Raw genomic sequence first — 144179 nt, 5'->3', positions numbered from 1 at the left:
TGTACTGTTTCTGCATACCGCAGCACGCGACAAGGGCTTGCAGACGATAAATGTAACCGTTTCAGAGAGAAAAGCGACCAATGTGACGATCTGGCGTTATGTCGATTCGTTAGTAAATGACGGAAACGGGAGATTTTCTTAGGTTTTTACTACATATTAACACTTTACAATACTTCTCGTGTTACCTGGCTGCCAGTCCTCGGTTCATGCAAAATCTTAAGGTCCTCGGTCTGGTCCAAGGCACCAAACCGCCCAATAATTCATTAATCGATAACTAAAACTTGAAATGTAGCTCTTCTTACTGGCCGATTGCATCAACGTAGATTCTTATTCTGTGTTCTAGTGTGCTGCTTGTACTGTGTCAGCATACCGCATCACGCGACAAGGGCTTGCAGACGATAAATGTAACCGTTTCAGAGAGAAAAGCGACCACTGTGACGATCTGGCGTTATGTCGATTCGATAGTAAATGACGGAAACGGGAGATTTTCTTAGGTTTTTACTACTTATTAACACTTTACACAATTTCTCGTGTTACCTGGCTGCCAGTCCTCGGTTCATGCAAAATCTTAAGGTCCTCGGTCTGGTCCAAGGCACCAAACCGCCCAATAATTCATTAATCGATAACTAAAACTTGAAATGTAGCTCTTCTTACTGGCCGATTGCATCAACGTAGATTCTTATTCTGTGTTCTAGTGTGCTGCTTGTACTGTGTCTGCATACCGCATCACGCGACAAGGGCTTGCAGACGATAAATGTAACCGTTTCAGAGAGAAAAGCGACCACTGTGACGATCTGGCGTTATGTCGATTCGATAGTTAATGACTGAAACGGGAGATTTTCTTAGGTTTTTACTACATATTAACACTTTACAATAGTTCTCGTGTTACCTGGCTGCCAGTCCTCGGTTCATGCAAAATCTTAAGGTCCTCGGTCTGGTCCAAGGCACCAAACCGCCCAATAATTCATTAATCGATAACTAAAACTTGAAATGTAGCTCTTCTTACTGGCCGATTGCATCAACGTAGATTCTTATTCTGTGTTCTAGTGTGCTGCTTGTACTGTGTCTGCATACCGCATCACGCGACAAGGGCTTGCAGACGATAAATGTAACCGTTTCAGAGAGAAAAGCGACCAATGTGACGATCTGGCGTTATGTCGATTCGATAGTAAATGACGGAAACGGGAGATTTTCTTAGGTTTTTACTACATATTAACACTTTACACAATTTCTCGTGTTACCTTGCTGCCAGTCCTCGGTTCATGCAAAATCTTAAGGTCCTCGGTCTGGTCCAAGGCACCAAACCGCCCAATAATTCATTAATCGATAACTAAAACTTGAAATGTAGCTCTTCTTACTGGGCGATTGCATAAACTTAGATGCTTCTTCAGTGTTCTACTATGCCGCTTGTAGTGACTCTACATACCGCATCACGCGACAAGGGCTTGCAGACGATAAATGTAACCGTTTCAGAGAGAAAAGCGACCACTGTGACGATCTGGCGTTATGTCGATTCGATAGTAAATGACGGAAACGGGAGATTTTCTTAGGTTTTCACTACATATTAACACTTTACACAATCTCTCGTGTTACCTGAATGCCAGTCCTCGGTTCATGCAAAATCTTAAGGTCCTCGGTCTGGTCCAAGGCACCAAACCGCCCAATAATTCATTAATCGATAACTAAAACTTGAAATGTAGCTCTTCTTACTGGGCGATTGCATAAACTTAGATGCTTCTTCAGTGATCTACTATGCCGCTTGTAGTGACTCTGCATACCGCATCACGCGACAAGGGCTTGCAGACGATAAATGTAACCGTTTCAGAGAGAAAAGCGACCACTGTGACGATCTGGCGTTATGTCGATTCGATAGTAAATGACGGAAACGGGAGATTTTCTTAGGTTTTTACTACATATTAACACTTTACACAATTTCTCGTGTTACCTGGCTGCCAGTCCTCGGTTCATGCAAAATCTTAAGGTCCTCGGTCTGGTCCAAGGCACCAAACCGCCCAATAATTCATTAATCGATAACTAAAACTTGAAATGTAGCTCTTCTTACTGGGCGATTGCATAAACTTAGATGCTTCTTCAGTGTTCTACTATGCCGCTTGTAGTGACTCTGCATACCGCATCACGCGACAAGGGCTTGCAGACGATAAATGTCACCGTTTCAGAGAGAAAAGCGACCACAGTGACGATCTGGCGTTATGTCGATTCGATAGTAAATGACGCAAACGGGAGATTTTCTTAGGTTTTTACTACATATTAACACTTTACACAATTTCTCGTGTTACCTGGCTGCCAGTCCTCGGTTCATGCAAAATCTTAAGGTCCTCGGTCTGGTCCAAGGCACCAAACCGCCCAATAATTCATTAATCGATAACTAAAACTTGAAATGTAGCTCTTCTTACTGGGCGATTGCATAAACTTAGATGCTTCTTCAGTGTTCTACTATGCCGCTTGTAGTGACTCTGCATACCGCATCACGCGACAAGTGCTTGCAGACGATAAATGTAACCCTTTCAGAGAGAAAAGCGGCCACTGTGACGATCTGGCGTTATGTCGATTCGATAGTAAATGACGGAAACGGGAGATTTTCTTAGGTTTTTACTACATATTAACACTTTACACAATTTCTTGTGTTACCTGGCTGCCAGTCCTCGGTTCATGCAAAATCTTAAGGTCCTCGGTCTGGTCCAAGGCACCAAACCGCCCAATAATTCATTAATCGATAACTAAAACTTGAAATGTAGCTCTTCTTACTGGGCGATTGCATAAACTTAGATGCTTCTTCAGTGTTCTACTATGCCGCTTGTAGTGACTCTGCATACCGCATCACGCGACAAGGGCTTGCAGAAGATAAATGTAACCGTTTCAGAGGGAAAAGCGACCACTGTGACGATCTGGCGTTATGTCGATTCGATAGTAAATGACGGAAACGGGATATTTTCTTAGGTTTTTACTACATATTAACACTTTACACAATTTCTCGTGTTACCTGGCTGCCAGTCCTCGGTTCATGCAAAATCTTCAGGTCCTCGGTCTGGTCCAAGGCACCAAACCGTCCAATAATTCATTAATCGATAACTAAAACTTGAAATGTAGCTCTTCTTACTGGCCGATTGCATCAACGTAGATTATTATTCTGTGTTGTAGTGTGCTGCTTGTACTGTGTCTGCATACCGCATCACGCGACAAGGGCTTGCAGACTATAAATGTAACCGTTTCAGAGAGAAAAGCGACCAATGTGACGATCTGGCGTTATGTCGATTCGATAGTAAATGACGGAAACGGGAGATTTTCTTAGGTTTTTACTACATATTAACACTTTACACAATTTCTCGTGTTACCTGGCTGCCAGTCCTCGGTTCATGCAAAATCTTAAGGTCCTCGGTCTGGTCCAAGGCACCAAACCGCCCAATAATTCATTAATCGATAACTAAAACTTGAAATGTAGCTCTTCTTACTGGCCGATTGCATCAACGTAGATTCTTATTCTGTGTTCTAGTGTGCTGCTTGTACTGTGTCTGCATACCGCATCGCGCGACAAGGGCTTGCAGACGATAAATGTAACCGTTTCAGAGAGAAAAACGACCACTGTGACGATCTGGCGTTATGTCGTTTCGATAGTAAATGACGGAAACGGGAGATTTTCTTAGGTTTTTACTACATATTAACACTTTACACAATTTCTCGTGTTACCTGGCTGCCAGTCCTCGGTTCATGCAAAATCTTAAGGTCCTCGGTCTGGTCCAAGGCACCAAACCGCCCAATAATTCATTAATCGATAACTAAAACTTGAAATGTAGCTCTTCTTACTGGCCGATTGCATCAACGTAGATTCTTATTCTGTGTTCTAGTGTGCTGCTTGTACTGTGTGTGCATACCGCATCACGCGACAAGGGCTTGCAGACGATAAATGTAACCGTTTCAGAGAGAAAAGCGACCACTGTGACGATCTGGCGTTATGTCGATTCGATAGTAAATGACGGAAACGGGAGATTTTCTTAGGTTTTTACTACATATTAACACTACACAATTTCTCGTGTTACCTGGATGCCAGTCCTCGGTTCATGCAAAATCTTAAGGTCCTCGGTCTGGTCCAAGGCACCAAACCGCACAATAATTCATTAATCGATTACTAAAACTTGAAAAGCAGCTCTTCTTACTGGCCGATTGCATCAACGTAGATTCTTATTCTGTGTTCTAGTGTGCTGCTTGTACTGTGTCTGCATACCGCATCACGCGACAAGGGCTTGCAGACGATAAATGTAACCGTTTCAGAGAGAAAAGCGACCAATGTGACGATCTGGCGTTATGTCGATTCGATAGTAAATGACGGAAACGGGAGATTTTCTTAGGTTTTTACTACATTTTAACACTTTACACAATTTCTCGTGTTACCTGGCTGCCAGTCCTCGGTTCATGCAAAATCTTAAGGTCCTCGGTCTGGTCCAAGGCACCAAACCGCCCAATAATTCATTAATCGATAACTAAAACTTGAAATGTGGCTCTTCTTACTGGCCGATTGCATCAACGTAGATTCTTATTCTGTGTTCTAGTGTGCTGCTTGTACTGTGTCTGCATACCGCATCACGCGACGAGGGCTTGCAGACGATAAATGTAACCGTTTCAGAGAGAAAAGCGACCACTGTGACGATCTGGCGTTATGTCGATTCGATAGTTAATGACTGAAACGGGAGATTTTCTTAGGTTTTTACTACATATTAACACTTTACAATAGTTCTCGTGTTACCTGGCTGCCAGTCCTCGGTTCATGCAAAATCTTAAGGTCCTCGGTCTGGTCCAAGGCACCAAACCGCCCAATAATTCATTAATCGATAACTAAAACTTGAAATGTAGCTCTTCTTACTGGCCGATTGCATCAACGTAGATTCTTATTCTGTGTTCTAGTGTGCTGCTTGTACTGTGTCTGCATACCGCATCACGCGACAAGGGCTTGCAGACGATAAATGTAACCGTTTCAGAGAGAAAAGCGACCACTGTGACGATCTGGCGTTATGTCGATTCGATAGTAAATGACGGAAACGGGAGATTTTCTTAGGTTTTTACTACATATTAACACTTTACACAATTTCTCGTGTTACCTGGCTGCCAGTCCTCGGTTCATGCAAAATCTTAAGGTCCTCGGTCTGGTCCAAGGCACCAAACCGCCCAATAATTCATTAATCGATAACTAAAACTTGAAATGTAGCACTTCTTACTGGCCGATTGCATCAACGTAGATTCTTATTCTGTATTCTAGTGTGCTGCTTGTACTGTGTCTGCATACTGCATCACGCGACAAGGGCTTGCAGACGATAAATGTAACCGTTTCAGAGAGAAAAGCGTCCAATGTGACGATCAGGCGTTATGTCGATTCGATAGTAAATGACGGAAACGGGAGATTTTCTTAGGTTTTTACTACATATTAACACTTTCCACATTTTCTCGTGTTACTTGGCTGCCAGTCCTCGGTTCATGCAAAATCTTAAGGCCCTCGGTCATGTCAAAGGCATTAAACCGGCCAATAATTCATTTTCGATAACTAAAATTTGAAGTGTAGCTCTTCTTTTTGGCCGATTGCATCAACGTAGATTCTTATTCTGTGTTCTAGTGTGCTGCTTGTACTGTTTCTGCATACCGCAGCACGCGACAAGGGCTTGCAGACGATAAATGTAACCGTTTCAGAGAGAAAAGCGACCAATGTGACGATCTGGCGTTATGTCGATTCGTTAGTAAATGACGGAAACGGGAGATTTTCTTAGGTTTTTACTACATATTAACACTTTACAATACTTCTCGTGTTACCTGGCTGCCAGTCCTCGGTTCATGCAAAATCTTAAGGTCCTCGGTCTGGTCCAAGGCACCAAACCGCCCAATAATTCATTAATCGATAACTAAAACTTGAAATGTAGCTCTTCTTACTGGCCGATTGCATCAACGTAGATTCTTATTCTGTGTTCTAGTGTGCTGCTTGTACTGTGTCAGCATACCGCATCACGCGACAAGGGCTTGCAGACGATAAATGTAACCGTTTCAGAGAGAAAAGCGACCACTGTGACGATCTGGCGTTATGTCGATTCGATAGTAAATGACGGAAACGGGAGATTTTCTTAGGTTTTTACTACTTATTAACACTTTACACAATTTCTCGTGTTACCTGGCTGCCAGTCCTCGGTTCATGCAAAATCTTAAGGTCCTCGGTCTGGTCCAAGGCACCAAACCGCCCAATAATTCATTAATCGATAACTAAAACTTGAAATGTAGCTCTTCTTACTGGCCGATTGCATCAACGTAGATTCTTATTCTGTGTTCTAGTGTGCTGCTTGTACTGTGTCTGCATACCGCATCACGCGACAAGGGCTTGCAGACGATAAATGTAACCGTTTCAGAGAGAAAAGCGACCACTGTGACGATCTGGCGTTATGTCGATTCGATAGTTAATGACTGAAACGGGAGATTTTCTTAGGTTTTTACTACATATTAACACTTTACAATAGTTCTCGTGTTACCTGGCTGCCAGTCCTCGGTTCATGCAAAATCTTAAGGTCCTCGGTCTGGTCCAAGGCACCAAACCGCCCAATAATTCATTAATCGATAACTAAAACTTGAAATGTAGCTCTTCTTACTGGCCGATTGCATCAACGTAGATTCTTATTCTGTGTTCTAGTGTGCTGCTTGTACTGTGTCTGCATACCGCATCACGAGACAAGGGCTTGCAGACGATAAATGTAACCGTTTCAGAGAGAAAAGCGACCAATGTGACGATCTGGCGTTATGTCGATTCGATAGTAAATGACGGAAACGGGAGATTTTCTTAGGTTTTTACTACATATTAACACTTTACACAATTTCTCGTGTTACCTTGCTGCCAGTCCTCGGTTCATGCAAAATCTTAAGGTCCTCGGTCTGGTCCAAGGCACCAAACCGCCCAATAATTCATTAATCGATAACTAAAACTTGAAATGTAGCTCTTCTTACTGGGCGATTGCATAAACTTAGATGCTTCTTCAGTGTTCTACTATGCCGCTTGTAGTGACTCTACATACCGCATCACGCGACAAGGGCTTGCAGACGATAAATGTAACCGTTTCAGAGAGAAAAGCGACCACTGTGACGATCTGGCGTTATGTCGATTCCATAGTAAATGACGGAAACGGGAGATTTTCTTAGGTTTTCACTACATATTAACACTTTACACAATCTCTCGTGTTACCTGAATGCCAGTCCTCGGTTCATGCAAAATCTTAAGGTCCTCGGTCTGGTCCAAGGCACCAAACCGCCCAATAATTCATTAATCGATAACTAAAACTTGAAATGTAGCTCTTCTTACTGGGCGATTGCATAAACTTAGATGCTTCTTCAGTGATCTACTATGCCGCTTGTAGTGACTCTGCATACCGCATCACGCGACAAGGGCTTGCAGACGATAAATGTAACCGTTTCAGAGAGAAAAGCGACCACTGTGACGATCTGGCGTTATGTCGATTCGATAGTAAATGACGGAAACGGGAGATTTTCTTAGGTTTTCACTACATATTAACACTTTACACAATCTCTCGTGTTACCTGAATGCCAGTCCTCGGTTCATGCAAAATCTTAAGGTCCTCGGTCTGGTCCAAGGCACCAAACCGCCCAATAATTCATTAATCGATAACAAAAACTTGAAATGTAGCTCTTCTTACTGGCCGATTGCATCAACGTAGATTCTTATTCTGTGTTCTAGTGTGCTGCGTGTACTGTGTCTGCATACCGCATCACGCGACAAGGGCTTGCAGACGATAAATGTAACCGTTTTAGAGAGAAAAGCGACCAATATGACGATCTGGCGTTATGTCGATTCGATAGTAAATGACGGAAACGGGAGATTTTCTTAGGTTTTTACTACATATTAACACTTTACACAATTTCTCGTGTTACCTGGCTGCCAGTCCTCGGTTCATGCAAAATCTTAAGGTCCTCGGTCTGGTCCAAGGCACCAAACCGCCCAATAATTCATTAATCGATAACTAAAACTTGAAATGTAGCTCTCCTTACTGGGTGATTGCATAAACTCAGATGCTTCTTCAGTGTTCTACTATGCCGCTTGTAGTGACTCTGCATACCGCATCACGCGACAAGGGCTTGCAGACGATAAATGTAACCGTTTCAGAGGGAAAAGCGACCACTGTGACGATCTGGCGTTATGTCGATTCGATAGTAAATGACGGAAACGGGAGATTTTCTTAGGTTTTTACTACATATTAACACTTTACACAATTTCTCGTGTTACCTGGCTGCCAGTCCTCGGTTCATGCAAAATCTTCAGGTCCTCGGTCTGGTCCAAGGCACCAAACCGTCCAATAATTCATTAATCGATAACTAAAACTTGAAATGTAGCTCTTCTTACTGGCCGATTGCATCAACGTAGATTCTTATTCTGTGTTGTAGTGTGCTGCTTGTACTGTGTCTGCATACCGCATCACGCGACAAGGGCTTGCAGACTATAAATGTAACCGTTTCAGAGAGAAAAGCGACCAATGTGACGATCTGGCGTTATGTCGATTCGATAGTAAATGACGGAAACGGGAGATTTTCTTAGGTTTTTACTACATATTAACACTTTACACAATTTCTCGTGTTACCTGGCTGCCAGTCCTCGGTTCATGCAAAATCTTAAGGTCCTCGGTCTGGTCCAAGGCACCAAACCGCCCAATAATTCATTAATCGATAACTAAAACTTGAAATGTAGCTCTTCTTACTGGCCGATTGCATCAACGTAGATTCTTATTCTGTGTTCTAGTGTGCTGCTTGTACTGTGTCTGCATACCGCATCGCGCGACAAGGGCTTGCAGACGATAAATGTAACCGTTTCAGAGAGAAAAACGACCACTGTGACGATCTGGCGTTATGTCGTTTCGATAGTAAATGACGGAAACGGGAGATTTTCTTAGGTTTTTACTACATATTAACACTTTACACAATTTCTCGTGTTACCTGGCTGCCAGTCCTCGGTGCATGCAAAATCTTAAGGTCCTCGGTCTGGTCCAAGGCACCAAACCGCCCAATAATTCATTAATCGATAACTAAAACTTGAAATGTAGCTCTTCTTACTGGCCGATTGCATCAACGTAGATTCTTATTCTGTGTTCTAGTGTGCTGCTTGTACTGTGTCTGCATACCGCATCACGCGACAAGGGCTTGCAGACGATAAATGTAACCGTTTCAGAGAGAAAAGCGACCACTGTGACGATCTGGCGTTATGTCGATTCGATAGTAAATGACGGAAACGGGAGATTTTCTTAGGTTTTTACTACATATTAACACTACACAATTTCTCGTGTTACCTGGATGCCAGTCCTCGGTTCATGCAAAATCTTAAGGTCCTCGGTCTGGTCCAAGGCACCAAACCGCCCAATAATTCATTAATCGATTACTAAAACTTGAAATGCAGCTCTTCTTACTGGCCGATTGCATCAACGTAGATTCTTATTCTGTGTTCTAGTGTGCTGCTTGTACTGTGTCTGCATACCGCATCACGCGACAAGGGCTTGCAGACGATAAATGTAACCGTTTCAGAGAGAAAAGCGACCAATGTGACGATCTGGCGTTATGTCGATTCGATAGTAAATGACGGAAACGGGAGATTTTCTTAGGTTTTTACTACATTTTAACACTTTACACAATTTCTCGTGTTACCTGGCTGCCAGTCCTCGGTTCATGCAAAATCTTAAGGTCCTCGGTCTGGTCCAAGGCACCAAACCGCCCAATAATTCATTAATCGATAACTAAAACTTGAAATGTAGCTCTTCTTACTGGCCGATTGCATCAACGTAGATTCTTATTCTGTGTTCTAGTGTGCTGCTTGTACTGTGTCTGCATACCGCATCACGCGACAAGGGCTTGCAGACGATAGATGTAACCGTTTCAGAGAGAAAAGCGACCACTGTGACGATCTGGCGTTATGTCGATTCGATAGTTAATGACTGAAACGGGAGATTTTCTTAGGTTTTTACTACATATTAACACTTTACAATAGTTCTCGTGTTACCTGGCTGCCAGTCCTCGGTTCATGCAAAATCTTAAGGTCCTCGGTCTGGTCCAAGGCACCAAACCGCCCAATAATTCATTAATCGATAACTAAAACTTGAAATGTAGCTCTTCTTACTGGCCGATTGCATCAACGTAGATTCTTATTCTGTGTTCTAGTGTGCTGCTTGTACTGTGTCTGCATACCGCATCACGCGACAAGGGCTTGCAGACGATAAATGTAACCGTTTCAGAGAGAAAAGCGACCAATGTGACGATCTGGCGTTATGTCGATTCGATAGTAAATGACGGAAACGGGAGATTTTCTTAGGTTTTTACTACATATTAACACTTTACACAATTTCTCGTGTTACCTTGCTGCCAGTCCTCGGTTCATGCAAAATCTTAAGGTCCTCGGTCTGGTCCAAGGCACCAAACCGCCCAATAATTCATTAATCGATAACTAAAACTTGAAATGTAGCTCTTCTTACTGGGCGATTGCATAAACTTAGATGCTTCTTCAGTGTTCTACTATGCCGCTTGTAGTGACTCTACATACCGCATCACGCGACAAGGGCTTGCAGACGATAAATGTAACCGTTTCAGAGAGAAAAGCGACCACTGTGACGATCTGGCGTTATGTCGATTCGATAGTAAATGACGGAAACGGGAGATTTTCTTAGGTTTTTACTACATATTAACACTTTACACAATTTCTCGTGTTACCTGGCTGCCAGTCCTCGGTTCATGCAAAATCTTAAGGTCCTCGGTCTGGTCCAAGGCACCAAACCGCCCAATAATTCATTAATCGATAACTAAAACTTGAAATGTAGCACTTCTTACTGGCCGATTGCATCAACGTAGATTCTTATTCTGTATTCTAGTGTGCAGCTTGTACTGTGTCTGCATACCGCATCACGCGACAAGGGCTTGCAGACGATAAATGTAACCGTTTCAGAGAGAAAAGCGTCCAATGTGACGATCAGGCGTTATGTCGATTCGATAGTAAATGACGGAAACGGGAGATTTTCTTAGGTTTTTACTACATATTAACACTTTCCACATTTTCTCGTGTTACTTGGCTGCCAGTCCTCGGTTCATGCAAAATCTTAAGGCCCTCGGTCATGTCAAAGGCATTAAACCGGCCAATAATTCATTTTCGATAACTAAAATTTGAAGTGTAGCTCTTCTTTTTGGCCGATTGCATCAACGTAGATTCTTATTCTGTGTTCTAGTGTGCTGCTTGTACTGTTTCTGCATACCGCAGCACGCGACAAGGGCTTGCAGACGATAAATGTAACCGTTTCAGAGAGAAAAGCGACCAATGTGACGATCTGGCGTTATGTCGATTCGATAGTAAATGACGGAAACGGGAGATTTTCTTAGGTTTTTACTACATATTAACACTTTACAATAGTTCTCGTGTTACCTGGCTGCCAGTCCTCGGTTCATGCAAAATCTTAAGGTCCTCGGTCTGGTCCAAGGCACCAAACCGCCCAATAATTCATTAATCGATAACTAAAACTTGAAATGTAGCTCTTCTTACTGGCCGATTGCATCAACGTAGATTCTTATTCTGTGTTCTAGTGTGCTGCTTGTACTGTGTCAGCATACCGCATCACGCGACAAGGGCTTGCAGACGATAAATGTAACCGTTTCAGAGAGAAAAGCGACCACTGTGACGATCTGGCGTTATGTCGATTCGATAGTAAATGACGGAAACGGGAGATTTTCTTAGGTTTTTACTACATATTAACACTTTACACAATTTCTCGTGTTACCTGGCTGCCAGTCCTCGGTTCATGCAAAATCTTCAGGTCCTCGGTCTGGTCCAAGGCACCAAACCGCCCAATAATTCATTAATCGATAACTAAAACTTGAAATGTAGCTCTTCTTACTGGCCGATTGCATCAACGTAGATTCTTATTCTGTGTTGTAGTGTGCTGCTTGTACTGTGTCTGCATACCGCATCACGCGACAAGGGCTTGCAGACGATAAATGTAACCGTTTCAGAGAGAAAAGCGACCACTGTGACGATCTGGCGTTATGTCGATTCGATAGTAAATGACGGAAACGGGAGATTTTCTTAGGTTTTTTTCTACATATTAACACTTTACACAATTTCTCGTGTTACCTGGCTGCCAGTCCTCGGTTCATGCAAAATCTTAAGGTCCTCGGTCTGGTCCAAGGCACCAAACCGCCCAATAATTCATTAATCGATAACTAAAACTTGAAATGTAGCTCTACTTACTGGCCGATTGCACCAACGTAGATTTTTATTCTGTGTTCTAGTGTGCTGCTTGTACTGTGTCTGCATACCGCATCACGCGACAAGGGCTTGCAGACGATAAATGTAACCGTTTCAGAGAGAAAAGCGACCACTGTGACGATCTGGCGTTATGTCGATTCGATAGTAAATGACGGAAACGGGAGATTTTCTTAGGTTTTTACTACATATTAACACTTTACACAATTTCTCGTGTTACCTGGCTGCCAGTCCTCGGTTCATGCAAAATCTTAAGGTCCTCGGTCTGGTCCAAGGCACCAAACCGCTTAATAATTCATTAATCGATAAGTAAAACTTGAAATGTAGCTCTTCTTACTGGGCGATTGCATAAACGTAGATTCTTATTCTGTGTTCTAGTGTGCTGCTTGTACTGTGTCTGCATACCGCATCACGCGACAAGGGCTTGCAGACGATAAATGTAACCGTTTCAGAGAGAAAAGCGACCACTGTGACGATCTGGCGTTATGTCGATTCGATAGTAAATGACGGAAACGGGAGATTTTCTTAGGTTTTAGCTACATATTAACACTTTACACAATTTCTCGTGTTACCTGGCTGCCAGTCCTCGGTTCATGCAAAATCTTAAGGTCCTTGGTCTGGTCCAAGGCACCAAACCGCCCAATAATTCATTAATCGATAACTAAAACTTGAAATGTAGCTCTCCTTACTGGGCGATTGCATAAACTTAGATGCTTCTTCAGTGTTCTACTATGCCGCTTGTAGTGACTCTGCATACCGCATCACGCGACAAGGGCTTGCAGACGATAAATGTAACCGTTTCAGAGAGAAAAGCGACCACTGTGACGATCTGGCGTTATGTCGATTCGATAGTAAATGACGGAAACGGGAGATTTTCTTAGGTTTTCACTACATATTAACACTTTACACAATCTCTCGTGTTACCTGAATGCCAGTCCTCGGTTCATGCAAAATCTTAAGGTCCTCGGTCTGGTCCAAGGCACCAAACCGCCCAATAATTCATTAATCGATAACTAAAACTTGAAATGTAGCTCTTCTTACTGGGCGATTGCATAAACTTAGATGCTTCTTCAGTGATCTACTATGCCGCTTGTAGTGACTCTGCATACCGCATCACGCGACAAGGGCTTGCAGACGATAAATGTAACAGTTTCAGAGAGAAAAGCGACCACTGTGACGATCTGGCGTTATGTCGATTCGATAGTAAATGACGGAAACGGGAGATTTTCTTAGGTTTTCACTACATATTAACACTTTACACAATCTCTCGTGTTACCTGAATGCCAGTCCTCGGTTCATGCAAAATCTTAAGGTCCTCGGTCTGGTCCAAGGCACCAAACCGCCCAATAATTCATTAATCGATAACAAAAACTTGAAATGTAGCTCTTCTTACTGGCCGATTGCATCAACGTAGATTCTTATTCTGTGTTCTAGTGTGCTGCGTGTACTGTGTCTGCATACCGCATCACGCGACAAGGGCTTGCAGACGATAAATGTAACCGTTTTAGAGAGAAAAGCGACCAATATGACGATCTGGCGTTATGTCGATTCGATAGTAAATGACGGAAACGGGAGATTTTCTTAGGTTTTTACTACATATTAACACTTTACACAATTTCTCGTGTTACCTGGCTGCCAGTCCTCGGTTCATGCAAAATCTTAAGGTCCTCGGTCTGGTCCAAGGCACCAAACCGCCCAATAATTCATTAATCGATAACTAAAACTTGAAATGTAGCTCTTCTTACTGGGCGATTGCATAAACTTAGATGCTTCTTCAGTGTTCTACTATGCCGCTTGTAGTGACTCTGCATACCGCATCACGCGACAAGGGCTTGCAGACGATAAATGTAACAGTGTCAGAGAGAAAAGCGACCACTGTGACGATCTGGCGTTATGTCGATTCGATAGTAAATGACGGAAACGGGAGATTTTCTTGGGTTTTTACTACATATTAACACTTTACACAATTTCTCGTGTTACCTGGCTGCCAGTCCTCGGTTCATGCAAAATCTTAAGGTCCTCGGTCTGGTCCAAGGCACCAAACCGCCCAATAATTCATTAATCGATAACTAAAACTTGAAATGTAGCTCTTCTTACTGGCCGATTGCATCAACGTGGATTCTTATTCTGTGTTCTAGTGTGCTGCTTGTACTGTGTCTGCATACCGCATCACGCGACAAGGGCTTGCAGACGATAAATGTAACCGTTTCAGAGAGAAAAGCGACCAATGTGACGATCTGGCGTTATGTCGATTCGATAGTAAATGACGGAAACGGGAGATTTTCTTAGGTTTTTACTACATATTAACACTTTACACAATTTCTCGTGTTACCTGGCTGCCAGTCCTCGGTTCATGCAAAATCTTAAGGTCCTCGGTCTGGTCCAAGGCACCAAACCGCCCAATAATTCATTAATCGATAACTAAAACTTGAAATGTAGCTCTTCTTACTGGCCGATTGCATCAACGTAGATTCTTATTCTGTGTTCTAGTGTGCTGCTTGTACTGTGTCTGCATACCGCATCACGCGACAAGGGCTTGCAGACGATAAATGTAACCGTTTCAGAGAGAAAAGCGACCAATTTGACGATCTGGCGTTATGTCGATTCGATAGTAAATGACGGAAACGGGAGATTTTCTTAGGTTTTTACTACATATTAACACTTTACACAATTTCTCGTGTTACCTGGCAGCCAGTCCTCGGTTCATGCAAAATCTTAAGGGCCTCGGTCAAGGTCCAAGGCACCAAACCGCCCAATAATTCATTAATCGATAACTAAAACTTGAAATGTAGATCTCCTTACTGGGCGATTGCATAAACTTAGATGCTTCTTCAGTGTTCTACTATGCCGCTTGTAGTGACTCTGCATACCGCATCACGCGACAAGGGCTTGCAGACGATAAATGTAACCGTTTCAGAGAGAAAAGCGACCACTGTGACGATCTGGCGTTATCTCGATTCGATAGTAAATGACGGAAACGGGAGATTTACTTAGATTTTTACTACATATTAACACTTTACACAATTTCTCGTGTTACCTGGCTGCCAGTCCTCGGTTCATGCAAAATCTTAAGGTCCTCGGTCTGGTCCAAGGCACCATACCGCCCAATAATTCATTAATCGATAACTAAAACTTGAAATGTAGCTCTTCTTACTGGCCGATTGCATCAACGTAGATTCTTATTCTGTGTTCTAGTGTGCTGCGTGTACTGTGTCTGCATACCGCATCACGCGACAAGGGCTTGCAGACGATAAATGTAACCGTTTTAGAGAGAAAAGCGACCAATATGACGATTTGGCGTTATGTCGATTCGATAGTAAATGACGGAAACGGGAGATTTTCTTAGGTTTTTACTACATATTAACACTTTACACAATTTCTCGTGTTACCTGGCTGCCAGTCCTTGGTTCATGCAAAATCTTAAGGTCCTCGGTCTGGTCCAAGGCACCAAACCGCCCAATAATTCATTAATCGATAACTAAAACTTGAAATGTAGCTCTTCTTACTGGGCGATTGCATAAACTTAGATGCTTCTTCAGTGTTCTACTATGCCGCTTGTAGTGACTCTGCATACCGCATCACTCGACAAGTGCTTGCAGACGATAAATGTAACCGTTTCAGAGAGAAAAGCGACCACTGTGACGATCTGGCGTTATGTCGATTCGATAGTAAACGACGGAAACGGGAGATTTTCTTAGGTTTTTACTACATATTAACACTTTACACAATTTCTCGTGTTACCTGGCTGCCAGTCCTCGGTTCATGCAAAATCTTAAGGTCCTCGGTCTGGTCCAAGGCACCAAACCGCCCAATAATTCATTAATCGATAACTAAAACTTGAAATGTAGCTCTTCTTACTGGGCGATTGCATAAACTTAGATGCTTCTTAAGTGTTCTACTATGCCGCTTGTAGTGACTCTGCATACCGCATCACGCGACAAGGGCTTGCAGACGATAAATGTAACCGTTTCAGAGAGAAAAGCGACCACTGTGACGATCTGGCGTTATGTCGATTCGATAGTAAATGACGGAAACGGGAGATTTTCTTAGGTTTTTACTACATATTAACACTTTACACAATTTCTCGTGTTACCTGGCTGCCAGTCCTCGGTTCATGCAAAATCTTAAGGTCCTCGGTCTGGTCCAAGGCACCAAACCGCCCAATAATTCATTAATCGATAACTAAAACTTGAAATGTAGCTCTTCTTACTGGCCGATTGCATCAACGTAGATTCTTATTCTGTGTTCTAGTGTGCTGCTTGTACTGTGTCTGCATACCGCAACACGCGACAAGGGCTTGCAGAAGATAAATGTAACCGTTTCAGAGAGAAAAGCGACCACTGTGACGATCTGGCGTTATGTCGATTCGATAGTAAACGACGGAAACGGGAGATTTTCTTGGGTTTTTACTACATATTAACACTTTACACAATTTCTCGTGTTACCTGGCTGCCAGTCCTCGGTTCATGCAAAATCTTAAGGTCCTCGGTCTGGTCCAAGGCACCAAACCGCCCAATAATTCATTAATCGATAACTAAAACTTGAAATGTAGCTCTTCTTACTGGCCGATTGCATCAACGTAGATTCTTATTCTGTGTTCTAGTGTGCTGCTTGTACTGTGTCTGCATACCGCATCACGCGACAAGGGCTTGCAGACGATAAATGTAACCGTTTCAGAGAGAAAAGGGACCAATGTGACGATCTGGCGTTATGTCGATTCGATAGTAAATGACGGAAACGGGAGATTTTCTTAGGTTTTTACTACATATTAACACTTTACACAATTTCTCGTGTTACCTGGCTGCCAGTCCTCGGTTCATGCAAAATCTTAAGGTCCTCGGTCTGGTCCAAGGCACCAAACCGCCCAATAATTCATTAATCGATAACTAAAACTTGAAATGTAGCTCTTCTTACTGGGCGATTGCATAAACTTAGATGCTTCTTCAGTGTTCTACTATGCCGCTTGTAGTGACTCTGCATACCGCATCACGCGACAAGGGCTTGCAGACGATAAATGTAACCGTTTCAGAGAGAAAAGCGACCAATGTGACGATCTGGCGTTATGTCGATTCGATAGTAAATGACGGAAACGGGAGATTTTCTTATGTATTTACTACATATTAACACTTTACACAATTTCTCGTGTTACCTGGCTGCCAGTCCTCGGTTCATGCAAAAGCTTAAGGTCCTCGGTCAAGGTCCAAGGCACCAAACCGCCCAATAATTCATTAATCGATAACTAATACTTGAAATGTAGCTCATCTTACTGGGCGATTGCATAAACTTAGATGCTTCTTCAGTGTTCTACTATGCCGCTTGTAGTGACTCTGCATACCGCATCACGCGACAAGGGCTTGCAGACGATAAATGTAACCGTTTCAGAGAGAAAAGCGACCAATGTGACGATCTGGCGTTATGTCGATTCGATAGTAAATGACGGAAACGGGAGATTTTCTTATGTATTTACTACATATTAACACTTTACACAATTTCTCGTGTTACCTGGCTGCCAGTCCTCGGTTCATGCAAAATCTTAAGGTCCTCGGTCTGGTCCAAGGCACCAAACCGCCCAATAATTCATTAATCGATATCTAAAACTTGAAATGTATCTCTTCTTACTGGCCGATTGCATCAACGTAGATTCTTATTCTGTGTTCTAGTGTGCTGCTTGTACTGTGTCTGCATACCGCATCACGCGACAAGGGCTTGCAGACGATAAATGTAACCGTTTCAGAGAGAAAAGGGACCAATGTGACGATCTGGCGTTATGTCGATTCGATAGTAAATGACGGAAACGGGAGATTTTCTTAGGTTTTTACTACATATTAACACTTTACACAATTTCTCGTGTTACCTGGCTGCCAGTCCTCGGTTCATGCAAATTCTTAAGGTCCTCGGTCTGGTCCAAGGCACCAAACCGCCCAATAATTCATTAATCGATAACTAAAACTTGAAATGTAGCTCTTCTTACTGGCCGATTGCATCAACGTAGATTCTTATTCTGTGTTCTAGTGTGCTGCGTGTACTGTGTCTGCATACCGCATCACGCGACAAGGGCTTGCAGACGATAAATGTAACCGTTTCAGAGAGAAAAGCGACCACTGTGACGATCTGGCGTTATGTCGATTCGATAGTAAATGACGGAAACGGGAGATTTTCTTGGGTTTTTACTACATGTTAACACTTTACACAATTTCTCGTGTTACCTGGCTGCCAGTCCTCGGTTCATGCAAAATCTTAAGGTCCTCGGTCTGGTCCAAGGCACCAAACCGCCCAATAATTCATTAATCGATAACTAAAACTTGAAATGTAGCTCTTCTTACTGGCCGATTGCATCAACGTAGATTCTTATTCTGTGTTCTAGTGTGCTGCTTGTACTGTGTCTGCATACCGCATCACGCGACAAGGGCTTGCAGACGATAAATGTAACCGTTTCAGAGAGAAAAGCGACCAATGTGACGATCTGGCGTTATGTCGATTCGATAGTAAATGACGGAAACGGGAGATTTTCTTAGGTTTTTACTACATATTAACACTTTACACAATTTCTCGTGTTACCTGGCTGCCAGTCCTCGGTTCATGCAAACTCTTAAGGTCCTCGGTCTGGTCCAAGGCACCAAACCGCCCAATAATTCATTAATCGATAACTAAAACTTGAAATGTAGCTCTTCTTACTGGCCGATTGCATCAACGTAGATTCTTATTCTGTGTTCTAGTGTGCTGCTTGTACTGTGTCTGCATACCGCATCACGCGACAAGGGCTTGCAGACGATAAATGTAACCGTTTCAGAGAGAAAAGCGACCAATTTGACGATCTGGCGTTATGTCGATTCGATAGTAAATGACGGAAACGGGAGATTTTCTTAGGTTTTTACTACATATTAACACTTTACACAATTTCTTGTGTTACCTGGCTGCCAGTCCTCGGTTCATGCAAAATCTTAAGGTCCTCGGTCTGGTCCAAGGCACCAAACCGCCCAATAATTCATTAATCGATTACTAAAACTTGAAATGTAGCTCTTCTTAAAGGCCGATTGCATCAACGTAGATTCTTATTCTGTGTTCTAGTGTGCAGCGTGTACTGTGTCTGCATACCGCATCACGCGACAAGGGCTTGCAGACGATAAATGTAACCGTTTTAGAGAAAAAAGCGACCAATATGACGATCTGGCGTTATGTCGATTCGATAGTAAATGACGGAAACGGGAGATTTTCTTAGGTTTTTGCTACATATTAACACTTTACACAATTTCTCGTGTTACCTGGCTGCCAGTCCTTGGTTCATGCAAAATCTTAAGGTCCTCGGTCTGGTCCAAGGCACCAAACCGCCCAATAATTCATTAATCGATAACTAAAACTTGAAATGTAGCTCTTCTTACTGGGCGATTGCATAAACTTAGATGCTTCTTCAGTGTTCTACTATGCCGCTTGTAGTGACTCTGCATACCGCATCACGCGACAAGGGCTTGCAGACGATAAATGTAACCGTTTCAGAGAGAAAAGCGACCACTGTGACGATCTGGCGTTATGTCGATTCGATAGTAAATGACGGAAACGGGAGATTTTCTTAGGTTTTTACTACATATTAACACTTTACACAATTTCTCGTGTTACCTGGCTGCCAGTCCTCGGTTCATGCAAAATCTTAAGGTCCTCGGTCTGGTCCAAGGCACCAAACCGCCCAATAATTCATTAATCGATAACTAAAACTTGAAATGTAGCTCTTCTTACTGGGCGATTGCATAAACTTAGATGCTTCTTAAGTGTTCTACTATGCCGCTTGTAGTGACTCTGCATACCGCATCACGCGACAAGGGCTTGCAGACGATAAATGTAACCGTTTCAGAGAGAAAAGCGACCACTGTGACGATCTGGCGTTATGTCAATTCGATAGTAAATGACGGAAACGGGAGATTTTCTTAGGTTTTTACTACATATTAACACTTTACACAATTTCTCGTGTTACCTGGCTGCCAGTCCTCGGTTCATGCAAAATCTTAAGGTCCTCGGTCTGGTCCAAGGCACCAAACCGCCCAATAATTCATTAATCGATAACTAAAACTTGAAATGTAGCTCTTCTTACTGGGCGATTGCATAAACTTAGATGCTTCTTCAGTGTTCTACTATGCCGCTTGTAGTGACTCTGCATACCGCATCACGCGACAAGGGCTTGCAGACGATAAATGTAACCGTTTCAGAGAGAAAAGCGACCACTGTGACGTTCTGGCGTTATGTCGAATCGATAGTAAATGACGGAAACGGGAGATTTTCTTAGGTTTTTACTACATATTAACACTTTACACAATTTCTCGTGTTACCTGGCTGCCAGTCCTCGGTTCATGCAAAATCTTAAGGTCCTCGGTCTGGTCCAAGGCACCAAACCGCCCAATAATTCATTAATCGATAACTAAAACTTGAAATGTAGCACTTCTTACTGGCCGATTGCATCAACGTAGATTCTTATTCTGTGTTCTAGTGTGCTGCTTGTACTGTGTCTGCATACCGCATCACGCGACAAGGGCTTGCAGACGATAAATGTAACCGTTTCAGAGAGAAAAGCGACCAATGTGACGATCTGGCGTTATGTCGATTCGATAGTAAATGACGGAAACGGGAGATTTTCTTAGGTTTTTACTACATATTAACACTTTACACAATTTCTCGTGTTACCTGGCTGCCAGTCCTCGGTTCATGCAAAATCTTAAGGTCCTCGGTCTGGTCCAAGGCACCAAACCGCCCAATAATTCATTAATCGATAACTAAAACTTGAAATGTAGCTCTTCTTACTGGGCGATTGCATAAACTTAGATGCTTCTTCAGTGTTCTACTATGCCGCTTGTAGTGACTCTGCATACCGCATCACACGACAAGGGCTTGCAGACGATAAATGTAACCGTTTCAGAGAGAAAAGCGTCCACTGTGACGATCTGGCGTTATGTCGATTCGATAGTAAATGACGGAAACGGGAGATTTTCTTAGGTTTTTACTACATATTAACACTTTACACTATTTCTCGTGTTACCTGGCTGCCAGTCCTCGGTTCATGCAAAATCTTAAGGTCCTCGGTCTGGTCCAAGGCACCAATCCGCCCAATAATTCATTAATCGATAACTAAAACTTGAAATGTAGCACTTCTTACTGGCCGATTGCATCAACGTAGATTCTTATTCTGTGTTCTAGTGTGCTGCTTGTACTGTGTCTGCATACCGCATCACGCGACAAGGGCTTGCAGACGATAAATGTAACCGTTTCAGAGAGAAAAGCGACCAATGTGACGATCTGGCGTTATGTCGATTCGATAGTAAATGACGGAAACGGGAGATTTTCTTAGGTTTTTACTACATATTAACACTTTACACAATTTCTCGTGTTACCTGGCTGCCAGTCCTCGGTTCATGCAAAATCTTAAGGTCCTCGGTCTGGTCCAAGGCACCAAACCGCCCAATAATTCATTAATCGATAACTAAAACTTGAAATGTAGCTCTTCTTACTGGCCGATTGCATCAACGTAGATTCTTATTCTGTGTTCTAGTGTGCAGCTTGTACTGTGTCTGCATACCGCATCACGCGACAAGGGCTTGCAGACGATAAATGTAACCGTTTGAGAGAGAAAAGCGACCAATGTGACGATCTGGCGTTATGTCGATTCGATAGTAAATGACGGAAACGGGAGATTTTCTTAGGTATTTACTACATATTAACACTTTACACAATTTCTCGTGTTACCTGGCTGCCAGTCCTCGGTTCATGTAAAAGCTTAAGGTCCTCGGTCACGGTCCAAGGTACCAAACCGCCGAATAATTCATTAATCGATAACTAACACTTGAAATGTAGCTCTTCTTACTGGGCGATTGCATAAACTTAGATGCTTCTTCAGTGTTCTACTATGCCGCTTGTAGTGACTCTGCATACCGCATCACGCGACAAGGGCTTGCAGACGATAAATGTAACCGTTTCAGAGAGAAAAGCGACCACTGTGACGATCTGGCGTTATGTCGATTCGATAGTAAATGACGGAAACGGGAGATTTTCTTGGGTTTTTACTACATATTAACACTTTACACAATTTCTCGTGTTACCTGGCTGCCAGTCCTCGGTTCATGCAAAATCTTAAGGTCCTCGTCTGGTCCAAGGCACCAAACCGCCCAATAATTCATTAATCGATAACTAAAACTGGAAATGTAGCTGTTCTTACTGGCCGATTGCATCAACGTAGATTCTTATTCTGTGTTCTAGTGTGCTGCTTGTACTGTGTCTGCATACCGCATCACGCGACAAGGGCTTGCAGACGATAAATGTAACCGTTTCAGAGAGAAAAGCGACCACTGTGACGATCTGGCGTTATGTCGATTCGATAGTAAACGACAGAAACGGGAGATTTTCTTGGGTTTTTACTACATATTAACACTTTACACAATTTCTCGTGTTACCTGGCTGCCAGTCCTCGGTTCATGCAAAATCTTAAGGTCCTCGGTCTGGTCCAAGGCACCAAACCGCCCAATAATTCATTAATCGATAACTAAAACTTGAAATGTAGCTCTTCTTACTGGCCGATTGCATAAACTTAGATGCTTCTTCAGTGTTCTACTATGCCGCTTGTAGTGACTCTGCATACCGCATCACGCGACAAGGGCTTGCAGACGATAAATGTAACCCTTACAGAGAGAAAAGCGACCACTGTGACGATCTGGCGTTATGTCGATTCGATAGTAAATGACGGAAACGGGAGATTTTCTTAGGTTTTTACTACATATTAACACTTTACACAATTTCTCGTGTTACCTGGCTGCCAGTCCTCGGTTCATGCAAAATCTCAAGGTCCTCGGTCTGGTCCAAGGCACCAAACCGCCCAATAATTCATTAATCGATAACTAAAACTTGAAATGTAGCTCTTCTTACTGGGCGATTGCATAAACTTAGATGCTTCTTCAGTGTTCTACTATGCCGCTTGTAGTGACTCTGCATACCGCATCACGCGACAAGGGCTTGCAGACGATAAATGTGACCGTTTCAGAGAGAAAAGCGACCACTGTGACGATCTGGCGTTATGTCGATTCGATAGTAAATGACGGAAACGGGAGATTTTCTTAGGTTTTTACTACTTATTAACACTTTACACAATTTCTCGTGTTACCTGGCTGCCAGTCCTCGGTTCATGCAAAATCTTAAGGTCCTCGGTTTGGTCCAAGGCACCAAACCGCCCAATAATTCATTAATCGATAACTAAAACTTGAAATGTAGCTCTTCTTACTGGCCGATTGCATCAATGTAGATTCTTATTCTGTGTTCTAGTGTGCTGCTTGTACTGTGTCTGCATACCGCATCACGCGACAAGGGCTTGCAGACGATAAATGTAACCGTTTCAGAGAGAAAAGCGACCAATGTGACGATTTGGCGTTATGTCGATTCGATAGTAAATGACGGAAACGGGAGATTCTCTTAGGTTTTTACTACATATTAACACTTCAGACAATTTCTCGTGTTACCCGGCTGCCAGTCCTCGGTTCATGCAAAATCTTAAGGTCCTCGGTCTGGTCCAAGGCACCAAACCGCCCAATAATTCATTAATCGATAACTAAAACTTGAAATGTAGCTCTTCTTACTGGGCGATTGCATAAACTTAGATGCTTCTTCAGTGTTCTACTATGCCGCTTGTAGTGACTCTGCATACCGCATCACGCGACAAGGGCTTGCAGACGATAAATGTAACCGTTTCAGAGAGAAAAGGGACCAATGTGACGATCTGCCGTTATGTCGATTCGATAGTAAATGACGGAAACGGGAGATTTTCTTAGGTTTTTACTACATATTAACACTTTACACAATTTCTCGTGTTACCTGGCTGCCAGTCCTCGGTTCATGCAAAATCTTAAGGTCCTCGGTCTGGTCCAAGGCACCAAACCGCCCAATAATTCATTAATCGATAACTAAAACTTGAAATGTAGCTCTTCTTACTGGGCGATTGCATAAACTTAGATGCTTCTTCAGTGTTCTACTATGCCGCTTGTAGTGACTCTGCATACCGCATCACGCGACAAGGGCTTGCAGACGATAAATGTAACCGTTTCAGAGAGAAAAGCGACCAATGTGACGATCTGGCGTTATGTCGATTCGATAGTAAATGACGGAAACGGGAGATTTTCTTATGTATTTACTACATATTAACACTTTACACAATTTCTCGTGTTACCTGGCTGCCAGTCCTCGGTTCATGCAAATGCTTAAGGTCCTCGGTCAAGGTCCAAGGCACCAAACCGCCCAATAATTCATTAATCGATAACTAAAACTTGAAATGTAGCTCATCTTACTGGGCGATTGCATAAACTTAGATGCTTCTTCAGTGTTCTACTATGCCGCTTGTAGTGACTCTGCATACCGCATCACGCGACAAGGGCTTGCAGACGATAAATGTAACCGTTTCAGAGAGAAAAGCGACCACTGTGACGATCTGGCGTTATGTCGATTCGATAGTAAATGACGGAAACGGGAGATTTTCTTGGGTTTTTACTACATATTAACACTTTACACAATTTCTCGTGTTACCTGGCTGCCAGTCCTCGGTTCATGCAAAATCTTAAGGTCCTCGGTCTGGTCCAAGGCACCAAACCGCCCAATAATTCATTAATCGATAACTAAAACTTGAAATGTAGCTCTTCTTACTGGCCGATTGCATCAACGTAGATTCTTATTCTGTGTTCTAGTGTGCTGCTCGTACTGTGTCTGCATACCGCATCACGCGACAAGGGCTTGCAGACGATAAATGTAACCGTTTCAGAGAGAAAAGCGACCACTGTGACGATCTGGCGTTATGTCGATTCGATAGAAAATGACGGAAACGGGAGATTTTCTTAGGTTTTTACTACATATTAACACTTTACACAATTTCTCGTGTTACCTGGCTGCCAGTCCTCGGTTCTCGCAAAATCTTAAGGTCCTCGGTCTGGTCCAAGGCACCAAACCGCCCAATAATTCATTAATCGATAACTAAAACTTGAAATGTAGCTCTTCTTACTGGGCGATTGCATAAACTTAGATGCTTCTTCAGTGTTCTACTATGCCGCTTGTAGTGACTCTGCATACCGCATCACGCGACAAGGGCTTGCAGACGATAAATGTAACCGTTTCAGAGAGAAAAGCGACCACTGTGACGATCTGGCGTTATGTCGATTCGATAGTAAATGACGGAAACGGGAGATTTTCTTAGGTTTTTACTACATATTAACACTTTACACAATTTCTTGTGTTACCTGGCTGCCAGTCCTCGGTTCATGCAAAATCTTAAGGTCCTCGGTCTGGTCCAAGGCACCAAACCGCCCAATAATTCAATTTTCGATTACTAAAATTTGAAGTGTAGTTCTTCTTTTTGGCAGCTTGCATCAACGTAGATTCTTATTCTGTGTTCTAGTGTGCTGCTTGTACTGTGTCTGCATACCGCAGCACGCGACAAGGGCTTGCAGACGATAAATGTAACCGTTTCAGAGAGAAAAGCGACCAATGTGACGACCTGGCGTTATGTCGATCCGATAGTAAATGACGGAAACGGGAGATTTTCTTAGGTTTTTACTACATATTAACACTTTACACAATTTCTCGTGTTACCTGGCTGCCAGTCCTCGGTTCATGCAAAATCTTAAGGTCCTCGGTCTGGTCCAAGGCACCAAACCGCCCAATAATTCATTAATCGATAACTAAAACTTGAAATGTAGCACTTCTTACTGGCCGATTGCATCAACGTAGATTCTTATTCTGTGTTCTAGTGTGCTGCTTGTACTGTGTCTGCATACCGCATCACGCGACGAGGGCTTGCAGACGATAAATGTAACCGTTTCAGAGAGAAAAGCGACCAATGTGACGATCTGGCGTTATGTCGATTCGATAGTAAATGACGGAAACGGGAGATTTTCTTAGGTTTTTACTACATATTAACACTTTACACAATTTCTCGTGTTACCTGGCTGCCAGTCCTCGGTTCATGCAAAATCTTAAGGTCCTCGGTCTGGTCCAAGGCACCAAACCGCCCAATAATTCATTAATCGATAACTAAAACTTGAAATGTAGCTCTTCTTACTGGGCGATTGCATAAACTTTGATGGTTCTTCAGTGTTCTACTATGCCGCTTGTAGTGACTCTGCATACCGCATCACGCGACAAGGGCTTGCAGACGATAAATGTAACCGTTTCAGAGAGAAAAGCGACCAATGTGACGATCTGGCGTTATGTCGATTCGATAGTAAATGACGGAAACGGGAGATTTTCTTAGGTTTTTACAACATATTAACACTTTACACAATTTCTCGTGTTACCTGGCTGCCAGTCCTCGGTTCATGCAAAATCTTAAGGTCCTCGGTCTGGTCCAAGGCACCAAACCGCCCAATAATTCATTAATCGATAACTAAAACTTGAAATGTAGCTCTTCTTACTGGCCGATTGCATCAACGTAGATTCTTATTCTGTGTTCTAGTGTGCTGCTCGTACTGTGTCTGCATACCGCATCACGCGACAAGGGCTTGCAGACGATAAATGTAACCGTTTCAGAGAGAAAAGCGACCACTGTGACGATCTGGCGTTATGTCGATTCGATAGAAAATGACGGAAACGGGAGATTTTCTTAGGTTTTTACTACATATTAACACTTTACACAATTTCTCGTGTTACCTGGCTGCCAGTCCTCGGTTCATGTAAAAGCTTAAGGTCCTCGGTCACGGTCCAAGATACCAAACCGCCCAATAATTCATTAATCGATAACTAAAACTTGAAATGTAGCTCTTCTTACTGGGCGATTGCATAAACTTAGATGCTTCTTCAGTGTTCTACTATGCCGCTTGTAGTGACTCTGCATACCGCATCACGCGACAAGGGCTTGCAGACGATAAATGTAACCGTTTCAGAGAGAAAAGCGACCACTGTGACGATCTGGCGTTATGTCGATTCGATAGTAAATGACGGAAACGGGAGATTTTCTTGGGTTTTTACTACATATTAACACATTACACAATTTCTCGTGTTACCTGGCTGCCTGTCCTCGGTTCATGCAAAATCTTAAGGTCCTCGGTCTGGTCCAAGGCACCAAACCGCCCAATAATTCATTAATCGATAACTAAAACTTGAAATGTAGCTCTTCTTACTGGGCGATTGCATAAACTTAGATGCTTCTTCAGTGTTCTACTATGCCGCTTGTAGTGACTCTGCATACCGCATCACGCGACAAGGGCTTGCAGACGATAAATGTAACCGTTTAAGAGAGAAAAGCGACCACTGTGACGATCTGGCGTTATGTCGATTCGATAGTAAATGACGGAAACGGGAGATTTTCTTAGGTTTTTACTACATATTAACACTTTACACAATTTCTCGTGTTACCTGGCTGCCAGTCCTCGGTTCATGCAAAATCTTAAGGTCCTCGGTCTGGTCCAAGGCACCAAACCGCCCAATAATTCATTAATCGATAACTAAAACTTGAAATGTAGCTCTTCTTACTGGCCGATTGCATCAACGTAGATTCTTATTCTGTGTTCTAGTGTGCTGCTTGTACTGTGTCTGCATACCGCATCACGCGACAAGGGCTTGCAGACGATAAATGTAACCGTTTCAGAGAGAAAAGCGACCAATGTGACGATCTGGCGTTATGTCGATTCGATAGTAAATGGCGGAAACAGGAGATTTTCTTAGGTTTTTACTACATATTAACACTTTACACAATTTCTCGTGTTACCTGGATGCCAGTCCTCGGTTCATGCAAAATCTTAAGGTCCTCGGTCTGGTCCAAGGCACCAAACCGCCCAATAATTCATTAATCGATAACTAAAACTTGAAATGTAGCTCTTCTTACTGGGCGATTGCATAAACTTAGATGCTTCTTCAGTGTTCTACTATGCCGCTTGTAGTGACTCTGCATACCGCATCACGCGACAAGGGCTTGCAGACGATAAATGTAACCGTTTGAGAGAGAAAAGCGACCAATGTGACGATCTGGCGTTATGTCGATTCGATAGTAAATGACGGAAACGGGAGATTTTCTTATGTATTTACTACATATTGACACTTTACACAATTTCTCGTCTTACCTGGCTGCCAGTCCTCGGTTCATGCAAAAGCTTAAGGTCCTCGGTCAAGGTCCAAGGCACCAAACCGCCCAATAATTCATTAATCGATAACTAAAACTTGAAATGTAGCTCTTCTTACTGGGCGATTGCATAAACTTAGATGCTTCTTCAGTGTTCTACTATGCCGCTTGTAGTGACTCTGCATACCGCATCACGCGACAAGGTCTTGCAGACGATAAATGTAACCGTTTCAGAGAGAAAAGCGACCACTGTGACGATCTGGCGTTATGTCGATTCGATAGTAAATGACGGAAACGGGAGATTTTCTTGGGTTTTTACTACATATTAACACTTTACACAATTTCTCGTGTTACCTGGCTGCCAGTCCTCGGTTCATGCAAAATCTTAAGGTCCTCGGTCTGGTCCAAGGCACCAAACCGCCCAATAATTCATTAATCGATAACTAAAACTTGAAATGTAGCTCTTCTTACTGGCCGATTGCATCAACGTAGATTCTTATTCTGTGTTCTAGTGTGCTGCTTGTACTGTGTCTGCATACCGCATCACGCGACAAGGGCTTGCAGACGATAAATGTAACCGTTTCAGAGAGAAAAGCGACCACTGTGACGATCTGGCGTTATGTCGATTCGATAGTAAACGACGGAAACGGGAGATTTTCTTGGGTTTTTACTACATATTAACACTTTACACAATTTCTCGTGTTACCTGGCTGCCAGTCCTCGATTCATGCAAAATCTTAAGGTCCTCGGTCTGGTCCAAGGCACCAAACCGCCCAATAATTCATTAATCGATAACTAAAACTTGAAATGTAGCTCTTCTTACTGGGCGATTGCATAAACTTAGATGCTTCTTCAGTGTTCTACTATGCCGCTTGTAGTGACTCTGCATACCGCATCACGCGACAAGAGCTTGCAGACGATAAATGTAACCGTTTCAGAGAGAAAAGCGACCACTGTGACGATCTGGCGTTATGTCGATTCGATAGTAAATGACGGAAACGGGAGATTTTCTTAGGTTTTCACTACATATTAACTCTTTACACAATCTCTCGTGTTACCTGAATGCCAGTCCTCGGTCCATGCAAAATCTTAAGGTCCTCGGTCTGGTCCAAGGCACCAAACCGCCCAATAATTCATTAATCGATAACTAAAACTTGAAATGTAGCTCTTCTTACTGGGCGATTGCATAAACTTAGATGCTTCTTCAGTGTTCTACTATGCCGCTTGTAGTGACTCTGCATACCGCATCACGCGACAAGGTCTTGCAGACGATAAATGTAACCGTTTCAGAGAGAAAAACGACCACTGTGACGATCTGGCGTTATGTCGATTCGATAGTAAATGACGGAAACGGGAGATTTTCTTGGGTTTTTACTACATATTAACACTTTACACAATTTCTCGTGTTACCTGGCTGCCAGTCCTCGGTTCATGCAAAATCTTAAGGTCCTCGGTCTGGTCCAAGGCACCAAACCGCCCAATAATTCATTAATCGATAACTAAAACTTGAAATGTAGCTCTTCTTACTGGCCGATTGCATCAACGTAGATTCTTATTCTGTGTTCTAGTGTGCTGCTTGTACTGTGTCTGCATACCGCATCACGCGACAAGGGCTTGCAGACGATAAATGTAACCGTTTCAGAGAGAAAAGCGACCACTGTGACGATCTGGCGTTATGTCGATTCGATAGTAAACGACGGAAACGGGAGATTTTCTTGGGTTTTTACTACATATTAACACTTTACACAATTTCTCGTGTTACCTGGCTGCCAGTCCTCGATTCATGCAAAATCTTAAGGTCCTCGGTCTGGTCCAAGGCACCAAACCGCCCAATAATTCATTAATCGATAACTAAAACTTGAAATGTAGCTCTTCTTACTGGCCGATTGCATCAACGTAGATTCTTATTCTGTGTTCTAGTGTGCTGCTTGTACTGTGTCTGCATACCGCATCACGCGACAAGGGCTTGCAGACGATAAATGTAACCGTTTCAGAGAGAAAAGCGACCAATGTGACGATCTGGCGTTATGTCGATTCGATAGTAAATGACGGAAACGGGAGATTTTCTTAGGTATTTACTACATATTAACACTTTACACAATTTCTCGTGTTACCTGGCTGCCAGTCCTCGGTACATGTAAAAGCTTAAGGTCCTCGGTCAAGGTCCAAGGTACCAAACCGCCCAATAATTCATTAATCGATAACTAAAACTTGAAATGTAGCTCTTCTTACTGGGCGATTGCATAAACTTAGATGCTTCTTCAGTGTTCTACTATGCCGCTTGTAGTGACTCTGCATACCGCATCACGCGACAACGGCTTGCAGACGATAAATGTAACCGTTTCAGAGAGAAAACCGACCAATGTGACGATCTGGCGTTATGTCGATTCGATAGTAAATGGCGGAAACGGGAGATTTTCTTATGTATTTACTACATATTGACACTTTACACAATTTCTCGTCTTACCTGGCTGCCAGTCCTCGGTTCATGCAAAAGCTTAAGGTCCTCGGTCAAGGTCCAAGGCACCAAACCGCCCAATAATTCATTAATCGATAACTAAAACTTGAAATGTAGCTCTTCTTACTGGGCGATTGCATAAACTTAGATGCTTCTTCAGTGTTCTACTATGCCGCTTGTAGTGACTCTGCATACCGCATCACGCGACAAGGTCTTGCAGACGATAAATGTAACCGTTTCAGAGAGAAAAGCGACCACTGTGACGATCTGGCGTTATGTCGATTCGATAGTAAATGACGGAAACGGGAGATTTTCTTGGGTTTTTACTACATATTAACACTTTACACAATTTCTCGTGTTACCTGGCTGCCAGTCCTCGGTTCATGCAAAATCTTAAGGTCCTCGGTCTGGTCCAAGGCACCAAACCGCCCAATAATTCATTAATCGATAACTAAAACTTGAAATGTAGCTCTTCTTACTGGCCGATTGCATCAACGTAGATTCTTATTCTGTGTTCTAGTGTGCTGCTTGTACTGTGTCTGCATACCGCATCACGCGACAAGGGCTTGCAGACGATAAATGTAACCGTTTCAGAGAGAAAAGCGACCACTGTGACGATCTGGCGTTATGTCGATTCGATAGTAAACGACGGAAACGGGAGATTTTCTTGGGTTTTTAACACATATTAACACTTTACACAATTTCTCGTGTTACCTGGCTGCCAGTCCTCGATTCATGCAAAATCTTAAGGTCCTCGGTCTGGTCCAAGGCACCAAACCGCCCAATAATTCATTAATCGATAACTAAAACTTGAAATGTAGCTCTTCTTACTGGGCGATTGCATAAACTTAGATGCTTCTTCAGTGTTCTACTATGCCGCTTGTAGTGACTCTGCATACCGCATCACGCGACAAGGGCTTGCAGACGCTAAAATTAACCGTTTCAGAGAGAAAAGCGACCACTGTGACGATCTGGCGTTATGTCGATTCGATAGTAAATGACGGAAACGGGAGATTTTCTTAGGTTTTTACTACATATTAACACTTTACACAATTTCTCGTGTTACCTGGCTGCCAGTCCACGGTTCATGCAAAATCTTAAGGTCCTCGGTCTGGTCCAAGGCACCAAGCCGCCCAATAATTCATTAATCGATAACTAAAACTTGAAATGTAGCACTTCTTACTGGCCGATTGCATCAACGTAGATTCTTATTCTGTGTTCTAGTGTGCTGCTTGTACTGTGTCTGCATACCGCATCACGCGACAAGGGCTTGCAGACGATAAATGTAATCGTTTCAGAGAGAAAAGCGACCAATGTGACGATCTGGCGTTATGTCGATTCGATAGTAAATGACGGAAACGGGAGATTTTCTTAGGTTTTTACAACATATTAACACTTTACACAATTTCTCGTGTTACCTGGCTGCCAGTCCTCGGTTCATGCAAAATCTTAAGGTCCTCGGTCTGGTCCAAGGCACCAAACCGCCCAATAATTCATTAATCGATAACTAAAACTTGAAATGTAGCTCCTCTTACTGGCCGATTGCATCAACGTAGATTCTTATTCTGTGTTCTAGTGTGCTGCTTGTACTGTGTCTGCATACCGCATCACGCGACAAGGGCTTGCAGACGATAAATGTAACCGTTTCAGAGAGAAAAGCGACCAATGTGACGATCTGGCGTTATGTCGATTCGATAGTAAATGACGGAAACGGGAGATTTTCTTAGGTTTTTACTACATATTAACACTTTACACAATTTCTCGTGTTACCTGGCTGCCAGTCCTCGGTTCATGTAAAAGCTTAAGGTCCTCGGTCAAGGTCCAAGGTACCAAACCGCCCAATAATTCATTAATCGATAACTAAAACTTGAAATGTAGCTCTTCTTACTGGGCGATTGCATAAACTTAGATGCTTCTTCAGTGTTCTACTATGCCGCTTGTAGTGACTCTGCATACCGCATCACGCGACTAGGGCTTGCAGACGATAAATGTAACCGTTTCAGAGAGAAAAGCGACCACTGTGACGATCTGGCGTTATGTCGATTCGATAGTAAATGACGGAAACGGGAGATTTTCTTGGGTTTTTACTACATATTATCACTTTACACAATTTCTCGTGTTACCTGGCTGCCAGTCCTCGGTTCATGCAAAATCTTAAGGTCCTCGGTCTGGTCCAAGGCACCAAACCGCCCAATAATTCATTAATCGATAACTAAAACTTGAAATGTAGCTCTTCTTACTGGGCGATTGCATAAACTTAGATGCTTCTTCAGTGTTCTACTATGCCGCTTGTAGTGACTCTGCATACCGCATCACGCGACAAGGGCTTGCAGACGATAAATGTAACCGTTTCAGAGAGAAAAGCGACCACTGTGACGATCTGGCGTTATGTCGATTCGATAGTAAATGACGGAAACGGGAGATTTTCTTAGGTTTTTACTACATATTAACACTTTACACAATTTCTCGTGTTACCTGGCTGCCAGTCCTCGGTTCATGCAAAATCTTAAGGTCCTCGGTCTGGTCCAAGGCACCAAACCGCCCAATAATTCATTAATCGATAACTAAAACTTGAAATGTAGCTCTTCTTACTGGCCGATTGCATCAACGTAGATTCTTATTCTGTGTTCTAGTGTGCTGCTTGTACTGTGTCTGCATACCGCATCACGCGACAAGGGCTTGCAGACGATAAATGTAACCGTTTCAGAGAGAAAAGCGACCAATGTGACGATCTGGCGTTATGTCGATTCCATAGTAAATGGCGGAAACGGGAGATTTTCTTAGGTTTTTACTACATATTAACACTTTACACAATTTCTCGTGTTACCTGGCTGCCAGTCCTCGGTTCATGCAAAAAAATTAAGGTCCTCGGTCTGGTCCAAGGCACCAAACCGCCCAATAATTCATTAATCGATAACTAAAACTTGAAATGTAGCTCTTCTTACTGGGCGATTGCATAAACTTAGATGCTTCTTCAGTGTTCTACTATGCCGCTTGTAGTGACTCTGCATACCGCATCACGCGACAAGGGCTTGCAGACGATAAATGTAACCGTTTGAGAGAGAAAAGCGACCAATGTGACGATCTGGCGTTATGTCGATTCGATAGTAAATGACGGAAACGGGAGATTTTCTTATGTATTTACTACATATTGACACTTTACACAATTTCTCGTCTTACCTGGCTGCCAGTCCTCGGTTCATGCAAAAGCTTAAGGTCCTCGGTCAAGGTCCAAGGCACCAAACCGCCCAATAATTCATTAATCGATAACTAAAACTTGAAATGTAGCTCTTCTTACTGGGCGATTGCATAAACTTAGATGCTTCTTCAGTGTTCTACTATGCCGCTTGTAGTGACTCTGCATACCGCATCACGCGACAAGGTCTTGCAGACGATAAATGTAACCGTTTCAGAGAGAAAAGCGACCACTGTGACGATCTGGCGTTATGTCGATTCGATAGTAAATGACGGAAACGGGAGATTTTCTTGGGTTTTTACTACATATTAACACTTTACACAATTTCTCGTGTTACCTGGCTGCCAGTCCTCGGTTCATGCAAAATCTTAAGGTCCTCGGTCTGGTCCAAGGCACCAAACCGCCCAATAATTCATTAATCGATAACTAAAACTTGAAATGTAGCTCTTCTTACTGGCCGATTGCATCAACGTAGATTCTTATTTTGTGTTCTAGTGTGCTGCTTGTACTGTGTCTGCATACCGCATCACGCGACAAGGGCTTGCAGACGATAAATGTAACCGTTTCAGAGAGAAAAGCGACCACTGTGACGATCTGGCGTTATGTCGATTCGATAGTAAACGACGGAAACGGGAGATTTTCTTGGGTTTTTACTACATATTAACACTTTACACAATTTCTCGTGTTACCTGGCTGCCAGTCCTCGGTTGATGCAAAATCTTAAGGTCCTCGGTCTGGTCCAAGGCACCAAACCGCCCAATAATTCATTAATCGATAACTAAAACTTGAAATGTAGCTCTTCTTACTGGGCGATTGCATAAACTTAGATGCTTCTTCAGTGTTCTACTATGCCGCTTGTAGTGACTCTGCATACCGCATCACGCGACAAGAGCTTGCAGACGATAAATGTAACCGTTTCAGAGAGAAAAGCGACCACTGTGACGATCTGGCGTTATGTCGATTCGATAGTAAATGACGGAAACGGGAGATTTTCTTAGGTTTTCACTACATATTAACACTTTACACAATCTCTCGTGTTACCTGAATGCCAGTCCTCGGTTTATGCAAAATCTTAAGGTCCTCGGTCTGGTCCAAGGCACCAAACCGCCCAATAATTCATTAATCGATAACTAAAACTTGAAATGTAGCTCTTCTTACTGGGCGATTGCATAAACTTAGATGCTTCTTCAGTGATCTACTATGCCGCTTGTAGTGACTCTGCATACCGCATCACGCGACAAGGGCTAGCGGACGATAAATGTAATCGTTTCAGAGAGAAAAGCGACCAATGTGACGATCTGGCGTTATGTCGATTCGATAGTAAATGACGGAAACGGGAGATTTTCTTAGGTTTTTACAACATATTAACACTTTACACAATTTCTCGTGTTACCTGGCTGCCAGTCCTCGGTTCATGCAAAATCTTAAGGTCCTCAGTCTGGTCCAAGGCACCAAACCGCCCAATAATTCATTAATCGATAACTAAAACTTGAAATGTAGCTCCTCTTACTGGCCGATTGCATCAACGTAGATTCTTATTCTGTGTTCTAGTGTGCTGCTTGTACTGTGTCTGCATACCGCATCACGCGACAAGGGCTTGCAGACGATAAATGTAACCGTTTCAGAGAGAAAAGCGACCAATGTGACGATCTGGCGTTATGTCGATTCGATAGTAAATGACGGAAACGGGAGATTTTCTTAGGTTTTTACTACATATTAACACTTTACACAATTTCTTGTGTTACCTGGCTGCCAGTCCTCGGTTGATGCAAAATCTTAAGATCCTCGGTCTGGTCCAAGGCACCAAACCGCCCAATAATTCATTAATCGATAACTAAAACTTGAAATGTAGCTCTTCTTACTGGCCGATTGCATCAACGTAGATTCTTATTCTGTGTTCTAGTGTGCTGCTTGTACTGTGTCTCTATACCGCATCACGCGACAAGGGCTTGCAGACGATAAATGTAACCGTTTCAGAGAGAAAAGCGACCAATGTGACGATCTGGCGTTATGTCGATTCGATAGTAAATGACGGAAACGGGAGATTTTCTTAGGTATTTACTACATATTAACACTTTACACAATTTCTCGTGTTACCTGGCTGCCAGTCCTCGGTTCATGTAAAAGCTTAAGGTCCTCGGTCAAAGTCCAAGGTACCAAACCGCCCAATAATTCATTAATCGATAACTAAAACTTGAAATGTAGCTCTTCTTACTGGGCGATTGCATAAACTTAGATGCTTCTTCAGTGTTCTACTATGCCGCTTGTAGTGACTCTGCATACCGCATCACGCGACAAGGGCTTGCAGACGATAAATGTAACCGTTTCAGAGAGAAAAGCGACCAATGTGACGATATGGCGTTATGTCGATTCGATAGTAAATTGGCGGAAACGGGAGATTTTCTTATGTATTTACTACATATTGACACTTTACACAATTTCTCGTCTTACCTGGCTGCCAGTCCTCGGTTCATGCAAAAGCTTAAGGTCCTCGGTCAAGGTCCAAGGCACCAAACCGCCCAATAATTCATTAATCGATAACTAAAACTTGAAATGTAGCTCTTCTTACTGGGCGATTGCATTAACTTAGATGCTTCTTCAGTGTTCTACTATGCCGCTTGTAGTGACTCTGCATACCGCATCACGCGACAAGGTCTTGCAGACGATAAATGTAACCGTTTCAGAGAGAAAAGCGACCACTGTGACGATCTGGCGTTATGTCGATTCGATAGTAAATGACGGAAACGGGAGATTTTCTTGGGTTTTTACTACATATTAACACTTTACACAATTTCTCGTGTTACCTGGCTGCCAGTCCTCGGTTCATGCAAAATCTTAAGGTCCTCGGTCTGGTCCAAGGCACCAAACCGTCCAATAATTCATTAATCGATAACTAAAACTTGAAATGTAGCTCTTCTTACTGGCCGATTGCATCAACGTAGATTCTTATTCTGTGTTCTAGTGTGCTGCTAGTACTGTGTCTGCATACCGCATCACGCGACAAGGGCTTGCAGACGATAAATGTAACCGTTTCAGAGAGAAAAGCGACCACTGTGACGATCTGGCGTTATGTCGATTCGATAGTAAACGACGGAAACGGGAGATTTTCTTGGGTTTTTACTACATATTAACACTTTACACAATTTCTCGTGTTACCTGGCTGCCAGTCCTCGATTCATGCAAAATCTTAAGGACCTCGGTCTGGTCCAAGGCACCAAACCGCCCAATAATTCATTAATCGATAACTAAAACTTGAAATGTAGCTCTTCTTACTGGGCGATTGCATAAACTTAGATGCTTCTTCAGTGTTCTACTATGCCGCTTGTAGTGACTCTGCATACCGCATCACGCGACAAGGGCTTGCAGACGCTAAAATTAACCGTTTCAGAGAGAAAAGCGACCACTGTGACGATCTGGCGTTATGTCGATTCGATAGTAAATGACGGAAACGGGAGATTTTCTTAGGTTTTTACTACATATTAACACTTTACACAATTTCTCGTGTTACCTGGCTGCCAGTCCTCGGTTCATGCAAAATCTTAATGTCCTCGGTCTGGTCCAAGGCACCAAACCGCCCAATAATTCATTAATCGATAACTAAAACTTGAAATGTAGCACTTCTTACTGGCCGATTGCATCAACGTAGATTCTTATTCTGTGTTCTAGTGTGCTGCTTGTACTGTGTCTGCATACCGCATCACGCGACAAGGGCTTGCAGACGATAAATGTAATCGTTTCAGAGAGAAAAGCGACCAATGTGACGATCTGGCGTTATGTCGATTCGATAGTAAATGACGGAAACGGGAGATTTTCTTAGGTTTTTACAACATATTAACACTTTACACAATTTCTCGTGTTACCTGGCTGCCAGTCCTCGGTTCATGCAAAATCTTAAGGTCCTCGGTCTGGTCCAAGGCACCAAACCGCCCAATAATTCATTAATCGATAACTAAAACTTGAAATGTAGCTCCTCTTACTGGCCGATTGCATCAACGTAGATTCTTATTCTGTGTTCTAGAGTGCTGCTTGTACTGTGTCTGCATACCGCATCACGCGACAAGGGCTTGCAGACGATAAATGTAACCGTTTCAGAGAGAAAAGCGACCAATGTGACGATCTGGCGTTATGTCGATTCGATAGTAAATGACGGAAACGGGAGATTTTCTTAGGTTTTTACTACATATTAACACTTTACACAATTTCTTGTGTTACCTGGCTGCCAGTCCTCGGTTCATGCAAAATCTTAAGGTCCTCGGTCTGGTCCAAGGCACCAATCCGCCCAATAATTCATTAATCGATAACTAAAACTTGAAATGTAGCTCTTCTTACTGGGCGATTGCATAAACTTAGATGCTTCTTCAGTGTTCTACTATGCCGCTTGTAGTGACTCTGCATACCGCATCACGCGACAAGGGCTTGCAGACGATAAATGTAACCGTTTCAGAGAGAAAAGCGACCAATGTGACGATCTGGCGTTATGTCGATTCGATAGTAAATGACGGAAACGGGAGATTTTCTTAGGTATTTACTACATATTAACACTTTACACAATTTCTCGTGTTACCTGGCTGCCAGTCCTCGGTTCATGTAAAAGCTTAAGGTCCTCGGTCAAGGTCCAAGGTACCAAACCGCCCAATAATTCATTAATCGATAACTAAAACTTGAAATGTAGCTCTTCTTACTGGGCGATTGCATAAACTTAGATGCTTCTTCAGTGTTCTACTATGCCGCTTGTAGTGACTCTGCATACCGCATCACGCGACAAGGGCTTGCAGACGATAAATGTAACCGTTTCAGAGAGAAAAGCGACCACTGTGACGATCTGGCGTTATGTCGATTCGATAGTAAATGACGGAAACGGGAGATTTTCTTGGGTTTTTACTACATATTAACACATTACACAATTTCTTGTGTTACCTGGCTGCCTGTCCTCGGTTCATGCAAAATCTTAAGGTCCTCGGTCTGGTCCAAGGCACCAAACCGCCCAATAATTCATTAATCGATAACTAAAACTTGAAATGTAGCTCTTCTTACTGGCCGATTGCATCAACGTAGATTCTTATTCTGTGTTCTAGTGTGCTGCTTGTACTGTGTCTGCATACCGCATCACGCGACAAGGGCTTGCAGACGATAAATGTAACCGTTTCAGAGAGAAAAGCGACCACTGTGACGATCTGGCGTTATGTCGATTCGATAGTAAACGACGGAAACGGGAGATTTTCTTGGGTTTTTACTACATATTATCACTTTACACAATTTCTCGTGTTACCTGGCTGCCAGTCCTCGGTTCATGCAAAATCTTAAGGTCCTCGGTCTGGTCCAAGGCACCAAACCGCCCAATAATTCATTAATCGATAACTAAAACTTGAAATGTAGCTCTTCTTACTGGGCGATTGCATAAACTTAGATGCTTCTTCAGTGTTCTACTATGCCGCTTGTAGTGACTCTGCATACCGCATCACGCGACAAGGGCTTGCAGACGCTAAAATTAACCGTTTCAGAGAGAAAAGCGACCACTGTGACGATCTGGCGTTATGTCGATTCGATAGTAAATGACGGAAACGGGAGATTTTCTTAGGTTTTTACTACATATTAACACTTTACACAATTTCTCGTGTTACCTGGCTGCCAGTCCTCGGTTCATGCAAAATCTTAAGGTCCTCGGTCTGGTCCAAGGCACCAAACCGCCCAATAATTCATTAATCGATAACTAAAACTTGAAATGTAGCACTTCTTACTGGCCGATTGCATCAACGTAGATTCTTATTCTGTGTTCTAGTGTGCTGCTTGTACTGTGTCTGCATACCGCATCACGCGACAAGGGCTTGCAGACGATAAATGTAATCGTTTCAGAGAGAAAAGCGACCAATGTGACGATCTGGCGTTATGTCGATTCGATAGTAAATGACGGAAACGGGAGATTTTCTTAGGTTTTTACAACATATTAACACTTTACACAATTTCTCGTGTTACCTGGCTGCCAGTCCTCGGTTCATGCAAAATCTTAAGGTCCTCGGTCTGGTCCAAGGCACCAAACCGCCCAATAATTCATTAATCGATAACTAAAACTTGAAATGTAGCTCCTCTTACTGGCCGATTGCATCAACGTAGATTCTTATTCTGTGTTCTAGAGTGCTGCTTGTACTGTGTCTGCATACCGCATCACGCGACAAGGGCTTGCAGACGATAAATGTAACCGTTTCAGAGAGAAAAGCGACCAATGTGACGATCTGGCGTTATGTCGATTCGATAGTAAATGACGGAAACGGGAGATTTTCTTAGGTTTTTACTACATATTAACACTTTACACAATTTCTTGTGTTACCTGGCTGCCAGTCCTCGGTTCATGCAAAATCTTAAGGTCCTCGGTCTGGTCCAAGGCACCAATCCGCCCAATAATTCATTAATCGATAACTAAAACTTGAAATGTAGCTCTTCTTACTGGGCGATTGCATAAACTTAGATGCTTCTTCAGTGTTCTACTATGCCGCTTGTAGTGACTCTGCATACCGCATCACGCGACAAGGGCTTGCAGACGATAAATGTAACCGTTTCAGAGAGAAAAGCGACCAATGTGACGATCTGGCGTTATGTCGATTCGATAGTAAATGACGGAAACGGGAGATTTTCTTAGGTATTTACTACATATTAACACTTTACACAATTTCTCGTGTTACCTGGCTGCCAGTCCTCGGTTCATGTAAAAGCTTAAGGTCCTCGGTCAAGGTCCAAGGTACCAAACCGCCCAATAATTCATTAATCGATAACTAAAACTTGAAATGTAGCTCTTCTTACTGGGCGATTGCATAAACTTAGATGCTTCTTCAGTGTTCTACTATGCCGCTTGTAGTGACTCTGCATACCGCATCACGCGACAAGGGCTTGCAGACGATAAATGTAACCGTTTCAGAGAGAAAAGCGACCACTGTGACGATCTGGCGTTATGTCGATTCGATAGTAAATGACGGAAACGGGAGATTTTCTTGGGTTTTTACTACATATTAACACATTACACAATTTCTTGTGTTACCTGGCTGCCTGTCCTCGGTTCATGCAAAATCTTAAGGTCCTCGGTCTGGTCCAAGGCACCAAACCGCCCAATAATTCATTAATCGATAACTAAAACTTGAAATGTAGCTCTTCTTACTGGCCGATTGCATCAACGTAGATTCTTATTCTGTGTTCTAGTGTGCTGCTTGTACTGTGTCTGCATACCGCATCACGCGACAAGGGCTTGCAGACGATAAATGTAACCGTTTCAGAGAGAAAAGCGACCACTGTGACGATCTGGCGTTATGTCGATTCGATAGTAAACGACGGAAACGGGAGATTTTCTTGGGTTTTTACTACATATTATCACTTTACACAATTTCTCGTGTTACCTGGCTGCCAGTCCTCGGTTCATGCAAAATCTTAAGGTCCTCGGTCTGGTCCAAGGCACCAAACCGCCCAATAATTCATTAATCGATAACTAAAACTTGAAATGTAGCTCTTCTTACTGGGCGATTGCATAAACTTAGATGCTTCTTCAGTGTTCTACTATGCCGCTTGTAGTGACTCTGCATACCGCATGACGCGACAAGGGCTTGCAGACGATAAATGTAACCGTTTCAGAGAGAAAAGCGACCACTGTGACGATCTGGCGTTGTGTCGATTCGATAGTAAATGACGGAAACGGGAGATTTTCTTAGGTTTTTACTACATATTAACACTTTACACAATTTCTCGTGTTACCTGGCTGCCAGTCCTCGGTTCATGCAAAATCCTAAGGTCCTCGGTCTGGTCCAAGGCAACAAACCGCCCAATAATTCATTAATCGATAACTAAAACTTGAAATGTAGCTCTTCTTACTGGCCGATTGCATCAACGTAGATTCTTATTCTGTGTTCTAGTGTGCTGCTTGTACTGTGTCTGCATACCGCATCACACGACAAGGGCTTGCAGACGATAAATGTAACCGTTTCAGAGAGAAAAGCGACCAATGTGACGATCTGGCGTTATGTCGATTCGATAGTAAATGACGGAAACGGGAGATTTTCTTATGTATTTACTACATATTGACACTTTACACAATTTCTCGTCTTACCTGGCTGCCAGTCCTCGGTTCATGCAAAAGCTTAAGGTCCTCGGTCAAGGTCCAAGGCACCAAACCGCCCAATAATTCATTAATCGATAACTAAAACTTGAAATGTAGCTCTTCTTACTGGGCGATTGCATAAACTTAGATGCTTCTTCAGTGTTCTACTATGCCGCTTGTAGTGACTCCGCATACCGCATCACGCGACAAGGTCTTGCAGACGATAAATGTAACCGTTTCAGAGAGAAAAGCGACCACTGTGACGATCTGGCGTTATGTCGATTCGATAGTAAATGACGGAAACGGGAGATTTTCTTGGGTTTTTACTACATATTAACACTTTACACAATTTCTCGTGTTACCTGGCTGCCAGTCCTCGGTTCATGCAAAATCTTAAGGTCCTCGGTCTGGTCCAAGGCACCAAACCGCCCAATAATTCATTAATCGATAACTAAAACTTGAAATGTAGCTCTTCTTACTGGCCGATTGCATCAACGTAGATTCTTATTCTGTGTTCTAGTGTGCTGCTTGTACTGTGTCTGCATACCGCATCACGCGACAAGGGCTTGCAGACGATAAATGTAACCGTTTCAGAGAGAAAAGCGACCATTTTGACTATATGGATTTATGTCGATTCGATAGTAAATAACGGAAACAGGAGATTATCTTATATTTTTACTACATATTAACACTTTCCACATCTTCTCGTGTTACGTGGCTGCGAGTCCTCGGTCCATGCTAAATCTTAAGGTCGTCGGTCATGTCAAAGGCATTAAACCGGCCAATAATTCAATTTTCGATTACTAAAATTTGAAGTGTAGTTCTTCTTTTTGGCAGATTGCATCAACGTAGATTCTTATTCTGTGTTCTAGTGTGCTGCTTGTACTGTGTCTGCAACCCCAGGACGCGACAAGGGCTTGCAGACGATAAATGTAACCGTTTCAGAGAGAAAAGCGACCAATGTGACGACCTGGCGTTATGTCGATTCGATAGTAAATGACGGAAACGGGAGATTTTCTTAGGTTTTTACTACATATTAACACTTTACACAATTTCTCGTGTTACCTGGCTGCCAGTCCTCGGTTCATGCAAAATCTTAAGGTCCTCGGTCTGGTCCAAGGCACCAAACCGCCCAATAATTCATTAATCGATAACTAAAACTTGAAATGTAGCTCTTCTTACTGGCCGATTGCATCAACGTAGATTCTTATTCTGTGTTCTAGTGTGCTGCTTGTACTGTGTCTGCATACCGCATCACGCGACAAGGGCTTGCAGACGATAAATGTAACCGTTTCAGAGAGAAAAGCGACCATTTTGACTATATGGAGTTATGTCGATTCGATAGTAAATAACGGAAACAGGAGATTATCTTATATTTTTACTACATATTAACACTTTCCACATTTTCTCGTGTTACGTGGCTGCCAGTCCTCGGTTAATGCAAAATCTTAAGGTCCTCGGTCATGTCAAAGGCATTAAACCGGCCAATAATTCAATTTTCGATTACTAAAATTTGAAGTGTAGTTCTTCCTTTTGGCAGATTGCATCAACGTAGATTCTTATTCTGTGTTCTAGTGTGCTGCTTGTACTGTGTCTGCATACCGCAGCACGCGACAAGGGCTTGCAGACGATAAATGTAACCGTTTCAGAGAGAAAAGCGACCAATGTGACGATTCTTTCGTTATGTCGATTCAATAGTAAATGACGGAAACGGGAGATTTTCTTAGGTTTTTACTACATATTAACACTTTACACAATTTCTCGTGTTACCTGCCTGCCAGTCCTCGGTTCATGCAAAATCTTAAGGTCCTCGGTCTGGTCCAAGGCACCAAACCGCCCAATAATTCATTAATCGATAACTAAAACTTGAAATGTAGCTCTTCTTACTGGGCGATTGCATCAACGTAGATTCTTATTCTGTGTTCTAGTGTGCTGCTTGTACTGTGTCTGCATACCGCATCACGCGACAAGGGCTTGCAGACGATAAATGTAACCGTTTCAGAGAGAAAAGCGACCACTGTGACGATCTGGCGTTATGTCGATTCGATAGTAAATGACGGAAACGGGAGATTTTCTTAGGTTTTTACTACATATTAACACTTTACACAATTTCTCGTGTTACCTGGCTGCCAGTCCTCGGTTCATGCAAAATCTTAAGGTCCTCGGTCTGGTCCAAGGCACCAAACCGCCCAATAATTCATTAATCGATAACTAAAATTTGAAATGTAGCTCTTCTTACTGGCCGATTGCATCAACGTAGATTCTTATTCTGTGTTCTAGTGTGCTGCTTGTACTGTGTCTGCATACCGCATCACGCGACAAGGGCTTGCAGACGATAAATGTAACCGTTTCAAAGAGAAAAGCGACCAATGTGACGATCTGGCGTTATGTCGATTCGATAGTAAATGACGGAAACGGGAGATTTTCTTAGGTTTTTACTACATATTAACGCTTTACACAATTTCTCGTCTTACCTGGCTGCCAGTCCTCGGTTCATGCCAAATCTTAAGGTCCTCGGTCTGGTCCAAGGCACCAAACCGCCCAATAATTCATTAATCGATAACTAAAACTTGAAATGTAGCTCTTCTTACTGGGCGATTGCATAAACTTAGATGCTTCTTCAGTGTTCTACTATGCCGCTTGTAGTGACTCTGCATACCGCATCACGCGACAAGGGCTTGCAGACGATAAATGTAACCGTTTCAGAGAGAAAAGCGACCACTGTGACGATCTGGCGTTATGTCGAGTCGATTGTAAATGACGGAAACGGGAGATTTTCTTAGGTTTTTACTACATATTAACACTTTACACAATTTCTCGTGTTACCTGGCTGCCAGTCCTCGGTTCATGCAAAATCTTAAGGTCCTCGGTCTGGTCCAAGGCACCAAACCGCCCAATAATTCATTAATCGATAACTAAAACTTGAAATGTAGCTCTTCTTACTGGCCGATTGCATCAACGTAGATTCTTATTCTGTGTTCTAGTGTGCTGCTTGTACTGTGTCTGCATACAGCATCACGCGACAAGGGCTTGCAGACGATAAATGTAACCGTTTCAGAGAGAAAAGCAACCAATGTGACGATCTGGCGTTATGTCGATTCGATAGTAAATGGCGGAAACGGGAGATTTTCTTAGGTTTTTACTACATATTAACACTACACAATTTCTCGTGTTACCTGGCTGCCAGTCCTCGGTTCATGCAAAATCTTAAGGTCCTCGGTCTGGTCCAAGGCACCAAACCGCCCAATAATTCATTAATCGATAACTAAAACTTGAAATGTAGCTCTTCTTACTGGGCGATTGCATAAACTTAGATCCTTCTTCAGTGTTCTACTATGCCGCTTGTAGTGACTCTGCATACCGCATCACGCGACATGGGCTTGCAGACGATAAATGTAACCGTTTCAGAGAGAAAAGCGACCAATGTGACGATCTGGCGTTATGTCGATTCGATAGTAAATGACGGAAACGGGAAATTTTCTTATGTATTTACTACATATTGACACTTTACACAATTTCTCGTCTTACCTGGCTGCCAGTCCTCGGTTCATGCAAAAGCTTAAGGTCCTCGGTCAAGGTCCAAGGCACCAAACCGCCCAATAATTCATTAATCGGTAACTAAAACTTGAAATGTAGCTCTTCTTACTGGGCGATTGCATAAACTTAGATGCTTCTTCAGTGTTCTACTATGCCGCTTGTAGTGACTCTGCATACCGCATCACGCGACAAGGGCTTGCAGACGATAAATGTAACCGTTTCAGAGAGAAAAGCGACCACTGTGACGATCTGGCGTTATGTCGATTCGATAGTAAATGACGGAAACGGGAGATTTTCTTGGGTTTTTACTACATATTGACACTTTACACAATTTCTCGTGTTACCTGGCTGCCAGTCCTCGGTTCATGCAAAATCTTAAGGTCCTCGGTCTGATCCAAGGCACCAAACCGCCCAATAATTCATTAATCGATAACTAAAACTTGAAATGTAGCTCTTCTTACTGGCCGATTGCATCAACGTAGATTCTTATTCTGTGTTCTAGTGTGCTGCTTGTACTGTGTCTGCATACCGCATCACGCGACAAGGGCTTGCAGACGATAAATGTAACCGTTTCAGAGAGAAAAGCGACCACTGTGACGATCTGGCGTTATGTCGATTCGATAGTAAACGAAGGAAACGGGAGATTTTCTTGGGTTTTTACTACATATTAACACTTTACACAATTTCTCGTGTTACCTGGCTGCCAGTCCTCGGTTCATGCAAAATCTTAAGGTCCTCGGTCTGGTCCAAGGCACCAAACCGCCCAATAATTCATTAATCGATAACTAAAACTTGAAATGTAGCTCTTCTTACTGGCCGATTGCATCAACGTAGATTCTTATTCTGTGTTCTAGTGTGCTGCTTGTACTGTGTCTGCATACCGCATCACGCGACATGGGCTTGCAGACGATAAATGTAACCGTTTCAGAGAGAAAAGCGACCATTTTGACTATATGGAGTTATGTCGATTCGATAGTAAATAACGGAAACAGGAGATTATCTTATATTTTTACTACATATTAACACTTTCCACATTTTCTCGTGTTACGTGGCTGCCAGTCCTCGGTTCATGCAAAATCTTAAGGTCCTCGGTCTGGTCCAAGGCACCAAACCGCCCAATAATTCATTAATCGATAACTAAAACTTGAAATGTAGCTCTTCTTACTGGCCGATTGCATCAACGTAGATTCTTATTCTGTGTTCTAGTGTGCTGCTTGTACTGTGTCTGCATACCGCAGCACGCGACAAGGGCTTGCAGACGATAAATGTAACCGTTTCAGAGAGAAAAGCGACCACTGTGACGATCTGGCGTTATGTCGATTCGATAGTAAATGACGGAAACGGGAGATTTTCTTAGGTTTTTACTACATATTAACACTTTACACAATTTCTCGTGTTACCTGGCTGCCAGTCCTCGGTTCATGCAAAATCTTAAGGTCCTCGGTCTGGTCCAAGGCACCAAACCGCCCAATAATTCATTAATCGATAACTAAAACTTGAAATGTAGCTCTTCTTACTGGCCGATTGCATAAACTTAGATGCTTCTTCAGTGTTCTACTATGCCGCTCGTAGTGACTCTGCATACCGCATCACGCGACAAGGGCTTGCTGACGATAAATGTAACCGTTTCAGAGAGAAAAGCGACCACTGTGACGATCTGGCGTTATGTCGATTCGATAGTAAATGACGGAAACGGGAGATCTTCTTATGTTTTTACTACATATTAACACTTTACACAATTTCTCGTGTTACCTGGCTGCCAGTCCTCGGTTCATGCAAAATCTTAAGGTCCTCGCTCTGGTCCAAGGCACCAAACCGCCCAATAATTCATTATTCGATAACTAAAACTTGAAATGTAGCTCTTCTTACTGGGCGATTGCATAAACTTAGATGCTTCTTCAGTGTTCTACTATGCCGCTTGTAGTGACTCTGCATACCGCATCACGCGACAAGGGCTTGCAGACGATAAATGTAACCGTTTCAGAGAGAAAAGCGACCACTGTGACGATCTGGCGTTATGTCGATTCGATAGTAAATGATGGAAACGGGAGATTTTCTTAGGTTTTTACTACATATTAACAATTTTCACAATTTCTCGTGTTACCTGGCTGCCAGTCCTCGGATCATGCAAAATCTTAAGGTCCTCGGTCTGGTCCAAGGCACCAGACCGCCCAATAATTCATTAATCGATAACTGAAACTCGAACTGCAGCTCTTCTTACTGGGCGATTGCATAAACTTAGATGCTTCTTCAGTGTTCTACTATGCCGCTTGTTATGACTCTGCATACCGCATCACGCGACAAGGGCTTGCAGACGATAAATGTAACCGTTTCAGAGAGAAAAGCGACCACTGTGACGATCTGGCGTTATGTCGATTCGATAGTAAATGACGGAAACGGGAGATTTTCTTAGGTTTTTACTACATATTAACACTTTACACAATTTCTCGTGTTACCTGCCTGCCAGTCCTCGGTTCATGCAAAATCTTAAGGTCCTCGGTCTGGTCCAAGGCACCAAACCGCCCAATAATTTATTAATCGATAACTAAAACTTGAAATGTAGCTCTTCTTACTGGCCGATTGCATCAACGTAGATTCTTATTCTGTGTTATAGTGTGCTGCTTGTACTGTGTCTGCATACCGCATCACGCGACAAGGGCTTGCAGACGATAAATGTAACCGTTTCAGAGAGAAAAGCGACCACTGTGACGATCTGGCGTTATGTCGATTCTATAGTAAATGACGGAAACGGGAGATTTTCTTAGGTTTTTACTACATATTAACACTTTACACAATTTCTCGTGTTACCTGGCTGCCAGTCCTCGGTTCATGCAAAATCTTAAGGTCCTCGGTCTGGTCCAAGGCACCAAACCGCCCAATAATTCATTAATCGATAACTAAAACTTGAAATGTAGCTCTTCTTACTGGCCGATTGCATCAACGTAGATTCTTATTCTGTGTTCTAGTGTGCTGCTTGTACTGTGTCTGCATACCGCATCACGCGACATGGGCTTGCAGACGATAAATGTAACCGTTTCAGAGAGAAAAGCGACCATTTTGACTATATGGAGTTATGTCGATTCGATAGTAAATAACGGAAACAGGAGATTATCTTATATTTTTACTACATATTAACACTTTCCACATTTTCTCGTGTTACGTGGCTGCCAGTCCTCGGTTCATGCAAAATCTTAAGGTCCTCGGTCTGGTCCAAGGCACCAAACCGCCCAATAATTCATTAATCGATAACTAAAACTTGAAATGTAGCTCTTCTTACTGGCCGATTGCATCAACGTAGATTCTTATTCTGTGTTCTAGTGTGCTGCTTGTACTGTGTCTGCATACCGCAGCACGTGACAAGGGCTTGCAGACGATAAATGTAACCGTTTCAGAGAGAAAAGCGACCAATGTGACGATCTGGCGTTATGTCGATTCAATAGTAAATGACGGAAACGGGAGATTTTCTTAGGTTTTTACTACATATTAACACTTTACACAATTTCTCGTGTTACCTGGCTGCCAGTCCTCGGTTCATGCAAAATCTTAAGGTCCTCGGTCTGGTCCAAGGAACCAAACCGCCCAATAATTCATTAATCGATAACTAAAACTTGAAATGTAGCTCTTCTTACTGGGCGATTGCATCAACGTAGATTCTTATTCTGTGTTCTAGTGTGCTGCTTGTACTGTGTCTGCATACCGCATCACGCGACAAGGGCTTGCAGACGATAAATGTAACCGTTTCAGAGAGAAAAGCACCCACTGTGACGATCTGGGGTTATGTCGATTCTATAGTAAATGACGGAAACGGGAGATTTTCTTAGGTTTTTACTACATATTAACACTTTACACAATTTCTCGTGTTACCTGGCTGCCAGTCCTCGGTTCATGCAAAATCTTATGGTCCTCGGTCTGGTCCAAGGCACCAAACCGCCCAATAATTCATTAATCGATAACTAAAACTTGAACTGCAGCTCTTCTTACTGGGCGATTGCATAAACTTAGATGCTTCTTCAGTGTTCTACTATGCCGCTTGTAGTGACTCTGCATACCGCATCACGCGACAAGGGCTTGCAGACGATAAATGTAACCGTTTCAGAGAGAAAAGCGACCACTGTGACGATCTGGCGTTATGTCGATTCGATAGTAAATGACGGAAACGGGAGATTTTCTTAGGTTTTTACTACATATTAACACTTTACACAATTTCTCGTGTTACCTGGCTGCCAGTCCTCGTTTCATGCAAAATCTTAAGGTCCTCGGTCTGATCCAAGGCACCAAACCGCCCAATAATTCATTAATCGATAACTAAAACTTGAAATGTGGCTCTTCTTACTGGCCGATTGCATAAACTTAGATGCTTCTTCAGTGTTCTACTATGCCGCTCGTAGTGACTCTGCATACCGCATCACGCGACAAGGGCTTGCTGACGATAAATGTAACCGTTTCAGAGAGAAAAGCGACCACTGTGACGATCTGGCGTTATGTCGATTCGATAGTAAATGACGGAAACGGGAGATCTTCTTAGGTTTTTACTACATATTAACACTTTACACAATTTCTCGTGTTACCTGGCTGCCAGTCCTCGGTTCATGCAAAATCTTAAGGTCCTCGGTCTGGTCCAAGGCACCAAACCGCCCAATAATTCATTAATCGATAACTAAAACTTGAAATGTAGCTCTTCTTACTGGGCGATTGCATAAACTTAGATGCTTCTTCAGTGTTCTACTATGCCGCTTGTAGTGACTCTGCATACCGCATCACGCGACAAGGGCTTGCAGACGATAAATGTAACCGTTTCAGAGAGAAAAGCGACCACTGTGACGATCTGGCGTTAGGTCGATTCGATAGTAAATGACGGAAACGGGAGATTTTCTTAGGTTTTTACTACATATTAACACTTTACACAATTTCTCGTGTTACCTGGCTGCCAGTCCTCGGATCATGCAAAATCTTAAGGTCCTCGGTCTGGTCCAAGGCACCAAACCGCCCAATAATTCATTAATCGATAACTAAAACTTGAAATGTAGCTCTTCTTACTGGGCGATTGCATAAACTTAGATTCTTCTTCAGTGTTCTACTATGCCGCTTGTAGTGACTCTGCATACCGCATCACGCGACAAGGGCTTGCAGACGATAAATGTAACCGTTTCAGAGAGAAAAGCGACCACTGTGACGATCTGGCGTTATGTCGATTCGATAGTAAATGACGGAAACGGGAGATTTTCTTAGGTTTTTACTACATATTAACACTTTACACAATTTCTCGTGTTACCTGGCTGCCAGTCCTCGGATCATTCAAAATCTTAAGGTCCTCGGTCTGGTCCAAGGCACCAGACCGCCCAATAATTCATTAATCGATAACTGAAACTTGAACTGCAGCTCTTCTTACTGGGCGATTGCATAAACTTAGATGCTTCTTCAGTGTTCTACTATGCCGCTTGTAGTGACTCTGCATACCGCATCACGCGACAAGGGCTTGCAGACGATAAATGTAACCGTTTCAGAGAGAAAAGCGACCACTGTGACGATCTGGCGTTATGTCGATTCGATAGTAAATGACGGAAACGGGAGATTTTCTTAGGTTTTTACTACATATTAACTCTTTACACAATTTCTCGTGTTACCTGGCTGCCAGTCCTCGGTTCATGCAAAATCTTAAGGTCCTCGGTCTGGTCCAAGGCACCAAACCGCCCAATAATTCATTAATCGATAACTAAAACTTGAAATGTAGCTCTTCTTACTGGCCGATTGCATCAACGTAGATTCTTATTCTGTGTTCTAGTGTGCTGCTTGTACTGTGTCTGCATACCGCATCACGCGACAAGGGCTTGCAGACGATAAATGTAACCGTTTCAGAGAGAAAAGCGACCACTGTGACGATCTGGCGTTATGTCGAGTCGATTGTAAATGACGGAAACGGGAGATTTTCTTAGGTTTTTACTACATATTAACACTTTACACAATTTCTCGTGTTACCTGGCTGCCAGTCCTCGGTTCATGCAAAATCTTAAGGTCCTCGGTCTGGTCCAAGGCACCAAACCGCCCAATAATTCATTAATCGATAACTAAAACTTGAAATGTAGCTCTTCTTACTGGGCGATTGCATAAACTTAGATGCTTCTTCAGTGTTCTACTATGCCGCTCGTAGTGACTCTGCATACCGCATCACGCGACAAGGGCTTGCTGACGATAAATGTAACCGTTTCAGAGAGAAAAGCGACCACTGTGACGATCTGGCGTTATGTCGATTCGATAGTAAATGACGGAAACGGGAGATCTTCTTAGGTTTTTACCACATATTAACACTTTACACAATTTCTCGTGTTACCTGGCTGCCAGTCCTCGGTTCATGCAAAATCTTAAGGTCCTCGGTCTGGTCCAAGGCACCAAACCGCCCAATAATTCATTAATCGATAACTAAAACTTGAAATGTAGCTCTTCTTACTGGGCGATTGCATAAACTTAGATGCTTCTTCAGTGTTCTACTATGCCGCTTGTAGTGACTCTGCATACCGCATCACGCGACAAGGGCTTGCAGACGATAAATGTAACCGTTTCAGAGAGAAAAGCGACCACTGTGACGATCTGGCGTTATGTCGATTCGATAGTAAATGATGGAAACGGGAGATTTTCTTAGGTTTTTACTACATATTAACACTTTACACAATTTCTCGTGTTACCTGGCTGCCAGTCCTCGGATCATGCAAAATCTTAAGGTCCTCGGTCTGGTCCAAGGCACCAGACCGCCCAATAATTCATTAATCGATAACTGAAACTTGAACTGCAGCTCTTCTTACTGGGCGATTGCATAAACTTAGATGCTTCTTCAGTGTTCTACTATGCCGCTTGTAGTGACTCTGCATACCGCATCACGCGACAAGGGCTTGCAGACGATAAATGTAACCGTTTCAGAGAGAAAAGCGACCACTGTGACGATCTGGCGTTATGTCGATTCGATAGTAAATGACGGAAACGGGAGATTTTCTTAGGTTTTTACTACATATTAACTCTTGACACAATTTCTCGTGTTACCTGGCTGCCAGTCCTCGGTTCATGCAAAATCTTAAGTTCCTCGGTCTGGTCCAAGGCACCAAACCGCCCAATAATTCATTAATCGATAACTAAAACTTGAAATGTAGCTCTTCTTACTGGCCGATTGCATCAACGTAGATTCTTATTCTGTGTTCTAGTGTGCTGCTTGTACTGTGTCTGCATTCCGCATCACGCGACAAGGGCTTGCAGACGATAAATGTAACCGTTTCAGAGAGAAAAGCGACCACTGTGACGATCTGGCGTTATGTCGATTCGATAGTAAATGACGGAAACGGGAGATTTTCTTAGGTTTTTACTACATATTAACACTTTACACAATTTCTCGTGTTACCTGGCTGCCAGTCCTCGGTTCATGCAAAATGTTAAGGTCCTCGGTCTGGTCCAAGGCACCAAACCGCCCAATAATTCATTAATCGATAACTAAAACTTGAAATGTAGCTCTTCTTACTGGGCGATTGCATAAACTTAGATGCTTCTTCAGTGTTCTACTATGCCGCTTGTAGTGACTCTGCATACCGCATCACGCGACAAGGGCTTGCAGACGATAAATGTAACCGTTTCAGAGAGAAAAGCGACCACTGTGACGATCTGGCGTTATGTCGATTCGATAGTAAATGACGGAAACGGGAGATTTTCTTAGGTTTTTACTACATATTAACACTTTACACAATTTCTCGTGTTACCTGGCTGCCAGTCCTCGGATCATGCAAGATCTTAAGGTCCTCGGTCTGGTCCAAGGCACCAGACCGCCCAATAATTCATTAATCGATAACTGAAACTTGAACTGCAGCTCTTCTTACTGGGCGTTTGCATAAACTTAGATGCTTCTTCAGTGTTCTACTATGCCGCTTGTAGTGACTCTGCATACCGCATCACGCGACAAGGGCTTGCAGACGATAAATGTAACCGTTTCAGAGAGAAAAGCGACCACTGTGACGATCTGGCGTTATGTCGATTCGATAGTAAATGACGGAAACGGGAGATTTTCTTAGGTTTTTACTACATATTAACACTTTACACAATTTCTCGTGTTACCTGGCTGCCAGTCCTCGGTTCATGCAAAATCTTAAGGTCCTCGGTCTGGTCCAAGGCACCAAACCGCCCAATAATTCATTAATCGATAACTAAAACTTGAAATGTAGCTCTTCTTACTGGGCGATTGCATAAACTTAGATGCTTCTTCAGTGTTCTACTATGCCGCTTGTAGTGACTCTGCATACCGCATCACGCGACAAGGGCTTGCAGACGATAAATGTAACCGTTTCAGAGAGAAAAGCGAACACTGTGACGATCTGGCGTTATGTCGATTCGATAGTAAATGACGGAAACGGGAGATTTTCTTAGGTTTTTACTACATATTAACACTTTACACAATTTCTCGTGTTACCTGGCTGCCAGTCCTCGGATCATGCAAAATCTTAAGGTCCTCGGTCTGGTCCAAGGCACCAGACCGCCCAATAATTCATTAATCGATAACTGAAACTTGAACTGCAGCTCTTCTTACTGGGCGATTGCATAAACTTAGATGCTTCTTCAGTGTTCTACTATGCCGCTTGTAGTGACTCTGCATACCGCATCACGCGACAAGGGCTTGCAGACGATAAATGTAACCGTTTCAGAGAGAAAAGCGACCACTGTGACGATCTGGCGTTATGTCGATTCGATAGTAAATGACGGAAACGGGAGATCTTATTAGGTTTTTACTACATATTAACACTTTACACAATTTCTCGTGTTACCTGGCTGCCAGTCCTCGGTTCATGCAAAATCTTAAGGTCCTCGGTCTGGTCCAAGGCACCAAACCGCCCAATAATTCATTAATCGATAACTAAAACTTGAAATGTAGCTCTCCTTACTGGCCGATTGCATCAACGTAGATTCTTATTCTGTGTTCTAGTGTGCTGCTTGTACTGTGTCTGCATACCGCATCACGCGACAAGGGCTTGCAGACGATAAATGTAACCGTTTCAGAGAGAAAAGCGACCACTGTGACGATCTGGCGTTATGTCGATTCGATAGTAAATGACGGAAACGGGAGATTTTCTTAGGTTTTTACTACATATTAACACTTTACACAATTTCTCGTGTTACCTGGCTGCCAGTCCTCGGTTCATGCAAAATCTTAAGGTCCTCGGTCTGGTCCAAGGCACCAAACCGCCCAATAATTCATTAATCGATAACTAAAACTTGAAATGTAGCTCTTCTTACTGGGCGATTGCATAAACTTAGATGCTTCTTCAGTGTTCTACTATGCCGCTTGTAGTGACTCTGCATACCGCATCACGCGACAAGGGCTTGCAGACGATAAATGTAACCGTTTCAGAGACAAAAGCGACCACTGTGACGATCTGGCGTTATGTCGATTCGATAGTAAATGACGGAAACGGGAAATTTTCTTAGGTTTTTACTACATATTAACACTTTACACAATTTCTCGTGTTACCTGGCTGCCAGTCCTCGGATCATGCAAGATCTTAAGGTCCTCGGTCTGGTCCAAGGCACCAGACCGCCCAATAATTCATTAATCGATAACTGAAACTTGAACTGCAGCTCTTCTTACTGGGCGATTGCATAAACTTAGATGCTTCTTCAGTGTTCTACTATGCCGCTTGTAGTGACTCTGCATACCGCATCACGCGACAAGGGCTTGCAGACGATAAATGTAACCGTTTCAGAGAGAAAAGCGACCACTGTGACGATCTGGCGTTATGTCGATTCGATAGTAAATGACGGAAACGGTAGATTTTCTTAGGTTTTTACTACATATTAACTCTTTACACAATTTCTCGTGTTACCTGGCTGCCAGTCCTCGGTTCATGCAAAATCTTAAGGTCCTCGGTCTGGTCCAAGGCACCAAACCGCCCAATAATTCATTAATCGATAACTAAAACTTGAAATGTAGCTCTTCTTACTGGCCGATTGCATCAACGTAGATTCTTATTCTGTGTTCTAGTGTGCTGCTTGTACTGTGTCTGCATACCGCATCACGCGACAAGGGCTTGCAGACGATAAATGTAACCGTTTCAGAGAGAAAAGCGACCAATGTGACGATCTGGCGTTATGTCGATTCGATAGTAAATGACGGAAACGGTAGATTTTCTTAGGTTTTTACTACATATTAACACTTTACACAATTTCTCGTGTTACCTGGCTGCCAGTCCTCGGTTCATGCAAAATCTTAAGGTCCTCGGTCTGGTCCAAGGCACCAAACCGCCCAATAATTCATTAATCGATAACTAAAACTTGAAATGTAGCTCTTCTTACTGGCCGATTGCATAAACTTAGATGCTTCTTCATTGTTCTACTATGCCGCTCGTAGTGACTCTGCATACCGCATCACGCGACAAGGGCTTGCTGACGATAAATGTAACCGTTTCAGAGAGAAAAGCGACCACTGTGACGATCTGGCGTTATGTCGATTCGATAGTAAATGACGGAAACGGGAGATCTTCTTAGGTTTTTACCACATATTAACACTTTACACAATTTCTCGTGTTACCTGGCTGCCAGTCCTCGGTTCATGCAAAATCTTAAGGTCCTCGGTCTGGTCCAAGGCACCAAACCGCCCAATAATTCATTAATCGATAACAAAAACTTGAAATGTAGCTCTTCTTACTGGGCGATTGCATAAACTTAGATGCTTCTTCAGTGTTCTACTATGCCGCTTGTAGTGACTCTGCATACCGCATCACGCGACAAGGGCTTGCAGACGATAAATGTAACCGTTTCAGAGAGAAAAGCGACCACTGTGACGATCTGGCGTTATGTCGATTCGATAGTAAATGATGGAAACGGGAGATTTTCTTAGGTTTTTACTACATATTAACACTTTACACATTTTCTCGTGTTACCTGGCTGCCAGTCCTCGGATCATGCAAAATCTTAAGGTCCTCGGTCTGGTCCAAGGCACCAGACCGCCCAATAATTCATTAATCGATAACTGAAACTTGAACTGCAGCTCTTCTTACTGGGCGATTGCATAAACTTAGATGCTTCTTCAGTGTTCTACTATGCCGCTTGTAGTGACTCTGCATACCGCATCACGCGACAAGGGCTTGCAGACGATAAATGTAACCGTTTCAGAGAGAAAAGCGACCACTGTGACGATCTGGCGTTATGTCGATTCGATAGTAAATGACGGAAACGGGAGATTTTCTTAGGTTTTTACTACATATTAACTCTTTACACAATTTCTCGTGTTACCTGGCTGCCAGTCCTCGGTTCATGCAAAATCTTAAGGTCCTCGGTCTGGTCCAAGGCACCAAACCGCCCAATAATTCATTAATCGATAACTAAAACTTGAAATGTAGCTCTTCTTACTGGCCGATTGCATCAACGTAGATTCTTATTCTGTGTTCTAGTGTGCTGCTTGTACTGTGTCTGCATACCGCATCACGCGACAAGGGCTTGCAGACGATAAATGTAACCGTTTCAGAGAGAAAAGCGACCACTGTGACGATCTGGCGTTATGTCGATTCGATAGTAAATGACGGAAACGGGAGATTTTCTTAGGTTTTTACTACATATTAACACTTTACACAATTTCTCGTGTTACCTGGCTGCCAGTCCTCGGTTCATGCAAAATCTTAAGGTCCTCGGTCTGGTCCAAGGCACCAAACCGCCCAATAATTCATTAATCGATAACTAAAACTTGAAATGTAGCTCTTCTTACTGGGCGATTGCATAAACTTAGATGCTTCTTCAGTGTTCTACTATGCCGCTCGTAGTGACTCTGCATACCGCATCACGCGACAAGGGCTTGCTGACGATAAATGTAACCGTTTCAGAGAGAAAAGCGACCACTGTGACGATCTGGCGTTATGTCGATTCGATAGTAAATGACGGAAACGGGAGATCTTCTTAGGTTTTTAACACATATTAACACTTTACACAATTTCTCGTGTTACCTGGCTGCCAGTCCTCGGTTCATGCAAAATCTTAAGGTCCTCGGTCTGGTCCAAGGCACTAAACCGCCCAATAATTCATTATTCGATAACTAAAACTTGAAATGTAGCTCTTCTTACTGGGCGATTGCATAAACTTAGATGCTTCTTCAGTGTTCTACTATGCCGCTTGTAGTGACTCTGCATACCGCATCACGCGACAAGGGCTTGCAGACGATAAATGTAACCGTTTCAGAGAGAAAAGCGACCACTGTGACGATCTGGCGTTATGTCGATTCGATAGTAAATGATGGAAACGGGAGATTTTCTTAGGTTTTTACTACATATTAACACTTTACACAATTTCTCGTGTTACCTGGCTGCCAGTCCTCGGATCATGCAAAATCTTAAGGTCCTCGGTCTGGTCCAAGGCACCAGACCGCCCAATAATTCATTAATCGATAACTGAAACTTGAACTGCAGCTCTTCTTACTGGGCGATTGCATAAACTTAGATGCTTCTTCAGTGTTCTACTATGCCGCTTGTAGTGACTCCGCATACCGCATCACGCGACAAGGGCTTGCAGACGATAAATGTAACCGTTTCAGAGAGAAAAGCGACCACTGTGACGATCTGGCGTTATGTCGATTCGATAGTAAATGACGGAAACGGGAGATTTTCTTAGGTTTTTACTACATATTAACACTTTACACAATTTCTCGTGTTACCTGGCTGCCAGTCCTCGGTTCATGCAAAATCTTAAGGTCCTCGGTCTGGTCCAAGGCACCAAACCGCCCAATAATTCATTAATCGATAACTAAAACTTGAAATGTAGCTCTTCTTACTGGGCGATTGCATAAACTTAGATGCTTCTTCAGTGTTCTACTATGCCGCTCGTAGTGACTCTGCATACCGCATCACGGGACAAGGGCTTGCTGACGATAAATGTAACCGTTTCAGAGAGAAAAGCGACCACTGTGACGATCTGGCGTTATGTCGATTCGATAGTAAATGACGGAAACGGGAGATCTTCTTAGGTTTTTACCACATATTAACACTTTACACAATTTCTCGTGTTACCTGGCTGCCAGTCCTCGGTTCATGCAAAATCTTAAGGTCCTCGGTCTGGTCCAAGGCACCAAACCGCCCAATAATTCATTAATCGATAACTAAAACTTGAAATGTAGCTCTTCTAAATGGACGATTGCATAAACTTAGATGCTTCTTCAGTGTTCTACTATGCCGCTTGTAGTGACTCTGCATACCGCATCACGTGACAAGGGCTTGCTGACGATAAATGTAACCGTTTCAGAGAGAAAAGCGACCACTGTGACGATCTGGCGTTATGTCGATTCGATAGTAAATGATGGAAACGGGAGATTTTCTTAGGTTTTTACTACATATTAACACTTTACACAATTTCTCGTGTTACCTGGCTGCCAGTCCTCGGATCATTCAAAATCTTAAGGTCCTCGGTCTGGTCCAAGGCACCAGACCGCCCAATAATTCATTAATCGATAACTGAAACTTGAACTGCAGCTCTTCTTACTGGGCGATTGCATAAACTTAGATGCTTCTTCAGTGTTCTACTATGCCGCTTGTAGTGACTCCGCATACCGCATCACGCGACAAGGGTTTGCAGACGATAAATGTAACCGTTTCAGAGAGAAAAGCGACCACTGTGACGATCTGGCGTTATGTCGATTCGATAGTAAATGACGGAAACGGGAGATTTTCTTAGGTTTTTACAACATATTAACACTTTACACAATTTCTCGTGTTACCTGGCTGCCAGTCCTCGGTTCATGCAAAATCTTAAGGTCCTCGGTCTGGTCCAAGGCACCAAAACGCCCAATAATTCATTAATCGATAACTAAAACTTGAAATGTAGCTCTTCTTACTGGCCGATTGCATCAACGTAGATTCTTATTCTGTGTTCTAGTGTGCTGCTTGTACTGTGTCTGCATACCGCATCACGCGACAAGGGCTTGCAGACGATAAATGTAACCGTTTCAGAGAGAAAAGCGACCACTGTGACGATCTGGCGTTATGTCGATTCGGTAGTAAATGACGGAAACGGGAGATTTTCTTAGGTTTTTACTACATATTAACACTTTACACAATTTCTCGTGTTACCTGGCTGCCAGTCCTCGGATCATGCAAAATCTTAAGGTCCTCGGTCTGGTCCAAGGCACCAGACTGCCCAATAATTCATTAATCGATAACTGAAACTTGAACTGTAGCTCTTCTTACTGGGCGATTGCATAAACTTAGATGCTTCTTCAGTGTTCTACTATGCCGCTTGTAGTGACTCTGCATACCGCATCACGCGACAAGGGCTTGCAGACGATAAATGTAACCGTTTCAGAGAGAAAAGCGACCACTGTGACGATCTGGCGTTATGTCGATTCGATAGTAAATGACGGAAACGGGAGATCTTCTTAGGTTTTTACTACATATTAACACTTTACACAATTTCTCGTGTTACCTGGCTGCCAGTCCTCGGTTCATGCAAAATCTTAAGGTCCTCGGTCTGGTACAAGGCACCAAACCGCCCAATAATTCATTAATCGATAACTAAAACTTGAAATGTAGCTCTCCTTACTGGCCGATTGCATCAACGTAGATTCTTATTCTGTGTTCTAGTGTGCTGCTTGTACTGTGTCTGCATACCGCATCACGCGACAAGGGCTTGCAGACGATAAATGTAACCGTTTCAGAGAGAAAAGCGACCACTGTGACGATCTGGCGTTATGTCGATTCGATAGTAAATGACGGAAACGGGAGATTTTCTTAGGTTTTTACTACATATTAACACTTTACACAATTTCTCGTGTTACCTGGCTGCCAGTCCTCGGTTCATGCAAAATCTTAAGGTCCACGGTCTGGTCCGAGGCACCAAACCGCCCAATAATTCATTAATCGATAACTAAAACTTGAAATGTAGCTCTTCTTACTGGGCGATTGCATAAACTTAGATGCTTCTTCAGTGTTCTACTATGCCGCTTGTAGTGACTCTGCATACCGCATCACGCGACAAGGGCTTGCAGACGATAAATGTAACCGTTTCAGAGAGAAAAGCGACCACTGTGACGATCTGGCGTTATGTCGATTCGATAGTAAATGACGGAAACGGGAAATTTTCTTAGGTTTTTACTACATATTAACACTTTACACAATTTCTCGTGTTACCTGGCTGCCAGTCCTCGGATCATGCAAGATCTTAAGGTCCTCGGTCTGGTCCAAGGCACCAGACCGCCCAATAATTCATTAATCGATAACTGAAACTTGAACTGCAGCTCTTCTTACTGGGCGATTGCATAAACTTAGATGCTTCTTCAGTGTTCTACTATGCCGCTTGTAGTGACTCTGCATACCGCATCACGCGACAAGGGCTTGCAGACGATAAATGTAACCGTTTCAGAGAGAAAAGCGACCACTGTGACGATCTGGCGTTATGTCGATTCGATAGTAAATGACGGAAACGGGAGATTTTCTTAGGTTTTTACTACATATTAACTCTTTACACAATTTCTCGTGTTACCTGGCTTCCAGTCCTCGGTTCATGCAAAATCTTAAGGTCCTCGGTCTGGTCCAAGGCACCAAACCGCCCAATAATTCATTAATCGATAACTAAAACTTGAAATGTAGCTCTTCTTACTGGCCGATTGCATCAACGTAGATTCTTATTCTGTGTTCTAGTGTGCTGCTTGTACTGTGTCTGCATACCGCATCACGCGACAAGGGCTTGCAGACGATAAATGTAACCGTTTCAGAGAGAAAAGCGACCACTGTGACGATCTGGCGTTATGTCGATTCGATAGTAAATGACGGAAACGGGAGATTTTCTTAGGTTTTTACTACATATTAACACTTTACACAATTTCTCGTGTTACCTGGCTGCCAGTCCTCGGTTCATGCAAAATCTTAAGGTCCTCGGTCTGGTCCAAGGCACCAAACCGCCCAATAATTCATTAATCGATAACTAAAACTTGAAATGTAGCTCTTCTTACTGGTCGATTGCATAAACTTAGATGCTTCTTCAGTGTTCTACTATGCCGCTCGTAGTGACTCTGCATACCGCATCACGCGACAAGGGCTTGCTGACGATAAATGTAACCGTTTCAGAGAGAAAAGCGACCACTGTGACGATCTGGCGTTATGTCGATTCGATAGTAAATTACGGAAACGGGAGATCTTCTTAGGTTTTTACCACATATTAACACTTTACACAATTTCTCGTGTTACCTGGCTGCCAGTCCTCGGTTCATGCAAAATCTTAAGGTCCTCGGTCTGGTCCAAGGCACCAAACCGCCCAATAATTCATTAATCGATAACAAAAACTTGGAATGTAGCTCTTCTTACTGGGCGATTGCATAAACTTAGATGCTTCTTCAGTGTTCTACTATGCCGCTTGTAGTGACTCTGCATACCATATCACGCGAAAAGGGCTTGCAGACGATAAATGTAACCGTTTCAGAGAGAAAAGCGACCACTGTGACGATCTGGCGTTATGTCGATTCGATAGTAAATGATGGAAACGGGAGATTTTCTTAGGTTTTTACTACATATTAACACTTTACACAATTTCTCGTGTTACCTGGCTGCCAGTCCTCGGATCATGCAAAATCTTAAGGTCCTCGGTCTGGTCCAAGGCACCAGACCGCCCAATAATTCATTAATCGATAACTGAAACTTGAACTGCAGCTCTTCTTACTGGGCGATTGCATAAACTTAGATGCTTCTTCAGTGTTCTACTATGCCGCTTGTAGTGACTCTGCATACCGCATCACGCGACAAGGGCTTGCAGACGATAAATGTAACCGTTTCAGAGAGAAAAGCGACCACTGTGACGATCTGGCGTTATGTCGATTCGATAGTAAATGACGGAAACGGGAGATTTTCTTAGGTTTTTACTACATATTAACTCTTTACACAATTTCTCGTGTTACCTGGCTGCCAGTCCTCGGTTCATGCAAAATCTTAAGGTCCTCGGTCTGGTCCAAGGCACCAAACCGCCCAATAATTCATTAATCGATAACTAAAACTTGAAATGTAGCTCTTCTTACTGGCCGATTGCATCAACGTAGATTCTTATTCTGTGTCCTAGTGTGCTGCTTGTACTGTGTCTGCATACCGCATCACGCGACAAGGGCTTGCAGACGATAAATGTAACCGTTTCAGAGAGAAAAGCGACCACTGTGACGATCTGGCGTTATGTCGATTCGATAGTAAATGACGGAAACGGGAGATTTTCTTAGGTTTTTACTACATATTAACACTTTACACAATTTCTCGTGTTACCTGGCTGCCAGTCCTCGGTTCATGCAAAATCTTAAGGTCCTCGGTCTGGTCCAAGGCACCAAACCGCCCAATAATTCATTAATCGAACACTAAAACTTGAAATGTAGCTCTTCTTACTGGGCGATTGCATAAACTTAGATGCTTCTTCAGTGTTCTACTATGCCGCTCGTAGTGACTCTGCATACCGCATCACGCGACAAGGGCTTGCTGACGATAAATGTAACCGTTTCAGAGAGAAAAGCGACCACTGTGACGATCTGGCGTTATGTCGATTCGATAGTAAATGACGGAAACGGGAGATCTTCTTAGGTTTTTAACACATATTAACACTTTACACAATTTCTCGTGTTACCTGGCTGCCAGTCCTCGGTTCATGCAGAATCTTAAGGTCCTCGGTCTGGTCCAAGGCACCAAACCGCCCAATAATTCATTAATCGATAACTAAAACTTGAAATGTAGCTCTTCTTACTGGGCGATTGCATAAACTTAGATGCTTCTTCAGTGTTCTACTATGCCGCTTGTAGTGACTCTGCATACCGCATCACGCGACAAGGGCTTGCAGACGATAAATGTAACCGTTTCAGAGAGAAAAGCGACCACTGTGACGATCTGGCGTTATGTCGATTCGATAGTAAATGATGGAAACGGGAGATTTTCTTAGGTTTTTACTACATATTAACACTTTACACAATTTCTCGTGTTACCTGGCTGCCAGTCCTCGGATCATGCAAAATCTTAAGGTCCTCGGTCTGGTCCAAGGCACCAGACCACCCAATAACTCATTAATCGATAACTGAAACTTGAACTGCAGCTCTTCTTACTGGGCGATTGCATAAACTTAGATGCTTCTTCAGTGTTCTACTATGCCGCTTGTAGTGACTCCGCATACCGCATCACGCGACAAGGGCTTGCAGACGATAAATGTAACCGTTTCAGAGAGAAAAGCGACCACTGTGACGATCTGGCGTTATGTCGATTCGATAGTAAATGACGGAAACGGGAGATTTTCTTAGGTTTTTACTACATATTAACACTTTACACAATTTCTCGTGTTACCTGGCTGCCAGTCCTCGGTTCATGCAAAATCTTAAGGTCCTCGGTCTGGTCCAAGGCACCAAACCGCCCAATAATTCATTAATCGATAACTAAAACTTGAAATGTAGCTCTTCTTACTGGGCGATTGCATAAACTTAGATGCTTCTTCAGTGTTCTACTATGCCGCTCGTAGTGACTCTGCATACCGCATCACGGGGCAAAGGCTTGCTGACGATAAATGTAACCGTTTCAGAGAGAAAAGCGACCACTGTGACGATCTGGCGTTATGTCGATTCGATAGTAAATGACGGAAACGGGAGATCTTCTTAGGTTTTTACCACATATTAACACTTTACACAATTTCTCGTGTTACCTGGCTGCCAGTCCTCGGTTCATGCAAAATCTTAAGGTCCTCGGTCTGGTCCAAGGCACCAAACCGCCCAATAATTCATTAATCGATAACTAAAACTTGAAATGTAGCTCTTCTAAATGGACGATTGCATAAACTTAGATGCTTCTTCAGTGTTCTACTATGCCGCTTGTAGTGACTCTGCATACCGCATCACGTGACAAGGGCTTGCTGACGATAAATGTAACCGTTTCAGAGAGAAAAGCGACCACTGTGACGATCTGGCGTTATGTCGATTCGATAGTAAATGATGGAAACGGGAGATTTTCTTAGGTTTTTACTACATATTAACACTTTACACAATTTCTCGTGTTACCTGGCTGCCAGTCCTCGGATCATTCAAAATCTTAAGGTCCTCGGTCTGGTCCAAGGCACCAGACCGCCCAATAATTCATTAATCGATAACTGAAACTTGAACTGCAGCTCTTCTTACTGGGCGATTGCATAAACTTAGATGCTTCTTCAGTGTTCTACTATGCCGCTTGTAGTGACTCCGCATACCGCATCACGCGACAAGGGTTTGCAGACGATAAATGTAACCGTTTCAGAGAGAAAAGCGACCACTGTGACGATCTGGCGTTATGTCGATTCGATAGTAAATGACGGAAACGGGAGATTTTCTTAGGTTTTTACAACATATTAACACTTTACACAATTTCTCGTGTTACCTGGCTGCCAGTCCTCGGTTCATGCAAAATCTTAAGGTCCTCTGTCTGGTCCAAGGCACCAAAACGCCCAATAATTCATTAATCGATAACTAAAACTTGAAATGTAGCTCTTCTTACTGGCCGATTGCATCAACGTAGATTCTTATTCTGTGTTCTAGTGTGCTGCTTGTACTGTGTCTGCATACCGCATTACGCGACAAGGGCTTGCAGACGATAAATGTAACCGTTTCAGAGAGAAAAGCGACCACTGTGACGATCTGGCGTTATGTCGATTCGATAGTAAATGACGGAAACGGGAGATTTTCTTAGGTTTTTACTACATATTAACACTTTACACAATTTCTCGTGTTACCTGGCTGCCAGTCCTCGGTTCATGCAAAATCTTAAGGTCCTCGGTCTGGTCCAAGGCACCAAACCGCCCAATAATTCATTAATCGATAACTAAAACTCGAAATGTAGCTCTTCTTACTGGCCGATTGCATAAACTTAAATGCTTCTTCAGTGTTCTACTATGCCGCTCGTAGTGACTCTGCATACCGCATCACGCGACAAGGGCTTGCTGACGATAAATGTAACCGTTTCAGAGAGAAAAGCGACCACTGTGACGATCTGGCGTTATGTCGATTCGATAGTAAATGACGGAAACGGGAGATCTTCTTAGGTTTTTACTACATATTAACACTTTACACAATTTCTCGTGTTACCTGGCTGCCAGTCCTCGGTTCATGCAAAATCTTAAGGTCCTCGGTCTGGTCCAAGGCACCAAACCGCCCAATAATTCATTAATCGATAACTAAAACTTGAAATGTAGCTCTTCTTACTGGGCGATTGCATAAACTTAGATGCTTCTTCAGTGTTCTACTATGCCGCTTGTAGTGACTCTGCATACCGCATCACGCGACAAGGGCTTGCAGACGATAAATGTAACCGTTTCAGATAGAAAAGCGACCACTGTGACGATCTGGCGTTATGTCGATTCGATAGTAAATGACGGAAACGGGAGATTTTCTTAGGTTTTTACTACATATTAACACTTTACACAATTTCTCGTGTTACCTGGCTGCCAGTCCTCGGTTCATGCAAAATCTTGAGGTCCTCGGTCTGGTCCAAGGCACCAAACCGCCCAATAATTCATTAATCGATAACTAAAACTTGAAATGTAGCTCTTCTTACTGGGCGATTGCATAAACTTAGATGCTTCTTCAGTGTTCTACTATGCCGCTTGTAGTGACTCTGCATACCGCATCACGCGACAAGGGCTTGCAGACGATAAATGTAACCGTTTCAGAGAGAAAAGCGACCACTGTGACGATCTAACGTTATGTCGATTCGATAGTAAATGACGGAAACGGGAGATTTTCTTAGGTTTTTACTACATATTAACACTTTACACAATTTCTCGTGTTACCTGGCTGCCAGTCCACGGTTCATGCAAAATCTTAAGGTCCTCGGTCTGGTCCAAGGCACCAAACCGCGCAATAATTCATTAATCGATAACTAAAACTTGAAATGTAGCTCTTCTTACTGGGCGATTGCATAAACTTAGATGCTTCTTCAGTGTTCTACTATGCCACTTGTAGTGACTATGCATACCGCATCACGCGACAAGGGCTTGCAGACGATAAATGTAACCGTTTCAGAGAGAAAAGCGACCAAAGTGACGATCTGGCGTTATGTCGATTCGATAGTATATGACGGAAACGGGAGATTTTCTTAGGTTTTTACTACATATTAACACTTTACACAATTTCTCGTGTTACCTGGCTGCCAGACCTCGGATCATGCAAAATCTTAAGGTCCTCGGTCTGGTCCAAGGCACCAGACCGCCCAATAATTCATTAATCGATAACTGAAACTTGAACTGCAGCTCTTCTTACTGGGCGATTGCATAAACTTAGATGCTTCTTCAGTGTTCTACTATGCCGCTTGTAGTGACTCTGCATACCGCATCACGCGACAAGGGCTTGCAGACGATAAATGTAACCGTTTCAGAGAGAAAAGCGACCACTGTGACGATCTGGCGTTATGTCGATTCGATAGTAAATGACGGAAACGGGAGATTTTCTTAGGTTTTTACTACATATTAACACTTTACACAATTTCTCGTGTTACCTGGCTGCCAGTCCTCGGTTCATGCAAAATCTTAAGGTTCTCGGTCTGGTCCAAGGCACCAAACCGCCCAATAATTCATTAATCGATAACTAAAACTTGAAATGTAGCTCTTCTTACTGGCCGATTGCATCAACGTAGATTCTTATTCTGTGTTCTAGTGTGCTGCTTGTACTGTGTCTGCATACCGCATCACGCGACAAGGGCTTGCAGACGATAAATGTAACCGTTTCAGAGAGAAAAGCGACCACTGTGACGATCTGGCGTTATGTCGATTCGATAGTAAATGACGGAAACGGGAGATTTTCTTAGGTTTTTACTACATATTAACACTTTACACAATTTCTCGTGTTACCTGGCTGCCAGTCCTCGGTTCATGCAAAATCTTAAGGTCCTCGGTCTGGTCCAAGGCACCAAACCGCCCAATAATTCATTAATCGATAACTAAAACTTGAAATGTAGCTCTTCTTACTGGGCGATTGCATAAACTTAGATGCTTCTTCAGTGTTCTACTATGCCGCTCGTAGTGACTCTGCATACCGCATCACGCGACAAGGGCTTGCTGACGATAAATGTAACCGTTTCAGAGAGAAAAGCGACCACTGTGACGATCTGGCGTTATGTCGATTCGATAGTAAATGACGGAAACGGGAGATCTTCTTAGGTTTTTACCACATATTAACACTTTACACAATTTCTCGTGTTACCTGGCTGCCAGTCCTCGGTTCATGCAAACTCTTAAGGTCCTCGGTCTGGTCCAAGGCACCAAACCGCCCAATAATTCATTAATCGATAACTAAAACTTGAAATGTAGCTCTTCTTACTGGGCGATTGCATAAACTTAGATGCTTCTTCAGTGTTCTACTATGCCGCTTGTAGTGACTCTGCATACCGCATCACGCGACAAGGGCTTGCAGACGATAAATGTAACCGTTTCAGAGAGAAAAGCGACCACTGTGACGATCTGGCGTTATGTCGATTCGATAGTAAATGATGGAAACGGGAGATTTTCTTAGGTTTTTACTACATATTAACACTTTACACAATTTCTCGTGTTACCTGGCTGCCAGTCCTCGGATCATGCAAAATCTTAAGGTCCTCGGTCTGGTCCAAGGCACCAGACCGCCCAATAATTCATTAATCGATAACTGAAACTTGAACTGCAGCTCTTCTTACTGGGCGATTGCATAAACTTAGATGCTTCTTCAGTGTTCTACTATGCCGCTTGTAGTGACTCCGCATACCGCATCACGCGACAAGGGCTTGCAGACGATAAATGTAACCGTTTCAGAGAGAAAAGCGACCACTGTGACGATCTGGCGTTATGTCGATTCGATAGTAAATGACGGAAACGGGAGATTTTCTTAGGTTTTTACTACATATTAACACTTTACACAATTTCTCGTGTTACCTGGCTGCCAGTCCTCGGTTCATGCAAAATCTTAAGGTCCTCGGTCTGGTCCAAGGCACCAAACCGCCCAATAATTCATTAATCGATAACTAAAACTTGAAATGTAGCTCTTCTTACTGGGCGATTGCATAAACTTAGATGCTTCTTCAGTGTTCTACTATGCCGCTCGTAGTGACTCTGCATACCGCATCACGCGACAAGGGCTTGCTGACGATAAATGTAACCGTTTCAGAGAGAAAAGCGACCACTGTGACGATCTGGCGTTATGTCGATTCGATAGTAAATGACGGAAACGGGAGATCTTCTTAGGTTTTTACCACATATTAACGCTTTACACAATTTCTCGTGTTACCTGGCTGCCAGTCCTCGGTTCATGCAAAATCTTAAGGTCCTCGGTCTGGTCCAAGGCACCAAACCGCCCAATAATTCATTAATCGATAACTAAAACTTGAAATGTAGCTCTTCTAACTGGACGATTGCATAAACTTAGATGCTTCTTCAGTGTTCTACTATGCCGCTTGTAGTGACTCTGCATACCGCATCACGTGACAAGGGCTTGCTGACGATAAATGTAACCGTTTCAGAGAGAAAAGCGACCACTGTGACGATCTGGCGTTATGTCGATTCGATAGTAAATGATGGAAACGGGAGATTTTCTTAGGTTTTTACTACATATTAACACTTTACACAATTTCTCGTGTTACCTGGCTGCCAGTCCTCGGATCATTCAAAATCTTAAGGTCCTCGGTCTGGTCCAAGGCACCAGACCGCCCAATAATTCATTAATCGATAACTGAAACTTGAACTGCAGCTCTTCTTACTGGGCGATTGCATAAACTTAGATGCTTCTTCAGTGTTCTACTATGCCGCTTGTAGTGACTCCGCATACCGCATCACGCGACAAGGGCTTGCAGACGATAAATGTAACCGTTTCAGAGAGAAAAGCGACCACTGTGACGATCTGGCGTTATGTCGATTCGATAGTAAATGACGGAAACGGGAGATTTTCTTAGGTTTTTACTACATATTAACACTTTACACAATTTCTCGTGTTACCTGGCTGCCAGTCCTCGGTTCATGCAAAATCTTAAGGTCCTCGGTCTGGTCCAAGGCACCAAACCGCCCAATAATTCATTAATCGATAACTAAAACTTGAAATGTAGCTCTTCTTACTGGCCGATTGCATAAACTTAAATGCTTCTTCAGTGTTCTACTATGCCGCTCGTAGTGACTCTGCATACCGCATCACGCGACAAGGGCTTGCTGACGATAAATGTAACCGTTTCAGAGAGAAAAGCGACCACTGTGACGATCTGGCGTTATGTCGATTCGATAGTAAATGACGGAAACGGGAGATCTTCTTAGGTTTTTACTACATATTAACACTTTACACAATTTCTCGTGTTACCTGGCTGCCAGTCCTCGGTTCATGCAAAATCTTAAGGTCCTCGGTCTGGTCCAAGGCACCAAACCGCCCAATAATTCATTAATCGATAACTAAAACTTGAAATGTAGCTCTTCTTACTGGGCGATTGCATAAACTTAGATGCTTCTTCAGTGTTCTACTATGCCGCTTGTAGTGACTCTGCATACCGCATCACGCGACAAGGGCTTGCAGACGATAAATGTAACCGTTTCAGAGAGAAAAGCGACCACTGTGACCGTCTGGCGTTATGTCGATTCGATAGTAAATGACGGAAACGGGAGATTTTCTTAGGTTTTTACTACATATTAACACTTTACACAATTTCTCGTGTTACCTGGCTGCCAGTCCTCGGTTCATGCAAAATCTTAAGGTCCTCGGTCTGGTCCAAGGCACCAAACCGCCCAATAATTCATTAATCGATAACTAAAACTTGAAATGTAGCTCTTCTTACTGGGCGATTGCATAAACTTAGATGCTTCTTCAGTGTTCTACTATGCCGCTTGTAGTGACTCTGCATACCGCATCACGCGACAAGGGCTTGCAGACGATAAATGTAACCGTTTCAGAGAGAAAAGCGACCACTGTGACGATCTAACGTTACGTCGATTCGATAGTAAATGACGGAAACGGGAGATTTTCTTAGGTTTTTACTACATATTAACACTTTACACAATTTCTCGTGTTACCTGGCTGCCAGTCCACGGTTCATGCAAAATCTTAAGGTCCTCGGTCTGGTCCAAGGCACCAAACCGCGCAATAATTCATTAATCGATAACTAAAACTTGAAATGTAGCTCTTCTTACTGGGCGATTGCATAAACTTAGATGCTTCTTCAGTGTTCTACTATGCCACTTGTAGTGACTATGCATACCGCATCACGCGACAAGGGCTTGCAGACGATAAATGTAACCGTTTCAGAGAGAAAAGCGACCACTGTGACGATCAGGCGTTATGTCGATTCGATAGTAAATGACGGAAACGGGAGATTTTCTTAGGTTTTTACTACATATTAACACTTTACACAATTTCTCGTGTTACCTGCCTGCCAGTCCTCGGTTCATGCAAAATCTTAAGGTCCTCGGTCTGGTCCAAGGCACCAAACCGCCCAATAATTCATTAATCGATAACTAAAACTTGAAATGTAGGTCTTCTTACTGGGCGATTGCATAAACTTAGATGCTTCTTCAGTGTTCTACTATGCCGCTTGTAGTGACTCTGCATACCGCATCACGCGACGAGGGCTTGCAGACGATAAATGTAACCGTTTCAGAGAGAAAAGCGACCAAAGTGACGATCTGGCGTTATGTCGATTCGATAGTACATGGCGGAAACGGGAGATTTTCTTAGGTTTTTACTACATATTAACACTTTACACAATTTCTCGTGTTACCTGGCTGCCAGTCCTCGGTTCATGCAAAATCTTAAGGTCCTCGGTCTGGTCCAAGGCACCAAACAGCCCAATAATTCATTAATCGATAACTAAAACTTGAAATGTAGCTCTTCTTACTGGCCGATTGCATCAACGTAGATTCTTATTCTGTGTTCTAGTGTGCTGCTTGTACTGTGTCTGCATACCGCATCACGCGACAAGGGCTTGCAGACGATAAATGTAACCGTTTCAGAGAGAAAAGCGACCACTGTGACGATCTGGCGTTATGTCGATTCGATAGTAAATGACGGAAACGGGAGATTTTCTTAGGTTTTTACTACATATTAACACTTTACACAATTTCTCGTGTTACCTGGCTGCCAGTCCTCGGTTCATGCAAAATCTTAAGGTCGTCGGTCTGGTCCAAGGCACCAAACCGCCCAATAATTCATTAATCGATAACTAAAACTTGAAATGTAGCTCTTCTAACTGGACGATTGCATAAACTTAGATGCTTCTTCAGTGTTCTACTATGCCGCTTGTAGTGACTCTGCATACCGCATCACGTGACAAGGGCTTGCTGACGATAAATGTAACCGTTTCAGAGAGAAAAGCGACCACTGTGACGATCTGGCGTTATGTCGATTCGATAGTAAATGATGGAAACGGGAGATTTTCTTAGGTTTTTACTACATATTAACACTTTACACAATTTCTCGTGTTACCTGGCTGCCAGTCCTCGGATCATTCAAAATCTTAAGGTCCTCGGTCTGGTCCAAGGCACCAGACCGCCCAATAATTCATTAATCGATAACTGAAACTTGAACTGCAGCTCTTCTTACTGGGCGATTGCATAAACTTAGATGCTTCTTCAGTGTTCTACTATGCCGCTTGTAGTGACTCCGCATACCGCATCACGCGACAAGGGTTTGCAGACGATAAATGTAACCGTTTCAGAGAGAAAAGCGACCACTGTGACGATCTGGCGTTATGTCGATTCGATAGTAAATGACGGAAACGGGAGATTTTCTTAGGTTTTTACTACATATTAACACTTTACACAATTTCTCGTGTTACCTGGCTGCCAGTCCTCGGTTCATGCAAAATCTTAAGGTCCTCGGTCTGGTCCAAGGCACCAAACCGCCCAATAATTCATTAATCGATAACTAAAACTTGAAATGTAGCTCTTCTTACTGGCCGATCGCATAAACTTAAATGCTTCTTCAGTGTTCTACTATGCCGCTCGTAGTGACTCTGCATACCGCATCACGCGACAAGGGCTTGCTGACGATAATTGTAACCGTTTCAGAGAGAAAAGCGACCACTGTGACGATCTGGCGTTATGTCGATTCGATAGTAAATGACGGAAACGGGAGATCTTCTTAGGTTTTTACTACATATTAACACTTTACACAATTTCTCGTGTTACCTGGCTGCCAGTCCTCGGTTCATGCAAAATCTTAAGGTCCTCGGTCTGGTCCAAGGCACCAAACCGCCCAATAATTCATTAATCGATAACTAAAACTTGAAATGTAGCTCTTCTTACTGGGCGATTGCATAAACTTAGATGCTTCTTCAGTGTTCTGCTATGCCGCTTGTAGTGACTCTGCATACCGCATCACGCGACAAGGGCTTGCAGACGATAAATGTAACCGTTTCAGAGAGAAAAGCGACCACTGTGACCGTCTGGCGTTATGTCGATTCGATAGTAAATGACGGAAACGGGAGATTTTCTTAGGTTTTTACTACATATTAACACTTTACACAATTTCTCGTGTTACCTGCCTGCCAGTCCTCGGTTCATGCAAAATCTTAAGGTCCTCGGTCTGGTCCAAGGCACCAAACCGCCCAATAATTCATTAATCGATAACTAAAACTTGAAATGTAGGTCTTCTTACTGGGCGATTGCATAAACTTAGATGCTTCTTCAGTGTTCTACTATGCCGCTTGTAGTGACTCTGCATACCGCATCACGCGACGAGGGCTTGCAGACGATAAATGTAACCGTTTCAGAGAGAAAAGCGACCAAAGTGACGATCTGGCGTTATGTCGATTCGATAGTACATGGCGGAAACGGGAGATTTTCTTAGGTTTTTACTACATATTAACACTTTACACAATTTCTCGTGTTACCTGGCTGCCAGTCCTCGGTTCATGCAAAATCTTAAGGTCCTCGGTCTGGTCCAAGGCACCAAACAGCCCAATAATTCATTAATCGATAACTAAAACTTGAAATGTAGCTCTTCTTACTGGCCGATTGCATCAACGTAGATTCTTATTCTGTGTTCTAGTGTGCTGCTTGTACTGTGTCTGCATACCGCATCACGCGACAAGGGCTTGCAGACGATAAATGTAACCGTTTCAGAGAGAAAAGCGACCACTGTGACGATCTGGCGTTATGTCGATTCGATAGTAAATGACGGAAACGGGAGATTTTCTTAGGTTTTTACTACATATTAACACTTTACACAATTTCTCGTGTTACCTGGCAGCCAGTCCTCGGTTCATGCAAAATCTTAAGGTCGTCGGTCTGGTCCAAGGCACCAAACCGCCCAATAATTCATTAATCGATAACTAAAACTTGAAATGTAGCTCTTCTAACTGGACGATTGCATAAACTTAGATGCTTCTTCAGTGTTCTACTATGCCGCTTGTAGTGACTCTGCATACCGCATCACGTGACAAGGGCTTGCTGACGATAAATGTAACCGTTTCAGAGAGAAAAGCGACCACTGTGACGATCTGGCGTTATGTCGATTCGATAGTAAATGATGGAAACGGGAGATTTTCTTAGGTTTTTACTACATATTAACACTTTACACAATTTCTCGTGTTACCTGGCTGCCAGTCCTCGGATCATTCAAAATCTTAAGGTCCTCGGTCTGGTCCAAGGCACCAGACCGCCCAATAATTCATTAATCGATAACTGAAACTTGAACTGCAGCTCTTCTTACTGGGCGATTGCATAAACTTAGATGCTTCTTCAGTGTTCTACTATGCCGCTTGTAGTGACTCCGCATACCGCATCACGCGACAAGGGTTTGCAGACGATAAATGTAACCGTTTCAGAGAGAAAAGCGACCACTGTGACGATCTGGCGTTATGTCGATTCGATAGTAAATGACGGAAACGGGAGATTTTCTTAGGTTTTTACAACATATTAACACTTTACACAATTTCTCGTGTTACCTGGCTGCCAGTCCTCGGTTCATGCAAAATCTTAAGGTCCTCGGTCTGGTCCAAGGCACCAAAACGCCCAATAATTCATTAATCGATAACTAAAACTTGAAATGTAGCTCTTCTTACTGGCCGATTGCATCAACGTAGATTCTTATTCTGTGTTCTAGTGTGCTGCTTGTACTGTGTCTGCATACCGCATTACGCGACAAGGGCTTGCTGACGATAAATGTAACCGTTTCAGAGAGAAAAGCGACCACTGTGACGATCTGGCGTTATGTCGATTCGATAGTAAATGACGGAAACGGGAGATTTTCTTAGGTTTTTACTACATATTAACACTTTACACAATTTCTCGTGTTACCTGGCTGCCAGTCCTCGGTTCATGCAAAATCTTAAGGTCGTCGGTCTGGTCCAAGGCACCAAACCGCCCAATAATTCATTAATCGATAACTAAAACTTGAAATGTAGCTCTTCTTACTGGCCGATTGCATAAACTTAAATGCTTCTTCAGTGTTCTACTATGCCGCTCGTAGTGACTCTGCATACCGCATCACGCGACAAGGGCTTGCTGACGATAAATGTAACCGTTTCAGAGAGAAAAGCGACCACTGTGACGATCTGGCGTTATGTCGATTCGATAGTAAATGACGGAAACGGGAGATCTTCTTAGGTTTTTACTACATATTAACACTTTACACAATTTCTCGTGTTACCTGGCTGCCAGTCCTCGGTTCATGCAAAATCTTAAGGTCCTCGGTCTGGTCCAAGGCACCAAACCGCCCAATAATTCATTAATCGATAACTAAAACTTGAAATGTAGCTCTTCTTACTGGGCGATTGCATAAACTTAGATGCTTCTTCAGTGTTCTGCTATGCCGCTTGTAGTGACTCTGCATACCGCATCACGCGACAAGGGCTTGCAGACGATAAATGTAACCGTTTCAGAGAGAAAAGCGACCACTGTGACCGTCTGGCGTTATGTCGATTCGATAGTAAATGACGGAAACGGGAGATTTTCTTAGGTTTTTACTACATATTAACACTTTACACAATTTCTCGTGTTACCTGGCTGCCAGTCCTCGGTTCATGCAAAATCTTAAGGTCCTCGGTCTGGTCCAAGGCACCAAACCGCCCAATAATTCATTAATCGATAACTAAAACTTGAAATGTAGCTCTTCTTACTGGGCGATTGCATAAACTTAGATGCTTCTTCAGTGTTCTACTATGCCGCTTGTAGTGACTCTGCATACCGCATCACGCGACAAGGGCTTGCAGACGATAAATGTAACCGTTTCAGAGAGAAAAGCGACCACTGTGACGATCTAACGTTATGTCGATTCGATAGTAAATGACGGAAACGGGAGATTTTCTTAGGTTTTTACTACATATTAACACTTTACACAATTTCTCGTGTTACCTGGCTGCCAGTCCTCGGTTCATGCAAAATCTTAAGGTCCTCGGTCTGGTCCAAGGCACCAAACCGCCCAATAATTCATTAATCGATAACTAAAACTTGAAATGTAGCTCTTCTTACTGGGCGATTGCATAAACTTAGATGCTTCTTCAGTGTTCTACTATGCCACTTGTAGTGACTATGCATACCGCATCACGCGACAAGGGCTTGCAGACGATAAATGTAACCGTTTCAGAGAGAAAAGCGACCAAAGTGACGATCTGGTGTTATGTCGATTCGATAGTATATGACGGAAACGGGAGATTTTCTTAGGTTTTTACTACATATTAACACTTTACACAATTTCTCGTGTTACCTGGCTGCCAGTCCTCGGATCATGCAAAATCTTAAGGTCCTCGGTCTGGTCCAAGGCACCAGACCGCCCAATAATTCATTAATCGATAACTGAAACTTGAACTGCAGCTCTTCTTACTGGGCGATTGCATAAACTTAGATGCTTCTTCAGTGTTCTACTATGCCGCTTGTAGTGACTCTGCATACCGCATCACGCGACAAGGGCTTGCAGACGATAAATGTAACCGTTTCAGAGAGAAAAGCGACCACTGTGGCGATCTGGCGTTATGTCGATTCGATAGTAAATGACGGAAACGGGAGATTTTCTTAGGTTTTTACTACATATTAACACTTTACACAATTTCTCGTGTTACCTGGCTGCCAGTCCTCGGTTCATGCAAAATCTTAAGGTCCTCGGTCTGGTCCAAGGCACCAAACCGCCCAATAATTCATTAATCGATAACTAAAACTTGAAATGTAGCTCTTCTTACTGGCCGATTGCATCAACGTAGATTCTTATTCTGTGTTCTAGTGTGCTGCTTGTACTGTGTCTGCATACCGCTTCACGCGACAAGGGCTTGCAGACGATAAATGTAACCGTTTCAGAGAGAAAAGCGACCACTGTGACGATCTGGCGTTATGTCGATTCGATAGTAAATGACGGAAACGGGAGATTTTCTTAGGTTTTTACTACATATTAACACTTTACACAATTTCTCGTGTTACCTGGCTGCCAGTCCTCGGTTCATGCAAAATCTTAAGGTCCTCGGTCTGGTCCAAGGCACCAAACCGCCCAATAATTCATTAATCGATAACTAAAACTTGAAATGTAGCTCTTCTTACTGGGCGATTGCATAAACTTAGATGCTTCTTCAGTGTTCTACTATGCCGCTCGTAGTGACTCTGCATACCGCATCACGCGACAAGGGCTTGCTGACGATAAATGTAACCGTTTCAGAGAGAAAAGCGACCACTGTGACGATCTGGCGTTATGTCGATTCGATAGTAAATGACGGAAACGGGAGATCTTCTTAGGTTTTTACCACATATTAACACTTTACACAATTTCTCGTGTTACCTGGCTGCCAGTCCTCGGTTCATGCAAAATCTTAAGGTCCTCGGTCTGGTCCAAGGCACCAAACCGCCCAATAATTCATTAATCGATAACTAAAACTTGAAATGTAGCTCTTCTTACTGGGCGATTGCATAAACTTAGATGCTTCTTCAGTGTTCTACTATGCCGCTTGTAGTGACTCTGCATACCGCATCACGCGACAAGGGCTTGCAGACGATAAATGTAACCGTTTCAGAGATAAAAGCGACCACTGTGACGATCTGGCGTTATGTCGATTCGATAGTAAATTACGGAAACGGGAGATTTTCTTAGGTTTTTACTACATATTAACACTTTACACAATTTCTGGTGTTACCTGGCTGCCAGTCCTCGGTTCATGCAAAATCTTAAGGTCCTCGGTCTGGTCCAAGGCACCAGACCGCCCAATAATTCATTAATCGATAACTGAAACTTGAACTGCAGCTCTTCTTACTGGGCGATTGCATAAACTTAGATGCTTCTTCAGTGTTCTACTATGCCGCTTGTAGTGACTCCGCATACCGCATCACGCGACAAGGGCTTGCAGACGATAAATGTAACCGTTTCAGAGAGAAAAGCGACCACTGTGACGATCTGGCGTTATGTCGATTCGATAGTAAATGACGGAAACGGGAGATTTTCTTAGGTTTTTACTACATATTAACACTTTACACAATTTCTCGTGTTACCTGGCTGCCAGTCCTCGGTTCATGCAAAATCTTAAGGTCCTCGGTCTGGTCCAAGGCACCAAACCGCCCAATAATTCATTAATCGATAACTAAAACTTGAAATGTAGCTCTTCTTACTGGGCGATTGCATAAACTTAGATGCTTCTTCAGTGTTCTACTATGCCGCTCGTAGTGACTCTGCATACCGCATCACGCGACAAGGGCTTGCTGACGATAAATGTAACCGTTTCAGAGAGAAAAGCGACCACTGTGACGATCTGGCGTTATGTCGATTCGATAGTAAATGACGGAAACGGGAGATCTTCTTAGGTTTTTACCACATATTAACGCTTTACACAATTTCTCGTGTTACCTGGCTGCCAGTCCTCGGTTCATGCAAAATCTTAAGGTCCTCGGTCTGGTCCAAGGCACCAAACCGCCCAATAATTCATTAATCGATAACTAAAACTTGAAATGTAGCTCTTCTAACTGGACGATTGCATAAACTTAGATGCTTCTTCAGTGTTCTACTATGCCGCTTGTAGTGACTCTGCATACCGCATCACGTGACAAGGGCTTGCTGACGATAAATGTAACCGTTTCAGAGAGAAAAGCGACCACTGTGACGATCTGGCGTTATGTCGATTCGATAGTAAATGATGGAAACGGGAGATTTTCTTAGGTTTTTACTACATATTAACACTTTACACAATTTCTCGTGTTACCTGGCTGCCAGTCCTCGGATCATTCAAAATCTTAAGGTCCTCGGTCTGGTCCAAGGCACCAGACCGCCCAATAATTCATTAATCGATAACTGAAACTTGAACTGCAGCTCTTCTTACTGGGCGATTGCATAAACTTAGATGCTTCTTCAGTGTTCTACTATGCCGCTCGTAGTGACTCTGCATACCGCATCACGCGACAAGGGCTTGCTGACGATAAATGTAACCGTTTCAGAGAGAAAAGCGACCACTGTGACGATCTGGCGTTATGTCGATTCGATAGTAAATGACGGAAACGGGAGATCTTCTTAGGTTTTTACCACATATTAACACTTTACACAATTTCTCGTGTTACCTGGCTGCCAGTCCTCGGTTCATGCAAAATCTTAAGGTCGTCGGTCTGGTCCAAGGCACCAAACCGCCCAATAATTCATTAATCGATAACTAAAACTTGAAATGTAGCTCTTCTTACTGGGCGATTGCATAAACTTAGATGCTTCTTCAGTGTTCTACTATGCCGCTTGTAGTGACTCTGCATACCGCATCACGCGACAAGGGCTTGCAGACGATAAATGTAACCGTTTCAGAGATAAAAGCGACCACTGTGACGATCTGGCGTTATGTCGATTCGATAGTAAATTACGGAAACGGGAGATTTTCTTAGGTTTTTACTACATATTAACACTTTACACAATTTCTGGTGTTACCTGGCTGCCAGTCCTCGGTTCATGCAAAATCTTAAGGTCCTCGGTCTGGTCCAAGGCACCAGACCGCCCAATAATTCATTAATCGATAACTGAAACTTGAACTGCAGCTCTTCTTACTGGGCGATTGCATAAACTTAGATGCTTCTTCAGTGTTCTACTATGCCGCTTGTAGTGACTCCGCATACCGCATCACGCGACAAGGGCTTGCAGACGATAAATGTAACCGTTTCAGAGAGAAAAGCGACCACTGTGACGATCTGGCGTTATGTCGATTCGATAGTAAATGACGGAAACGGGAGATTTTCTTAGGTTTTTACTACATATTAACACTTTACACAATTTCTCGTGTTACCTGGCTGCCAGTCCTCGGTTCATGCAAAATCTTAAGGTCCTCGGTCTGGTCCAAGGCACCAAACCGCCCAATAATTCATTAATCGATAACTAAAACTTGAAATGTAGCTCTTCTTACTGGGCGATTGCATAAACTTAGATGCTTCTACAGTGTTCTACTATGCCGCTCGTAGTGACTCTGCATACCGCATCACGCGACAAGGGCTTGCTGACGATAAATGTAACCGTTTCAGAGAGAAAAGCGACCACTGTGACGATCTGGCGTTATGTCGATTCGATAGTAAATGACGGAAACGGGAGATCTTCTTAGGTTTTTACCACATATTAACGCTTTACACAATTTCTCGTGTTACCTGGCTGCCAGTCCTCGGTTCATGCAAAATCTTAAGGTCCTCGGTCTGGTCCAAGGCACCAAACCGCCCAATAATTCATTAATCGATAACTAAAACTTGAAATGTAGCTCTTCTAACTGGACGATTGCATAAACTTAGATGCTTCTTCAGTGTTCTACTATGCCGCTTGTAGTGACTCTGCATACCGCATCACGTGACAAGGGCTTGCTGACGATAAATGTAACCGTTTCAGAGAGAAAAGCGACCACTGTGACGATCTGGCGTTATGTCGATTCGATAGTAAATGATGGAAACGGGAGATTTTCTTAGGTTTTTACTACATATTAACACTTTACACAATTTCTCGTGTTACCTGGCTGCCAGTCCTCGGATCATTCAAAATCTTAAGGTCCTCGGTCTGGTCCAAGGCACCAGACCGCCCAATAATTCATTAATCGATAACTGAAACTTGAACTGCAGCTCTTCTTACTGGGCGATTGCATAAACTTAGATGCTTCTTCAGTGTTCTACTATGCCGCTTGTAGTGACTCCGCATACCGCATCACGCGACAAGGGCTTGCAGACGATAAATGTAACCGTTTCAGAGAGAAAAGCGACCACTGTGACGATCTGGCGTTATGTCGATTCGATAGTAAATGACGGAAACGGGAGATTTTCTTAGGTTTTTACTACATATTAACACTTTACACAATTTCTCGTGTTACCTGGCTGCCAGTCCTCGGTTCATGCAAAATCTTAAGGTCCTCGGTCTGGTCCAAGGCACCAAAACGCCCAATAATTCATTAATCGATAACTAAAACTTGAAATGTAGCTCTTCTTACTGGCCGATTGCATCAACGTAGATTCTTATTCTGTGTTCTAGTGTGCTGCTTGTACTGTGTCTGCATACCGCATCACGCGACAAGGGCTTGCAGACGATAAATGTAACCGTTTCAGAGAGAAAAGCGACCACTGTGACGATCTGGCGTTATGTCGATTCGATAGTAAATGACGGAAACGGGAGATTTTCTTAGGTTTTTACTACATATTAACACTTTACACAATTTCTCGTGTTACCTGGCTGCCAGTCCTCGGTTCATGCAAAATCTTAAGGTCCTCGGTCTGGTCCAAGGCACCAAACCGCCCAATAATTCATTAATCGATAACTAAAACTTGAAATGTAGCTCTTCTTACTGGCCGATTGCATAAACTTAAATGCTTCTTCAGTGTTCTACTATGCCGCTCGTAGTGACTCTGCATACCGCATCACGCGACAAGGGCTTGCTGACGATAAATGTAACCGTTTCAGAGAGAAAAGCGACCACTGTGACGATCTGGCGTTATGTCGATTCGATAGTAAATGACGGAAACGGGAGATCTTCTTAGGTTTTTACTACATATTAACACTTTACACAATTTCTCGTGTTACCTGGCTGCCAGTCCTCGGTTCATGCAAAATCTTAAGGTCCTCGGTCTGGTCCAAGGCACCAAACCGCCCAATAATTCATTAATCGATAACTAAAACTTGAAATGTAGCTCTTCTTACTGGGCGATTGCATAAACTTAGATGCTTCTTCAGTGTTCTACTATGCCGCTTGTAGTGACTCTGCATACCGCATCACGCGAAAAGGGCTTGCAGACGATAAATGTAACCGTTTCAGAGAGAAAAGCGACCACTGTGACCGTCTGGCGTTATGTCGATTCGATAGTAAATGACGGAAACGGGAGATTTTCTTAGGTTTTTACTACATATTAACACTTTACACAATTTCTCGTGTTACCTGGCTGCCAGTCCTCGGTTCATGCAAAATCTTAAGGTCCTCGGTCTGGTCCAAGGCACCAAACCGCCCAATAATTCATTAATCGATAACTAAAACTTGAAATGTAGCTCTTCTTACTGGGCGATTGCATAAACTTAGATGCTTCTTCAGTGTTCTACTATGCCGCTTGTAGTGACTCTGCATACCGCATCACGCAACAAGGGCTTGCAGACGATAAATGTAACCGTTTCAGAGAGAAAAGCGACCACTGTGACGATCTAACGTTACGTCGATTCGATAGTAAATGACGGAAACGGGAGATTTTCTTAGGTTTTTACTACATATTAACACTTTACACAATTTCTCGTGTTACCTGGCTGCCAGTCCACGGTTCATGCAAAATCTTAAGGTCCTCGGTCTGGTCCAAGGCACCAAACCGCGCAATAATTCATTAATCGATAACTAAAACTTGAAATGTAGCTCTTCTTACTGGGCGATTGCATAAACTTAGATGCTTCTTCAGTGTTCTACTATGCCACTTGTAGTGACTATGCATACCGCATCACGCGACAAGGGCTTGCAGACGATAAATGTAACCGTTTCAGAGAGAAAAGCGACCACTGTGACGATCAGGCGTTATGTCGGTTCGATAGTAAATGACGGAAACGGGAGATTTTCTTAGGTTTTTACTACATATTAACACTTTACACAATTTCTCGTGTTACCTGGCTGCCAGTCCTCGGTTCATGCAAAATCTTAAGGTCCTCGGTCTGGTCCAAGGCACCAAACCGCCCAATAATTCATTAATCGATAACTAAAACTTGAAATGTAGGTCTTCTTACTGGGCGATTGCATAAACTTAGATGCTTCTTCAGTGTTCTACTATGCCGCTTGTAGTGACTCTGCATACCGCATCACGCGACGAGGGCTTGCAGACGATAAATGTAACCGTTTCAGAGAGAAAAGCGACCAAAGTGACGATCTGGCGTTATGTCGATTCGATAGTACATGGCGGAAACGGGAGATTTTCTTAGGTTTTTACTACATATTAACACTTTACACAATTTCTCGTGTTACCTGGCTGCCAGTCCTCGGTTCATGCAAAATCTTAAGGTCCTCGGTCTGGTCCAAGGCACCAAACCGCCCAATAATTCATTAATCGATAACTAAAACTTGAAATGTAGCTCTTCTTACTGGGCGATTGCATAAACTTAGATGCTTCTTCAGTGGTCTACTATGCCGCTCGTAGTGACTCTGCATACCGCATCACGCGACAAGGGCTTGCTGACGATAAATGTAACCGTTTCAGAGAGAAAAGCGACCACTGTGACGATCTGGCGTTATGTCGATTCGATAGTAAATGACGGAAACGGGAGATCTTCTTAGGTTTTTACCACATATTAACGCTTTACACAATTTCTCGTGTTACCTGGCTGCCAGTCCTCGGTTCATGCAAAATCTTAAGGTCCTCGGTCTGGTCCAAGGCACCAAACCGCCCAATAATTCATTAATCGATAACTAAAACTTGAAATGTAGCTCTTCTAACTGGACGATTGCATAAACTTAGATGCTTCTTCAGTGTTCTACTATGCCGCTTGTAGTGACTCTGCATACCGCATCACGTGACAAGGGCTTGCTGACGATAAATGTAACCGTTTCAGAGAGAAAAGCGACCACTGTGACGATCTGGCGTTATGTCGATTCGATAGTAAATGATGGAAACGGGAGATTTTCTTAGGTTTTTACTACATATTAACACTTTACACAATTTCTCGTGTTACCTGGCTGCCAGTCCTCGGATCATTCAAAATCTTAAGGTCCTCGGTCTGGTCCAAGGCACCAGACCGCCCAATAATTCATTAATCGATAACTGAAACTTGAACTGCAGCTCTTCTTACTGGGCGATTGCATAAACTTAGATGCTTCTTCAGTGTTCTACTATGCCGCTTGTAGTGTCTCCGCATACCGCATCACGCGACAAGGGCTTGCAGACGATAAATGTAACCGTTTCAGAGAGAAAAGCGACCACTGTGACGATCTGGCGTTATGTCGATTCGATAGTAAATGGCGGAAACGGGAGATTTTCTTAGGTTTTTACTACATATTAACACTTTACACAATTTCTCGTGTTACCTGGCTGCCAGTCCTCGGTTCATGCAAAATCTTAAGGTCCTCGGTCTGGTCCAAGGCACCAAACCGCCCAATAATTCATTAATCGATAACTAAAACTTGAAATGTAGCTCTTCTTACTGGCCGATTGCATCAACGTAGATTCTTATTCTGTGTTCTAGTGTGCTGCTTGTACTGTGTCTGCATACCGCATCACGCGACAAGGGCTTGCAGACGATAAATGTAACCGTTTCAGAGAGAAAAGCGACCACTGTGACGATCTGGCGTTATGTCGATTCGATAGTAAATGACGGAAACGGGAGATTTTCTTAGGTTTTTACTACATATTAACACTTTACACAATTTCTCGTGTTACCTGGCTGCCAGTCCTCGGTTCATGCAAACTCTTAAGGTCCTCGGTCTGGTCCAAGGCACCAAACCGCCCAATAATTCATTAATCGATAACTAAAACTTGAAATGTAGCTCTTCTTACTGGCCGATTGCATAAACTTAAATGCTTCTTCAGTGTTCTACTATGCCGCTCGTAGTGACTCTGCATACCGCATCACGCGACAAGGGCTTGCTGACGATAAATGTAACCGTTTCAGAGAGAAAAGCGACCACTGTGACGATCTGGCGTTATGTCGATTCGATAGTAAATGACGGAAACGGGAGATCTTCTTAGGTTTTTACTACATATTAACACTTTACACAATTTCTCGTGTTACCTGGCTGCCAGTCCTCGGTTCATGCAAAATCTTAAGGTCCTCGGTCTGGTCCAAGGCACCAAACCGCCCAATAATTCATTAATCGATAACTAAAACTTGAAATGTAGCTCTTCTTACTGGGCGATTGCATAAACTTAGATGCTTCTTCAGTGTTCTACTATGCCGCTCGTAGTGACTCTGCATACCGCATCACGCGACAAGGGCTTGCTGACGATAAATGTAACCGTTTCAGAGAGAAAAGCGACCACTGTGACGATCTGGCGTTATGTCGATTCGATAGTAAATGACGGAAACGGGAGATCTTCTTAGGTTTTTACTACATATTAACACTTTACACAATTTCTCGTGTTACCTGGCTGCCAGTCCTCGGTTCATGCAAAATCTTAAGGTCCTCGGTCTGGTCCAAGGCACCAAACCGCCCAATAATTCATTAATCGATAACTAAAACTTGAAATGTAGCTCTTCTTACTGGGCGATTGCATAAACTTAGATGCTTCTTCAGTGTTCTACTCTGCCGCTTGTAGTGACTCTGCATACCGCATCACGCGACAAGGGCTTGCAGACGATAAATGTAACCGTTTCAGAGAGAAAAGCGACCACTGTGACCGTCTGGCGTTATGTCGATTCGATAGTAAATGACGGAAACGGGAGATTTTCTTAGGTTTTTACTACATATTAACACTTTACACAATTTCTCGTGTTACCTGGCTGCCAGTCCTCGGTTCATGCAAAATCTTAAGGTCCTCGGTCTGGTCCAAGGCACCAAACCGCCCAATAATTCATTAATCGATAACTAAAACTTGAAATGTAGCTCTTCTTACTGGGCGATTGCATAAACTTAGATGCTTCTTCAGTGTTCTACTATGCCGCTTGTAGTGACTCTGCATACCGCATCACGCGACAAGGGCTTGCAGACGATAAATGTAACCGTTTCAGAGAGAAAAGCGACCACTGTGACGATCTAACGTTACGTCGATTCGATAGTAAATGACGGAAACGGGAGATTTTCTTAGGTTTTTACTACATATTAACACTTTACACAATTTCTCGTGTTACCTGGCTGCCAGTCCACGGTTCATGCAAAATCTTAAGGTCCTCAGTCTGGTCCAAGGCACCAAACCGCGCAATAATTCATTAATCGATAACTAAAACTTGAAATGTAGCTCTTCTTACTGGGCGATTGCATAAACTTAGATGCTTCTTCAGTGTTCTACTATGCCACTTGTAGTGACTATGCATACCGCATCACGCGACAAGGGCTTGCAGACGATAAATGTAACCGTTTCAGAGAGAAAAGCGACCACTGTGACGATCAGGCGTTATGTCGATTCGATAGTAAATGACGGAAACGGGAGATTTTCTTAGGTTTTTACTACATATTAACACTTTACACAATTTCTCGTGTTACCTGCCTGCCAGTCCTCGGTTCATGCAAAATCTTAAGGTCCTCGGTCTGGTCCAAGGCACCAAACCGCCCAATAATTCATTAATCGATAACTAAAACTTGAAATGTAGGTCTTCTTACTGGGCGATTGCATAAACTTAGATGCTTCTTCAGTGTTCTACTATGCCGCTTGTAGTGACTCTGCATACCGCATCACGCGACGAGGGCTTGCAGACGATAAATGTAACCGTTTCAGAGAGAAAAGCGACCAAAGTGACGATCTGGCGTTATGTCGATTCGATAGTACATGGCGGAAACGGGAGATTTTCTTAGGTTTTTACTACATATTAACACTTTACACAATTTCTCGTGTTACCTGGCTGCCAGTCCTCGGTTCATGCAAAATCTTAAGGTCCTCGGTCTGGTCCAAGGCACCAAACAGCCCAATAATTCATTAATCGATAACTAAAACTTGAAATGTAGCTCTTCTTACTGGCCGATTGCATAAACGTAGATTCTTATTCTGTGTTCTAGTGTGCTGCTTGTACTGTGTCTGCATACCGCATCACGCGACAAGGGCTTGCAGACGATAAATGTAACCGTTTCAGAGAGAAAAGCGACCACTGTGACGATCTGGCGTTATGTCGATTCGATAGTAAATGACGGAAACGGGAGATTTTCTTAGGTTTTTACTACATATTAACACTTTACACAATTTCTCGTGTTACCTGGCTGCCAGTCCTCGGTTCATGCAAAATCTTAAGGTCGTCGGTCTGGTCCAAGGCACCAAACCGCCCAATAATTCATTAATCGATAACTAAAACTTGAAATGTAGCTCTACTTACTGGGCGATTGCATAAACTTAGATGCTTCTTCAGTGTTCTACTATGCCGCTTGTAGTGACTCTGCATACCGCATCACGCGACAAGGGCTTGCAGACGATAAATGTAACCGTTTCAGAGAGAAAAGCGACCACTGTGACGATCTGGCGTTATGTCGATTCGATAGTAAATGACGGAAACGGGAGATTTTCTTAGGTTTTTACTACATATTAACACTTTACACAATTTCTCGTGTTACCTGGCTGGCAGTCCTCGGTTCATGCAAAATCTTAAGGTCCTCGGTCTGGTCCAAGGCACCAAACCGCCCAATAATTCATTAATCGATAACTAAAACTTGAAATGTAGCTCTTCTTACTGGCCGATTGCATCAACGTAGATTCTTATGCTGTGTTCTAGTGTGCTGCTTGTACTGTGTCTGCATACCGCATCACGCGACAAGGGCTTGCAGACGATAAATGTAACCGTTTCAGAGAGAAAAGCGACCAATGTGACGATCCGGCGTTATGTCGATTCGATAGTAAATGACGGAAACGGGAGATTTTCTTAGGTTTTTACTACATATTAACACTTTACACAATTTCTCGTGTTACCTGGCTGCCAGTCCTCGGTTCATGCAAAATCTTAAGGTCCTCGGTCTGGTCCAAGGCACCAAACCGCCCAATAATTCATTAATCGATAACTAAAACTTGAAATGTAGCTCTTCATACTGGCCGATTGCATAAACTTAGATGCTTCTTCAGTGTTCTACTATGCCGCTTGTAGTGACTCTGCATACCGCATCACGCGACAAGGGCTTGCAGACGATAAATGTAACCGTTTCAGAGAGAAAAGCGACCACTGAGACGATCTGGCGTTATGTCGATTCGATAGTAAATGACGGAAACGGGAGATTTTCTTAGGTTTTTACTACATATTAACACTTTACACAATTTCTCGTGTTACCTGGCTGCCAGTCCTCGGTTCATGCAAAATCTTAAGGTCCTCGGTTTGGTCCAAGGCACCAAACCGCCCAATAATTCATTAATCGATAACTAAAACTTGAACTGCAGCTCTTCTTACTGGGCGATTGCATAAACTTAGATGCTTCTTCAGTGTTCTAGTGTGCTGCTTGTACTGTGTCTGCATACCGCATCACGCGACAAGGGCTTGCAGACGATAAATGTAACCGTTTCAGAGAGAAAAGCGACCAATGTGACGATCTAGCGTTATGTCGATTCGATAGTAAATGACGGAAACGGGAGATTTTCTTAGGTTTTTACTACATATTAACACTTTACACAATTTCTCGTGTTACCTGGCTGCCAGTCCTCGGTTCATGCAAAATCTTAAGGTCCTCGGTCTGGTCCAAGGCACCAAACCGCCCAATAATTCATTAATCGATAACTAAAACTTGAAATGTAGCTCTTCTTCCTGGCCGATTGCATCAACGTAGATTCTTATTCTGTGTTCTAGTGTGCTGCTTGTACTGTGTCTGCATACCGCATCACGCGACAAGGGCTTGCAGACGATAAATGTAACCGTTTCAGAGAGAAAAGCGACCACTGTGACGATCTGGCGTTATGTCGATTCGATAGTAAATGACGGAAACGGAAGATTTCCTATATGTTTTTACTACATATTAACACTTTACACAATTTCTCGTGTTACCTGGCTGCCAGTCCTCGGTTCATGCAAAATCTTAAGGTCCTCGGTCTGGTCCAAGGCACCAAACCGCCCAATAATTCATTAATCGATAACTAAAACTTGAAATGTAGCTCTTCTTCCTGGCCGATTGCATCAACGAAGATTCTTATTCTGTGTTCTAGTGTGCTGCTTGTACTGTGTCTACATACCGCATCACGCGACAAGGGCTTGCAGACGATAAATGTAACCGTTTCAGAGAGAAAAGCATCCATTTTGACTATCTGGAGTTATGTCGATTCAATAGTAAATAACGGAAACAGGAAATTATCTTATATTTTTACTACATATTAACACTTTCCACATTTTCTCGTGTTACGTGGCTGCCAGTCCTCGGTTCATGCAAAATCTTAAGGTCCTCGGTCATGTCAAAGGCATTAAACCGGCCAATAATTCAATTTTCGATAACTAAAATTGGAAGTGTAGCTCTTCTTTTTGGCCGATTGCATCAACGTAGATTCTTATTCTGTGTTCTAGTGTGCTGCTTGTACTGTGTCTGCATACCGCATCACGCGACCATGGCTTGCAGACGATAAATGTAACCGTTTCAGAGAGAAAAGCGACCAATGTGACGATCTGGCGTTATGTCGATTCGTTAGTAAATGACGGAAACGGGAGATTTTCTTAGGTTTTTACTACATATTAACACTTTACACAATTTCTCGTGTTACCTGGCTGCCAGTCCTCGGTTCATGCAAAATCTTAAGGTCCTCGGTCTGGTCCAAGGCACCAAACCGCCCAATAATTCATTAATCGATAACTAAAACTTGAAATGTAGCTCTTCTTACTGGGCGATTGCATAAACTTAGATGCTTCTTCAGTGTTCTACTATGCCGCTTGTAGTGACTCTGCATACCGCATCACGCGACAAGGGCTTGCAGACGATAAATGTAACCGTTTCAGAGAGAAAAGCGACCACTGTGACGATCTAACGTTACGTCGATTCGATAGTAAATGACGGAAACGGGAGATTTTCTTAGGTTTTTACTACATATTAACACTTTACACAATTTCTCGTGTTACCTGGCTGCCAGTCCACGGTTCATGCAAAATCTTAAGGTCCTCGGTCTGGTCCAAGGCACCAAACCGCCCAATAATTCATTAATCGATAACTAAAACTTGAAATGTAGCTCTTCTTACTGGGCGATTGCATAAACTTAGATGCTTCTTCAGTGTTCTACTATGCCGCTTGTAGTGACTCTGCATACCGCATCACGCGACAAGGGCTTGCAGACGATAAATGTAACCGCTTCAGAGAGAAAAGCGACCACTGTGACCGTCTGGCGTTATGTCGATTCGATAGTAAATGACGGAAACGGGAGATTTTCTTAGGTTTTTACTACATATTAACACTTTACACAATTTCTCGTGTTACCTGGCTGCCAGTCCTCGGTTCATGCAAAATCTTAAGGTCCTCGGTCTGGTCCAAGGCACCAAACCGCCCAATAATTCATTAATCGATAACTAAAACTTGAAATGTAGCTCTTCTTACTGGGCGATTGCATAAACTTAGATGCTTCTTCAGTGTTCTACTATGCCGCTTGTAGTGACTCTGCATACCGCATCACGCGACAAGGGCTTGCAGACGATAAATGTAACCGTTTCAGAGAGAAAAGCGACCACTGTGACGATCTGGCGTTATGTCGATTCGATAGTAAATGACGGAAACGGGAGATTTTCTTAGGTTTTTACTACATATTAACACTTTACACAATTTCTCGTGTTACCTGGCTGCCAGTGCTCGGATCATGCAAAATCTTAAGGTCCTCGGTCTGGTCCAAGGCACCAGACCGCCCAATAATTCATTAATCGATAACTGAAACTTGAACTGCAGCTCTTCTTACTGGGCGATTGCATAAACTTAGATGCTTCTTCAGTGTTCTACTATGCCGCTTGTAGTGACTCTGCATACCGCATCACGCGACAAGGGCTTGCAGACGATAAATGTAACCGTTTCAGAGAGAAAAGCGACCACTGTGACGATCTGGCGTTATGTCGATTCGATAGTAAATGACGGAAACGGGAGATTTTCTTAGGTTTTTACTACATATTAACACTTTACACAATTTCTCGTGTTACCAGGCTGCCAGTCCTCGGTTCATGCAAAATCTTAAGGTCCTCGGTCTGGTCCAAGGCACCAAACCGCCCAATAATTCATTAATCGATAACTAAAACTTGAAATGTAGCTCTTCTTACTGGCCGATTGCATCAACGTAGATTCTTATTCTGTGTTCTAGTGTGCTGCTTGTACTGTGTCTGCATACCGCATCACGCGACAAGGGCTTGCAGACGATAAATGTAACCGTTTCAGAGAGAAAAGCGACCACTGTGACGATCTGGCGTTATGTCGATTCGATAGTAAATGACGGAAACGGGAGATTTTCTTAGGTTTTTACTACATATTAACACTTTACACAATTTCTCGTGTTACCTGGCTGCCAGTCCTCGGTTCATGCTAAATCTTAAGGTCCTCGGTCTGGTCCAAGGCACCAAACCGCCCAATAATTCATTAATCGATAACTAAAACTTGAAATGTAGCTCTTCTTACTGGCCGATTGCATATACTTGGATGCTTCTTCAGTGTTCTACTATGCCGCTTGTAGTGACTCTGCATACCGCATCACGCGACAAGGGCTTGCAGACGATAAATGTAACCGTTTCAGAGAGAAAAGCGACCACTGTGACGATCTGGCGTTATGTCGATTCGATAGTAAATGACGGAAACGGGAGATTTTCTTAGGTTTTTACTACATATTAACACTTTACACAATTTCTCGTGTTACCTGGCTGCCAGTCCTCGGATCATGCAAAATCTTAAGGTCCTCGGTCTGGTCCAAGGCACCAGACCGCCCAATAATTCATTAATCGATAACTGAAACTTGAACTGCAGCTCTTTTTACTGGGCGATTGCATAAACTTAGATGCTTCTTCAGTGTTCTACTATGCCGCTTGTAGTGACTCTGCATACCGCATCACGCGACAAGGGCTTGCAGACGATAAATGTAGCCGTTTCAGAGAGAAAAGCGACCACAGTGACGATCTGGCGTTATGTCGATTCGCTAGTAAATGACAGAAACGGGAGATTTTCTTAGGTTTTTACTACATATTAACACTTTACACAATTTCTCGTGTTACCTGGCTGCCAGTCCTCGGTTCATGCAAAATCTTAAGGTCCTCGCTCTGGTCCAAGGCACCAAACCGCCCAATAATTCATTAATCGATAACTAAAACTTGAAATGTAGCTCTTCTTACTGGGCGATTGCATAAACTTAGATGCTTCTTCAGTGTTCTACTATGCCGCTTGTAGTGTCTCTGCATACCGCATCACGCGACAAGGGCTTGCAGACGATAAATGTAACCGTTTCAGAGAGAAAAGCGACCACTGTGACGATCTGGCGTTATGTCGATTCGATAGTAAATGACGGAAACGGGATATTTTCTTAGGTTTTTACTACATATTAACACTTTACACAATTTCTCGTGATACCTGGCTGCCAGTCCTCGGTTCATGCAAAATCTTAAGGTCCTCGGTCTGGTCCAAGGCACCAAACCGCCCAATAATTCATTAATCGATAACTAAAACTTGAAATGTAGCTCTTCTTACTGGGCGATTGCATAAACTTAGATGCTTCTTCAGTGTTCCACTATGCCGCTTGTTGTGACTCTGCATACCGCATCACGCGACAAGGGCTTGCAGACGATAAATGTAACCGTTTCAGAGAGAAAAGCGACCAATGTGACGATCTGGCGTTATGTCGATTCGATAGTAAATGACGGAAACGGGAGATTTTCTTAGGTTTTTCCTACATATTAACACTTTACACAATTTCTCGTGTTACCTGGCTGCCAGTCCTCGGTTCATGCAAAATCTTAAGGTCCTCGGTCTGGTCCAAGGCACCAAACCGCCCAATAATTCATTAATCGATAACTAAAACTTGAAATGTAGCTCTTCTTACTGGCCGATTGCATAAGCTTAGATGCTTCTTCAGTGTTCTACTATGCCGCTTGTAGTGACTCTGCATACCGCATCACGCGACAAGGGCTTGCAGACGATAAATGTAACCGTTTCAGAGAGAAAAGCGACCACTGTGACGATCTGGCGTTATGTCGATTCGATAGTAAATGACGGAAACGGGAGATTTTCTTAGGTTTTTACTACATATTAACACTTTACACAATTTCTCGTGTTACCTGGCTGCCAGTCCTCGGTTCATGCAATATCTTAAGGTCGTCGGTCTGGTCCAAGGCACCAAACCGCCCAATAATTCATTAATCGATAACTAAAACTTGAACTGTAGCTCTTCTTACTGGCCGATTGCATCAACGTAGATTCTTATTCTGTGTTCTAGTGTGCTGCTTGTACTGTGTCTGCATACCGCATCATGCGACAAGGGCTTGCAGACGATAAATGTAACCGTTTCAGAGAGAAAAGCGACCACTGGACGATCTGGCGTTATGTCGATTCGATAGTAAATGACGGAAACGGGAGATTTTCTTAGGTTTTTACTACATATTAACACTTTACACAATTTCTCGTGTTACCTGGCTGCCAGTCCTCGGTTAATGCAAAATCTTAAGGTCCTCGGTCTGGTCCAAGGCACCAAACCGCCCAATAATTCATTAATCGATAACTAAAACTTGAAATGTAGCTCTTCTTACTGGGCGATTGCATAAACTTAGATGCTTCTTCAGTGTTCTACTATGCCGCTTGTAGTGACTCTGCATACCGCATCACGCGACAAGGGCTTGCAGACGATAAATGTAACCGTTTCAGAGAGAAAAGCGACCACTGTGACGATCTGGCGTTATGTCGATTCGATAGTAAATGACGGAAACGGGAGATTTTCTTAGGTTTTTACTACATATTAACACTTTACACAATTTCTCGTGTTACCTGGCTGCCAGTCCTCGGTTCATGCAAAATCTTAAGGTCCTCGGTCTGGTCCAAGGCACCAAACCGCCCAATAATTCATTAATCGATAACTAAAACTTGAAATGTAGCTCTTCTTACTGGGCGATTGCATAAACTTAGATGCTTCTTCAGTGTTCCACTATGCCGCTTGTAGTGACTCTGCATACCGCATCACGCGACAAGGGCTTGCAGACGATAAATGTAACCGTTTCAGAGAGAAAAGCGACCAATGTGACGATCTGGCGTTATGTCGATTCGATAGTAAATGACGGAAACGGGAGATTTTCTTAGGTTTTTACTACTTATTAACACTTTACACAATTTCTCGTGTTACCTGGCTGCCAGTCCTCGGTTCATGCAAAATCTTAAGGTCCTCGGTCTGGTCCAAGGCACCAAACCGCCCAATAATTAATTAATCGATAACTAAAACTTGAAATGTAGCTCTTCTTACTGGCCGATTGCATCAACGTAGATTCTTATTCTGTGTTCTAGTGTGCTGCTTGTACTGTGTCTGCATACCGCATCACGCGACAAGGGCTTGCAGACGATAAATGTAACCGTTTCAGAGAGAAAAGCGACCACTGTGACGATCTGGCGTTATGTCGATTCGATAGTAAATGACGGAAACGGGAGATTTTCTTAGGTTTTTACTACATATTAACACTTTACACAATTTCTCGTGTTACCTGGCTGCCAGTCCTCGGTTCATGCAAAATCTTAAGGTCCTCGGTCTGGTCCAAGGCACCAAACCGCCCAATAATTCATTAATCGATAACTAAAACTTGAAATGTAGCTCTTCTTACTGGCCGATTGCATCAACGTAGATTCTTATTCTGTGTTCTAGTGTGCTGCTTGTACTGTGTCTGCATACCGCATCACGCGACAAGGGCTTGCAGACGATAAATGTAACCGTTTCAGAGAGAAAAGCGACCACTGTGACGTTCTGTCGTTATGTCGATTCGATAGTAAATGACGGAAACGGGAGATTTTCTTAGGTTTTTACTACATATTAACACTTTACACAATTTCTCGTGTTACCTGCCTGCCAGTCCTCGGTTCATGCAAAATCTTAAGGTCCTCGGTCTGGTCCAAGGCACCAAACCGCCCAATAATTCATTAATCGATAACTAAAACTTGAAATGTAGCTCTTCTTACTGGGCGATTGCATAAACTTAGATGCTTCTTCAGTGTTCTACTATGCCGCTTGTAGTGACTCTGCATACCGCATCACGCGACGAGGGCTTGCAGACGATAAATGTAACCGTTTCAGAGAGAAAAGCGACCAAAGTGACGATCTGGCGTTATGTCGATTCGATAGTAAATGACGGAAACGGGAGATTTTCTTAGGTTTTTACTACATATTAACACTTTACACAATTTCTCGTGTTACCTGGCTGCCAGTCCTCGGTTCATGCAATATCTTAAGGTCGTCGGTCTGGTCCAAGGCACCAAACCGCCCAATAATTCATTAATCGATAACTAAAACTTGAACTGTAGCTCTTCTTACTGGCCGATTGCATCAACGTAGATTCTTATTCTGTGTTCTAGTGTGCTGCTTGTACTGTGTCTGCATACCGCATAATGCGACAAGGGCTTGCAGACGATAAATGTAACCGTTTCAGAGAGAAAAGCGACCACTGGACGATCTGGCGTTATGTCGATTCGATAGTAAATGACGGAAACGGGAGATTTTCTTAGGTTTTTACTACATATTAACACTTTACACAATTTCTCGTGTTACCTGGCTGCCAGTCCTCGGTTAATGCAAAATCTTAAGGTCCTCGGTCTGGTCCAAGGCACCAAACCGCCCAATAATTCATTAATCGATAACTAAAACTTGAAATGTAGCTCTTCTTACTGGGCGATTGCATAAACTTAGATGCTTCTTCAGTGTTCCACTATGCCGCTTGTTGTGACTCTGCATACCGCATCACGCGACAAGGGCTTGCAGACGATAAATGTAACCGTTTCAGAGAGAAAAGCGACCAATGTGACGATCTGGCGTTATGTCGATTCGATAGTAAATGACGGAAACGGGAGATTTTCTTAGGTATTTCCTACATATTAACACTTTACACAATTTCTCGTGTTACCTGGCTGCCAGTCCTCGGTTCATGCAAAATCTTAAGGTCCTCGGTCTGGTCCAAGGCACCAAACCGCCCAATAATTCATTAATCGATAACTAAAACTTGAAATGTAGCTCTTCTTACTGGCCGATTGCATAAGCTTAGATGCTTCTTCAGTGTTCTACTATGCCGCTTGTAGTGACTCTGCATACCGCATCACGCGACAAGGGCTTGCAGACGATAAATGTAACCGTTTCAGAGAGAAAAGCGACCACTGTGACGATCTGGCGTTATGTCGATTCGATAGTAAATGACGGAAACGGGAGATTTTCTTAGGTTTTTACTACATATTAACACTTTACACAATTTCTCGTGTTACCTGGCTGCCAGTCCTCGGTTCATGCAATATCTTAAGGTCGTCGGTCTGGTCCAAGGCACCAAACCGCCCAATAATTCATTAATCGATAACTAAAACTTGAACTGTAGCTCTTCTTACTGGCCGATTGCATCAACGTAGATTCTTATTCTGTGTTCTAGTGTGCTGCTTGTACTGTGTCTGCATACCGCATCATGCGACAAGGGCTTGCAGACGATAAATGTAACCGTTTCAGAGAGAAAAGCGACCACTGGACGATCTGGCGTTATGTCGATTCGATAGTAAATGACGGAAACGGGAGATTTTCTTAGGTTTTTACTACATATTAACACTTTACACAATTTCTCGTGTTACCTGGCTGCCAGTCCTCGGTTAATGCAAAATCTTAAGGTCCTCGGTCTGGTCCAAGGCACCAAACCGCCCAATAATTCATTAATCGATAACTAAAACTTGAAATGTAGCTCTTCTTACTGGGCGATTGCATAAACTTAGATGCTTCTTCAGTGTTCTACTATGCCGCTTGTAGTGACTCTGCATACCGCATCACGCGACAAGGGCTTGCAGACGATAAATGTAACCGTTTCAGAGAGAAAAGCGACCACTGTGACGATCTGGCGTTATGTCGATTCGATAGTAAATGACGGAAACGGGAGATTTTCTTAGGTTTTTACTACATATTAACACTTTACACAATTTCTCGTGTTACCTGGCTGCCAGTCCTCGGTTCATGCAAAATCTTAAGGTCCTCGGTCTGGTCCAAGGCACCAAACCGCCCAATAATTCATTAATCGATAACTAAAACTTGAAATGTAGCTCTTCTTACTGGGCGATTGCATAAACTTAGATGCTTCTTCAGTGTTCCACTATGCCGCTTGTAGTGACTCTGCATACCGCATCACGCGACAAGGGCTTGCAGACGATAAATGTAACCGTTTCAGAGAGAAAAGCGACCAATGTGACGATCTGGCGTTATGTCGATTCGATAGTAAATGACGGAAACGGGAGATTTTCTTAGGTTTTTACTACTTATTAACACTTTACACAATTTCTCGTGTTACCTGGCTGCCAGTCCTCGGTTCATGCAAAATCTTAAGGTCCTCGGTCTGGTCCAAGGCACCAAACCGCCCAATAATTAATTAATCGATAACTAAAACTTGAAATGTAGCTCTTCTTACTGGCCGATTGCATCAACGTAGATTCTTATTCTGTGTTCTAGTGTGCTGCTTGTACTGTGTCTGCATACCGCATCACGCGACAAGGGCTTGCAGACGATAAATGTAACCGTTTCAGAGAGAAAAGCGACCACTGTGACGATCTGGCGTTATGTCGATTCGATAGTAAATGACGGAAACGGGAGATTTTCTTAGGTTTTTACTACATATTAACACTTTACACAATTTCTCGTGTTACCTGGCTGCCAGTCCTCGGTTCATGCAAAATCTTAAGGTCCTCGGTCTGGTCCAAGGCACCAAACCGCCCAATAATTCATTAATCGATAACTAAAACTTGAAATGTAGCTCTTCTTACTGGCCGATTGCATCAACGTAGATTCTTATTCTGTGTTCTAGTGTGCTGCTTGTACTGTGTCTGCATACCGCATCACGCGACAAGGGCTTGCAGACGATAAATGTAACCGTTTCAGAGAGAAAAGCGACCACTGTGACGATCTGTCGTTATGTCGATTCGATAGTAAATGACGGAAACGGGAGATTTTCTTAGGTTTTTACTACATATTAACACTTTACACAATTTCTCGTATTACCTGGCTGCCAGTCCTCGGTTCATGCAAAATCTTAAGGGCCTCGGTCTGGTCCAATGCACCAAACCGCCCAATAATTCATTAATCGATAACTAAAACTTGAAATGTAGCTCTTCTTACTGGGCGATTGCATAAACTTAGATGCTTCTTCAGTGTTCTACTCTGCCGCTTGTAGTGACTCTGCATACCGCATCACGCGACAAGGGCTTGCAGACGATAAATGTAACCGTTTCAGAGAGAAAAGCGACCACTGTGACGATCTGGCGTTATGTCGATTCGATAGTAAATGACGGAAACGGGAGATTTTCTTAGGTTTTTACTACATATTAACACTTTACACAATTTCTCGTGTTACCTGCCTGCCAGTCCTCGGTTCATGCAAAATCTTAAGGTCCTCGGTCTGGTCCAAGGCACCAAACCGCCCAATAATTCATTAATCGATAACTAAAACTTGAAATGTAGCTCTTCTTACTGGGCGATTGCATAAACTTAGATGCTTCTTCAGTGTTCTACTATGCCGCTTGTAGTGACTCTGCATACCGCATCACGCGACGAGGGCTTGCAGACGATAAATGTAACCGTTTCAGAGAGAAAAGCGACCAAAGTGACGATCTGGCGTTATGTCGATTCGATAGTAAATGACGGAAACGGGAGATTTTCTTAGGTTTTTACTACATATTAACACTTTACACAATTTCTCGTGTTACCTGGCTGCCAGTCCTCGGTTCATGCAATATCTTAAGGTCGTCGGTCTGGTCCAAGGCACCAAACCGCCCAATAATTCATTAATCGATAACTAAAACTTGAACTGTAGCTCTTCTTACTGGCCGATTGCATCGACGTAGATTCTTATTCTGTGTTCTAGTGTGCTGCTTGTACTGTGTCTGCATACCGCATCATGCGACAAGGGCTTGCAGACGATAAATGTAACCGTTTCAGAGAGAAAAGCGACCACTGGACGATCTGGCGTTATGTCGATTCGATAGTAAATGACGGAAACGGGAGATTTTCTTAGGTTTTTACTACATATTAACACTTTACACAATTTCTCGTGTTACCTGGCTGCCAGTCCTCGGTTAATGCAAAATCTTAAGGTCCTCGGTCTGGTCCAAGGCACCAAACCGCCCAATAATTCATTAATCGATAACTAAAACTTGAAATGTAGCTCTTCTTACTGGGCGATTGCATAAACTTAGATGCTTCTTCAGTGTTCTACTATGCCGCTTGTAGTGACTCTGCATACCGCATCACGCGACAAGGGCTTGCAGACGATAAATGTAACCGTTTCAGAGAGAAAAGCGACCACTGTGACGATCTGGCGTTATGTCGATTCGATAGTAAATGACGGAAACGGGAGATTTTCTTAGGTTTTTACTACATATTAACACTTTACACAATTTCTCGTGTTACCTGGCTGCCAGTCCTCGGTTCATGCAAATTCTTAAGGTCCTCGGTCTGGTCCAAGGCACCAAACCGCCCAATAATTCATTAATCGATAACTAAAACTTGAAATGTAGCTCTTCTTACTGGGCGATTGCATAAACTTAGATGCTTCTTCAGTGTTCCACTATGCCGCTTGTAGTGACTCTGCATACCGCATCACGCGACAAGGGCTTGCAGACGATAAATGTAACCGTTTCAGAGAGAAAAGCGACCAATGTGACGATCTGGCGTTATGTCGATTCGATAGTAAATGACGGAAACGGGAGATTTTCTTAGGTTTTTACTACTTATTAACACTTTACACAATTTCTCGTGTTACCTGGCTGCCAGTCCTCGGTTCATGCAAAATCTTAAGGTCCTCGGTCTGGTCCAAGGCACCAAACCGCCCAATAATTAATTAATCGATAACTAAAACTTGAAATGTAGCTCTTCTTACTGGCCGATTGCATCAACGTAGATTCTTATTCTGTGTTCTAGTGTGCTGCTTGTACTGTGTCTGCATACCGCATCACGCGACAAGGGCTTGCAGACGATAAATGTAACCGTTTCAGAGAGAAAAGCGACCACTGTGACGATCTGGCGTTATGTCGATTCGATAGTAAATGACGGAAACGGGAGATTTTCTTAGGTTTTTACTACATATTAACACTTTACACAATTTCTCGTGTTACCTGGCTGCCAGTCCTCGGTTCATGCAAAATCTTAAGGTCCTCGGTCTGGTCCAAGGCACCAAACCGCCCAATAATTCATTAATCGATAACTAAAACTTGAAATGTAGCTCTTCTTACTGGCCGATTGCATCAACGTAGATTCTTATTCTGTGTTCTAGTGTGCTGCTTGTACTGTGTCTGCATACCGCATCACGCGACAAGGGCTTGCAGACGATAAATGTAACCGTTTCAGAGAGAAAAGCGACCACTGTGACGATCTGTCGTTATGTCGATTCGATAGTAAATGACGGAAACGGGAGATTTTCTTAGGTTTTTACTACATATTAACACTTTACACAATTTCTCGTATTACCTGGCTGCCAGTCCTCGGTTCATGCAAAATCTTAAGGGCCTCGGTCTGGTCCAATGCACCAAACCGCCCAATAATTCATTAATCGATAACTAAAACTTGAAATGTAGCTCTTCTTACTGGGCGATTGCATAAACTTAGATGCTTCTTCAGTGTTCTACTCTGCCGCTTGTAGTGACTCTGCATACCGCATCACGCGACAAGGGCTTGCAGACGATAAATGTAACCGTTTCAGAGAGAAAAGCGACCACTGTGACGATCTGGCGTTATGTCGATTCGATAGTAAATGACGGAAACGGGAGATTTTCTTAGGTTTTTACTACATATTAACACTTTACACAATTTCTCGTGTTACCTGCCTGCCAGTCCTCGGTTCATGCAAAATCTTAAGGTCCTCGGTCTGGTCCAAGGCACCAAACCGCCCAATAATTCATTAATCGATAACTAAAACTTGAAATGTAGCTCTTCTTACTGGGCGATTGCATAAACTTAGATGCTTCTTCAGTGTTCTACTATGCCGCTTGTAGTGACTCTGCATACCGCATCACGCGACGAGGGCTTGCAGACGATAAATGTAACCGTTTCAGAGAGAAAAGCGACCAAAGTGACGATCTGGCGTTATGTCGATTCGATAGTAAATGACGGAAACGGGAGATTTTCTTAGGTTTTTACTACATATTAACACTTTACACAATTTCTCGTGTTACCTGGCTGCCAGTCCTCGGTTCATGCAAAATCTTAAGGTCCTCGGTCTGGTCCAAGGCACCAAACAGCCCAATAATTCATTAATCGATAACTAAAACTTGAAATGTAGCTCTTCTTACTGGCCGATTGCATCAACGTAGATTCTTATTCTGTGTTCTAGTGTGCTGCTTGTACTGTGTCTGCATACCGCATCACGCGACAAGGGCTTGCAGACGATAAATGTAACCGTTTCAGAGAGAAAAGCGACCACTGTGACGATCTGGCGTTATGTCGATTCGATAGTAAATGACGGAAACGGGAGATTTTCTTAGGTTTTTACTACATATTATCACTTTACACAATTTCTCGTGTTACCTGGCTGCCAGTCCTCGGTTCATGCAAAATCTTAAGGTCCTCGGTCTGGTCCAAGGCACCAAACCGCCCAATAATTCATTAATCGATAACTAAAACTTGAAATGTAGCTCTTCTTACTGGCCGATTGCATTAACTTAGATGCTTCTTCAGTGTTCTACTATGCCGCTTGTAGTGACTCTGCATACCGCATCACGCGACAAGGGCTTGCAGACGATAAATGTAACCGTTTCAGAGAGAAAACCGACCACTGTGACGATCTGGCGTTATGTCGATTCGATAGTAAATGACGGAAACGGGAGATTTTCTTAGGTTTTTACTACATATTAACACTTTACACAATTTCTCGTGTTACCTGGCTGCCAGTCCTCAGTTCATGCAAAATCTTAAGGTCCTCGGTCTGGTCCAAGGCACCAAACCGCCCAATAATTCATTAATCGATAACTAAAACTTGAAATGTAGCTCTTCTTACTGGCCGATTGCATCAACGTAGATTCTTATGCTGTGTTCTAGTGTGCTGCTTGTACTGTGTCTGCATACCGCATCACGCGACAAGGGCTTGCAGACGATAAATGTAACCGTTTCAGAGAGAAAAGCGACCAATGTGACGATCTGGCGTTATGTCGATTCGATAGTAAATGACGGAAACGGGAGATTTTCTTAGGTTTTTACTACATATTAACACTTTACACAATTTCTCGTGTTACCTGGCTGCCAGTCCTCGGTTCATGAAAAATCTTAAGGTCCTCGGTCTGGTCCAAGGCACCAAACCGCCCAATAATTCATTAATCGATAACTAAAACTTGAAATGTAGCTCTTCTTACTGGCCGATTGCATCAACGTAGATTCTTATTCTGTGTTCTAGTGTGCTGCTTGTACTGTGTCTGCATACCGCATCACGCGACAAGGGATTGCAGACGATAAATGTAACCGTTTCAGAGAGAAAAGCGACCAATGTTACGATCTGGCGTTATGTCGATTCGATAGTAAATGACGGAAACGGGACATTTTCTTAGGTTTTTACTACATATTAACACTTTACACAATTTCTCGTGTTACCTGGCTGCCAGTCCTCGGTTCATGCAAAATCTTAAGGTCCTCGGTCTGGTCCAAGGCACCAAACCGCCCAATAATTCATTAATCGATAACTAAAACTTGAAATGTAGCTCTTCTTACTGGGCGATTGCATAAACTTAGATGCTTCTTCAGTGTTCTACTATGCCGCTTGTAGTGACTCTGCATACCGCATCACGCGACAAGGGCTTGCAGACGATAAATGTAACCGTTTCAGAGAGAAAAGCGACCACTGTGACGATCTGGCGTTATGTCGATTCGATAGTAAATGACGGAAACGGGAGATTTTCTTAGGTTTTTACTACATATTAACACTTTACACAATTTCTCGTGTTACCTGGCTGCCAGTCCTCGGTTAATGCAAAATCTTAAGGTCCTCGGTTTGGTCCAAGGCACCAAACCGCCCAATAATTCATTAATCGATAACTAAAACTTGAGCTGCAGCTCTTCTTACTGGGCGATTGCATAAACTTAGATGCTTCTTCAGTGTTCTAGTGTGCTGCTTGTACTGTGTCTGCATACCGCATCACGCGACAAGGGCTTGCAGACGATAAATGTAACCGTTTCAGAGAGAAAAGCGACCAATGTGACGATCTGGCGTTATGTCGATTCGATAGTAAATGACGGAAACGGGAGATTTTCTTAGGTTTTTACTACATATTAACACTTTACACAATTTCTCGTGTTACCTGGCTGCCAGTCCTCGGTTCATGCAAAATCTTAAGGTCCTCGGTCTGGTCCAAGGCACCAAACCGCCCAATAATTCATTAATCGATAACTAAAACTTGAAATGTAGCTCTTCTTCCTGGCCGATTGCATCAACGAAGATTCTTATTCTGTGTTCTAGTGTGCTGCTTGTACTGTGTCTGCATACCGCATCACGCGACAAGGGCTTGCAGACGATAAATGTAACCGTTTCAGAGAGAAAAGCGACCACTGTGACGATCTGTCGTTATGTCGATTCGATAGTAAATGACGGAAACGGGAGATTTTCTTAGGTTTTTACTACATATTAACACTTTACACAATTTCTCGTATTACCTGGCTGCCAGTCCTCGGTTCATGCAAAATCTTAAGGGCCTCGGTCTGGTCCAATGCACCAAACCGCCCAATAATTCATTAATCGATAACTAAAACTTGAAATGTAGCTCTTCTTACTGGGCGATTGCATAAACTTAGATGCTTCTTCAGTGTTCTACTCTGCCGCTTGTAGTGACTCTGCATACCGCATCACGCGACAAGGGCTTGCAGACGATAAATGTAACCGTTTCAGAGAGAAAAGCGACCACTGTGACGATCTGGCGTTATGTCGATTCGATAGTAAATGACGGAAACGGGAGATTTTCTTAGGTTTTTACTACATATTAACACTTTACACAATTTCTCGTGTTACCTGCCTGCCAGTCCTCGGTTCATGCAAAATCTTAAGGTCCTCGGTCTGGTCCAAGGCACCAAACCGCCCAATAATTCATTAATCGATAACTAAAACTTGAAATGTAGCTCTTCTTACTGGGCGATTGCATAAACTTAGATGCTTCTTCAGTGTTCTACTATGCCGCTTGTAGTGACTCTGCATACCGCATCACGCGACGAGGGCTTGCAGACGATAAATGTAACCGTTTCAGAGAGAAAAGCGACCAAAGTGACGATCTGGCGTTATGTCGATTCGATAGTAAATGACGGAAACGGGAGATTTTCTTAGGTTTTTACTACATATTAACACTTTACACAATTTCTCGTGTTACCTGGCTGCCAGTCCTCGGTTCATGCAAAATCTTAAGGTCCTCGGTCTGGTCCAAGGCACCAAACAGCCCAATAATTCATTAATCGATAACTAAAACTTGAAATGTAGCTCTTCTTACTGGCCGATTGCATCAACGTAGATTCTTATTCTGTGTTCTAGTGTGCTGCTTGTACTGTGTCTGCATACCGCATCACGCGACAAGGGCTTGCAGACGATAAATGTAACCGTTTCAGAGAGAAAAGCGACCACTGTGACGATCTGGCGTTATGTCGATTCGATAGTAAATGACGGAAACGGGAGATTTTCTTAGGTTTTTACTACATATTAACACTTTACACAATTTCTCGTGTTACCTGGCTGCCAGTCCTCGGTTCATGCAAGATCTTAAGGTCCTCGGTCTGGTCCAAGGCACCAAACCGCCCAATAATTCATTAATCGATAACTAAAACTTGAAATGTAGCTCTTCTTACTGGGCGATTGCATTAACTTAGATGCTTCTTCAGTGTTCTACTATGCCGCTTGTAGTGACTCTGCATACCGCATCACGCGACAAGGGCTTGCAGACGATAAATGTAACCGTTTCAGAGAGAAAACCGACCACTGTGACGATCTGGCGTTATGTCGATTCGATAGTAAATGACGGAAACGGGAGATTTTCTTAGGTTTTTACTACATATTAACACTTTACACAATTTCTCGTGTTACCTGGCTGCCAGTCCTCAGTTCATGCAAAATCTTAAGGTCCTCGGTCTGGTCCAAGGCACCAAACCGCCCAATAATTCATTAATCGATAACTAAAACTTGAAATGTAGCTCTTCTTACTGGGCGATTGCATAAACTTAGATGCTTCTTCAGTGTTCTACTATGCCGCTTGTAGTGACTCTGCATACCGCATCACGCGACAAGGGCTTGCAGACGATAAATGTAACCGTTTCAGAGAGAAAAGCGACCACTGTGACGATCTGGCGTTATGTCGATTCGATAGTAAATGACGGAAACGGGAGATTTTCTTAGGTTTTTACTACATATTAACACTTTACACAATTTCTCGTGTTACCTGGCTGCCAGTCCTCGGTTCATGCAAAATCTTAAGGTCCTCGGTCTGGTCCAAGGCACCAAACCGCCCAATAATTCATTAATCGATAACTAAAACTTGAAATGTAGCTCTTCTTACTGGCCGATTGCATAAGCTTAGATGCTTCTTCAGTGTTCTACTATGCCGCTTGTAGTGACTCTGCATACCGCATCACGCGACAAGGGCTTGCAGACGATAAATGTAACCGTTTCAGAGAGAAAACCGACCACTGTGACGATCTGGCGTTATGTCGATTCGATAGTAAATGACGGAAACGGGAGATTTTCTTAGGTTTTTACTACATATTAACACTTTACACAATTTCTCGTGTTACCTGGCTGCCAGTCCTCGGTTCATGCAAAATCTTAAGGTCCTCGGTTTGGTCCAAGGCACCAAACCGCCCAATAATTCATTAATCGATAACTAAAACTTGAACTGCAGCTCTTCTTACTGGGCGATTGCATAAACTTAGATGCTTCTTCAGTGTTCTAGTGTGCTGCTTGTACTGTGTCTGCATACCGCATCACGCGACAAGGGCTTGCAGACGATAAATGTAACCGTTTCAGAGAGAAAAGCGACCAATGTGACGATCTGGCGTTATGTCGATTCGATAGTAAATGACGGAAACGGGAGATTTTCTTAGGTTTTTACTACATATTAACACTTTACACAATTTCTCGTGTTACCTGGCTGCCAGTCCTCGGTTCATGCAAAATCTTAAGGTCCTCGGTCTGGTCCAAGGCACCAAACCGTACAATAATTCATTAATCGATAACTAAAACTTGAAATGTAGCTCTTCTTCCTGGCCGATTGCATCAACGAAGATTCTTATTCTGTGTTCTAGTGTGCTGCTTGTACTGTGTCTGCATACCGCATCACGCGACAAGGGCTTGCAGACGATAAATGTAACCGTTTCAGAGAGAAAAGCATCCATTTTGACTATCTGGAGTTATGTCGATTCAATAGTAAATAACGGAAACAGGAAATTATCTTATATTTTTACTACATATTAACACTTTCCACATTTTCTCGTGTTACGTGGCTGCCAGTACTCGGTTCATGCAAAATCTTAAGGTCCTCGGTCATGTCAAAGGCAATAAACCGTCCAATAATTCAATTTTCGATAACTAAAATTGGAAGTGTAGCTCTTCTTTTTGGCCGATTGCATCAACGTAGATTCTTATTCTGTGTTCTAGTGTGCTGCTTGTACTGTGTCTGCATACCGCATCACGCGACAAGGGCTTGCAGACGATAAATGTAACCGTTTCAGAGAGAAAAGCGACCAATGTGACGATCTGGCGTTATGTCGATTCGTTAGTAAATGACGGAAACGGGAGATTTTCTTATGTTTTTACTACATATTAACACTTTACACAATTTCTCGTGTTACCTGGCTGCCAGTCCTCGGTTCATGCAAAATCTTAAGGTCCTCGGTCTGGTCCAAGGCACCAAACCGCCCAATAATTCATTAATCGATAACTAAAACTTGAAATGTAGCTCTTCTTACTGGGCGATTGCATAAACTTAGATGCTTCTTCAGTGTTCTACTATGCCGCTTGTAGTGACTCTGCATACCGCATCACGCGACAAGGGCTTGCAGACGATAAATGTAACCGTTTCAGAGAGAAAAGCGACCACTTTGACGATCTGGCGTTATGTCGATTCGATAGTAAATGACGGAAACGGGAGATTTTCTTAGGTTTTTACTACATATTAACACTTTACACAATTTCTCGTGTTACCTGGCTGCCAGTCCTCGGTTCATGCAAAATCTTAAGGTCCTCGGTCTGGTCCAAGGCACCAAACCGCCCAATAATTCATTAATCGATAACTAAAACTTGAAATGTAGCTCTTCTTACTGGCCGATTGCATCAACGTAGATTCTTATTCTGTGTTCTAGTGTGCTGCTTGTACTGTGTCTGCATACCGCATCACGCGACAAGGGCTTGCAGACGATAAATGTAACCGTTTCAGAGAGAAAAGCGACCAATGTGACGATCTGGCGTTATGTCGATTCGATAGTAAATGACGGAAACGGGAGATTTTCTTAGGTTTTTACTACATATTAACACTTTACACAATTTCTCGTGTTACCTGGCTGCCAGTCCTCGGTTCATGCAAAATCTTAAGGTCGTCGGTCTGGTCCAAGGCACCAAACCGCCCAATAATTCATTAATCGATAACTAAAACTTGAAATGTAGCTCTTCTTACTGGGCGATTGCATAAACTTAGATGCTTCTTCGGTGTTCTACTATGCCGCTTGTAGTGACTCTGCATACCGCATCACGCGACAAGGGCTTGCAGACGATAAATGTAACCGTTTCAGAGAGAAAAGCGACCACTGTGACGATCTGGCGTTATGTCGATTCGATAGTAAATGACGGAAACGGGAGATTTTCTTAGGTTTTTACTACATATTAACACTTTACACAATTTCTCGTGTTACCTGGCTGCCAGTCCTCGGATCATGCAAAATCTTAAGGTCCTCGGTCTGGTCCAAGGCACCAGACCGCCCAATAATTCATTAATCGATAACTGAAACTTGAAATGCAGCTCTTCTTACTGGGCGATTGCATAAACTTAGATGCTTCTTCAGTGTTCTACTATGCCGCTTGTAGTGACTCTGCATACCGCATCACGCGACAAGGGCTTGCAGACGATAAATGTAACCGTTTCAGAGAGAAAAGCGACCACTGTGACGATCTGGCGTTATGTCGATTCGATAGTATATGACGGAAACGGGAGATTTTCTTAGGTTTTTACTACATATTAACACTTTACACAATTTCTCGTGTTACCTGGCTGCCAGTCCTCGGTTAATGCAAAATCTTAAGGTCCTCGGTCTGGTCCAAGGCACCAAACCGCCCAATAATTCATTAATAGATAACTAAAACTTGAAATGTAGCTCTTCTTACTGGGCGATTGCATAAACTTAGATGCTTCTTCAGTGTTCTACTATGCCGCTTGTAGTGACTCTGCATACCGCATCACGCGACAAGGGCTTGCAGACGATAAATGTAACCGTTTCAGAGAGAAAAGCGACCAATGTGACGATCTGGCGTTATGTCGATTCGATAGTAAATGACGGAAACGGGAGATTTTCTTAGGTTTTTACTACATATTAACACTTTACACAATTTCTCGTGTTACCTGGCTGCCAGTCCTCGGTTCATGCAAAATCTTAAGGTCGTCGGTCTGGTCCAAGGCACCAAACCGCCCAATAATTCATTAATCGATAACTAAAACTTAAAATGTAGCTCTTCTTACTGGGCGATTGCATAAACTTAGATGCTTCTTCAGTGTTCCACTATGCCGCTTGTAGTGACTCTGCATACCGCATCACGCGACAAGGGCTTGCAGACGATAAATGTAACCGTTTCAGAGAGAAAAGCGACCAATGTGACGATCTGGCGTTATGTCGATTCGATAGTAAATGACGGAAACGGGAGATTTTCTTAGGTTTTTACTACATATTAACACTTTACACAATTTCTCGTGTTACCTGGCTGCCAGTCCTCGGTTCATGCAAAATCTTAAGGTCCTCGGTCTGGTCCAAGGCACCAAACCGCCCAATAATTCATTAATCGATAACTAAAACTTGAAATGTAGCTCTTCTTACTGGCCGATTGCATCAACGTAGATTCTTATTCTGTGTTCTAGTGTGCTGCTTGTACTGTGTCTGCATACCGCATCACGCGACAAGGGCTTGCAGACGATAAATGTAACCGTTTCAGAGAGAAAAGCGACCACTGTGACGATCTGGCGTTATGTCGATTCGATAGTAAATGACGGAAACGGGAGATTTTCTTAGGTTTTTACTACATATTAACACTTTACACAATTTCTCGTGTTACCTGGCTGCCAGTCCTCGGTTCATGCAAAATCTTAAGGTCGTCGGTCTGGTCCAAGGCACCAAACCGCCCAATAATTCATTAATCGATAACTAAAACTTGAAATGTAGCTCTTCTTACTGGCCGATTGCATCAACGTAGATTCTTATTCTGAGTTCTAGTGTGCTGCTTGTACTGTGTCTGCATACCGCATCACGCGACAAGGGCTTGCAGACGATAAATGTAACCGTTTCAGAGAGAAAAGCGACCACTGTGACGATCTGTCGTTATGTCGATTCGATAGTAAATGACGGAAACGGGAGATTTTCTTAGGTTTTTACTACATATTAACACTTTACACAATTTCTCGTGTTACCTGGCTGCCAGTCCTCGGTTCATGCAAAATCTTAAGGGCCTCGGTCTGGTCCAATGCACCAAACCGCCCAATAATTCGTTAATCGATAACTAAAACTTGAAATGTAGCTCTTCTTACTGGGCGATTGCTTAAACTTAGATGCTTCTTCAGTGTTCTACTCTGCCGCTTGTAGTGACTCTGCATACCGCATCACGCGACATGGGCTTGCAGACGATAAATGTAACCGTTTCAGAGAGAAAAGCGACCACTGTGACGATCTGGCGTTATGTCGATTCGATAGTAAATGACGGAAACGGGAGATTTTCTTAGGTTTTTACTACATATTAACACTTTACACAATTTCTCGTGTTACCTGGCTGCCAGTCCTCGGTTCATGCAAAATCTTAAGGTCCTCGGTCTGGTCCAAGGCACCAAACCGCCCAATAATTCATTAATCGATAACTAAAACTTGAAATGTAGCTCTTCTTACTGGGCGATTGCATAAACTTAGTTGCTTCTTCAGTGTTCTACTATGCCGCTTGTAGTGACTCTGCATACCGCATCACGCGACAAGGGCTTGCAGACGATAAATGTAACCGTTTCAGAGAGAAAAGCGACCAATGTGACGATCTGGCGTTATGTCGATTCGATAGTAAATGACGGAAACGGGAGATTTTCTTAGGTTTTTACTACATATTAACACTTTACACAATTTCTCGTGTTACCTGGCTGCCAGTCCACGGTTCATGCAAAATCTTAAGGTCCTCGGTCTGGTCCAAGGCACCAAACCGCCCAATAATTCATTAATCGATAACTAAAACTTGAACTGTAGCTCCTCTTACTGGCCGATTGCATCAACGTAGATTCTTATTCTGTGTTCTAGTGTGCTGCTTGTACTGTGTCTGCATACCGCATCACGCGGCAAGGGCTTGCAGACGATAAATGTAACCGTTTCAGAGAAAAAAGCGACCACTGTGACGATCTGGCGTTATGTCGATTCGATAGTAAATGACGGAAACGGGAGATTTTCTTAGGTTTTTACTACATATTAACACTTTACACAATTTCTCGTGTTACCTGGCTGCCAGTCCTCGGTTCATGCAAAATCTTAAGGTCCTCGGTCTGGTCCAAGGCACCAAACCGCCCAATAATTCATTAATCGATAACTAAAACTTGAAATGTAGCTCTTCTTACTGGGCGATTGCATAAACTTAGATGCTTCTTCAGTGTTCTACTATGCCGCTTGTAGTGACTCTGCATACCGCATCACGCGACAAGGGCTTGCAGACGATAAATGTAACCGTTTCAGAGAGAAAAGCAACCACTGTGACGATCTGGCGTTATGGCGATTCGATAGTAAATGAGGAAACGTGAGATTTTCTTAGCTTTTTACCACATATTAACACTTTACACAATTTCTCGTGTTACCTGGCTGCCAGTCCTCGGTTCATGCAAAATCTTAAGGTCCTCGGTCTGGTCCAAGGCACCAAACCGCCCAATAATTCATTAATCGATAACTAAAACTTGAAATGTAGCTCTTCTTACTGGGTGATTGCATAAACTTAGATGCTTCTTCAGTGTTCTACTATGCCGCTTGTAGTGACTCTGCATACCGCATCACGCGACAAGGGCTTGCAGACGATAAATGTAACCGTTTCAGAGAGAAAAGCGACCACTGTGACGATCTGGCGTTATTTCGAATTGATAGTAAATGACGGAAACGGGAGATTTTCTTAGGTTTTTACTACATATTAACACTTTACACAATTTCTCGTGTTACCTGGCTGCCAGTCCTCGGTTCATGCAAAATCTTAAGGTCCTCGGTCTGGTCCAAGGCACCAAACCGCCCAATAATTCAATAATCGATAACTAAAACTTGAAATGTAGCTCTTCTTACTGGGCGATTGCATACACTTAGATGCTTCTTCAGTGATCTACTATGCCGCTTGTAGTGACTCTGCATACCGCATCACGCGACAAGGGCTTGCAGACGATAAATGTAACCGTTTCAGAGAGAAAAGCGACCAATGTGACGATCTGGCGTTATGTCGATTCGATAGTAAATGACGGAAACGGGAGATTTACTTAGGTTTTTACTCCATATTAACACTTTACACAATATCTCGCGGTACCTGGCTGCCAGTCCTCGGTTCATGCAAAATCTTAAGGTCCTCGGTCTGGTCCAAGGCACCAAACCGCCCAATAATTCATTAATCGATAACTAAAACTTGAAATGTAGCTCTTCTCACTGGGCGATTGCATAAACTTAGATGCTTCTTCAGTGTTCTACTATGCCGCTTGTAGTGACTCTGCATACCGCATCACGCGACAAGGGCTTGCAGACGATAAATGTAACCGTTTCAGAGAGAAAAGCGACCACTGTGACGATCTGGCGTTATGTCGATTCGATAGTAAATGACGGAAACGGGAGATTTTCTTGGGTTTTTACTACATATTAACACTTTACACAATTTCTCGTGTTACCTGGCTGCCAGTCCTCGGTTCATGCAAAATCTTAAGGTCCTCGGTCTGGTCCAAGGCACCAAACCGCCCAATAATTCATTAATCGATAACTAAAACTTGAAATGTAGCCCTTCTTACTGGGCGATTGCATAAACTTAGATGCTTCTTCAGTGTTCTACTATGCCGCTTGTAGTGACTCTGCATACCGCATCACGCGACAAGGGCTTGCAGACGATAAATGTAACCGTTTCAGAGAGAAAAGCGACCACTGTGACGATCTGGCGTTATGTCGATTCGATAGTAAATGAGGAAACGGGAGATTTTCTTAGGTTTTTACTACATATTAACACTTTACACAATTTCTCGTGTTACCTGGCTGCCAGTCCTCGGTTCATGCAAAATCTTAAGGTCCTCGGTCTGGTCCAAGGCACCAAACCGCCCAATAATTCATAAATCGATAACTAAAACTTGAAATGTAGCTCTTCTTACTGGGTGATTGCATAAACTTAGATGCTTCTTCAGTGTTCTACTATGCCGCTTGTAGTGACTCTGCATACCGCATCACGCGACAAGGGCTTGCAGACGATAAATGTAACCGTTTCAGAGAGAAAAGCGACCACTGTGACGATCTGGCGTTATTTCGATTTGATAGTAAATGACGGAAACGGGAGATTTTCTTAGGTTTTTACTACATATTAACACTTTACACAATTTCTCGTGTTACCTGGCTGCCAGTCCTCGGTTCATGCAAAATCTTAAGGTCCTCGGTCTGGTCCAAGGCACCAAACCGCCCAATAATTCATTAATCGATAACTAAAACTTGAAATGTAGCTCTTCTCACTGGGCGATTGCAGAAACTTAGATGCTTCTTCAGTGTTCTACTATGCCGCTTGTAGTGACTCTGCATACCGCATCACGCGACAAGGGCTTGCAGACGATAAATGTAACCGTTTCAGAGAGAAAAGCGACCACTGTGACGATCTGGCGTTATGTCGATTCGATAGTAAATGACGGAAACGGGAGATTTTCTTGGGTTTTTACTACTTATTAACACTTTACACAATTTCTCGTGTTACCTGGCTGCCAGTCCTCGGTTCATGCAAAATCTTAAGGTCCTCGGTCTGGTCCAAGGCACCAAACCGCCCAATAATTCATTAATCGATAACTAAAACTTGAAATGTAGCCCTTCTTACTGGGCGATTGCATAAACTTAGATGTTTCTTCAGTGTTCTACTATGCCGCTTGTAGTGACTCTGCATACCGCATCACGCGACAAGGGCTTGCAGACGATAAATGTAACCGTTTCAGAGAGAAAAGCGACCACTGTGACGATCTGGCGTTATGTCGATTCGATAGTAAATGACGGAAACGGGAGATTTTCTTAGGTTTTTACTACATATTAACACATTACACAATTTCTCGTGTTACCTGGCTGCCAGTCCTCGGTTCATGCAAAATCTTAAGGTCCTCGGTCTGGTCCAAGGCACCAAACCGCCCAATAATTCATTAATCGATAACTAAAACTTGAAATGTAGCTCTTCTCACTGGGCGATTGCAGAAACTTAGATGCTTCTTCAGTGTTCTACTATGCCGCTTGTAGTGACTCTGCATACCGCATCACGCGACAAGGGCTTGCAGACGATAAATGTAACCGTTTCAGAGAGAAAAGCGACCACTGTGACGATCTGGCGTTATGTCGATTCGATAGTAAATGACGGAAACGGGAGATTTTCTTGGGTTTTTACTACTTATTAACACTTTACACAATTTCTCGTGTTACCTGGCTGCCAGTCCTCGGTTCATGCAAAATCTTAAGGTCCTCGGTCTGGTCCAAGGCACCAAACCGCCCAATAATTCATTAATCGATAACTAAAACTTGAAATGTAGCCCTTCTTACTGGGCGATTGCATAAACTTAGATGTTTCTTCAGTGTTCTACTATGCCGCTTGTAGTGACTCTGCATACCGCATCACGCGACAAGGGCTTGCAGACGATAAATGTAACCGTTTCAGAGAGAAAAGCGACCACTGTGACGATCTGGCGTTATGTCGATTCGATAGTAAATGACGGAAACGGGAGATTTTCTTAGGTTTTTACTACATATTAACACATTACACAATTTCTCGTGTTACCTGGCTGCCAGTCCTCGGTTCATGCAAAATCTTAAGGTCCTCGGTCTGGTCCAAGGCACCAAACCGCCCAATAATTCATTAATCGATAACTAAAAACTGAAATGTAGCTCTTCTTACAGGGCGATTGCATAAACTTAGATGCTTCTTCAGTGTTCTACTATGCCGCTTGTAGTGACTCTGCATACCGCATCACGCGACAAGGGCTTGCAGACGATAAATGTAACCGTTTCAGAGAGAAAAGCGACCACTGTGACGATCTGGCGTTATGTCGATTCGATAGTAAATGACGGAAACGGGAGATTTTCTTGGGTTTTTACTACATATTAACACTTTACACAATTTCTCGTGTTACCTGGCTGCCAGTCCTCGGTTCATGCAAAATCTTAAGGTCCTCGGTCTGGTCCAAGGCACCAAACCGCCCAATAATTCATTAATCGATAACTAAAACTTGAAATGTAGCTCTTCTTACTGGCCGATTGCATCAACGTAGATTCTTATTCTGTGTTCTAGTGTGCTGCTTGTACTGTGTCTGCATACCGCATCACGCGACAAGGGCTTGCAGACGATAAATGTAACCGTTTCAGAGAGAAAAGCGACCACTGTGACGATCTGGCGTTATGTCGATTCGATAGTTAATGACGGAAATGGGATATTTTCTTAGGTTTTTACTACATATTAACACTTTACACAATTTCTCGTGTTACCTGGCTGCCAGTCCTCGGTTCATGCAAAATCTTAAGGTCCTCGGTCTGGTCCAAGGCACCAAACCGCCCAATAATTCATTAATCGATAACTTAAACTTGAAATGTAGCTCTTCTTACTGGGCGATTACATAAACTTAGATGCTTCTTCAGTGTTCTACTATGCCGCTTGTAGTGACTCTGCATACCGCATCACGCGACAAGGGCTTGCAGACGATAAATGTAACCGTTTCAGAGAGAAAAGCAACCACTGTGACGATCTGGCGTTATGGCGATTCGATAGTAAATGATGGAAACGGGAGATTTTCTTAGGTTTTTACTACATATAACCACTTTACACACTTTCTCGTGTTACCTGGCTGCCAGTCCTCGGTTCATGCAAAATCTTAAGGTCGTCGGTCTGGTCCAAGGCACCAAACCGCCCAATAATTCATTAATCGATAACTAAAACTTGAACTGTAGCTCTTCTTACTGGCCGATTGCATCAACGTAGATTCTTATTCTGTGATCTAGTGTGCTGCTTGTACTGTGTCTGCATACCGCATCATGCGACAAGGGCTTGCAGACGATAAATGTAACCGTTTCAGAGAGAAAAGCGACCACTGGACGATCTGGCGTTATGTCGATTCGATAGTAAATGACGGAAACGGGAGATTTTCTTAGGTTTTTACTACATATTAACACTTTACACAATTTCTCGTGTTACCTGGCTGCCAGTCCTCGGTTCATGCAAAATCTTAAGGTCCTCGGTCTGGTCCAAGGCACCAAACCGCCCAATAATTCATTAATCGATAACTAAAACTTGAAATGTAGCTCCTCTTACTGGGCGATTGCATAAACTTAGTTGCTTCTTCAGTGTTCTACTATGCCGCTTGTAGTGACTCTGCATACCGCATCACGCGACAAGGGCTTGCAGATGATAAATGTAACCGTTTCAGAGAGAAAAGCGACCAATGTGACGATCTGGCGTTATGTCGATTCGATAGTAAATGACGGAAACGGGAGATTTTCTTAGGTTTTTACTACATATTAACACTTTACACAATTTCTCGTGTTACCTGGCTGCCAGTCCTCGGTTCATGCAAAATCTTAAGGTCCTCGGTCTGGTCCAAGGCACCAAACCGCCCAATAATTCATTAATCGATAACTAAAACTTGAAATGTAGCTCTTCTTACTGGCCGATTGCATCAACGTATATTCTTATTCTGTGTTCTAGTGTGCTGCTTGTACTGTGTCTGCATACCGCATCACGCGACAAGGGCTTGCAGACGATAAATGTAACCGTTTCAGAGAGAAAAGCGACCACTGCGACGATCTGGCGTTATGTCGATTCGATAGTAAATGACGGAAACGGGAGATTTTCTTAGGTTTTTACTACATATTAACACTTTACACAATTTTTCGTGTTACCTGGCTACCAGTCCTCGGTTCTTGCAAAATCTTAAGGTCCTCGGTCTGGTCCAAGGCACCAAACCGCCCAATAATTCATTAATCGAAAACTAAAACTTGAAATGTAGCTCTTCTTACTGGCCGATTGCATAAACTTAGATGCTTCTTCAGTGTACTACTATGCCGCTTGTAGTGACTCTGCATACCGCATCACGCGACAAGGGCTTGCAGACGATAAATGTAACCGTATCAGAGAGAAAAGCGACCACTGTGACGATCTGTCGTTATGTCGATTCGATAGTAAATGACGGAAACGGGAGATTTTCTTAGGTTTTTACTACATATTAACACTTTACACAATTTCTCGTGTTACCTGGCTGCCAGTCCTCGGTTCTTGCAAAATCTTAAGGTCCTCGGTCTGGTCCAAGGCACCAAACCGCCCAATAATTCATTAATCGATAACTAAAACTTGAAATGTAGCACTTCTTACTGGCCGATTGCATCAACGTAGATTCTTATTCTGTGTTCTAGTGTGCTGCTTGTACTGTGTCTGCATACCGCATCACGTGACAAGGGCTTGCAGACGATAAATGTAACCGTTTCAGAGAGAAAAGCGACCAATGTGACGATCTGGCGTTATGTCGATTCGATAGTAAATGACGGAAACGGGAGATTTTCTTAGGTTTTTACTACATATTAACACTTTACACAATTTCTCGTGTTACCTGGCTGCCAGTCCTCGGTTCATGCAAAATCTTAAGGGCCTCGGTCTGGTCCAATGCACCAAACCGCCCAATAATTCATTAATCGATAACTAAAACTTGAAATGTAGCTCTTCTTACTGGGCGATTGCATAAACTTAGTTGCTTCTTCAGTGTTCTACTATGCCGCTTGTAGTGACTCTGCATACCGCATCACGCGACAAGGGCTTGCAGACGATAAATGTAACCGTTTCAGAGAGAAAAGCGACCAATGTGACGATCTGGCGTTATGTCGATTCGATAGTAAATGACGGAAACGGGAGATTTTCTTAGGTTTTTACTACATATTAACACTTTACACAATTTCTCGTGATACCTGGCTGCCAGTCCTCGGTTCATGCAAAATCTTAAGGTCCTCGGTCTGGTCCAAGGCACCAAACCGCCCAATAATTCATTAATCGATAACTAAAACTTGAAATGTAGCTCTTCTTACTGGCCGATTGCATCAACGTATATTCTTATTCTGTGTTCTAGTGTGCTGCTTGTACTGTGTCTGCATACCGCATCACGCGACAAGGGCTTGCAGACGATAAATGTAACCGTTTCAGAGAGAAAAGCGACCACTGCGACGATCTGGCGTTATGTCGATTCGATAGTAAATGACGGAAACGGGAGATTTTCTTAGGTTTTTACTACATATTAACACTTTACACAATTTTTCGTGTTACCTGGCTGCCAGTCCTCGGTTCTTGCAAAATCTTAAGGTCCTCGGTCTGGTCCAAGGCACCAAACCGCCCAATAATTCATTAATCGATAACTAAAACTTGAAATGTAGCTCTTCTTACTGGCCGATTGCATAAACTTAGATGCTTCTTCAGTGTTCTACTATGCCGCTTGTAGTGACTCTGCATACCGCATCACGCGACAAGGGCTTGCAGACGATAAATGTAACCGTATCAGAGAGAAAAGCGACCACTGTGACGATCTGTCGTTATGTCGATTCGATAGTAAATGACGGAAACGGGAGATTTTCTTAGGTTTTTACTACATATTAACACTTTACACAATTTCTCGTGTTACCTGGCTGCCAGTCCTCGGTTCATGCAAAATCTTAAGGGCCTCGGTCTGGTCCAATGCACCAAACCGGCCAATAATTCATTAATCGATAACTAAAACTTGAAATGTAGCTCTTCTTACTGGGCGATTGCATAAACTTAGATGCTTCTTCAGTGTTCTACTATTCCGCTTGTAGTGACTCTGCATACCGCATCACGCGACAAGGGCTTGCAGACGATAAATGTAACCGTTTCAGAGAGAAAAGCAACCACTGTGACGATCTGGCGTTATGGCGATTCGATAGTAAATGAGGAAACGGGAGATTTTCTTAGGTTTTTACTACATATTAACACTTTACACAATTTCTCGTGTTACCTGGCTGCCAGTCCTCGGTTCATGCAAAATCTTAAGGTCCTCGGTCTGGTCCAAGGCACCAAACCGCCCAATAATTCATTAATCGATAACTAAAACTTGAACTGTAGCTCCTCTTACTGGCCGATTGCATCAACGTAGATTCTTATTCTGTGTTCTAGTGTGCTGCTTGTACTGTATCTGCATACCGCATCACGCGGCAAGGGCTTGCAGACGATAAATGTAACCGTTTCAGAGAAAAAAGCGACCACTGTGACGATCTGGCGTTATGTCGATTCGATAGTAAATGACGGCAACGGGAGATTTTCTTAGGTTTTTACTACATATTAACACTTTACACAATTTCTCGTGTTACCTGGCTGCCAGTCCTCGGTTCATGCAAAATCTTAAGGTCCTCGGTCTGGTCCAAGGCACCAAACCGCCCAATAATTCATTAATCGATAACTAAAACTTGAAATGTAGCTCTTCTTACTGGGCGATTGCATAAACTTAGATGCTTCTTCAGTGTTCTACTATGCCGCTTGTAGTGACTCTGCATACCGCATCACGCGACAAGGGCTTGCAGACGATAAATGTAACCGTTTCAGAGAGAAAAGCAACCACTGTGACGATCTGGCGTTATGGCGATTCGATAGTAAATGAGGAAACGGGAGATTTTCTTAGGTTTTTACTACATATTAACACTTTACACAATTTCTCGTGTTACCTGGCTGCCAGTCCTCGGTTCATGCAAAATCTTAAGGTCCTCGGTCTGGTCCAAGGCACCAAACCGCCCAATAATTCATTAATCGATAACTAAAACTTGAAATGTAGCTCTTCTTACTGGGCGATTGCATACACTTAGATGCTTCTTCAGTGATCTACTATGCCGCTTGTAGTGACTCTGCATACCGCATCACGCGACAAGGGCTTGCAGACGATAAATGTAACCGTTTCAGAGAGAAAAGCGACCAATGTGACGATCTGGCGTTATGTCGATTCGATAGTAAATGACGGAAACGGGAGATTTTCTTAGGTTTTTACTACATATTAACACTTTACACAATTTCTCGCGTTACCTGGCTGCCAGTCCTCGGTTCATGCAAAATCTTAAGGGCCTCGGTCTGGTCCAAGGCACCAAACCGCCCAATAATACATTAATCGATAACTAAAACTTGAAATGTAGCTCTTCTTACTGGGCGATTGCATAAACTTAGATGCTTCTTCAGTGTTCTACTATGCCGCTTGTAGTGACTCTGCATACCGCATCACGCGACAAGGGCTTGCAGACGATAAATGTAACCGTTTCAGAGAGAAAAGCGACCACTGTGACGATCTGGCGTTATGTCGATTCGATAGTAAATGACGGAAACGGGAGATTTTCTTGGGTTTTTACTACATATTAACACTTTACACAATTTCTCGTGTTACCTGGCTGCCAGTCCTCGGTTCATGCAAAATCTTAAGGTCCTCGGTCTGGTCCAAGGCACCAAACCGCCCAATAATTCATTAATCGATAACTAAAACTTGAAATGTAGCCCTTCTTACTGGGCGATTGCATAAACTTAGATGCTTCTTCAGTGTTCTACTATGCCGCTTGTAGTGACTCTGCATACCGCATCACGCGACAAGGGCTTGCAGACGATAAATGTAACCGTTTCAGAGAGAAAAGCGACCACTGTGACGATCTGGCGTTATGTCGATTCGATAGTAAATGACGGAAACGGGAGATTTTCTTAGGTTTTTACTACATATTAACACTTTACACAATTTCTCGTGTTACCTGGCTGCCAGTCCTCGGTTCATGCAAAATCTTAAGGTCCTCAGTCTGGTCCAAGGCACCAAACCGCCCAATAATTCATTAATCGATAACTAAAAACTGAAATGTAGCTCTTCTTACTGGGCGATTGCATAAACTTAGATGCTTCTTCAGTGTTCTACTATGCCGCTTGTAGTGACTCTGCATACCGCATCACGCGACAAGGGCTTGCAGACGATAAATGTAACCGTTTCAGAGAGAAAAGCGACCACTGTGACGATCTGGCGTTATGTCGATTCGATAGTAAATGACGGAAACGGGAGATTTTCTTAGGTTTTTACTACATATTAACACTTTACACAATTTCTCGTGTTACCTGGCTGCCAGTCCTCGGTTCATGCAAAATCTTAAGGTCCTCGGTCTGGTCCAAGGCACCAAACCGCCCAATAATTCATTAATCGATAACTAAAACTTGAAATGTAGCTCTTCTTACTGGCCGATTGCATCAACGTAGATTCTTATTCTGTGTTCTAGTGTGCTGCTTGTACTGTGTCTGCATACCGCATCACGCGACAAGGGCTTGCAGACGATAAATGTAACCGTTTCAGAGAGAAAAGCGACCACTGTGACGATCTGGCGTTATGTCGATTAGATAGTTAATGACGGAAATGGGAGATTTTCTTAGGTTTTTACTACATATTAACACTTTACACAATTTCTCGTGTTACCTGGCTGCCAGTCCTCGGTTCATGCAAAATCTTAAGGTCCTCGGTCTGGTCCAAGGCACCAAACCGCCCAATAATTCATTAATCGATAACTAAAACTTGAAATGTAGCTCTTCTTACTGGCCGATTGCATAAACTTAGATGCTTCTTCAGTGTTCTACTATGCCGCTTGTAGTGACTCTGCATACCGCATCACGCGACAAGGGCTTGCAGACGATAAATGTAACCGTTTCAGAGAGAAAAGCGACCACTGTGACGATCTGGCGTTATGTCGATTCGATAGTAAATGACGGAAACGGGAGATTTTCTTAGGTTTTTACTACATATTAAACCTTTACACAATTTCTCGTGTTACGTGGCTGCCAGTCCTCGGTTCATGCAAAATCTTAAGGTCCTCGGTCTGGTCCAAGGCACCAAACCGCCCAATAATTCATTAATCGATAACTAAAACTTGAAATGTAGCTCTTCTTACTGGGCGATTGCATAAACTTAGATGCTTCTTCAGTGTTCTACTATGCCGCTTGTAGTGACTCTGCATACCGCATCACGCGACAAGGGCTTGCAGACGATAAAAGTAACCGTTTCAGAGAGAAAAGCGACCACTGTGACGATCTGGCGTTATGTCGATTCGATAGTAAATGACGGAAACGGGAGATTTTCTTAGGTTTTTACTACATATTAACACTTTACACAATTTCTCGTGTTACCTGGCTGCCAGTCCTCGGTTCATGCAAAATCTTAAGGTCCTCGGTCTGGTCCAAGGCACCAAACCGCCCAATAATTCATTAATCGATAACTAAAACTTGAAATGTAGCTCTTCTTCCTGGCCGATTGTAACAACGTAGATTCTTATTCTGTGTTCTAGTGTGCTGCTTGTACTGTGTCTGCATACCGCATCACGCGACAAGGGCTTGCAGACGATAAATGTAACCGTTTCAGAGAGAAAAGCGACCACTGTGACGATCTGGCGTTATGTCGATTCGATAGTAAATGACGGAAACGGGAGATTTTCTTAGGTTTTTACTACATATTAACACTTTACACAATTTCTCGTGTTACCTGGCTGCCAGTCCTCGGTTCATGCAAAATCTTAAGGTCCTCGGTCTGGTCCAAGGCACCAAACCGCCCAATAATTCATTAATCGATAACTAAAACTTGAACTGTAGCTCTTCTTACTGGCCGATTGCATCAACGTAGATTCTTATTCTGTGTTCTAGTGTGCTGCTTGTACTGTGTCTGCATACCGCATCACGCGACAAGGGCTTGCAGACGATAAATAAATCCGTATCAGAGAGAAAAGCGACCACTGTGACGATCTGTCGTTATGTCGATTCGATAGTAAATGACGGAAACGGGAGATTTTCTTAGGTTTTTACTACATATTAACACTTTACACAATTTCTCGTGTTACCTGGCTGCCAGTCCTCGGTTCATGCAAAATCTTAAGGGCCTCGGTCTGGTCCAATGCACCAAACCGCCCAATAATTCATTAATCGATAACTAAAACTTGAAATGTAGCTCTTCTTACTGGGCGATTGCATAAACTTAGATGCTTCTTCAGTGTTCTACTCTGCCGCTTGTAGTGACTCTGCATACCGCATCACGCGACAAGGGCTTGCAGACGATAAATGTAACCGTTTCAGAGAGAAAAGCGACCACTGTGACGATCTGGCGTTATGTCGATTCGATAGTAAATGACGGAAACGGGAGATTTTCTTAGGGTTTTACTACATATTAACACTTTACACAATTTCTCGTGTTACCTGGCTGCCCGTCCTCGGTTCATGCAAAATCTTAAGGGCCTCGGTCTGGTCCAATGCACCAAACCGCCCAATAATTCATTAATCGATAACTAAAACTTGAAATGTAGCTCTTCTTACTGGGCGATTGCATAAACTTAGATGCTTCTTCAGTGTTCTACTCTGCCGCTTGTAGTGACTCTGCATACCGCATCACGCGACAAGGGCTTGCAGACGATAAATGTAACCGTTTCAGAGAGAAAAGCGACCACTGTGACGATCTGGCGTTATGTCGATTCGATAGTAAATGACGGAAACGGGAGATTTTCTTAGGGTTTTACTACATATTAACACTTTACACAATTTCTCGTGTTACCTGGCTGCCAGTCCTCGGTTCATGCAAAATCTTAAGGTCCTCGGTCTGGTCCAAGGCACCAAACCGCCCAATAATTCATTAATCGATAACTAAAACTTGAAATGTAGCTCTTCTTACTGGCCGATTGCATCAACGTAGATTCTTATTCTGTGTTCTAGTGTGCAGCTTGTACTGTGTCTGCATACCGCATCACGCGACAAGGGCCTGCAGACGATAAATGTAACCGTTTCAGAGAGAAAAGCGACCACTGTGACGATCTGGCTTTATGTCGATTCGATAGTAAATGACGGAAACGGGAGATTTTCTTAGGTTTTTACTACATATTAACACTTTACACAATTTCTCGTGTTACCTGGCTGCCAGTCCTCGGTTCATGCAAAATCTTAAGGTCCTCGGTCTGGTCCAAGGCACCAAACCGCCCAATAATTCATTAATCGATAACTAAAACTTGAAATGTAGCTCTTCTTACTGGGCGATTGCATAAATATAGATGCTTCTTCAGTGTTCTACTATGCCGCTTGTAGTGACTCTGCATACCGCATCACGCGACAAGGGCTTGCAGACGATAAATGTAACCGTTTCAGAGAGAAAAGCGACCAATGTGACGATCTGGCGTTATGTCGATTCGATAGTAAATGACGGAAACGGGAGATTTTCTTAGGTTTTTACTACATATTAACACTTTACACAATTTCTCGTGTTACCTGGCTGCCAGTCCTCGGTTCATGCAAAATCTTAAGGTCCTTGGTCTGGTCCAAGGCACCAAACCGCCCAATAATTCATTAATCGATAACTAAAACTTGAAATGTGGCTCTTCTTACTGGCCGATTGCATCAACGTAGATTCTTATTCTGTGTTCTAGTGTGCTGCTTGTACTGTGTCTGCATACCGCATCACGCGACAAGGGCTTGCAGACGATAAATGTAACCGTTTCAGAGAGAAAAGCGACCACTGTGACGATCTGGAGTTATGTCGATTCGATAGTAAATGACGGAAACGGGAGATTTTCTTAGGTTTTTACTACATATTAACACTTTACACAATTTGTCGTGTTACCTGGCTGCCAGTCCTCGGTTCATGCAAAATCTTAAGGTCCTCGGCCTGGTCCAAGTCACCAAACCGCCCAATAATTCATTAATCGATAACTAAAACTTGAACTGTAGCTCTTCTTACTGGCCGATTGCATCAACGTAGATTCTTATTCTGTGTTCTAGTGTGCTGCTTGTACTGTGTCTGCATACCGCATCACGCGACAAGGGCTTGCAGACGATAAATGTAACCGTATCAGAGAGAAAAGCGACCACTGTGACGATCTGTCGTTATGTCGATTCGATAGTAAATGACGGAAACGGGAGATTTTCTTAGGTTTTTACTACATATTAACACTTTACACAATTTCTCGTGTTACCTGGCTGCCAGTCCTCGGTTCATGCAAAATCTTAAGGTCCTCGGTCTGGTCCAATGCACCAAACCGCCCAATAATTCATTAATCGATAACTAAAACTTGAAATGTAGCTCTTCTTACTGGGCGATTACATAAACTTAGATGCTTCTTCAGTGTTCTACTATGCCGCTTGTAGTGACTCTGCATACCGCATCACGCGACAAGGGCTTGCAGACGATAAATGTAACCGTTTCAGAGAGAAAAGCAACCACTGTGACGATCTGGCGTTATGGCGATTCGATAGTAAATGACGGAAACGGGAGATTTTCTTAGGTTTTTACTACATATTAACACTTTACACACTTTCTCGTGTTACCTGGCTGCCAGTCCTCGGTTCATGCAAAATCTTAAGGTCCTCGGTCTGGTCCAAGGCACCAAACCGCCCAATAATTCATTAATCGATAACTAAAACTTGAACTGTAGCTCCTCTTACTGGCCGATTGCATCAACGTAGATTCTTATTCTGTGTTCTAGTGTGCTGCTTGTACTGTGTCTGCATACCGCATCACGCGACAAGGGCTTGCAGACGATAAATGTAACCGTTTCAGAGAGAAAAGCGACCACTGTGACGATCTGGCGTTATGTCGATTCGATAGTAAATGACGGAAACGGGAGATATTCTTAGGTTTTTACTACATATTAACACTTTACACAATTTCTCGTGTTACCTGGCTGCCAGTCCTCGGTTCATGCAAAATCTTAAGGTCCTCGGTCTGGTCCAAGGCACCAAACCGCCCAATAATTCATTAATCGATAACTAAAACTTGAAATGTAGCTCTTCTTACTGGGCGATTGCATAAACTTAGATGCTTCTTCAGTGTTCTACTATGCCGCTTGTAGTGACTCTTCATACCGCATCACGCGACAAGGGCTTGCAGACGATAAATGTAACCGTTTCAGAGAGAAAAGCGACCACTGTGACGATCTGGCGTTATGTCGATTCGATAGTAAATGAGGGAAACGGGAGATTTTCTAAGGTTTTTACTACATATTAACACTTTACACAATTTCTCGTGTTACCTGGCTGCCAGTCCTCGGTTCATGCAAAATCTTAAGGTCCTCGGTCTGGTCCAAGGCACCAAACCGCCCAATAATTCATTAATCGATAACTAAAACTTGAAATGTAGCTCTTCATACTGGCCGATTGCATCAACGTAGATTCTTATTCTGTGTTCTACTGTGCTGCTTGTACTGTGTCTGCATACCGCAATACGCGACAAGGGCTTGCAGACGATAAATGTAACCGTTTCAGAGAGAAAAGCGACCACTGTGACGATCTGGCGTTATGTCGATTCGATAGTAAATGACGGAAACGGGAGATTTTCTTAGGTTTTTACTACATATTAACACTTTACACAATTTCTCGTGTTACCTGGCTGCCAGTCCTCGGTTCATGCAAAATCTTAAGGTCCTCGGTCTGGTCCAAGGCACCAAACCGCCCAATAAATCATTAATCGATAACTAAAACTTGAAATGTAGCTCTTCTTACTGGCCGATTGCATCAACGTAGATTCTTATTATGTGTTCTAGTGTGCTGCTTGTACTGTGTCTGCATACGGCATCACGCGACAAGGGCTTGCAGACGATAAATGTAACCGTTTCAGAGAGAAAAGCCACCACCGTGACGATCTGGCGTTATGTCGATTCTATAGTAAATGACGGAAACGGGAGATTTTCTTAGGTTTTTACTACATATTAACACTTTACACAATTTCTCGTGTTACCTGGCTGCCAGTCCTCGGTTAATGCAAAATCTTAAGGTCCTCGGTCTGGTCCAAGGCACCAAACCGCCCAATAATTCATTAATCGATAACTAAAACTTGAACTGTAGCTCTTCTTACTGGCCGATTGCATTAACGTAGATTCTTATTCTGTGTTCTAGTGTGCTGCTTGCACTGTGTCTGCATACCGCATCACGCGACAAGGGCTTGTAGACGATAAATGTAACCGTTTCAGAGAGAAAAGCGACCACTGTGACGATCTGTCGTTATGTCGATTCGATAGTAAATGACGGAAACGGGAGATTTTCTTAGGTTTTTACTACATATTAACACTTTACACAATTTCTCGTGTTACCTGGCTGCCAGTCCTCGGTTCATGCAAAATCTTAAGGGCCTCGGTCTGGTCCAATGCACCAAACCGCCCAATAATTCATTAATCGATAACTAAAACTTGAAATGTAGCTCTTCTTACTGGGCGATTGCATAAACTTAGATGCTTCTTCAGTGTTCTACTCTGCCGCTTGTAGTGACTCTGCATACCGCATCACGCGACAAGGGCTTGCAGACGATAAATGTAACCGTTTCAGAGAGAAAAGCGACCACTGTGACGATCTGGCGTTATGTCGATTCGATAGTAAATGACGGAAACGGGAGATTTTCTTAGGGTTTTACTACATATTAACACTTTACACAATTTCTCGTGTTACCTGGCTGCCAGTCCTCGGTTCATGCAAAATCTTAAGGTCCTCGGTCTGGTCCAAGGCACCAAACCGCCCAATAATTCATTAATCGATAACTAAAACTTGAAATGTAGCTCTTCTTACTGGCCGATTGCATCAACGTAGATTCTTATTCTGTGTTCTAGTGTGCAGCTTGTACTGTGTCTGCATACCGCATCACGCGACAAGGGCTTGCAGACGATAAATGTAACCGTTTCAGAGAGAAAAGCGACCACTGTGACGATCTGGCTTTATGTCGATTCGATAGTAAATGACGGAAACGGGAGATTTTCTTAGGTTTTTACTACATATTAACACTTTACACAATTTCTCGTGTTACCTGGCTGCCAGTCCTCGGTTCATGCAAAATCTTAAGGTCCTCGGTCTGGTCCAAGGCACCAAACCGCCCAATAATTCATTAATCGATAACTAAAACTTGAAATGTAGCTCTTCTTACTGGGCGATTGCATAAATATAGATGCTTCTTCAGTGTTCTACTATGCCGCTTGTAGTGACTCTGCATACCGCATCACGCGACAAGGGCTTGCAGACGATAAATGTAACCGTTTCAGAGAGAAAAGCGACCAATGTGACGATCTGGCGTTATGTCGATTCGATAGTAAATGACGGAAACGGGAGATTTTCTTAGGTTTTTACTACATATTAACACTTTACACAATTTCTCGTGTTACCTGGCTGCCAGTCCTCGGTTCATGCAAAATCTTAAGGTCCTTGGTCTGGTCCAAGGCACCAAACCGCCCAATAATTCATTAATCGATAACTAAAACTTGAAATGTGGCCCTTCTTACTGGCCGATTGCATCAACGTAGATTCTTATTCTGTGTTCTAGTGTGCTGCTTGTACTGTGTCTGCATACCGCATCACGCGACAAGGGCTTGCAGACGATAAATGTAACCGTTTCAGAGAGAAAAGCGACCACTGTGACGATCTGGAGTTATGTCGATTCGATAGTAAATGACGGAAACGGGAGATTTTCTTAGGTTTTTACTACATATTAACACTTTACACAATGTGTCGTGTTACCTGGCTGCCAATCCTCGGTTCATGCAAAATCTTAAGGTCCTCGGCCTGGTCCAAGGCACCAAACCGCCCAATAATTCATTAATCGATAACTAAAACTTGAACTGTAGCTCTTCTTACTGGCCGATTGCATCAACGTAGATTCTTATTCTGTGTTCTAGTGTGCTGCTTGTACTGTGTCTGCATACCGCATCACGCGACAAGGGCTTGCAGACGATAAATGTAACCGTATCAGAGAGAAAAGCGACCACTGTGACGATCTGTCGTTATGTCGATTCGATAGTAAATGACGGAAACGGGAGATTTTCTTAGGTTTTTACTACATATTAACACTTTACACAATTTCTCGTGTTACCTGGCTGCCAGTCCTCGGTTCATGCAAAATCTTAAGGTCCTCGGTCTGGTCCAATGCACCAAACCGCCCAATAATTCATTAATCGATAACTAAAACTTGAAATGTAGCTCTTCTTACTGCGCGATTACATAAACTTAGATGCTTCTTCAGTGTTCTACTATGCCGCTTGTAGTGACTCTGCATACCGCATCACGCGACAAGGGCTTGCAGACGATAAATGTAACCGTTTCAGAGAGAAAAGCAACCACTGTGACGATCTGGCGTTATGGCGATTCGATAGTAAATGACGGAAACGGGAGATTTTCTTAGGTTTTTACTACATATTAACACTTTACACACTTTCTCGTGTTACCTGGCTGCCAGTCCTCGGTTCATGCAAAATCTTAAGGTCCTCGGTCTGGTCCAAGGCACCAAACCGCCCAATAATTCATTAATCGATAACTAAAACTTGAACTGTAGCTCCTCTTACTGGCCGATTGCATCAACGTAGATTCTTATTCTGTGTTCTAGTGTGCTGCTTGTACTGTGTCTGCATACCGCATCACGCGACAAGGGCTTGCAGACGATAAATGTAACCGTTTCAGAGAGAAAAGCGACCACTGTGACGATCTGGCGTTATGTCGATTCGATAGTAAATGACGGAAACGGGAGATATTCTTAGGTTTTTACTACATATTAACACTTTACACAATTTCTCGTGTTACCTGGCTGCCAGTCCTCGGTTCATGCAAAATCTTAAGGTCCTCGGTCTGGTCCAAGGCACCAAACCGCCCAATAATTCATTAATCGATAACTAAAACTTGAAATGTAGCTCTTCTTACTGGGCGATTGCATAAACTTAGATGCTTCTTCAGTGTTCTACTATGCCGCTTGTAGTGACTCTTCATACCGCATCACGCGACAAGGGCTTGCAGACGATAAATGTAACCGTTTCAGAGAGAAAAGCGACCACTGTGACGATCTGGCGTTATGTCGATTCGATAGTAAATGAGGGAAACGGGAGATTTTCTAAGGTTTTTACTACATATTAACACTTTACACAATTTCTCGTGTAACCTGGCTGCCAGTCCTCGGTTCATGCAAAATCTTAAGGTCCTCGGTCTGGTCCAAGGCACCAAACCGCCCAATAATTCATTAATCGATAACTAAAACTTGAAATGTAGCTCTTCATACTGGCCGATTGCATCAACGTAGATTCTTATTCTGTGTTCTACTGTGCTGCTTGTACTGTGTCTGCATACCGCAATACGCGACAAGGGCTTGCAGACGATAAATGTAACCGTTTCAGAGAGAAAAGCGACCACTGTGACGATCTGGCGTTATGTCGATTCGATAGTAAATGACGGAAACGGGAGATTTTCTTAGGTTTTTACTACATATTAACACTTTACACAATTTCTCGTGTTACCTGGCTGCCAGTCCTCGGTTCATGCAAAATCTTAAGGTCCTCGGTCTGGTCCAAGGCACCAAACCGCCCAATAAATCATTAATCGATAACTAAAACTTGAAATGTAGCTCTTCTTACTGGCCGATTGCATCAACGTAGATTCTTATTATGTGTTCTAGTGTGCTGCTTGTACTGTGTCTGCATACGGCATCACGCGACAAGGGCTTGCAGACGATAAATGTAACCGTTTCAGAGAGAAAAGCCACCACCGTGACGATCTGGCGTTATGTCGATTCTATAGTAAATGACGGAAACGGGAGATTTTCTTAGGTTTTTACTACATATTAACACTTTACACAATTTCTCGTGTTACCTGGCTGCCAGTCCTCGGTTAATGCAAAATCTTAAGGTCCTCGGTCTGGTCCAAGGCACCAAACCGCCCAATAATTCATTAATCGATAACTAAAACTTGAACTGTAGCTCTTCTTACTGGCCGATTGCATTAACGTAGATTCTTATTCTGTGTTCTAGTGTGCTGCTTGCACTGTGTCTGCATACCGCATCACGCGACAAGGGCTTGTAGACGATAAATGTAACCGTTTCAGAGAGAAAAGCGACCAATGTGACGATCTGGCGTTATGTCGATTCGATAGTAAATGACGGAAACGGGAGATTTTCTTAGGTTTTTACTACATATTAACACTTTACACAATTTCTCGTGTTACCTGGCTGCCAGTCCTCGGTTCATGCAAAATCTTAAGGGCCTCGGTCTGGTCCAAGGCACCAAACCGCCCAGTAATTCATTAATCGATAACTAAAACTTGAAATGTAGCTCTTCTTACTGGGCGATTGCATAAATATAGACGCTTCTTCAGTGTTCTACTATGCCGCTTGTAGTGACTCTGCATACCGCATCACGCGACAAGGGCTTGCAGACGATAAATGTAACCGTTTCAGAGAGAAAAGCGACCACTATGACGATCTGGCGTTATGTCGATTCGATAGTCAATGACGGAAACGGGAGATTTTCTTAGGTTTTTACTACATATTAACACTTTACACAATTTCTCGTGTTACCTGGCTGCCAGTCCTCGGTTCATGCAAAATCTTAAGGTCCTCGGTCTGGTCCAAGGCACCAAACCGCCCAATAATTCATTAATCGATAACTAAAACTTGAAATGTAGCTCTTCTTACTGGCCGATTGCATCAACGTAGATTCTTATTCTGTGTTCTAGTGTGCTGCTTGTACTGTGTCTGCATACCGCATCACGCGACAAGGGCTTGCAGACGATAAATGTAACCGTTTCAAAGAGATAAGCGACCACTGTGACGATCTGGCGTTATGTCGATTCGATAGTAAATGACGGAAACGGGAGATTTTCTTAGGTTTTTACTACATATTAACACTTTACACAATTTCTCGTGTTACCTGGCTGCCAGTCCTCGGTTCATGCAAAATCTTAAGGTCCTCGGTCTGGTCCAAGGCACCAAACCGCCCAATAATTCATTAATCGATAACTAAAACATGAACTGTAGCTCTTCTTACTGGCCGATTGCATCAACGTAGATTCTTATTCTGTGTTCTAGTGTGCTGCTTGTACTGTGTCTGCATACCGCATCACGCGACAAGGGCTTGCAGACGATAAATGTAACCGTATCAGAGAGAAAAGCGACCACTGTGACGATCTGTCGTTATGTCGATTCGATAGTAAATGACGGCAACGGGAGATTTTCTTAGGTTTTTACTACATATTAACACTTTACACAATTTCTCGTGTTACCTGGCTGCCAGTCCTCGGTTCATGCAAAATCTTAAGGGCCTCGGTCTGGTCCAATGCACCAAACCGCCCAATAATTCATTAATCGATAACTAAAACTTGAAATGTAGCTCTTCTTACTGGGCGATTACATAAACTTAGATGCTTCTTCAGTGTTCTACTATGCCGCTTGTAGTGACTCTGCATACCGCATCACGCGACAAGGGCTTGCAGACGATAAATGTAACCGTATCAGAGAGAAAAGCGACCACTGTGACGATCTGTCGTTATGTCGATTCGATAGTAAATGACGGAAACGGGAGATTTTCTTAGGTTTTTACTACATATTAACACTTTACACAATTTCTCGTGTTACCTGGCTGCCAGTCCTCGGTTCATGCTAAATCTTAAGGTCCTCGGTCTGGTCCAAGGCACCAAACCGCCCAATAATTCATTAATCGATAACTAAAACTTGAAATGTAGCTCTTCTCACTGGGCGATTGCATAAACTTAGATGCTTCTTCAGTGTTCTACTATGCCGCTTGTAGTGTCTCTGCATACCGCATCACGCGACAAGGGCTTGCAGACGATAAATGTAACCGTTTCAGAGAGAAAAGCGACCACTGTGACGATCTGGCGTTATGTCGATTCGATAGTAAATGACGGAAACGGGAGATTTTCTTAGGTTTTTACTACATATTAACACTTTACACAATTTCTCGTGTTACCTGGCTGCCAGTCCTCGGTTCATGCAAAATCTTAAGGTCCTCGGTCTGGTCCAAGGCACCAAACCGCCCAATAATTCATTAATCGATAACTAAAACTTGAAATGTAGCTCTTCTCACTGGGCGATTGCATAAACTTAGATGCTTCTTCAGTGTTCTACTATGCCGCTTGTAGTGTCTCTGCATACCGCATCACGCGACAAGGGCTTGCAGACGATAAATGTAACCGTTTCAGAGAGAAAAGCGACCACTGTGACGATCTGGCGTTATGTCGATTCGATAGTAAATGACGGAAACGGGAGATTTTCTTAGGTTTTTACTACATATTAACACTTTACACAATTTCTCGTGTTACCTGGCTGCCAGTCCTCGGTTCATGCAAAATCTTAAGGTCCTCGGTCTGGTCCAAGGCACCAAACCGCCCAATAATTCATTAATCGATAACTAAAACTTGAAATGTAGCTCTTCTTACTGGCCGATTGCATCAACGTAGATTCTTATGCTGTGTTCTAGTGTGCTGCTTGTACTGTGTCTGCATACCGCATCACGCGACAAGGGCTTGCAGACGATAAATGTAACCGTTGAGAGAGAAAAGCGACCACTGTGACGATCTGGCGTTATGTCGATTCGATAGTAAATGACAGAAACGGGAGATTTTCTTAGGTTTTTACTACATATTAACACTTTACACAATTTCTCGTGTTACCTGGCTGCCAGTCCTCGGTTCATGCAAAATCTTAAGGTCCTCGGTCTGGTCCAAGGCACCAAACCGCCCAATAATTCATTAATCGATAACTAAAACTTGAAATGTAGCTCTTCTTACTGGGCGATTGCATACACTTAGATGCTTCTTCAGTGATCTACTATGCCGCTTGTAGTGACTCTGCATACCGCATCACGCGACAAGGGCTTGCAGACGATAAATGTAACCGTTTCAGAGAGAAAAGCGACCAATGTGACGATCTGGCGTTATGTCGATTCGATAGTAAATGACGGAAACGGGAGATTTTCTTAGGTTTTTACTACATATTAACACTTTACACAATTTCTCGTGTTACCTGGCTGCCAGTCCTCGGTTCATGCTAAATCTTAAGGTCCTCGGTCTGGTCCAAGGCACCAAACCGCCCAATAATTCATTAATCGATAACTAAAACTTGAAATGTAGCTCTTCTTACTGGCCGATTGCATCAACGTAGATTCTTATTCTGTGTTCTAGTGTGCTGCTTGTACTGTGTCTGCATACCGCATCACGCTACAAGGGCTTGCAGACGATAAATGTAACCGTTTCAGAGAGAAAAGCGACCAATGTGACGATCTGGCGTTATGTCGATTCGATAGTAAATGACGGAAACGGGAGATTTTCTTAGGTTTTTACTACATATTAACACTTTACACAATTTCTCGTGTTACCTGGCTGCCAGTCCTCGGTTCATGCAAAATCTTAAGGTCCTCGGTCTGGTCCAAGGCACCAAACCGCCCAATAATTCATTAATCGATAACTAAAACTTGAACTGTAGCTCTTCTTACTGGCCGATTGCATTAACGTAGATTCTTATTCTGTGTTCTAGTGTGCTGCTTGCACTGTGTCTGCATACCGCATCACGCGACAAGGGCTTGCAGACGATAAATGTAACCGTTTCAGAGAGAAAAGCGACCACTGTGACGATCTGGCGTTATGTCGATTCGATAGTAAATGACGGAAACGGGAGATTTTCTTAGGTTTTTACTACATATTAACACTTTACACAATTTGTCGTGTTACCTGGCTGCCAGTCCTCGGTTCATGCAAAATCTTAAGGTCCTCGGTCTGGTCCAAGGCACCAAACCGCCCAATAATTCATTAATCGATAACTAAAACTTGAAATGTAGCTCTTCTTACTGGCCGATTGCATAAACTTAGATGCTTCTTCCGTGTTCTACTATGCCGATTGTAGTAACTCTGCATACCGCATCACGCGACAAGGGCTTGCAGACGATAAATGTAACCGTTTCAGAGAGAAAAGCGACCAATGTGACGATCTGGCGTTATGTCGATTCGATAGTAAATGACGGAAACGGGAGATTTTCTTAGGTTTTTACTACATATTAACACTTTACACAATTTCTCGTGTTACCTGGCTGCCAGTCCTCGGTTCATGCAAAATCTTAAGGTCCTCGGTCTGGTCCAAGGCACCAAACCGCCCAATAATTCATTAATCGATAACTAAAACTTGAAATGTAGCTCTTCTTACTGACCGATTGCATCAACGTAGATGCTTATTCTGTGTTCTAGTGTGCTGCTTGCACTGTGTCTGCATACCGCATCACGCGACAAGGGCTTGCAGACGATAAATGTAAGCGTTTCAGAGAGAAAAGCGACCAATGTGACGATCTGGCGTTATGTCGATTCGATAGTAAATGACGGAAACGGGAGATTTTCTTAGGTTTTTACTACATATTAACACTTTACACAATTTCTCGTGTTACCTGGCTGCCAGTCCTCGGTTCATGCAAAATCTTAAGGTCCTCGGTCTGGTCCAAGGCACCATACCGCCCAATAATTCATTAATCGATAACTAAAACTTGAAATGTAGCTCTTCTTACTGGGCGATTGCATAAACTTAGATGCTTCTTCAGTGTTCTACTATGCCGCTTGTAGTGACTCTGCATACCGCATCACGCGACAAGGGCTTGCAGACGATAAATGTAATCGTTTCAGAGAGAAAAGCGACCACTGTGACGATCTGGCGTTATGTCGATTCGATAGTAAATTACGGAAACGGGAGATTTTCTTAGGTTTTTACTACATATTAACACTTTACACAATTTCTGGTGTTACCTGGCTGCCAGTCCTCGGTTCATGCAAAATCTTAAGGTCCTCGGTCTGGTCCAAGGCACCAAACCGCCCAATAATTCATTAATCGATAACTAAAACTTGAAATGTAGCTCTTCTTACTGGGCGATTGCATACACTTAGATGCTTCTTCAGTGATCTACTATGCCGCTTGTAGTGACTCTGCATACCGCATCACGCGACAAGGGCTTGCAGACGATAAATGTAACCGTTTCAGAGAGAAAAGCGACCAATGTGACGATCTGGCGTTATGTCGATTCGATAGTAAATGACGGAAACGGGAGATTTTCTTAGGTTTTTACTACATATTAACACTTTACACAGTTTCTCGCGTTACCTGGCTGCCAGTCCTCGGTTCATGCAAAATCTTAAGGTCGTCGGTCTGGTCCAAGGCACCAAACCGCCCAATAATTCATTAATCGATAACTAAAACTTGAAATGTAGCTCTTCTTACTTGGCGATTGTATAAACTTAGATGCTTCTTCAGTGTTCTACTACGCCGCTTGTAGTGACTCTGCATACCGCATCACGCGACAAGGGCTTGCAGACGATAAATGTAACCGTTTCAGAGAGAAAAGCGACCACTGTGACGATCTGGCGTTATGTCTATTTGATAGTAAATGACGGAAACGGGAGACTTTCTTGGGTTTTTACTACATATTAACACTTTACACAATTTCTCGTGTTACCTGGCTGCCAGTCCTCGGTTCATGCAAAATCTTAAGGTCCTCGGTCTGGTCCAAGGCACCAAACCGCCCAATAATTCATTAATCGAAAACTAAAACTTGAAATGTAGCTCTTCTTACTGGCCGATTGCATCAACGTAGATTCTTATTCTGTGATCTAGTGTGCTGCTTGTACTGTGTGTGCATACCGCATCACGCGACAAGGGCTTGCAGACGATAAATGTAACCGTTTCAGAGAGCAAAGCGACCACTGTGACGATCTGGCGTTATGTCGATTCGATAGTAAATGACGGAAACGGGAGATTTTCTTAGGTTTTTACTACATATTAACACTTTACACAATTTCTCGTGTTACCTGGCTGCCAGTCCTCGGTTCATGCAAAATCTTAAGGTCCTCGGTCTGGTCCAAGGCACCAAACCGCCCAATAATTCATTAATCGATAACTAAAACTTGAAATGTAGCTCTTCTTACTGGCCGATTGCATAAACTTAGATGCTTCTTCAGTGTTCTACTATGCCGCTTGTAGTGACTCTGCATACCGCATCACGAGACAAGGGCTTGCAGACGATAAATGTAACCGTTTCAGAGAGAAAAGCGACCACTGTGACGATCTGGCGTTATGTGGATTCGATAGTAAATGACGGAAACGGGAGATTTTCTTAGGTTTTTACTACATATTAAACCTTTACACAATTTCTCGTGTTACGTGGCTGCCAGTCCTCGGTTCATGCAAAATCTTAAGGTCCTCGGTCTGGTCCAAGGCACCAAACCGCCCAATAATTCATTAATCGATAACTAAAACTTGAAATGTAGCTCTTCTTACTGGGCGATTGCGTAAACTTAGATGCTTCTTCAGTGTTCTACTATGCCGCTTGTAGTGACTCTGCATACCGCATCACGCGACAAGGGCTTGCAGACGATAAATGTAACCGTTTCAGAGAGAAAAGCGACCACTGTGACGATCTGGCGTTATGTCGATTCGATAGTAAATGACGGAAACGGGAGATTTTCTTAGGTTTTTACTACATATTAACACTTTACACAATTTCTCGTGTTACCTGGCTGCCAGTCCTCGGTTCATGCAAAATCTTAAGGTCCTCGGTCTGGTCCAAGGCACCAAACCGCCCAATAATTCATTAATCGATAACTAAAACTTGAAATGTAGCTCTTCTTACTGGCCGATTGCATAAACTTAGATGCTTCTTCAGTGTTCTACTATGCCGCTTGTAGTAACTCTGCATATCGCATCACGCGACAAGGGCTTGCAGACGATAAATGTAACCGTTTCAGAGAGAAAAGCGACCAATGTGACGATCTGGCGTTATGTCGATTCGATAGTAAATGACGGAAACGGGAGATTTTCTTAGGTTTTTACTACATATTAACACTTTACACAATTTCTCGTGTTACCTGGCTGCCAGTCCTCGGTTCATGCAAAATCTTAAGGGCCTCGGTCTGGTCCAAGGCACCAAACCGCCCAGTAATTCATTAATCGATAACTAAAACTTGAAATGTAGCTCTTCTTACTGGGCGATTGCATAAATATAGACGCTTCTTCAGTGTTCTACTATGCCGCTTGTAGTGACTCTGCATACCGCATCACGCGACAAGGGCTTGCAGACGATAAATGTAACCGTTTCAGAGAGAAAAGCGACCACTATGACGATCTGGCGTTATGTCGATTCGATAGTCAATGACGGAAACGGGAGATTTTCTTAGGTTTTTACTACATATTAACACTTTACACAATTTCTCGTGTTACCTGGCTGCCAGTCCTCGGTTCATGCAAAATCTTAAGGTCCTCGGTCTGGTCCAAGGCACCAAACCGCCCAATAATTCATTAATCGATAACTAAAACTTGAAATGTAGCTCTTCTTACTGGCCGATTGCATCAACGTAGATTCTTATTCTGTGTTCTAGTGTGCTGCTTGTACTGTGTCTGCATACCGCATCACGCGACAAGGGCTTGCAGACGATAAATGTAACCGTTTCAAAGAGATAAGCGACCACTGTGACGATCTGGCGTTATGTCGATTCGATAGTAAATGACGGAAACGGGAGATTTTCTTAGGTTTTTACTACATATTAACACTTTACACAATTTCTCGTGTTACCTGGCTGCCAGTCCTCGGTTCATGCAAAATCTTAAGGTCCTCGGTCTGGTCCAAGGCACCAAACCGCCCAATAATTCATTAATCGATAACTAAAACATGAACTGTAGCTCTTCTTACTGGCCGATTGCATCAACGTAGATTCTTATTCTGTGTTCTAGTGTGCTGCTTGTACTGTGTCTGCATACCGCATCACGCGACAAGGGCTTGCAGACGATAAATGTAACCGTATCAGAGAGAAAAGCGACCACTGTGACGATCTGTCGTTATGTCGATTCGATAGTAAATGACGGCAACGGGAGATTTTCTTAGGTTTTTACTACATATTAACACTTTACACAATTTCTCGTGTTACCTGGCTGCCAGTCCTCGGTTCATGCAAAATCTTAAGGGCCTCGGTCTGGTCCAATGCACCAAACCGCCCAATAATTCATTAATCGATAACTAAAACTTGAAATGTAGCTCTTCTTACTGGGCGATTACATAAACTTAGATGCTTCTTCAGTGTTCTACTATGCCGCTTGTAGTGACTCTGCATACCGCATCACGCGACAAGGGCTTGCAGACGATAAATGTAACCGTATCAGAGAGAAAAGCGACCACTGTGACGATCTGTCGTTATGTCGATTCGATAGTAAATGACGGAAACGGGAGATTTTCTTAGGTTTTTACTACATATTAACACTTTACACAATTTCTCGTGTTACCTGGCTGCCAGTCCTCGGTTCATGCTAAATCTTAAGGTCCTCGGTCTGGTCCAAGGCACCAAACCGCCCAATAATTCATTAATCGATAACTAAAACTTGAAATGTAGCTCTTCTCACTGGGCGATTGCATAAACTTAGATGCTTCTTCAGTGTTCTACTATGCCGCTTGTAGTGTCTCTGCATACCGCATCACGCGACAAGGGCTTGCAGACGATAAATGTAACCGTTTCAGAGAGAAAAGCGACCACTGTGACGATCTGGCGTTATGTCGATTCGATAGTAAATGACGGAAACGGGAGATTTTCTTAGGTTTTTACTACATATTAACACTTTACACAATTTCTCGTGTTACCTGGCTGCCAGTCCTCGGTTCATGCAAAATCTTAAGGTCCTCGGTCTGGTCCAAGGCACCAAACCGCCCAATAATTCATTAATCGATAACTAAAACTTGAAATGTAGCTCTTCTCACTGGGCGATTGCATAAACTTAGATGCTTCTTCAGTGTTCTACTATGCCGCTTGTAGTGTCTCTGCATACCGCATCACGCGACAAGGGCTTGCAGACGATAAATGTAACCGTTTCAGAGAGAAAAGCGACCACTGTGACGATCTGGCGTTATGTCGATTCGATAGTAAATGACGGAAACGGGAGATTTTCTTAGGTTTTTACTACATATTAACACTTTACACAATTTCTCGTGTTACCTGGCTGCCAGTCCTCGGTTCATGCAAAATCTTAAGGTCCTCGGTCTGGTCCAAGGCACCAAACCGCCCAATAATTCATTAATCGATAACTAAAACTTGAAATGTAGCTCTTCTTACTGGCCGATTGCATCAACGTAGATTCTTATGCTGTGTTCTAGTGTGCTGCTTGTACTGTGTCTGCATACCGCATCACGCGACAAGGGCTTGCAGACGATAAATGTAACCGTTGAGAGAGAAAAGCGACCACTGTGACGATCTGGCGTTATGTCGATTCGATAGTAAATGACAGAAACGGGAGATTTTCTTAGGTTTTTACTACATATTAACACTTTACACAATTTCTCGTGTTACCTGGCTGCCAGTCCTCGGTTCATGCAAAATCTTAAGGTCCTCGGTCTGGTCCAAGGCACCAAACCGCCCAATAATTCATTAATCGATAACTAAAACTTGAAATGTAGCTCTTCTTACTGGGCGATTGCATACACTTAGATGCTTCTTCAGTGATCTACTATGCCGCTTGTAGTGACTCTGCATACCGCATCACGCGACAAGGGCTTGCAGACGATAAATGTAACCGTTTCAGAGAGAAAAGCGACCAATGTGACGATCTGGCGTTATGTCGATTCGATAGTAAATGACGGAAACGGGAGATTTTCTTAGGTTTTTACTACATATTAACACTTTACACAATTTCTCGTGTTACCTGGCTGCCAGTCCTCGGTTCATGCTAAATCTTAAGGTCCTCGGTCTGGTCCAAGGCACCAAACCGCCCAATAATTCATTAATCGATAACTAAAACTTGAAATGTAGCTCTTCTTACTGGCCGATTGCATCAACGTAGATTCTTATTCTGTGTTCTAGTGTGCTGCTTGTACTGTGTCTGCATACCGCATCACGCTACAAGGGCTTGCAGACGATAAATGTAACCGTTTCAGAGAGAAAAGCGACCAATGTGACGATCTGGCGTTATGTCGATTCGATAGTAAATGACGGAAACGGGAGATTTTCTTAGGTTTTTACTACATATTAACACTTTACACAATTTCTCGTGTTACCTGGCTGCCAGTCCTCGGTTCATGCAAAATCTTAAGGTCCTCGGTCTGGTCCAAGGCACCAAACCGCCCAATAATTCATTAATCGATAACTAAAACTTGAACTGTAGCTCTTCTTACTGGCCGATTGCATTAACGTAGATTCTTATTCTGTGTTCTAGTGTGCTGCTTGCACTGTGTCTGCATACCGCATCACGCGACAAGGGCTTGCAGACGATAAATGTAACCGTTTCAGAGAGAAAAGCGACCACTGTGACGATCTGGCGTTATGTCGATTCGATAGTAAATGACGGAAACGGGAGATTTTCTTAGGTTTTTACTACATATTAACACTTTACACAATTTGTCGTGTTACCTGGCTGCCAGTCCTCGGTTCATGCAAAATCTTAAGGTCCTCGGTCTGGTCCAAGGCACCAAACCGCCCAATAATTCATTAATCGATAACTAAAACTTGAAATGTAGCTCTTCTTACTGGCCGATTGCATAAACTTAGATGCTTCTTCCGTGTTCTACTATGCCGATTGTAGTAACTCTGCATACCGCATCACGCGACAAGGGCTTGCAGACGATAAATGTAACCGTTTCAGAGAGAAAAGCGACCAATGTGACGATCTGGCGTTATGTCGATTCGATAGTAAATGACGGAAACGGGAGATTTTCTTAGGTTTTTACTACATATTAACACTTTACACAATTTCTCGTGTTACCTGGCTGCCAGTCCTCGGTTCATGCAAAATCTTAAGGTCCTCGGTCTGGTCCAAGGCACCAAACCGCCCAATAATTCATTAATCGATAACTAAAACTTGAAATGTAGCTCTTCTTACTGGGCGATTGCATACACTTAGATGCTTCTTCAGTGATCTACTATGCCGCTTGTAGTGACTCTGCATACCGCATCACGCGACAAGGGCTTGCAGACGATAAATGTAACCGTTTCAGAGAGAAAAGCGACCAATGTGACGATCTGGCGTTATGTCGATTCGATAGTAAATGACGGAAACGGGAGATTTTCTTAGGTTTTTACTACATATTAACACTTTACACAGTTTCTCGCGTTACCTGGCTGCCAGTCCTCGGTTCATGCAAAATCTTAAGGTCGTCGGTCTGGTCCAAGGCACCAAACCGCCCAATAATTCATTAATCGATAACTAAAACTTGAAATGTAGCTCTTCTTACTGGGCGATTGTATAAACTTAGATGCTTCTTCAGTGTTCTACTACGCCGCTTGTAGTGACTCTGCATACCGCATCACGCGACAAGGGCTTGCAGACGATAAATGTAACCGTTTCAGAGAGAAAAGCGACCACTGTGACGATCTGGCGTTATGTCTATTTGATAGTAAATGACGGAAACGGGAGACTTTCTTGGGTTTTTACTACATATTAACACTTTACACAATTTCTCGTGTTACCTGGCTGCCAGTCCTCGGTTCATGCAAAATCTTAAGGTCCTCGGTCTGGTCCAAGGCACCAAACCGCCCAATAATTCATTAATCGAAAACTAAAACTTGAAATGTAGCTCTTCTTACTGGCCGATTGCATCAACGTAGATTCTTATTCTGTGATCTAGTGTGCTGCTTGTACTGTGTGTGCATACCGCATCACGCGACAAGGGCTTGCAGACGATAAATGTAACCGTTTCAGAGAGCAAAGCGACCACTGTGACGATCTGGCGTTATGTCGATTCGATAGTAAATGACGGAAACGGGAGATTTTCTTAGGTTTTTACTACATATTAACACTTTACACAATTTCTCGTGTTACCTGGCTGCCAGTCCTCGGTTCATGCAAAATCTTAAGGTCCTCGGTCTGGTCCAAGGCACCAAACCGCCCAATAATTCATTAATCGATAACTAAAACTTGAAATGTAGCTCTTCTTACTGGCCGATTGCATAAACTTAGATGCTTCTTCAGTGTTCTACTATGCCGCTTGTAGTGACTCTGCATACCGCATCACGAGACAAGGGCTTGCAGACGATAAATGTAACCGTTTCAGAGAGAAAAGCGACCACTGTGACGATCTGGCGTTATGTGGATTCGATAGTAAATGACGGAAACGGGAGATTTTCTTAGGTTTTTACTACATATTAAACCTTTACACAATTTCTCGTGTTACGTGGCTGCCAGTCCTCGGTTCATGCAAAATCTTAAGGTCCTCGGTCTGGTCCAAGGCACCAAACCGCCCAATAATTCATTAATCGATAACTAAAACTTGAAATGTAGCTCTTCTTACTGGGCGATTGCGTAAACTTAGATGCTTCTTCAGTGTTCTACTATGCCGCTTGTAGTGACTCTGCATACCGCATTACGCGACAAGGGCTTGCAGACGATAAATGTAACCGTTTCAGAGAGAAAAGCGACCACTGTGACGATCTGGCGTTATGTCGATTCGATAGTAAATGACGGAAACGGGAGATTTTCTTAGGTTTTTACTACATATTAACACTTTACACAATTTCTCGTGTTACCTGGCTGCCAGTCCTCGGTTCATGCAAAATCTTAAGGTCCTCGGTCTGGTCCAAGGCACCAAACCGCCCAATAATTCATTAATCGATAACTAAAACTTGAAATGTAGCTCTTCTTACTGGCCGATTGCATAAACTTAGATGCTTCTTCAGTGTTCTACTATGCCGCTTGTAGTAACTCTGCATATCGCATCACGCGACAAGGGCTTGCAGACGATAAATGTAACCGTTTCAGAGAGAAAAGCGACCAATGTGACGATCTGGCGTTATGTTGATTCGATAGTAAATGACGGAAACGGGAGATTTTCTTAGGTTTTTACTACATATTAACACTTTACACAATTTCTCGTGTTACCTGGCTGCCAGTCCTCGGTTCATGCAAAATCTTAAGGTCCTCGGTCTGGTCCAAGGCACCAAACCGCCCAATAATTCATTAATCGATAACTAAATCTTGAACTGCAGCTCTTCTTACTGGGCGATTGCATAAACTTAGATGCTTCTTCAGTGTTCTACTATGCCGCTTGTAGTGACTCTGCATACCGCATCACGCGACAAGGGCTTGCAGACGATAAATGTAACCGTTTCAGAGAGAAAAGCGACCAATGTGACGATCTGGCGTTATGTCGATTCAATAGTAAATGACGGAAACGGGAGATTTTCTTAGGTTTTTACTACATATTAACACTTTACACAATTTCTCGTGTTACCTGGCTGCCAGTCCTCGGTTCATGCAAAATCTTAAGGTCCTCGGTTTGGTCCAAGGCACCAAACCGCCCAATAATTCATAAATCGATAACTAAAACTTGAAATGTAGCTCTTCTTACTGGCCGATTGCATCAACGTAGATTCTTATTCTGTATTCTAGTGTGCTGCTTGTACTGTGTCTGCATACCGCATCACGCGACAAGGGCTTGCAGACGATAAATGTAACCGTTTCAGAGAGAAAAGCGACCACTGTGACGATCTGGCGTTATGTCGATTCGATAGTAAATGACGGAAACGGGAGATTTTCTTAGGTTTTTACTACATATTAAACCTTTACACAATTTCTCGTGTTACGTGGCTGCCAGTCCTCGGTTCATGCAAAATCTTAAGTCCTCGGTCTGGTCCAAGGCACCAAACCGCCCAATAATTCATTAATCGATAACTAATACTTGAAATGTAGCTCTTCTTACTGGCCGATTGCATAAACTTAGATGCTTCTTCAGTGTTCTACTATGCCGCTTGTAGTGACTCTGCATACCGCATCACGCGACAAGGGCTTGCAGACGATAAATGTAACCGTTTCAGAGAGAAAAGCGACCAATGTGACGATCTGGCGTTATGTCGATTCGATAGTAAATGACGGAAACGGGAGATTTTCTTAGGTTTTTACTACATATTAACACTTTACACAATTTCTCGTGTTACCTGGCTGCCAGTCCTCGGTTCATGCAAAATCTTAAGGTCCTCGGTCTGGTCCAAGGCACCAAACCGCCCAATAATTCATTAATCGATAACTAAATCTTGAAATGTAGCTCTTCTTACTGGCCGATTGCATAAACTTAGATGCTTCTTCAGTGTTCTACTATGCCGCTTGTAGTGACTCTGCATACCGCATCACGCGACAAGGGCTTGCAGACGATAAATGTAACCGTTTCAGAGAGAAAAGCGACCAATGTGACGATCTGGCGTTATGTCGATTCGATATTAAATGACGGAAACGGGAGATTTTCTTAGGTTTTTACTACATATTAACACTTTACACAATTTCTCGTGTTACCTGGCTGCCAGTCCTCGGTTCATGCAA

This window comes from Schistocerca cancellata, chromosome 11 (assembly GCF_023864275.1).
Source record: "Schistocerca cancellata isolate TAMUIC-IGC-003103 chromosome 11, iqSchCanc2.1, whole genome shotgun sequence".
NCBI lineage: Eukaryota > Metazoa > Arthropoda > Insecta > Orthoptera > Acrididae > Schistocerca > Schistocerca cancellata.
This window is presented reverse-complemented; position numbering follows the sequence as displayed.